Below are 135224 nucleotides of genomic sequence, written 5' to 3' on the forward strand. Positions count from 1 at the left end.
ATTCCAGGTGATGTGAGATGGCGTGTACTCTTGTATCCATTTAAGCTCTTTCTAGACGCCTCTGCTTGCGCTCTATATTCTTACTTGTTGCTGGTGGGCTAGCTTTCACTGGACGATATATTGCATATATTCTTGGTTGCTGCTCAGGTTGGTCATGATGCATTACCAATTAGTCTTGCGTTTATTCTTCACTATCACACTTTACGTATTGTCTGCTGTCACTCTTTACGTGTGCTGCTAGAGTGATGGTCTACGTGATACATTCATACATGCCGGCTCCATTGCTTCTGGCTTGGTGATCATCCTCCTCCCCTTGTAGCTTTGTGGTGACTTGGTACGTTGGTTGTTGCCCTGACGCTCAACGTACAAAGTATGCGATGGCCAATTGGTCTTCCTAGGCAGGTCTCCCTTTTCTCTTGATCTCAACAACTCTGCAGTCGAGACTTAGCTTCCTGTTGTCAATATTATGCGTGACTCTACTGTGCATATGCCTTGGCATGTGCTCATCTTCGCACTACCATGCCTTGAAATCCATGACTATATATGCATGCTTACTTAGCTAGGGTATTGGTCTACGTACACTTTTATTTATACATAATATGATAGGAAGGATCCACTTTGATCACACGTGAATCTTTAGTAAAATACTCAATTTGCCTTTTGAGACACCATGGATATATTATATATGATACACATGTTTATACAAATGCATAAATTTATGTGTATCTTAAGATGCCACTAATTTGCATAGACTTTCAATTTCTTACATCTTTGGAGCATATTATGAGGATAAGTCAATCATTTTAGATCATTCTTAGTCCAGGCGACTTCTTACCGAGTGAGTCGGTGTTCACAAAAAACATTTTTCTCAATTTTATAAAATTTCAAAATTTTCGGCAATTTAGTTATATTTTAGCTTTAAAATCTTAAGAGGAACCTTGAAACTTTTGAAGCCCCAAGAATCTTCAAAATTTTCAACAATTTAATTATATTTTAGCTTTAGTTTACAGGTTTTTTGTGAGCATTGCTAGACACATATGTTCATGGGTAAGAGGACCTCCCCACGCCAGCTAGTGGTATTGTATTGGCAGAACGTTTTGGCATCTCCATGGAGATTGAGAGTTGGCTCAGCGGGGCTCCCTAGCAGTCAAATGCCAGCCCAGAGTCTACAAAATGTGGGATTCCAGCCCAGCATTGGACGGCTGGGTGGAAAGATCCTTTTCGAAAGCCCAGATGCTCGCATCTCATCTGGGTGCGGGAGCCTCAACTCACGCAGAGGTGCGGTGGCAGTGGAGATCCAAGCTCAGGTGTGTGATTGGATCGCACAAAGGTGGTGAGGTCCGTTGAGCGACGCAAGTGCCTCAATGACAACCAAATGTAGTGCGTGGAAACAACCACCAAGATCCGTGGAACCAAGATTCCACGGACCCGTGGAAACAACAACCAAGATCCGTGGACTTTCAATTTCTGAGATCTTTTGGACATATGATACAAATGAGTCAATCATTTTACATCATTCTTGAACATCCTTGGCTATTGGTCCTCCTCCTCAATGGCTATCACCAATCGGCCACTATACCTCTATCAAACAGCTCCCTGGTTATTTCATTTAGCTTCATGTCCAAGGCCCTCTGCCATTCACCTGGTCGGATTCGTGCTCTTACCTCGTATAAATAGTGAAATTAGAGGGAGACGCAACATTTCGCGATCGAGAGAAACATCAAAGAAAGAGAGAGACAGAGAGAGAGAGAGAGAGAGAGAGGGAGGGAGCGAGCAAAGGAAAAGAGTAGAGTGATAAAGTTCAAGGGCGAGAGCAGAAGCAGAGTGAGGCGAGAGCAGAAGCAAGAGAAGGAAGAGCCGAGAGCAGAAGAAGCAAGAGTGGAGCGAATAACGTCGCAACAGGTAGCCAGATGGAGTAGAGGCCAAAAGAGAGAGAGAGAGAGAGAGAGAGAGAGAGAGAGTGCGAGAGAGAGAGAGCAGAAGCAGAGTGGGCGAGAGCAGAAGCAAGAGTAGGGTGAACTCGAGACCATGGCAGCTCTCGGATTTCTTGGCTCCTCCACTTCTTCCTCCCCAACTGCCCGTCTCCCCTCCTCTCCTCCCCACTCTCCAATCCAGCAACAGCAGCTCCAACAGCAGCAGCACGGCAGGGTAACCTTCCATCTCTCTTCCCCGGTACGTGGGCGGTTCCTTTCTAGTTCCCCGGTTTGCTTTTGCTATTGCTTTTCCTCTTCCCCGCCTACCTCGGCGATCGAGATAGAATGTGCGAACTTCTAGTTCCTTCCTACTTCACCTTTGCCTCGTGTTTTTTGTTGGTTCTTTTCAATCTTGACCTAGCCATTACCTTCTTCTCCACATTTGAATGTAGAAAGTTTGCGCTGCATTTTTCTCGCTCAGGCGTTTTGTTGAATCGTTTAACGTGCACAATGCACATTGCTTCGTGGTTCTACACGCAATTTACACTGAAATCTGATTGTCGTGTCTAAAAGTTGGATCGTGAACAGCTTGAAGGGTATGAAGCTTCCAAACTATGTTAGACAGGACATAACTAATTTCAGCAAGCGAGTTAGTATTTTGTCACAGCAGGTAACCCCTTTGAGGTTTCCGATGTTGGGGTCTGAAGCTCAACTGCATAGGGATCGTAGGTGGGTTGTAAGATCCGCATCTGCAACGGAAAGCCGGAGGGTCAGCGATGATCAGATGCTGGTATTTGTCTCTGCAAATATTGTTCAAAGAAATTCCATTTGCCGAAAGATGACATATTTGCTATCTCGATCTCCGGCAGCTGCTTTTTCTTTGAAAAACTCGATCTCTGTCAACAGGTGTATGTGCCTCCTCACCCCCTGATCAAACATTGGATATCTGTCCTTCGCAATGAGCTGAGCCCTCCTCCAATTTTTAGTACGACCCACTTCTAGAGTTGTACTTTGGCAATTGATGACACCTTACATTCCGCTTATGAAACGTTTTAGACTGTTAAATTTGGCAACGTGTGCACGTTTTCGCAGAAAGCGCTTTAGCAGAGCTTGGACGGTATCTTATCTATGAAGCTTCAAGAGACTGGTTGGTGAGTTCCTTTTTGAACCTTTCTATTTGCCACACAAACCAATGTTATTGAATTCAGCGCTGTGAAGAGGCACGCCCGGTATTGCTGAGAAATTTGGGTAAATATGGATAACTCATTGCTGCTTGGTATATTGTGGTTAGACAACCGTTACAGGTGAAGTTCAAACACCATGTGGAGTGGCAAACGTGGAGTTCATTGATCCCAGGGACCCAGTGAGGGTCAGTGAGTGACCGCCCATTCTTTAGCTACCATGTGTGAAGTATCACCAGGTTAAAGTGCATAGGTTCAAAGATGCCTGCCTGCATTTCCATCCATCGTGACTCTCAAATGTGGCACATGGCAATCAACTCTTGTTCTTTGTAGGTAGTACCCATACTCAGAGCGGGCCTTGTTCTTGTGGAACACATATCTACTGTATTGCCAGCAACACAAACCTATCATGTTGGTATGGTCCCCCATCTTTATCTATATTTTAGGTTGATAATTTAGGCAAATCTTAACAGAGCTCGGGGATAACATTTTTCTTGGTTTTTACTAGCCTATGAATGTTTGAAGATCTTAATTCTTACATCTTGTGTGGACATTATTAAGTATCCTTGACCTCAATCCATCAGCTTTATGAACAGGATATCAACGAGATGAGGCTACACTTAAGCCTAGTCTTTATCTCAACAAGTGAGTTGGTCTTACTCATCTTCTCTATTTTCTTTTAATTCCACTAAAAACCACCCAATGCAATTGATTTGATAAATTGCAGTTCTTTTGAAGCAGCATTCAAGTTTTCATGCTTATTAGTATCGGCCGTTTTCAGAATGTGTATAGCTAATGCCCACATTCCTGGTTTACAGGCTTCCAGAAAAGTTTCCAAACAATACACGAGTCATTGTGGCTGATCCTATGCTTGCAACAGGTATTAAGGCATACTAGGTGTTTGCAGGGATAGCCCTGTTGAAAAGTCAAATATGAGCTTCTCTTACTGATGCCTGGATCTGCAAAGGTTATGATAAGGTGTTCTTTTGTTTAATTCGTGAATATTTTCAAGTCCTTGAGTTTTATTAGGGCTTTCAGAATGAGCTGTTGTGATGCCTCCCCAGAAGCAGATACAATATGTCTAGACACGTGGATCTTGCAGGTGGAACAATGGTGGCCACTATAGATCTCTTAAAGGAGCGGAACATTGATCACAAACTTATTCGTGTGGTGAGTGTGAATAAGTGCTAATATCAAAGCCCTCTTTATAAAAAATGGTGTTAATATCCAAGCCCAACTTCTTTGAGAAATTCTTATTTGGTTTCAAACCACACATCTTTGTATGAAAGGGTACATAAAGACTTGAATTTCATACTTATATTCTTGAGTTTCTGTGAGGCCATTCAGATACTGTTTGGAAGAAAATCCTGAACTTGTCATGGTAGGATTTTTACTTGTATAAAGTCAAGGCATTGATGTTTAGGTTCATCAAACTCAAGCTTAGAAATCAAACTGGGGAGTTTCAAATCCCAGTTCTTTCTATTGCTTAGGTTTGTACCATTTTTGGATGTCAATCTGGTCTTCTTGTGTACTGCTTGATGCAACACTCATTTCCTCTTGTGCCTTTGTGTTTGCGTTTGTGTTGCTTTTGTTGTAATAAATAGTTTAAGCCCTATTTCTCTCTCTCTTTATCACAACATTTAGAAGCCCTTGATGAGAGGCAGTATATGTGGGGCTGTCCTGTAATAGAGGAGAAAATTCAGCTAAACCTAGTACTAGCAAGTTAGCATAGTGGTGCTAAAGGGGAGTTTGGTGATATACACGGCTAAAAGTACACTCCTAGGGGACTATAGAAGTCATTTTAAAACTTATTTGTACCTTACATTGATGTGACCTCTACATTTTGTCTGCTCAGCCCTCCTTGTACTTCTACACCTTTGTCTCTTTCTCACAATTGACACCATCATGGGTGTTTCTTGTTTTGCTATTTCTTGCTAGTAATGGGTGATGCATGATGTAGAGAACTGTTAGCATTAAAATTATGTGATAAAATCCAAATAGGGGTACTGAACCTTGGGGGGGACTACATAAACTGTGCGCAAATGAGAGAGTGCAGGTTTGGTGTGCTGGCTGCTAGGAAAAAGATAGAGAGCCTGCCGTAATACATTCACAGATGCAGGTAGGAGAGCCTGTAGGTGTTGGCTTTGATAAAACAGGTCGTAGATTCATTGAATGTTGAAGGCTATCTACATCTAAGTTAATCGCAGCATAGGGTGGATTTTAAGAACAATCAATTGTGCATAAATCTGCTGTGAGAACTCACCAAGATTATCCACGTACATGATAGATAAGTACCAGCCGCAACCCCCTCTCAGAGAAGAGATAGAGGTTTGCCTTAGATGGACTCCGCTGTAGCCTGATCTTCAAGAAGAACTTGTCTATTCGATGGTACCATGCCCCCGGCCTTCTTCAGCTTGCATATCTTGGATGTGGACCTTGGAACTTGAAAGCTTGGTGGCTGATTCACATATACCACCTCTAGGGTTCCATTCAAGAATGCGTACTTCACGTCCATCTGAAAAATAGGCCATCCATGATGGACTGCCAAAGCAACAACGGTGCATATTGTCACCATACTGGTTGTGGGAGCGAAGGTCTCATCGAAGTCAAGTTCCTTTGATTGTGTGTAACCTTTCACCACCAATTGTGCTTTGTATTTGTCCAAGCTCCCATCAGACTTGAACTTCAGTTTATATTCCAGTTTGTTAGCAATTACCTTCTGCTTGGGTGGCTTGTCCACCAAATCCTAGGTGTTGTTCTTTAGAATGACGTTCATTTCTGCCCACATAGCATTGTGCCATTTTGGGATATCCCGTGCCTTCTCAAAGGTTCGAGGCTTCTCAAGATGAGCCACCATTGCATAGTTCATGGGGGAGTCTTTACATTGCGTTGAGATCACCACTTCGGAACGGCTCTATCTTGCGAATGTCTGTTACCCGTGAGTCTGCTAAAGTCTTAAAATACCATTGAGGTAGCTTCTTCTTTGCTGGAGATGCCTTTGGAGCTAGCATTGGGATGTCCTGCTCCTCCTCCTCCTCCCGAGGTTCTTCAGTCTTCTTCACCTCCTTGATGGTAACCTTGGGATGAGGTATTGTTGGAAGTTCTTTAACCTCTTCTTCAATTGCCTTCGATGTGACAGCGACTTTGTTGTTGTTGAATAGTATCGACATGTTGTGTTTGTCCATCTGGCTGACAGATAAAAGATTCTTGCATAAAGTGGGTACATAGAGTACACCTGAAATCAGCTTCTCGTCTCTTGCAGTCGTGAAGAGTGGGATACTACCAACACTCTTCACAAGGCATGTCCGGTTATCCTCCACAGCTACCTTGGAGTCAAGATGCGTACTTTCCATGGTCTTGAACCAATCTTTCTTGTTAAGCATGTGCTTCGAGGCTCCACTATCCACGTATCAGCTTTCCTTGCCTTCGCTCATTGCATAGGCTGAGCAATACTCAATAATGATGAAGAGTACATTGGCAGTGACGTTGGCTAAGTCAATCCTTCGCCTTGGGCTCCCTCTTCCGCTTTAGGTCTACCTTCTTTTTTTGGCATTCCTTAGCTAAGCGACCAAGCTTTTCATAGTAGAAACATTTCATCATCATCTTCTTCTTTGCATCCTCAGTCTTGCTGTTCTTGGAATGCTTGGACTTGCCTTTGGCAGTCTTGTCCCTCGCTACAAGTGCTTTCTCATCCGATTGATTGAACAGTTTTTCCTGAGCCTCCTCTTGTAATAGTAAAAGGGCCAAGCTCTTCGAACGTGAGAGGCTTGGTCCTCTGTCCCGCAGTGATGTCAAAAGCTCTTGAAACTCCTAGGTAGCTTGTGAAGTGTCAGCAAAGTTAGTTGACTCGAGTCTACCTTCTGACCAACTGAAGCGAGGTGGTCCCTCACCACCTTGATCTTTGTCAAGTGGTCATGTACGTTGTCTACCTCACTCATATCCAAATTGTACAACTGATGCTGGAGAGTGACGATCCAAGACGTATTATATGTCCCATACAAATCCTTCAATATGGCCCATGCCTCTACAGACGTCCCCACCATTTGAATATGGAGAATCACTTCGTTTGTTGTTGTCCCTATCAGCATGGCTAGGGCTTGGGCATCCTTTACTTCCCAGGCTGCGAGATCATCCACATCTATTGGTATTAGTATTCTTTGCTTGCTGTCCAGTATGTAGTCCTTCGGCCTTTCGTCAATGCCCGTTACGAGCTTCGCCATGAGATGCCTCCAGATCTTCACCTTCCATGTGGGAGAGTTAGTCCCATCCAGCTTCCTAGACTCGCCAAAGTTTGGGATAAAAGATGAAGGAAGATGAGAAGAGGAGGAAGGATGAGCGATGGTTGAAGAGACTATAGATGCTTCTTTCTCATCATTTTTGCTGTAATAAGACACAGCAATCTGAAAATAGACTTGCAGTAAATAAATTGCTATGCAGCAAACCTGAGTGTGATTTGGAGTCGCCTTCTTGCTCAGGAACTCCTTCCTTCTAGAGCTGGAAACCTTGCTCTGATACCGTGTTGGAAATAGGAAGATAGAATCCCTCACATCTCTCTTCGACCTTCAGCTCAAGGTACACTCATAATGATCACACTGATATGATGAAACCTCCCTAGAACAGCACATGAGAGAGAGAGAGAGACAAAGTATATTCTTCCAGAGTGTGGGATAGACGAGCTCAAGATGAGCACAAAAGAGCCAGCAAATGATGCTGTCCAAAACTGCTGAGTATCCTCAGTGATCTTCCCCCTCATATGCACGCTGCTTGTGTGTAGAGGCTTCAGTCCTAGTGGATGGAGAATGGAGGCATGTGGGGGGGGTTTATACAGGCCCTGTCCAGGGCACCAAAAAACCCGACCAGCAGGGACTAAACAGCATAGTTTTGGGCACCCTCCAGGTCGGTTATGCGGCTATTTGAGCCGACTAAGGGCTGACCAGGCCGACTTGGTGTAACCGGCCTTCAGAACCCCAAAGGGCGGTAAACCACAACTATCTCTGAACACACCGTCAATTACAGCCACTTAACTCCTAATTAATCACACCACATCAAGTAGCATAAAAGAAAGTACAGGTGAGGCTAGAATGCCCTTGCTCAATGATCACACAGCGACACCAATCGGCCCCAAACACTTGGCGCCCCTTGTGGTATTTATTTATTCTTCTTTAGTGAAAAGTAATAGCAGACTTACAACCAGGGCGCACCCTGAACCATTCCCACTGGCTACCACTGTTCACCGGGCCCACACTAGGCACACACTGCATCAAACTGGCAAACTGTGCATCCCAACTGCTAGAGCAAGGCATAGGCATCCTCTGACCTCAACAACCTGGGTTCACCCTTTGTAGCTGGGTGATTGCAATAGACCTAGGGAATCCCGTAGAGAATCTCAAAACAGAGAACTAGAAATCAATCCCATAGTGAAAACAAAGAGAAATTGGGTTGGAAATCCAGGATCGCGTGCCCACAGCACGGGCTGCGACCAAAAACACCTGCTCCTCACAAGAACAGGTCCCTGAGGTATCTAGAACCTTGCCAAAGACCTCAAAACAGAGTTTCACAGCCAGAAACCCTAATTTGCAGCAAGAGAAACTAGCCTCGGGCTGCGTGTGCAAGCATTGGACGCCTGAAACAAGGTCCGTACAGGCTGAAAAACACGCAGTACAGCAGCAGATATGCGCCAGGAGGAGCTCCAGCAGATCGCAGAAGGTGCTCCTTGACTCGGGCTGTGTGCAACAGGGCTGGATGCAAGGAAACAGAGAAAAAACAGCAGCAAAACAGCGACCAGCAACCTCTGGAAGGTCTGGCACAGCAAGAAGGAGCAGGAGAAGATGCAGAAGTGGGCGAATTCTAGAGCAGGCCCTTGATTTGGACGCCATCTACCCTAAAGGAGGGGAAAAGATGCTAAAAGTGGGGGAAAGATGCTAAAAGTGGAGCTGGTAGGTTGCATGCTTGACACGTGGCACATTAATGCCCCTAACCCCTTGTACCAAGGAAACGTTGGTTTTCTAGGGGCAACTTTTGACACGTGGCACATTAATGCCCTTAGCCCCATGTACCAAGGAAACGTTGGTTTCCTAGGGGCAACTTTTTAAAGGCTCTAACCCCACTAACCAATGACAAACATTGGTACTGTCTAGGGGCAACCTTTTAATCCTTTTTAGCCAAACTGGTTACAAACTTAGTCATAGCTTATGTGCTTACAAAATTCACGTCCCCGTGACACTAGGCCTGGCCTATAAATAGGCCCTTATGTAGGGCTCTTGGGCTGCTGTTGGCAGGCCACATTGCTGACCTGCATGCCCTCTTCAGAGACCCTGCTGCTGCTCCAGATGGTGCCTCAAGAACTCGCGACATGCTTGCTTGATGCTGCCTCAGGTCCAAGGCAGGTATGTCTTTTGGGTATGCCTCCCTAGCCCCCTATTATCTCCTGCTACCTTGTCCCCTCGGATTGGGGGCTCACAGGTGGGGACCGTGATACTCTAACAAGTATTTGTTTTGCTGATACTGATTTGCATTTATGGCTTCTTTCAACTTTGCATCAATGTTCACGGAAAACATTTTTCTCAACAAATCACAAAACTTGAGGTTTCAAAATTTGAAGGTTTTTCTTGAGAATTTGCAGATTTTTAAGCTTAAATATAACTAAATTGCCTAAAATTGTGCAGGTTTACAAAACGGAGAAAATATGTTTTACGAGTGAAAATGGAAATGTAGCAGGTTCATTGTATATAGTTTTGCAGGTTTTCTGTGTGCAAACTTAGCAGGTTTTCTGCAAAGTTTGCATGTGTGCAGTGTGTGTTACCTTCCTTAGTTTAGATCATAAGGGTTTATTCAGTAATTTTTCTTTCTTTGATACTATATTTTGTTGCTGGCTTCTTTCCAAGACTCTATGTGTGAGTAGTCGCGTGTATTAACACCTTAGATTTTTCATTTTGTAACTCGTTAGATTGGATATATAATCCTTGTGAATGCATGTCATTTTGCTCAATGGAATGTGTGCCTAGGAGCTTTGTACGTGAATCACAATAAAGGAATCCTTTTTTTTTTGGGGGGGGGGGGGGGGTGTGTAAATATAGTAATAGACATGGCTGGTTTACATAGGAGATTAACTCATTTTTCTGATATGGCTGAATATGGAGTTATTATTTCTCAATTCTATAGGTTCTTTCTTCTTGTACAACCGAAGTGCATTTGTTTCTCTATTTACAAGAAAAGTTTTGAAGAGAATCATCTCTGTTCTACATTGTAGATCCGTTATATCTTTGGAATTTTTGCTTTCGGTATGTTTAGGATCTTGAAATGTGGAATTAACATCCAAAGTGGCAGCTTCAGAGCCCATTTTCTTGGACACCATCTGGTTCTAGGCAGTGTTTTGCTTTCCTAAAACCCCCCATCCGGCCCTTCTTGTGTTGATATAGTTGGTGTTTCTTTTGTTTTCTTGTGTTTGCATAGTGGTGTTTCTTTAAAAACATAAGAATAAAAAAAACAATCTAATATATACTCTGTGTGTGGGGGTGTGTGCATGTGACATTTCTTTTTCTCTTCTTCCTTATGGAATTCGACAGCTTAAAAACCATTGGGCTTACCCAATAGATTTTGGAATTTCAGATGGCATTTTATGCTTGGGTACTGATGTGCATAAGTTTAGTGTCGCTTACTAAGTTATTTTTACTAAACATTTTACTCTTTGCGTTGTTTCATGTCTCTTCTAAACCACTACTTCCTCTCTCTTTTTCTCTCCTCTGTCCCCTCTCTCTCATTGTTCTTTTGTTTGTCTTACAAATCCTGATTGTAAGATTGGATATATTCCAACCTTATGAAGGGGGGTGTGTGTGTGTGTGTGTGTGTGTGTGTGTGTGTGTGTGTGTAGCTGCTCTACACATTTACCAGCTTTTGATTGTGTGAGGCCGTTGTACCCTGTTTGTTGAACTGCTTTTTGACATGGAAGGGGAATAAAGTCGTAATTGTTGCCATTTTCTGGGGCAGTAGTCCCCCCCCTCCATTCTACTAGTGTCCTCGAAGGAAGCTATAAGGTCATATTGATGTGATGCTTAATAACATGACGGTATCTTATGTGGCAGGTTTCTGCTGTAGCAGCTCCGCCAGCTCTCAAGTTTTTAGGAGAGAAATTTCCTGGGTAAAGACTGTGAATATCAAAATAGAAACGCCCTTATTCTGATCTTTTTTTTAATCATAATGTGCACAATAAAGTTATTCTATTTTTGGGTAACCTTTTTTTGTAGTTTACGAGTATATACAGGAATCATCGACTCCTCTTTGAATGACAAAGGGTAAATGTTGCATGACTGTCTGCATTGTTTTTTGGTGAGGTCGTAGACAGACTTCTAATTAAAATGTGATGTGAGACAGACATAACGATATTGATTGGCCAGTTTTGGCCCTCTCTTTTGGTAGTTTGTCTAAGCAAAGCAAATTTCTCTGTAGGTTTATTGTGCCAGGACTGGGAGATGCTGGAGATAGAAGCTATGGTACATAAAGTGGTGGTGCGATGAATACTGGAAGGTGAATGGTACAAAATCTGTTAAAATTGTCACTGCAAGATTGGTGGGAATTTCTGTGGGGTTTGTACTTGCCTCATATTCTACAAGGTTTTTTCAACAAGCATGTATGAAATGTGGGTTTGGAGACAAACGTGAGGTTTTTGCAATGAGCTTTTGCCCCTTCTTGATGTGTGGGCCTAGTTTTTGAATTAGAGCCCTAGAAGGATATTATGGTGGTCTTTTCTGTCTTTAACAGTGGACCGCTCTTGAACTTTTTTTAGGGCTTCTATTCAGCAACTGAAGATGGGAACAGTCACTAATAGATGAGAATTGTGTAGGCCATCTTTTGGTGGTTCTAGTGATGCCCTATAGGCCATGGTATGTGCCTTGTAGGCATAAGTGTAGGCACTTATAGTGTTAGTGCCTTCTATGCCACATAGGACACTTAGTCCTATGTGACACCTAGGACACTTAGTCCTAGGCCTAGATACAAGTACTTTGTACTTGTGTTTAGGAACCTTATCCATCAATGTAAGTTTGACATGACTTCTTCCTCGACTCGTCCTGTACCTGCACTCTCTCTCTCTCTCTTCGTTTTGCATCTTCAGTGGTATCAGAGCAGGTTTTGCTCTAGCTTTTCAGCTCTCCTCAGCCCCTAGTCCTCCATTGCTCATTGAGAGTTTTCTGCCCTGCTGGTCGACCCATTCCCAGCTCATTCGAGGTGTACCTTCAGTGGCTGCATCCGTGCTGCACGAAGCTGTACCTGCGCATTGCATCGCTGTACTGAGATCCGTCGCACAACAGTACCATCGCCGTACAAGGTATCCGTACCTGCAGTTCGCCGTACGTACGGTGCAGTGACAGATCCGTCGTACCTTCAGTGGTATCAGTTGTACTCTGCACCGTACCTTCCGTACGTGTAATGTACACTGCGCAGTACCTTCCGTATGTGCTCCGTACTCTGCGCCGCCGTACATCTGCATCGTCGTACCTTCAGTCGTACACGCGATCCGTACTGTTTGTACTGTGCTGCCCATTCGTCGTACTGTTTGTACAGATCTCCCGTACCTGCAGTACAAATCTTACACAGATCTGCGTACCTTCAGTGGTACACTGTACGTCCGTACAGCTGTACAGCAGTACTTAAGCTGACAGTACAGCTGTACGTTGTACTTGAGCTGTCTGTACAGCTTGATTGCAGGACATTGAGTCTTTGCAGGATATTGAGTCAGATTTGCAGGACATTGGGTCACATTTGCGAAATTTCAGCAAAATTTGGGGCTTTCCCACATTTGCCCTCTTTTTGGCGTATTTGCCCTAAATAAATTTGGGGCTTTTGCCAAATTTGCTGTTTTTGCATCAGATTTGCATACATTGGGTCACATTTGCAAAAATTTCAGCAAAATTTGGGGCTTTTCTGAATTTGCCCTCTCTTTGGCCTATTTGCCCTCAATAAATTTGGGGCTTTTGCCAAATTTGCTGTTTTTTGCAGTGAACATTGCCTGTCATAGTCACATTTGGGTCAGATCTGCATTTGCCCTTTGATTTGGATCAGAAATTTGCAGATATTTGCTGTCATTTTTGGGACAGCCAGCTTTTTTGCAGTGATAGCCTTGAGGCTTTTGGGTTTTCAGGTCTTTTACAGGTTATCACAGTTGCTATGGCTGGGAACAATCAAGATTTATTTGGAGTTCTTCGTGAAGATGATAAGTTGGATGGCACCAACTATCCGATGTGGTCTTATTTCATGAAACATATTCTTGTTGCAAAGCATTTGTGGAATATTGTTTCTGGGGCTGATCTGAGGCCAGCCAATGCGACAGTGGTTGGTTCTACTGCTGCACCTTCTGCAGGTGGTACTCCTCCTGATGCCTCTTCCTCTAGCACTCCTGCTACTGCTCTTCCAACTCAAGAACAGTCAAGATGGGATGCAAGAGATGCAAATGCACATTCATGCATTGCTTTATCATGCAAGAGAATCATTATTCCACACATCTGGTCCTGCAGGACAGCAAAGGATGCTTGGGATAAATTGACTTCTCTATATCAGATTCGCAATGAAGCTCGTGTTGCATATTTGAGAAGGCAATTACAGGAAGTGAATATGAATGAAGGTGAGTCAATGGATGCATATTTGACAAAGGTCAAGGACCTCATGGAACAGCTTGCCAACATTGATGAGGTGGTGCCAAATTCACAGCTTGTCAGTACTACATTGAATGGACTACCAGATACATATCAAGGGTTTGCTACAACCTTTCGATCAGTGGCCATGGGTAATCCAGACCACTATTCTTTTGATCAGCTTGTTACTTTGCTTTTGCAGGAAGAGCAAAGTAGAGCTAACAGACAAGCCATTATTCCTGATCATGCATTTGCTTCACAGCAAACATGAAGAGGCAAGGCTTCCAAGCCTATGAACAAGCCAAAATCTGCGCATAGCAGCTGCAATTCCTCTACGCATAGCCAGCTGTAATTCCTCCCATGCATCTAAAAATACAGCAGATAAAGGAAAGAAGAAAAGATGCAACTACTGTCGCAAGCCTGGACATGACATTTCAGAATGCAGGAAGCGCATTGCTTCGGAGAAAAAGAAAGCAGGATTGACAGTTAATGCCTCACATGCCATTGAATCCCATGAGCCAGTAGATGCTTCACATGCACATGCTCTTCAGGATGATTGGGCATGGGCTGTCCATTGCTCATTTGATCCCTCCAAAGCTGATGCACTTTTTACTGCTAATGATGCTCAGTCCTGGTACTTTGATAGTGGTGCTTCCAAGCATGTCACATCTTGCAGACAGTTGTTTCATTCTTTAGCTGATGCACCTCGAGGGGGGACTATTACATGTGCCAATAATGCTTCATATGCTGTAAAAGGAGTTGGAGATGTGCAGCTCACATCCATTTCCAGCCATCCTGTCACTCTGACAAATGTTCTTTTTGTGCCTGGAATTGAAGTCAACTTGATTTCAATTTCAGCAATTGCTACTTCAGGTTTTCGAGTAATTTTTGATGGCTACAGATGCCTAGTATATGATCTTCGTGATGGCAATGCCATAGTTCTCACTGGCACCTTGCAAAAAGGGCTTTATCACCTTGATCATCATTCAGCTGCACTTTCCACTGAAGCATTAGCTATTTCAGATTCACAGCTTGTTGAAACTCATCTTTGGCATGAGAGAATGGGCCATCTCAATTATAGAGCTCTTGCAAAGCTACATTCACAGCAGATGGCAAATGATGTACCTCAGAGTCACACAGTTTCTAAACATGTGTGTGAGGGTTGTCTTTTGGGTAAGATGCATCGATTTCGTTTTCAAAAGAATTGTCCAAAACTCTCACAAAGGTCTGTGGCCCAATGAGGACAAATGCCATTGGAGGATACAAGTATTTCATGACTCTCATTGATGATTTCACAAGGTATTGCTGGGTATATCCTTTAAAGGCCAAATCTGAAGTTTTCTTATGCGTTCAGAGATGGCTGAATATGGTTGAGAATGAATTAGGATGCAAGCTTGTCACCCTCAACACAGATAGGGGGGGTGAGTATATGTCAAAGGAGTTTGATGCATTTCTTTCCTCACGGGGCATTATTCACTCATGCACTACTCCTTACACTCCTCAGCAGAATCCTGTTTCTGAAAGGAAAAATAGGTCCACAATGGAGATGGCCAGATGCATGCTTAAGGCCAAGTCTTTGCCCAATAAATTTTGGCTTGATGCAGTAATGTGTGCCAACTATGTGTTGAATAGATCACCTACACGGGCATTAAAGACTATTACACCTTATGAAGCATGGAAAGGCAGGAAGCCTTCACTTTCACACATGAAAGTTTTTGGGTCTCTTGCATATGTTCATGTACCATCTCAGCTGAGACATAAACTTGATGACAAGGCAATCAAATGCATATTCATTGGTTACAGCCAGGAGAGCAGAGGGTATTGGTTATATCAACCAAATACTGGGAAGATTATTGTCTGTAGAGATGTGATCTTTGCTGAACATTCAGCTTCTCCTCTTGTGGACTGCAAAGCAAAGCCAGATATTGACATGTTTGATGCCTTTGAATCTTGGTTACCTCTACCATCATCAGAAGAGGATTTTGAGCAGCAACATGCGCCTCTTGCAGGCCCTCCACAAAGCAATAATCAGCCTCAACCTCATGCTGATTTGCAGGTTACTCTTCCGGCACAAAATGATCCCATTACTCATGATGCAGTCATTTGAAAAAAGAGCTGTTAATAGACAGCAAAGGCAAGTTCCCAGATGGCTTCTGGGTACATTGAGGGACAGCAAACAAGATCAGCCTTTTGTTGCCCGGACAAGATCAGGGAATAGACAGCATGGTCACTTTCTTGAGTTTGCACTCCTTGCTACAGCTTGCAATGAAGAGCCTTTGTGCCACAAAGATGCTTTTGACAGCAAAGAGTGGATGGATGCAATGAAAGTTGAGTTACAATCTATTGCTAAAAATGACACTTGGGAATTAGTCGATCTCCCATCCGGCAAGCATGCCATTGGAACGCGGTGGGTCTACAAATTAAAAAGGAAATCTGATGGCAGCATAGATCGATACAAACCCGTCTTGTTGCAAAAGGGTATGCCCAACAACAAAGCATTGACTTTGAGGAGACATTTGCTTCCACATCCAAGATTACTACCATTCGATGTGTCATTGCCATTGCAGCCCATCATCATTGGCAAGTGCACCAACTTGACATCAAGACTGTCTTTCTTCATGGGGATCTACAGGAAGAAGTCTATGTCACACAACCTCTTGGCTTTGAGGTTAATTCTGAAAATAAGGTATGCCGGCTTAGAAAAGCCCTCGATGGTTTGAAGCAGGCACCCAGGGCATGGTATGCCAAAATTCATGCACACTTACTATCCCTTGGTTTTCAGAATAGTCCTACAAAACCCACTCTTTATTTTCGTGGGAGTGGATCTGATTTTTTAGTGCTGATTTTATATGTGGATGATATGCTTATCATGGGCCCAGATACTCTGCAAATTGCAGCTTTCAAGGCTGATTTGCAGCAGATTTTTGACATGTCAGACATGGGACAGGTCCATTATTATTTGGGCATTCAGTGTGCTCATGTTGAGGAGGGTATCATGATGTCTCAGTCCAAGTATATTGGACAGCGCCTTGATCGTTTTCAGTTTGAGGATTGCAAGCCAATCTCTACTCCAGTGGACCCTGGCTTCAAATTCTCAGCTCATGATGGGAGCCCACCATGTGATATCACTCTTTATCAGCAGGCTATTGGATGCCTTATTTATCTCTGTCACACCAGACCTGACTTGCAGTAGTATGCAGTATCTCAGCTCAGCAGATTCATGCACATGCCCAGTTCACAGCATTGGCAGGCAGTGAAGAGTCTTCAGATATCTTAGAGGCACTCAGGATTTAGCCCTCTTCTATGGTGATCAGGGTTCACTTACCATGCATGCTTACACGGAGAGTGACTGGGCAGGATGTTCCGACACCAGAGTGTTACATACGGGCAATTGTTTTTTGCTTGGCAATTCATGTATTTCTTGGCTCAGCAAGAAGCAACCGACAGTTGCCACGTCTAGTTGTGAGGTTGAGTACAAGGCAGCCTTCACTGCTACAGTAGAGTGTGTTTGGCTTCAACAGTTACTTACAGATCTTGGTATTTGCCAGACATCCTCCACTATTGTCTACACTGACAGCCAGAGTGCTTTGGCCATTGCGCATAACCCAGTGTTTCATGCGCGTGCCAAGCATATTGAAGCTCACTATCATTATGTTCGGGAGCGGTTGTCAGCAGGAGACATAGAGTTGTCCTATCTTCCCACAGAGGACATCGCAGATATGTTTACAAAGGCACTTCCTCGTCACAAGTTCGAAGTCTTCCGACAGGCTTTACACTTGGTTTCCTTTGTTACATGATCTGACATTCCTTGTACATTCATAGGTGGCTATATTCTTTTGGATGAACATGTGCCACCATGACCAGAAACTACCAGGTATTCTGAGACGTTTCCAGAGTCCTTAAGCCCATCCCATGGAGGGGGGTTTGTAGGCCATCTTTTGGTGGTTCTAGTGATGTCCTATAGGCCATGGTATGTGCCTTGTAGGCATAAGTGTAGGCACTTATAGTGTTAGTACCTTCTATGCCACATAGGACACTTAGTCCTATGTGACACCTAGGACACTTAGTCCTAGGCCTAGATACAAGTACTTTGTACTTGTGTTTAGGAACCTTATCCATCAATGTAAGTTTGACGTGACTTCTTCCTCGACTCGTCCTGTACCTGCACTCTCTCTCTCTCTCTTCGTTTTGCATCTTCAAATTGTCGGCTCCTATCAATAAGCTTTACCTTCTCGTCATAGGAATATGTTCAGGTTTGAAAGTTGTAAGTGTATTCTTTGTAAAGGAAAACTCACAAGAGTTTTGTTGCGATGCTTACTTCCAAGTTCCAACTTGGGTGAGATTACAGAGCTTATTCTTTTCGTGCAATTTTGAAGCTTTTGATCATTGATTATATGACCTTGGCATGAATACCTCAAACCATGTGCACATTGCAACTTTTAAAACACATTATCAAGACATTCATGTGTGTCAAAGCCATGCTTGATGTTATTTGAATATAAATAGGCATAGAAAGTTCAATGTCATGAAGTATTCAATTATTGAGAAGTCACACAAAGGATAGGGTTAGAGACTAAATGTAAGAGACCTAGAGTGATCTTTAGTATATTTATGTATTACAATGATCTTGTACTTGGCAAATTGATTGTAGAATCGATAATATTTAGCAATCATATCAAATAGAAAGACTTTAAACTACAATGTTTCTCTTGGATTCAAGAGTAGTCAAGTGGATGAGTAAGCCCAAGAAGTAGAGTATCACCATTTCCTCCAATTAATATCAAAACTCAATAAATACCCAAAGTTAAGATAAATACAAGTTCTTGTAGCTGCCCTAATTCTATCTCATACGCTTTGCCACGAGCACTCTGATGTTAGTGACAACTATTATAGGTGAATATAGGCTCAGAGATTCTATATTCTATATTTATATTTAGATGCTCGTTTGGGAGAGACTTAAATGAAATTATTTAGACTTCACAAGCAGTTGTAGCTTGAATGAAGAGATTTGGACTACTTTTTGATTAGCCTTCTCCTTTAGTGCTAGCCTTTGTCATGGGTGAGTTTGCCCTTCACCTCCAGAGTGCCAACAAAAACTCAGTATGAAGACTTTGTATAATTGGATGCTCAAGTATGTGTGGGTGTGTGGATTTGTATGTGTGAGAACATACTTTTATACTATGGTCTACACCCACTGTTGGGCGTTGATGACATTAGTGGGGATGTTATAATAGCTAGTCCTTGAGTTTATGGTTTTTAATCTTATGAGTGACTCTCGTGAGATTGGAACTGCACTATGTTGTGTTTTTAAAGGATGAGTTTGGGAATGTTCCTTATAGACTCAAAGATTCTAAATCTTTTGAAACCTAGATGGCAACTTATGCTTGGGTATATTGATGACAATAAAAGAGTCGCTTTTGCTTACTAAGTTATTTTTTAGTTTTTAATTTTCCCATGTACTATTAATTTTGTCTTCCCTTATTTCCTTTGTTCTTTCACTTGTTAAAAATAATAATTTGATTTAGATTTTATGAAGGTATATCAAGTGTGTTAAGAACCATTGTAGAATCACTTACCAATTCTCCACGCACCAAAGTAAGTAAACTATCATCCAAAATTCCAAAAGCTAGAAAGAGGTAAATCACACCTTGCTTAAAAGCTTACTAAATGGAAATTGTAAGGCTTACATGTATAAAGTGATTAACCAAGATGTAAGAGAAACTCATATCAAGTAGTATTGATTATGTAGGAATCAAATGGAACTTGTTTGAAATAGCTTCTTTAAAAGCCTAGCTCAATTTGAAATCAAGAAACAAGTTTGAGATGGCTTATCGATGGCTTGAAATAAGAGTAGATTGTGAAAAATCTTTGGATGATTGAAGCTTACAAAGGTTTGTGTGTTAAATGTACTTAGGCGGATGTGTCTACAATGCAATTGGCATTGTGAGAGGGCTTTTGTGCACTGCTTAGGTACTTGTAAGGAAGGTGAAGCATGTAGGATGCAATCGGGCCAAGGTCAAGCAAATCACATTTCTCCTTCGATGCTATTGTAATGAGGGGAAAGATTGAATTGATAGTTAGAAATGTAAGTGCAAAAAAGCTCAAAATACATTTCAAAACTAATTAATATTAATAATTGTTTCTATTAGCTTGAAATGGGATTTATTTATTAAATAATAAATGATAGTAAATTACATATTACAAATTAATGTTCCTTAATATTTTGTCCCATGATTCATAGATCCATGGACACAATGAACTAAATAGTATACTTAGAACCTACTAAATTAATTCATTGATTATTATTTTCAAAATTTGTCCTATGACCTTTGTACTCATGCACACAATTAATAGGCCTAGAACATCAAGGCTAGCATAGGCTTGCTAGGCTCATAAATTGAGTTCGAAGACTTGGATCAATCTTAATTTGAGACCATTCATTAGATTTTGATGTGCATTATCTAATGTGCATGTGGGTGATCAAGGCAATAGACGATTAATGAAAGTACACTCAAAGGATAGTTGGTTTTAGAGATATCCTCCTTACACAGTATAAATCTATTTGTTCTAATTACATCAAGAACCATTGCTTAACACACTAAGGTTCACTCCTAAGCCAAGATTGAAGGTGAGAGGTAACGAAATAAAGGGCATTGAATTACATTAAGAACCATTGCTTAATACACTAAGCTTCACTCCTAAGCTAAGATTAAAGGTGAGAGGTAACAAAATAAAGGGCATTGAAGATCATAAGATATTGGGGGCTCTTGTGGACATACAAAGCATCTCATTCTTGTGCAGCATGATAAGAATCTATGATAATGTGGATGGTGGTTCGATAACTAGTAATCCAAAGAAATAATCGTAAGAGGCAAAGAAGCACCTAAACATGAACCACATATTTACTCTAAGTTAGCGCAAGATATAAAAGCAACCAACATAAGTTGTAGCTACCTCGCCAATGTAGCAAGAATTTGGCAATCGATTGTTTAAGAGGGCCAACCCACCACTCTACACTTTGTATGGAATTGGCCTACCACCCTACAATTTCTCCAGTCGCTTAAACGATCGTCCTTGTACCATTTTCTTCTCCTTCTCAATCTCAAGCTTTGCATGATTTAGAGCTTGAATAAACACAGGAACTTAGTGACGCTGAATAAAGCAATTCTTGCTTGACACTTCCAATCAATTTGAAAGCTTGAATAACCTAGCATAAGAAACTCCATGTTTCATCTGGATGAGCGTTTTTACTGGCCTCCTCATCCTTGTGTGCATAAGGGCCTTTGAACACTGTATTTCAATACTTGCTGACACTTCCAATCAATCTGAAAGCTTGAATAATCCAGCATAAGAAACTCTATGTTTCACTTGGATGAGTGTTTGCACTGGCCTCCTCATCCTTGTGTGCATGAAGGCCTTTGAACATTGTATTTCAATACTACAGAATCGCATATACTCACTTGAAAGCCACAAAATCACGAGGTTTATGTTGATTTCATAGAATACCAATGTTAGCAATCAAGATAAATCGTTTTTAGATAGAATGTAACGACACCGCACTCGTGTGCTACATCATAAGCAACAATTGCATCTACCGGTGATGCACAAAAAATCATGAGTCATGTATGAGTTATGAATCAACCTAGAAGACATTAAGCATCTTGCATCTTTGTAGAAACCAAATGCATAAGCAATGTTTGGGCATGGTTGCATATGAGATGTACAGTCCTCACATAAAACCCATGGTAAACCACTACAAGTATTTCATACAAAAGGGTACCCCAAGGGGAATGGGCTCTCTCAAGAAAAGAGGATAGTGCTTTACTACAAATGTAAAAGACAAGTATAGCCACATCAAGCAAACCCAGCTGGCAAAGGACAGTATTGTGCAACCCCACAACAAGTCTTCCATCCAAGGGATTTTGAATGAAACATAAAAGTGGACTTATCGTGGTATGAGTCATGTAGGCCGCTAGCCTTCCGTGTCAGAAACCCATAGTTAACCTTTAAGAATCTTTGTTTTTCTAATTTTAAACATCTGTGCGAATTGAAATATTATGGCAACATGCGACCATGCCCCTAAAGAACAATCCAGCAAGAAGAGACTTTACCATGTCCATATTGAAGAGTATGCACTTGTGCAAAACGACGGAAGGGTGCACAAGTAGGTGCCATGCAAAGAGACAACATGAAAAATAGAAGGCTTACAACATATCGATTCATGATGTGAGCATTTATCCAAAATGTCTAAGTAGAAGCTCTACTACTCCATTTTTCAATCCAACAAGACTGTTGAAGTTTGTGGGTGATGGCAATAAAGGCCTACTTGGATATGTCAAAACTCAATCTGGTGCTGCAAAAATGTACCGAGGCTTGAATCAACAAGAGCTGGAAATGAAATTGCAACAGATAGCATAAAGCTCCAAATTGGCAGAGCAACTATAGAAAGAACTTGAAGAACACATGAAGACAAAGGAGAAGTTGAGAAAAGCCAAAACAAAAGAACACCCTTAGGTGATAGTAAAATCTACAAGCTTGCAGAACTGAAAATTAGTAGTGCCGCGGAGGATGCAAGCGTACAGTTCAGACAGCAAGGTAAGTTTTCTTTTGCTTTTGCTATTTTGAATGCACAATGCTCACTCAATGATAATGGCAATTGAGTGTAGAAAAACTCTTTTGTTTGTGCTTGTAGGAAATTCTTAAGCCTCAGAAGGAAAATGTTGATCCTAATGTCCTTCCGTTAAAACAAATGAAAGGTTTATTGTCAACTACAATTGCCAAAAGTATACTTAGAGGACAAAAAATTTAAGACAACCAAACACAATGTTGTGCATCAATTTATAGATAGCAACAAAGTTGATATGAACGTAATCCACGAGGCATTTGATGAGAGTGGAATGAGAAGGAAAGGTTACGCTTCCATTTTCAAAGCAGTATCAACAACCTTGAAAGATCAAAGGATAAACGTGTGCTCTTACCAAAGCCTGCAAAACTATGGAAGTTAAGAGGCCTATTCAAATGGTAAAGTAAATCATTATATTGGATGTTGTTTCCACATTACAAGGGGTGTATGACAATGAAAAGGGAAGCACTGTATAAATTCTTTTGACAACATTTTTGTCGATTTTCAACAAGTACGAAGGAGAATGGTTAAGTTTTATGGTATGACATTTGAAGAGTGCTAAGGACTTCTGAAATTTACTATAAAGCTAGACAAATGTGAAATTGTTAGGGAGAAAGAGATTGAACGAATGACCATCACTCTAATGAACAGAGCTCTCGATCCATCAATTATAACAGCATACTCAACACACTTCAGTGTGCAATCAAAAAATCACATTTGCTGACTAAGCGCATTTGAGGTAAGAACACACTTGGATTGAAAATTGTTTTCTAGGAGTATAATATATCTATTAATGTCTGATTCTTCAATTGCACAACTCATCGAGCCTTGCATTTCTCAATTGCAGGTTAAGACAAGGACCACCAAACTCTTGATTGGGTATTCCACCGCACAAAAATCCCTGCAATTATCAAATATCAAGTTCAAGGAGGGTATCTCCATAAGATTAAGTTCAAGGAGGGTATCTACATGTTGATGGCAAAGATGATTTCTAGGTTGAGTGGCATATGGCAGGCGACCTCAAGACCCCAAGTTTATGTTCAACATAAGCAAAGGAGGTGCTTCAAAATCTCCATGCCTTTACTTCAACATAAGCAAAGGAGGTAATTCGAAATCTCCATGCCTTTACTGCAAGGAGCCGACATATGTCGTGAATCCTAAATGGTGGAAGAAAGCACCTAACAAAGATAAGGTTCACCCAAATTTGAAAGCCATCCTTGATATTCCTTTGTGCAATGTACATATATGCACATTACATGCTTTATGTTAGATCATTGAAAAGTTGATACTTTTATATATTGGTTTTGCTTGGAAGCTTCATCTTGAAAATCATAGGAAGGAGGCACTTCAAGCAATGAAAAAAGTATTATCACACATTAATCTCTATCGAGGAGATGTTCAAATCACAACATACCTTAAAAAGTAAAAAAATGGAACAGAAGTGCCCATCAAGCTATGTATTTGTAAAGTGAAAACTAGAAGGTTTTAATCACAGCCCCATGGAGTAAAAGAAATCCAGGTAGACAATCAAGAGCTATTTCAAGAGTTAAGTATGGTATTTGGAGGCACGTACACAATGCAATCAAAGATCATGAAGCACATGAAATTGCACGGATTGTTAAAATAGAAGTATAATAGAAATCATTCGACAAGCTTTTCATACTTTTTGGCAAACAAGCTTGGACCAATAATGATCTTCGTGCATTGGAAGAGGAACTCAAGGATTTATGAAAGAAGCTTGGACAACTTGTAATATAACACATTACATGGTAACAAAATTTTATTCTTTTTTTATTGGCATTTCCTTATGTTACCTCTTAACAACACAAAGTCGCTTCTTGTTTATTGTAAATGCAGCATCAAAAAATGTGGATGCCCTGCAATTTGGTCCACTAAGGGAATGGGGAAGTCTCATTACATAGTATTACAGAGCACGTTTTTTTCGAGATACACAACATTTTGAAGGAGCACAGAAGGCAAACAACCTCAAAGAAGTTTTCTAGTGGTTCTATCGATGCTATAAAGGTTGCAATGTAAGAAAAAAACAAAGACATCACAAGTCAAACTAGCAATTAGGATGGCCCAAAAAGAAAGAAGAAGGCAAATCCTAGATAACTCAGCAGCTACACAGAGACATGCAAAACGGAGGTATCCAAAGACTTTTGTGCAAGACACTTTGACAAACATTTGAAAAAGTAAATAGTAACCTCTCCATCATTGCCGCGTTATCCGTGATAGATAAGTATCTTTCAAAAGATAGCTCCTTTATGTAGTGTGAAAGACTAGGAAATTGACCAAGACCTCTCTCTCTACTCTCATGTGACATCTTTAGGAAGCTATCATCTTCAACAATCAACTGCAATGTCCAATAGAATGTTAGAAACTTTGTCTTTTATGAAAAAAAGGAGAAGTGCAATCTAATTATTCACTGAGGCAATGGTAAAAGCAGAATGGGATTTCTTAAAGGAAACTTGCTTTCCAAAGTCCAAGAGCTTTTTGTGGAAGTCTGGTCCCTTAAAGCAACAGAGGATGCATTGAGTACCCAAAGGAGGAATCAGGATATTGGGTGAAGTAGCAATATAGCCAACTTTAGGAATCCATTGGTTATGATAACACCCAAACATAATTTCTATCAAGAGATAAGAAGTGCACAACATCCATGCTTAGAATATGCAAACAAGACCTAACAGCTCACAACAAGTGAATCAAAGCAATTTTAACCATCAACAAATCATTCCATAATGAGGAATTAACTATATGGTACTAGCCTGACCAAGGGCTAGTTGGGAAATAAGAGTGTGTGTTCGAATTAATACTCCCATCAAAATAGAACCATAAAGTTAATTCCATCATTAGGATGAAGTGAATCAAATTTTAATAAATATTTCTAATGAAGCCAAAAATAGAACCTTAGAAAGATGAAATAGAAGATAGACATTTACATTTATAGATTTGACTAAAATGGTATTCAACCAGGCAATATTTTCATGCAAAACCTCTGATGTGGGATAACATACTAGTCCATCATAGCCAAATTTTGAATACAAACTTTAATTGATGAATCCTTTTGGAAACCTGAGATCCGAGGTCGGGTTCAACTTACCTGCCACCATCCAAGAGAAACTAAGTGTTAGTACATCATAGCTTCAAATGGGTAAACATGTAATGCCTGTTTACCTCGGCTTGTTATCGCTTTTACCAAAGAACCAAACTACCTTCTAGATTCAAAAATTGCTAGTGAACTGTGTATGAAGTAAGATATGTGTTAGAGTAGGGATTATCATATTTGTGAAGGCTTATCCTTGGGAGGGTAATCCTTGCACTTATTATGTCACATCAGTGTGTCTAGCAACCCTATGTTAGAAAAACACGTGCAATTATCTTAAAATTTAAAATGTATGAAAGCACACACGCAATTAACAATTATAGGAATAAAACTTCTAATATTAAGAGGAGCAAGAGATGAAGTTATTACATTAAAAAAGTTCACATAAAGGAAATGCACTAAGGGGATGTGAGAAATTTTAATGAATAGATATTACTCATTAATTAAGCCCCAAACCAAAGTTTAAGGTACGTTTCATAGGCTAAGGAACATGTAAATGGAAATAATCTCTTAGGATTCTAGAAGTGAATAGAGTTCAAGGAAGTTTCAATAGGGAAAAAGAAGGGTTTTATGGTCAAAGAGACTAGGGGAATTAGGTGGAAAAGAATAGTTTAAAAAAGAAACAAGCGGGGTAAAGTCAGTAGAAGAATTAGAATAATCAAGAAACAAAAAAATTAGTAAAAAACAAAAATGCACATGCAAAAATTACTTGAGCTCACAGCAAGACATTGATGCCTCGGTACTCGAGCTCAGTAATGAATTATAATGGTAAACTGTGTCAGGAGAGAGCCCAAAAACTAGTGTAAAGCATGCTCCAAAGACAATACAAGAGTACACACCATCTCACATCGCCTAGGATGGTCGACATAAGTAGCATCACAACAACAGCTATTGTTCCATTCAAGGATCCAGAAATATAACAAAGTCGGCCACAAACCAAATCATGTACATAGACCAATACCTTAGCTAAGTAAGCAAGCATATATAGTAATAGATTTGAGGGCATGGTAGTGCAAAGATGAGCACATGCCAAGGCATATGCATAGCAGAGTCACACATAATATCGACAAGGAAGCTAAGTCTCGACTGCAGAGTTGTTAAGATCAAGAGAAAAGGGGGACCTGCCTAGGAAGACCTGCTCGCCATGACATACTTTGTTTGTGAGTCAAGGCAGCAGCCAACGTACCAAGTCACCATAGAGCTACAAGGGGGGCAGGATGATAACCAACTTAGAAGCAATGGAACCAGCATGTATGAATGTATCACGTAGACCATCACTCCACGAGCATTCATAAAGAGTGACAATGAAGAATACATAAAGTGTGACAACGTAGAATACATGCAAGACTAACTAGTAATGCAGCATGACCATCCTGAGCAGCAACCAGGAATATATGCAGCATATCATCTAGTGAAAGCTAGCCACCAACAAGTAAGAATATGAAGCGCAAGTAGAGGCATCTAGAAAGAGCTTAAATGGACATTATAAGCCATTCACATGGCATGTTGTAATACCCAAATCTAGGATTAATGAAGCATCGAATCTGAATCTCTTACCCACACGAAAAATGTTGTATTACAATAATAATTAAGATAATTGTAAAGTAAGCTAAGTCTACGAGTTTCTGTTAGGACCCAACATTGGAATGACTATAGTCATGCATAAGCTATTTCATATAGATCATGTATTAAATACAAACAAGCGGGAAATATATCCTTTGCGAAAGATCAAAGTTACGTGCCTACCTGATTGTTCAATCACCATGAATGGGATCAGGAATGGACGATTGTAATGAGTGAAAAATGCCAGAGAGAGACATATGGGCCTTGCAGCAGTATCGTAGGGATACCACAACACAAAGTATGTACCAACAGAACCCCTAGCTAACTAGAAAGAAAGAGCTTACAACTTCAAGACGTCACCAAGGAGAGAGATAGGTCACTGATCTCAGTGGGTTTCGTGAGGAATCCTCTGGATCCTGAAATCCAAGGGGATCCACCACCCTACTTATAAATGCATTTACCTGTATAAGACTAAGTCACATGCCACTGACCCAAACATACGCCATAGAACGGGATAACGTTATAGTAGAAGTCTATGATACCATACTTCATATTTGAAACACTACTCATTAACTTGAGTCTACATATACTCCGGCCAAAGGGAAACTCATGATTATCCAAGTAACGAGGGAAGCATAAAATTCACCATAGACCAACATATATTTTGCAATCATCCTAGAACTTGCTACATATAGTATCCTAAATGAAAACTTTAGAGAGAATTATTGGTCATCTATTAAAGGCCCACAAATCCAAACCACATATCAACTAGAAACATAAAATATCTCGATGTCTTTGGTGGGATATTAGCTAGTAGCATGCTGCCCATAGTATATCAATCATCCATCACGGCAGTAGTATTGCTTGCTAGGTCACCTTCACCAAAGTTGCTGAGAAGACTATCAAACATTAAAAATGCTTTAGTGAGAGTTATAGGTTCCTTAACAAAAGGCATGTAAATCCAAACCCGCAATAAAACTCATAACCATAACTATCTCAGTATCCCTAGTAGAACATCATCTTGCAGCATGGTGCACATAGTCCATCCATTTCCCATTAAGGAGATAGTGTCAGTCGCAAGACCAACATCTAAGAGCCAAATGCAGTCAATATATCAACCGTCCAACAAGGAATTCCTTGGCATAATCATCAAGTAGATCCAACACAACAGATATGAGAACTAAAATGTTGTTAGCATTACACCCAACATTAAAGTGATTAAAGGTCTAATAATGCAGTGTATGTGTGTGTGCATGTGTCTTTGCATGAAACCAAGTTGACAAGAGTGTGTGTGTGTGTGTGTGTGTGTGTGTGTGTGTGTGTGTGTGTAATAGACATCTACAACAACCCTTTCCATTGTGTAGAGTAGACAAATTTGGAGTAGGAAAGAGAAATGTTTAATAGATAAACTTTGCAATAAACATCACAAAAATGAAGTACCATCATTAAAGCATGAACAATTTTTCCTAAAAGAGAAAATGTGAGCACTGAGCAGTAAAACTTTGACAAGTCATTGGCAACATCACTTTTATTGAAGAGGGGAGTTTGCCTACCTACCACCATCCAACAAGAAAAATGTGGTGAGAACCAGTTAAAGCTTAGTTGGGAAGACAGGTGTCATAAATACCCCTCCCTTGTTATCAGAGTCACCAATAAAAATAGATACTTAACAACAGACTTACAAAGCAAGTTGTAAAATATATGAGTGAAAAAGGTTTGTATGGAGTAGTGGTATGATAAGTGAGGCATTTCTGAATGACAAATTAAGTTTAATGAACAAAATTATAGAAATGAGAGAGAAAATGGTAGGAGAGACCCTTTAGACAACAACTAGGGGAAGGGTAGTGAATTGGAGGAGTTTGGTGAATGTGTGATAGGCGGGAAAGACCATAAATAAGAGGGGGAACTTTGAAAGGAGTTAAAGTGGAAAGGAAGGGAAAGAAGTTGGAAAGAGAAACTTTTAAGGCATAAAGAAATAGTGTGGGGGGTTTTGGTTAAGGGATATAGAGAGATAAAGAGAATAAGAAAGCTAGTAAGGAACCTTGCTAAAAAGGAAAACTAGTAAGGAACATTGCTCAAAAGATTTAGGTAGTATGGAGAGAAGGTTTTAATCTATGACAAATGTCCTAAGGAAACAAAATAGTAAATAAAGGAGATAAAAGCAGTTAATTTGGTTAAGAGATAGCACAGGATGAGTAAGTTTAGAGAGAAATAAAAGACAGGAGAGGGGGAAGAAATAATGTAGAGGAGGGGGAAATTGAAGGGGGAGATTATATACTTAGAGAGGGGAATTTTAGAGGGGAGAAGAAAAGAAGGGAGAGGGGGAAGATGTAGTGAAAAGGAGGGGGAGGATAAGACCTAATTGGAGAGGGAGGGGAGGGATTGATGGAGAGGGAAAGGAAAAAGGGGGAGACAACAGACAAGGGGGTTTTAATTAAAACATGAAGTAGTTAAATAGAAAATATAGAGGGGGGGGAGGGGGGGGGATTTAATTTCATAAAAGACAAGAAAACAAAGTTAAAAAATCCAATCAAGAGGGTTATGAATGTCGAGAGAGTTCAGAGAATCAGAGTGACCTGTGAAAAATGTGCGGGCAGCTGTTACGCCAAACCCCAGGACCATGGTCCGAGACTCTAAGTCACAAAGGAGGGAGATAAGTGGTGAATGTCGAGGGAGTCATCCCTTTGTGTGCTAGTGGGAAATGAAGGTGCCACCGACATTAGGACAGGGTCTTGAGAAGAGCCACCCTCGAGACGTAGGACATGATAGGAGCTCTAAGAGGCCATGCGCGAACAGAGCAAGCGCAGCCAGAAGCGTAGCAACCAAGGCTGTGAGATTGGAGGCAGAGGTCAAAGCCGGAGGGCAATAGCACAATGATTCACTTGAGTAGAAGGCTCCTAGGTCGACCACTGATGGGTAGCAGCAAAGAGTGTGGAGGTGCTTTGTAGATCCGGGGAGCGAGGTAGAATTTGGAGATAAAAAGGTCACACGGGAAGAGCAAGGACTACGGGGGTGGTTGCAGTAGATTGCAGTAGTGATGGGAGAGAAGCCAAGGAGTCAGAAGCAGGCAGAGGGCAGTGTCACAATGGATTTTGAGAAGGGTGGGCGGATTTAGTCGAGGAGAGAGCACGGCAATTGGGGACTATCTTCGGAGGCGGGGACAATTAACCTTATGCACTAAAGTGCATGAAATTGTGGGATGGGCGGGTAATCATTAAGTAAGCCCTTGCCAAAATAAACTTAGCAGTATAAATATATATAAGAGTAAGGAGAAGAATAGTTTACTTGAGTTTAATAAGGTTAGGGAGTTTGGAAATTATAAGATATTATAGTTAATTAGGTAGCCAAAAAAAGGAAAATTAGAACCTAAGAATTAAGAGTAAGTATATAAATATATAAAGATAGTATATTAGGACATTTCCAAATTAATTAAAAAACAACAAATTAGAAAAGAAAAGGGGATTTGGAGAAAATAAGAAAATAAGAAAAATGGAGTGGAATAGTAATACCATAGATTAAAAATAAATTAAAGGAAAATTAACAGGGAAGAAAAACTTAAAGAAAAATTAAAGGGAAAAAGGGGGGAAATAAGGAAAAGAATAAGAAAAACAAGAGAAAGAAACAAAGAGATAGAGAGAGAAATGGAGAGATAGAGAGAGAGAGAGAAAGAGTATAGTAATAAGGAGAGAAAATGATTAGTGAGAAATAGGTGAATAATGAAGAAAATTAATTAACAAAAGAAAGGGGGGAAATTATTCTTTTTTTTAATTTAAAAAAGCTCAAGGGAAAAAGGGGGGAATTTAAGGAAAAATAGGGAAATTAGGGAGTGTAACTGAGAGAGAGGACTAAGAGTGTAAATGTGAGGGGAGAGAGGAATTTGGAAAAGAGGAAGAAGGAAAAGGAAAGGAGGGGGGGTAAGGGGGGGGGGGGGGGAGGGAAAAATGTAAAGTAACTGTAAAGGAAAAAATGAATAGGAAGTGTGTGTGTGTGTGTGCGTGCGCGCACGCGTGTGTGTGTGTATGTGTGTGTGTGAACACAAGTTGCTGTATGCATACATATATATGTGTGTATATGCACACACATATACATTTGTGTATCATAGTGCACACTTCAAGTGTATGTATGTTATGTAAGAGAGAAAGAAAGAGAGATACATATATAATCCTCATTGTAATGATGCCAAGAAGAACACAATGATAAACAAGGTGAATGACATTGATTTCGCCTACCTGAAAGGAATTGTTATTGAAACAAGTACCCTGACCCATCTATGATGGGTTAGCGACCCACCTCCATCAGATCTCATGTTGGGAATTGAGATCATATGAATAAGGTTTTAGGTTTTATATATGAATCACAATATTAGAATGCTTTTTAAAAGTTTTCGAATTGAATCTTGGTAGCATTACATACGTCTCTCTCTCTCTCTCTCTCTCTCTCTCTCTCTCTCTCTCTCTCATTAAATAAATAAAACACACACACACACACATATATAAAGTTCTCATTAGAAGAACACAATGATACAAAACAAAGTATTAAGGCTCCAACTTAATATGAAAATCAAATATGTATAAGTGCATATCCATATACAAAAAGATATAGTATATCTACTTAGATCTCCCCCAATGAAAGGATATTGTAGATCTTCCCTCTACAATATAAGAGCTGCTAATTAAAAAAGACGTCGTTTATGTAGTTGGTTGAGGCCTATACTATGGAATTCTAGTGATGCGACTTGTACGTACACAAGTTTTTAAAAAATAAGATTAAGAATAATAAATATTCAATATAAAAGCAAATGCATATTCAACGTTAGGATACTTACTTTCACACATTGGTGGTTGCATAATAAGTGGTGGTGGTCGCCTAATAGGCCTCAAAAATCTATATGTGTAATCACCATTGTGGCCCTAATAAAAAGATGCCAAGGTCCATGTAGTCTATATCCTAAGTACCTTATAGAGACGGTGTGCAAACCGGCAAGTCTAGAAGCTCTATGAGTGTGAATTCTATAATACCCAAGAGGAAGATACTCCTGCCTGAACCATAAAACTAGTCCATGACAAACTGATCGACACAACCAGAAGTCGAGTTGTGATAACAAAAGGTGAGCTATAGGAAGGTGACAGAGTTGGTATCGAAAAGCGTTAGATTCTTCTCGGTATTAATTCAAATCCAATTGAAATTTTTGTGCCAAGGAAGGTGATAACTGAAACTTTGGCGAGCAATCCAAATGAATTTCCATGCCAGAGGAAAGATGACCTATGAATTTTAGTGCTAGAGGTTGCATGCTTGTGTAGGGAGGTGAGGCAAGGAGGCAAGTTGGGCAAAATTGAAAAATCACACATAAGAGCAAAAGGATCCCTTTGCTCACCATGTGGTAGAGCCTTTGAGTGACATGTGGATTGTTGAAAATAAGTAAGTATAGATGTATGTGCATATTTATACATTAGGCAAAAGAGAGTGTGTGCGTGCGCATGCACACACGTGCGAGTGTTTATTACCTCTACCTTATAAAAATTATTAACAAAGAAATAAACATTACCAACCTGATGTAATGAAGGATGTAGAGAAGAGGGACTGGTGGTGCGGAGCTAGTGAGCTAACGATGATCACCCAGGAGTGCCTGCAATGAAAAACACAAAAAAGAAGGGTTAAGTTAGGTGTGCATTTGTATGTGTGTGTATGTAGTTAGACTATCCATATAACACAATTATTTTAATCGTGACATGAAGAAACTATCACATTTTTATAGAATTGGATGTGGATCATATCTAAATGGTGAACACACGTCTCGACAATTTTCATATAGGTACCAATTTCTCGAAGCCTAGTGTTTGAAGGTTAATGGATTGTCCCACTAGAGAGACATTCTTTCTTTCCATAGTACAAAAGATTTGGAAGGAATGAATCCAACAAATGGTCATGTTATGGCACTTTATAGTTTCTAACACATGTAAAACACATTAAAGTTAAGATATAAACTTTATTTCAAGTGCTGTTATCTACTCCATCGAGTTCAAAGAATCCATCACCCTCTATACATGCTTCTATCCAACCACTCAAGCTAGGTATATATAGGCTAGATCAAGAGTGAGCTTGTGTGTATGTGAGGGAATCTAGCTCGAGAAGAATGTCCTCTGTGGGAGAGCACATGTGCAGAAAGATCTTAGAGATGTGGAAATCCTGATGGGGTGGATGTGAAATAGTTGCCCATGGCCACAGCCTGGCATTTGTAGCCTTGCAGAGAAGCGCTTCAAGTAGTGGATAGGTTCTCATGAAAAGTAACCCAAAATATTGTGGAGTGTGTACTGTGAACCACGACATTTGGATTTCCACGTCAAGCAATTCCTCTCAAACTACCTAATGCATCCCACTGATCCCTAGGTTCATGGTTAGAGCTTACTTGCCTACACCTTGCAATCTCATTTCTTCTTTTGCTTTCCGGATGCTTTCTTATCCACACCAATGCTTCTCACTCTTTTAGTTATTAATCCCTCTATGGTTTTGGAATTCCTTTTCTCTATTTCGATGGCACATGCTAGGCTTAAGAGACTACATACATAATGTAGATATACATGCTTAGAGTATTCCAACAACAACCAAGAGGGTTGCTATTATAAATTTTCCAATAAGCAAAGTTGTTTTTGAGTTTTTTGGGTTCTTGAGCAACTTCATGTAGTTACCATTTGCGAGATTGTTGAAGCAACCAACTTATACGAATGGAAGGTGGTTCTTTTTTTTGAAAAAATCATCTATAGGATTCTCCAAAATGTAGTTTTCTCCAAAGCCATTACTACCCTTTGATTCTTGCTTTCTTCTCCTTGACTACCATATGGTAGTTTCTCTTGCCTTGGTGATGCTTGCTTGTTGCAATCATTGTCTTGAAGCTTACATAGCCTTGCTTGCTGTCCTATCTAAATAATGTGCTGGTATAGCAACATGAGCTTCCCTGGATACTTTTGGGTAGATGTTGCCATGTCCTTCCCTGCTGGTAGATGTTGCCATGATGCAGCTCTTCTTCCACCAACTCTTCTTTCAGGCACTCTGTCAGACTCAACTTAATTTTCTACTCCTCCAATTCTAGATCTGTGTCAAATTGAATCTCTTCACACCCTTTGATTTTTCCCATAGGCCTACTACTCCCCTCGCAATTCTTTGATCCTAGAAGCAAGACTGAATCATCAACCATCGGTACAATTTCCGGTCCAGAGAGGATAGCAAACAAATCCTTCCCAAGAAAAATCAAGCATTCATCATTATGCTCAAATCCTTCACCAGCAAAATCAAACATTCATCATTGTGCGGGTGATCCTCCATGCTAGGAAGCAACTAGAGAGGCAGCTGTTGGAGAGGAGAGGGGCCTCAAGAGGATCCAAATGATGGACACATGGAATATCCCTTAGAATGACACATGTTTCTTTCAAAATAAGGATGTATAGAATAGAAGAATAGTATTAATAGATGGATGAACGAAACGATTTTGTCCAATTTGTTTGTGATTAGGGATGTACCATTTGTTAGGAGTGTTTTCCTTTGATGGTATTGTTGGTTCACAAAGTATAGAAAAGAAGAATGGAATAGAATAGAATAGATGGATGAATGAAAGGATTTTGTCCAATTTGTTTGTGATTAGGGATGTACCTTTTGTTAGGAGTGTTTTGCTTTGATGGCATTGTTGGTTCACGTGCATGTTGTCAAGTGTAGTGTAGACTAGGGAATGATAAGACCAATAAATCAAATTCTTTCGTCACGTGTTGTTTTTGTTTGACATGTTGGTCCAAGTGTGGTCTACAATTGATCCATGGATTGTTGTGGGTGTATTAATGAGTTGCTCCATATTGAATTGGTGGAGTTGTGATGTTTGGTTGCTCCATATTGAATTGGTGGAGTTGTGATGTGTTCATGGTGGGTGTCATGTCTTAGTCCATGTTAAAGTCTCCCAATATGTAAGTTAGAGTCCTTGGGGTTATGTCCATGAGCATTTTGCATAGTGTATGAATGAGGTTCGTCCTTGGTGACTTGTATACATCAAGTATTGCTACTTTTTGTAGCATGTGGTGGTCAAATATGGATAGCAAGCACTTAATTCCTTGCCCGAATGAGTAGCTTCCTTTGATAAAAAGTTGGAGCTCTTTTTTGTAATATGTTGCAAGTCCTACTTCATCTCCTTGGGAAATGCTATAGAATTAAGGAAGGCATATAGTTTTAGATGATGTGATATGCACGGAGACAAAGTATCATCGAAGCAAGAATGGTTTGACAAGAAAGGATGTCGATTTTGTGTGGAGAAAATGATATAGTTTTGATGCACTACAGGGTTGGTGTGTATGCTTCTTCTCATACAAATTCAATCTGGTCTAAATTGGCATGCACACTCTAAGTTGAGGCACTCAATTTCTTGAAGGACTATTGATCAATCTTGATGTGTTTGGTTGGAGTTTGTTAGGATGAAAACATTTGACTAGGCGCGCACGCATGAGAGTGCAATGTACACAAGGTCGTGAGCCTTGATGTTGGGGGTCAAAGGCTAAAGACTCCATGGAAAGGCCTTGTGGACAATGGATTACTCACACTGCAATAGCTAGTTGAATGGGGAATTGGTTGCGACATGCAGTGCTAAGGTGGTTCTTCCCAATTTGAAATTCACTGAGCAATTTGAAGGATAGGAGTCCATGTTCTAGGGGTGTCATTTACCATAGAGAAATGTGTTGTTAGAGCATGCTTGTTGGCCTATTTTAGCATCATGGAAATGAATCCAAGCAATCAAACGTTTCTTGTTTGGTTTAGAGTGCTTGTTTGGTTCACAGTGCTTATTGAGTCTCTTTAATTTGCAAGAGAATGTTAAGCAACCACAACAAACACACACAAATTTAGGAGAATCCTTGATCTTTTTTGTGAGAAGGCTTGCGTAGAGTTTGCAAATCTTTTCCTTCTCTTAGCCCTTTTTGTGGGTTGGACTTCATGTATTGTTTCTTCCAAAGTACTACACTCTCGATTAGTTCTTTGACTAGGTACGATGGGAAGACAAGCAGTGTCATAAGATGTATTCTCTTATTGTAGGTGCCATTTTTTATTCTATATTTTTTATTAGCAATTTCTTGGAGAGTGTATCTTTTGTGCAGGTAGTATATGTCATATGTGATTGTAATCTCATTGGCACTCAAACCAAGAGAAGTATTGACTAGCTCAACTACTTGAGCGTCATGCTCCTTTGTTCGCACAACATATGACCCGTTTCCTTGTGATTGGAACCAATGGAATCGTAGTAGGAGGTGTACTAGATTTGTTAAGTAAAGAACAAGATTGGAGTCCATTATGTGTAGGCCCACCTTGAATAACTTGCACATCAAAGACCGAAGCTCTAGAAGGAGAAATAGTATTAACTAGTTTGCAATGTGTACTTTTGACAATATCTAATATTGCACATGACTAGAGGTTAAAGCAAGAACAGGCCAGGGTGTGGCATTGAGCTTTGAGGCCATTGAAAATTTTTGAAAAAGCATATCAAGTAGTGAGTGCAAGATGGGTAAACCTCCAATAAGCATGTTAGAAGATTTGTATCGCGTGGGCTTTTCATATCAAATCCTGCCATTTGCTTTTCACAACCTGGAATGCTATTCAAAAAAACATTTGCTCAAATGCTCATATGAAGTTAGAACTGTTGATGGAAATTTCTTTAGCACTTATTAAGTGAATAAACACAATTTTAACAATGAGAGAACATGGATTTTTTATAAAAGTGGGAAATGGTGGTGCAATTCAAAGAAGCATTTACATCAAGCATTCTATTCAAACGCTATCACAAAATTGAAGCTACTGATGGTGAAGTCCCTACTAGGCTTTGTGTCGAGAAGCATAGAACAAACACAAAGCATGCTCTTTGCATGGAGGTGTAGAAATGGAGTGTCAAGCCAAAGAATCTTGTCGACATGATTGCCTTATATGAACAAAAAGCTATGTTCCCCAAGATACACCCCTTTAATGACAGCACCTATATGATGTGCTACACTCCATTGCATGAATAGCAGAATGCTTGTGCAGGATCGCAACTCGCACACAAGCCACCACAAGAATTGCAATGATGTTCGGTCAACTAGGCATTGAGATTTGTGAAATGAAGGAGGCAAATGTGTATCTCCAAATTTCTAAGTGGCATAATGTAGCAATAACAATGTCTCCCCCTTGTGCCTTTGGAACCAGTGGCAAAATCTTCCTTCAATAGCATTACCTTTCCACCAAAAAGGTGGTCACTAGACATGATGCCTTGAAAATCCTTATCCAATATTTCAAAGGCATACTGATGAGTCTTGGGTGACTTGTTCCTAATTATTAGCACTGCTATCTTCAAATATCTGCAAGGTGGCTATTAGCAAGTGCTAGTGGCATGTAGATCCAATGGTATCTTGAAGTCATGCATCCATTGGCTAGTAGCAACATCGCACTGCAAGAAGACTTGCATGCCAAAGCAATGTGTCCCTCCCTATGCAATTAAGAAAGAAAACAATTATAGAGAATGGTCTTCTGGCCCGTCAAGAGAAACACCTCACCAACATCTACAAATTGTTGCCAAAATCAAAGGTGGCTTACTGACAATGATTTAGAGTCCTTTCCATATGACGAGAAGTTTTTGCCTCTTGTCCAACATCAAATATTATCCCTCGCAATAAACCATTTATAATGAAAATAAGATGATCTATCCATAGTAGGCAACCCATTGAAACATGCCAACCTTAGCCCATGCTGTTAAAGAATGTACTCTAAATGCAAAATTGATGCTTTATTGTCCCTGCATGACAATCAATTGAATTCTCCACACTTATTTCCAATGCATGAAAAACAAACTGAAAGTGCTAAAGAAAATATATCATACAAAATCCAAGAGATGCAGGCTCATAGATTACCAAAATTATGACAAATAGGCATCTACATCTTGCTTTGATCGAACACAACCTCTTGCATACACAAAAACCACTCTTCATCACTTTCCAATGAGCCTCTAACAATGCACTTCAAAAGTGTGCAAGTCATCAAAAGCCTTACAACTTTGAAAATATTCATCAACATACGCATTAAATATCAATTGCTATAACAGAATTCACCCAATGTTGTTGCCTTGACTTTCTTCTAGTCCACTTCTTATTGTTTTTGTTCCAAACCCACTCGGTGGGAAAGTTGCCCCATAAGGTAGACTGTTTGCATCATGTTGCAATTCATTGTATCTAAACCATTCTATGAGACTAGTTTTTCTATTTTGTTTCCTATATGCAAATCATCATCATCATCTCAAAATATTGCATTATTCAACACGGGAATATGAATTTGCAACCTTTGGACATCAAGTTTTCCATCATACATAGCATACTTGTAAATCTACCAATATGCTTTTAATGCTGACACATAACGTGCATCTAGGTATCTATGGATCTCATTGATGACACCACCAGGTTATGCAATTCTCCTTGCCCTACTATATGATTTATTATTTGCATCCTAGTTGTTGTTGTATTATGGCCCATATATTGATATTTATACAAATACTTAACTGATTTGATGGTGGAGCAAACTTCTATATTGATATGTGCTTGTATTTCATCGAAAGAAAAGGATTAAATGGCACAATCCAACGATTGACACCCTATTTCACTTTGTATTTTTCTACATCATCCCAACGCATGTAAACAAGATAACCATCATTACCTACTCCAGTACATTGAGATAAGGAATGTGCGTAATGGCGAATGCATTTACCATCAATCATGCATGCAATTGAGGGATTTAGTGTGCCACATGGGCCATGAACATTGTAACATTGCCTACATATCTCACACAACTCAGGTAACAATGTCATATCAAGAAGCTCTACGCACATGCAACCGATCATGGTGACCACCTCTATAGGTTTAAAGGCACCTTATGAAATCAACAGTATGTGAAAGTGTGGAAAAACTCTCTTTTGGAACTCAAACATGCAAACATGCGCAACTACTTTACCCAAAAAGTTATACTTTGTTATTGATTTCATCATATCCTTATGCTTTTTGTAAAATACACGGATGGTCAAAATCTAGGTGGCCTTGTGCACTTTTGATAGGAAGTAATCCTTTGGATATGAGTTGGATATTTAGCCCATTTTGGATTGCAAGAAAATGTAATAAACAAAGTTAGTTTACCCTTTCTCTGTACACTTGTGACAACATCCTCGTATAACTAGCACATATATCATGGCACTCCCATCAACGAGGATGGAAACTCAATTCTATGCCTTATAGCAATGCCAAGTACAGTACATATCCCATCAAATGCATTAACCATGAATGCCAATCCTTATAAACTTCTGCATGAAAGGATGCTTGATGATTGTGTATCCATATTAACCTAGATTCTTTCATGCTACTATATGCATCAACAATGTATTGTTGTAATAATCTTCCCCCATGTATAAGGCATGCATTTGTATTAGGTCTGATATGGATAGTGAGAGTGCTCTCAACGGAAGCAAGAACGGAAGAAGGAGAGAGAGAAACAGAGAGCTACACAAGTTTTGGTGGGTGCAGAACCACCTAATCTTCTTTTTCATTCATTTATATATGTGTTTGAGTATTGTACATAACCGGGGTAAAGGCACAGTGACCTTTAACCCCCACAACCTCCCACTTAAAGGACAATGTGCCTTTAAGGGAGAACAACCAATGAGCATACTATCCAATGCCCATCAATACACGACAATACTCGAACCGCTGACTAGGTAGACTCTTCGTCAGAATATCTGCAGGGTTATCATCTGTATGAACCTTGACAAGCTCTATGCGCTTGTCCTCAAGTACCTCCCTGATGAAATGGTACCTGACCTCAATGTGTTTGGTCTTTGCATGAAAGACCGGATTCTGTGCTAGCTGAATAGCACTCATGGAATCACTATGCAATGTCGGTACACTTGTATGAATTCCCAAAATCTCCCACTAGCCGATCAAGCCATATAGCCTCCTTGCAACCCTCTGTGGCTACAACATACTCAGCCTCTGTGGTAGACAAAGCAATGCACTTCTGTGCACGAGACATCCACGACACTGCACCACCTGCAAAGGTGAACACATAAGTAGAAGTGGATCTCCTACTATCCACATGCCCTGCATAGTCTGAATCTGTATACCCAAGTACATGCATGTCTCCTTTACCAAAGCAGATGCACATCTCCTTGGTACCCTTCATGTACCTCATGATGCACTTAACTGCCTCCCAATGCCTCTTTCCTGGATTAGCCATATACCGGCTAACAACTCCCACTGCAAATGCAATGTCTGGTCTAGTAGCTATCATAGCATACATAAGACTCCCAACTGCTGATGCATAAGGAACCTTGGCCATCATGGCCCTTTCCTCATCTGATTTGGGACTATCTGTATGACTCAGTTTCACATATGGAGGCAATGGAGTACTCACTACCTTCCCCTCCTCCATATTGAAACGCTGCAATACTTTTGTAACATACTCTTTTTGTGAAAGCCAAAGGAGTTTCCTACTCCGATCACGCATGATGCACATACCAAGAATATGACCTGCAAGTCCCAAATCCTTCATATCAAAGGCCTCATGCAACTTGGCCTTTAATGCATCTAGCTCATAAGTATTCTTGCTAGCCAATAGCATATCATCCACATATAGTGCCAAGATTATCAGGCTATTATCCTTAGCCCTTTTAGTGTAGAGGTAGTGATCAATTTCACTCCTTCTAAAACCCTGGGACCGAATGAAAGCATCAAACTTCTGATACCATTCTCTAGGCGCTTGCTTAAGACCATAGAGACTCTTCTTCAGCTTGCAAACTAAATGCTATTTGCCCTTTTCTTCAAAGCCTTCCGGCTGCACCATGTAAATTTCCTCATGCAAATCCCCATGCAAGAAAGCTGTCTTGACATCCATCTGCATAAGCTCCATATCCTCTACTGCCACTAGTCCAAGCATGCATCTAAGTGTGGTCATCTTCACAACCGGAGAGAATATCTCATCAAAGTCCACACCCTTCTCTTGCTTGAACCCTTTAGCAACCAAACGGGCCTTGTACCTAGGCACATCATCACCTGTGACCTTCATTTTATAGACCCATTTACATGGCAATGCTTTCTTTCCATGTGGCAAAGAAACCAAGTCCCAAGTCTTATTCTTCATAAGTGAACTCATCTCTGATTGCATACCATACTCCCACTTGCGTTGATCCTCGCGCATCATAGCCTCTTTGTAGCAAGAAGGCTCCCCGCAATCAGTAAGCATCACATAGTCTACCCCTGGAACAAACTTATCAGGTGGTCTAGACACTCTAGAAGATCTTCTCAAGGGCATTTCAACTTGCTGTCCCACTTGCATATCAGCCACATTTGGCTCATCATTTCCACCAATAGATGATCCATCATCTACCCTTGATTGTATACCTGTGGGAGTACTTGGTGGTACCATTTTTTGCACATTTAGTGCATGGACAGCTTGCTGTCTATTAACATATGCAGGTGGATCCACATCCTGGAAAGTGATTCTCCTCATTTCCACATCCCTCATGGGTGCCTTATGCATCTTCTTCTCATTGAAGACCACATCATGGCTGCGTATGATCTTCTTTGCTTCAAGATCCCAGAGACGATAGCCCATCTCTCCACTTTCACCATAACCCAAAAAGATGCATTTCCTAGACTTAGGATCTAGCTTCTTTCGAAGCTCTTTTGGCACATGTGCATATGCCTCACACCCAAATATACGCAAATGAGAGTAAGAGGGCTTCTTGCCACTCCATGCCTCTTCAGGAATACCACCATCCAGACTCTTACTAGGTGATCTATTGATCACATGCACTGCAGTCTTCATTGCCTCAGCCCAAAAACCACCAGAAAGACTTGCATTGGAAAGCATGCATTGCAACCTTTCTTGAATGGTACAGTTCATCTTTTCTGCAACTGGATTTTGCTCTGGAGTACGAGGAGATGTGAGCTCCCTCTTAATCCCACGCGTATCAGAGAAATGCTGAAAGTCATGAGAGAGATACTCTCCACCATTGTCAATCCGTAGGCATTTAAGCGTTCTACCTGCCTGATTCTCAACCAAGGCTAGCCATTTCTGAAATACCTGGAACACATCACTCTTCCGAGCTATAGCATAAGCCCACACTTTCCTAGTTGCATCATCAATGAATGTCACATAGTATTCAGCCCCGCCTAATGACCGTGTAGGCATGGGACCACATACGTCTGAATGCACCAAATCAAGCTTTTCAAACTCTTTCTTTCCCCTTCTTTTATGGGCTGATTTAGTCTGCTTCCAATAGAGATAGTGCTCACAAAATTCAAAATCAGAGAAACTCAAATGCGGTACATAACCCAAACGGCATAAGAGTTTCATTCCATTCTGGCTCATGTGCCCCAACCTGCAATGCCATAAAGAAGTGCTTGGCTGCTCAGTTATTGCAACAACATGATCAAATACCCCTGATACATGTAAGGGATACAAAGTCCCACACTTGGCACCCCTGGCCAAAAGCATAGAGCCCTTCTGAATTTTCAAACTCTGAAAGCCAAAAGTGGTGTGAAAACCAGTCATCTAGCTGACCCACTGAAATAAGACTCTTGGTCAGCTTTGTCTCACATGTTTCAAAACAAATGCAGACCCATTTGCAAAAGAAAACTTTATGTCACCTACTCCCACTATGTCACATGCATAGTCATTTCCCAGATGCACACAACCTGTCTTTCCACTATCATAAGTGGAGAACCATTCCCTATGGGGAGTAACATGGAATGAAGCACCAAAATCCGAAATCCAATCCTGGGAATATGCATCATCTGAAGTGGTAAGCAACTCTACAGATAAACTAGACATGAAGAGAACGTCATTGTCACTATCATGTGTGATTGCATTGATCTCCTCGATCTTCACTTTTTCTTTATCCTCTGTTGGACTCTCTTCCTTTTGATTTGCACCCCAATTTGCATTCTTTTTCTTATCCTTTTGCTCTCTTTTCAGCTTGTAGCAATCCTTTTTTATATGGCCTTTCTTGCCATAGTGGTAACACTCAATGTTCCGTGCCCTGGATTTGCTACGAGACTTCCCTCTTTCTTGGGACTTCCCCCTGAACTGTGATCTGCCCCTTTGCACATTTAAGGTTGCATCTCGCTTGTTGCCGTCCATAGACTTCTGTCTAATCTCCTCAGCCAACAAGCTACCCACAACATCATCAAATTTCAGTACTCCACCAGGTACAGAGTTACTGACAGCTGTACGGAAGGTATCCCATGAGGATGGCAATGAACATAAGAGAAATATTGCCTTAGTCTCCGCATCAAAATTCATCTTCTGAGCCTGAAGCTGGCTGAAAATAATATTGAATTCATTCAAGTGAGAAGCAATGGAGACCCCTTCCTTCATCTGCAGCTCAAACAACCTCTTCATGAGGTAAACTTTATTAGAGGCAGTTTCCTTCTCATAAGTGGCACATAGTTTCTTCCACAAATCTTCCGTAGTCTGCTCATTTACTACTATGAAATAAACTGACTCTGCAAGATGAAGTCTAATAGTAGACTTTGCTAATGCATCCAACTCATTCCAATCATCCTCAAACATATTTGCAAGCTTAGCTTCAATCCCTGCCAAGGGTTTAATCTGCTTCTTTTGAATAAGCACATCCCTTATTTGTTCTTTCCACAAAGAAAAGTTTGTCCCATCAAACTTTTTAATGCTGAAAAACTCCTTTTCAGACATGGAAGAGGATGCCATGATGCAAATGAAACAAAATCCCAAATGCTAGTGCTTGCAAGAGAGAATCACACCAAATACTAGGTGCACCCAAATGTGTATGCCACAATAGAGTGAAATATCACCAAAACTCAAAGCTCAAAGCATCAAAAGATGCATCTGACTCATGTGCATATACTATGCATCCATATGAGCAAATCTGGCCCAAAAGAAAATGCCAATAAGTGCCAAATGACTCAAGCATAAACACCGTCCACTAGCATATGCATCAATAATATCTCATCCAAGAGAGCATAGCACTATCAGTGCATCACCTGCAATGTGTCAAAGCTGTCCCTCAGCATAAAATAGCATCCATGTGCAAAGCGTCCATAAAAAATAGCATCCCACAAGGCAATTTGGGCCTATCAGCGCATCCAATAAGGACCGCAATGCATCCAAATGGCCTATAAATCATCCACTGCAACCCAATGCATACCACGAATGAGCACACACTGCTCAAACTGCAACCAGAGTGATCTGCATAAGGTATGCTCAAGAAATCATAGTCCCACAGTAATGACCGCTACTGAAAATAGAACCTGAGATGCCTCAAAACATGGGCGCCATTGCATAATCGGACTCAGCAAGAAAATCTGTAAATATCTCTCTTCTGCCAGAACTCCAAAATCCCAACCGCCGATGAGTGAGAAATGGGAGTCAACACTTATCCACTGCCATGTGGCATAAATCTAAGGTTTCAAAACCTTAGAATGAAAAATGCATAACAGAGAGACGAAATCGAATACACAGAGATCTATAACTCTGCCTCCACCGAATTGCACAAGAACTGACATGTAGGGGTTTTTGGGCGTCCGGAACGCAATGGGATAGACAGTTTTGGAAACCGTGGTCTCAATCACTGGGTCCAACACACGGACTGAAAAACGTTTATGGAAACAGAGCTGTTTGTAAACTCCACCGGAGTGCGAATGATGAGCAACATAGAAGTTTAAGGACCTTTTGAGTCCACCGGAACTGACAGATCTGCAAATGGTTGCTCCAAACTTGAGTTCCAATACCCGGGCAAAAAACGCAGAAACTTACACACAGTGAGTCAGAAATCCAATGAAATGATCCCAAATTCAAGAATGAAGGTGTTTCCAAGCTCCTGAAGTGAAGTGGATACCAAAAGCAAGCAATAGTTGCCTCTACAAGTCAATACGGAGTCTCTGTCATCGAACGGAACAGGGAAAAGCTCAAAAAACGACTTTTTCTTTGAAAACTCTTAACAGGCTCTCAAAACCACTTCGCAAAACCAAAGTAACTTTTCCAAAGGTTCCTCGAAGGTCTCTGCACACTCGGATGCAAGTAAAGTCGCCCACAAAGCTTCCCACAGAGCTTCTCCTTCCTCCCACAGAGCTACTGAGCTTCAAGCATTCACGCACGCTCAGCTAGGTCACCCGGGCTCTGATACCAGTTGAAAGTGCTCTCAACGGAAGCAAGAACGGAAGAAGGAGAGAGAGAAACAGAGAGCTACACAAGTTTTGGTGGGTGCAGAACCACCCTAATCTTCTTTTTCATTCATTTATATATGTGTTTGAGTATTGTACATAACCGGGGTAAAGGCACAGTGACCTTTAACCCCCACACATAGTACTATCTCTGTGTAATACACTTCTGTTTGTGTATCTGATGCAATCATATGTGACCAAGATCATCTCTGATATATGCCAGCCATCCTCCCTTCAAGGAAACAAAAGAACATACATGATTGGCATGTATGTCGATGCAAGTTGGATATTCTTCGTATAGAGGGACCAAACCCTCATTGTTGAACTATGAGTGCTGAAGGAGGAAAGGAACTACTCTGATACATAATTCTAATTGCAGTAGCTATCCAAACTAAACCCGACCTATAGATGCCTAGGATATGGGCAGATCTGTTACTGACTCTCATAGGACTATACTATGACTTTGCACTACATTTTATCCATGATCCTGAAGTATCCTTTCAATTTCTTCTCTTTGTATTTTGATTTAAACTGATGATAGAATTTGCCAACCTAGTGGAACTTGATCATAACTTGCCACTGGCATATCATCATTTAATGATGTTTGTCCTCAAGTTTCTCCATGTCCTAATGTTTGTAATGGTATCTCAGCTAACCATGATTCTAAACCCTTTTTGGGGATCTCAATCTAATTGTACATTTTGCTGAAATCCTATCCATTTTACTGATAATTGGGCTCAGTGAAGGAGTCTTATCCACATTAATAGCAGTAGTCGTGCTCTCGGAGGCTTACCCAAATTGGTAATGGTACTTATTGCTTGAATTTACCCATTTTTTGGGGATAATCCCCATACAAGGCTTATTCAAATTTATGGCTTTTGACCTTTTAACCATTTGGTAAGTCAACAAATTAGTAAGTATAGAAATATTTTTAATTGCCTTCCTTGCCCTATATATACTTGCTTCAATCTAAAGTCTTACAACATTCTTGTCTTTTGATGCATATTCTCAATGCGAGGGAGGATTCAGAGTCAGCGGCTAGGCAAGTTAGATGCAAGATCAAAGGATGGCAATTCATATGGTTATAGTCCATGTCACAAGATTCTATAGGTTGCAACCAAGGATAAATTATAAGCTCTTGTAGGCATAGCCTTACTCATGTACTTGTTGGGCTTCAATTCCCAAAAGGCACAAATCTTTGCACATTACCAAGTTGGTAATAAAACACAACCCTTGACATTTGATATTGTTGTGAAGATGTATGCTGCTTGGGGGAGCGACTTGTTGTTGATTAGGTTTGAGGACATTCTTACACGAAAAGGCATGGACATCAATCACTAACTAAATAGAGCAAGAGGGAAGAAGTTTGTCAGCACTCAAAAAGGTAGCCAATGGTACATATTGCTCAAATCTAATCGAACGCTCCAAGATTCTCCCATGGTCTTCCCCCAAAACCTCTTCTTAATAGAGAAAAAGAAAAAGAAACATATATACATTTATCAAGGTATGGGGGGGACATACTAGGGCGCACACAAATCTGAAAATGTGAGAGAATAAAATAAGAAAGAAAATAAAATCCAATTTGTCATCTTGACACGTAGCCAAGGCCCATTGTCGTGTGATGGACACATTGCTTTTGGCAGCGAGTGTATTTTTCTGTTCAAACTTTCCGATCATTCAATCCCAACTCTGTCGTTTTGATTCGAAAGGTGCATTTCTCTCTTCAATTCTGTCCATCTTCCCTGTAATTTCGAATTTCCCGTTTGTCTTTTCATTCCGACGTTTCCCGCTCGCGCTCTGGAGCGAATCGCCATCCCCTTTCGACTCCATTAATTGCCAGAATTGGCGTAGCCGCGAGTGGATCCGTCTTCAAACGAACCGTTTCTGTCCCTCTTCCAGCGTGCCTGCCGCTGCGGTCGCAGAACTCATATGAAATTGTAGAATGATTCTACCCAGTTTGACCTATTTTAATAATTAGGCTGCATTCTGTAATGTTCCAGACCTGAGAGGTCCGTTATGGGAAAGAGAAAGCTGGCGCAGCTCTCGGATTCCGAAGAAGATGAAACGATCACGAAAGAGGCAGGTGGAGGTAGCGACGAAGATTCGGGAGTTGACGTCAAACCTCTTGGGGAAGTTATAAAGAGAGGAGGAAGAGGAAAGCTTGAGAAGAGATACTATCAAGCATTTGAACTGGACGGCAATCGCTACGAACTTGTTAGTTTTCTGACCCCAGACGGATTTTTGCTATGATTAGAAATTTGGGAATAAGTACGAGCATTTAATTTCGATGGCATTCCACGATGTGCTACGAGAGCTGCTTTTACGCGTTTCAAAGTGGGCTACACTTTTGTGTTCCTTTTTCCGTCTCTCTTTCTCACCTCATCTTTCTCTTTGTTTCCTTTTCTCGCTTGTGAGTCTTTCTTCCCTTCTGTCCATACCTTCGCTTGTGAGTACTTTCCTGGTGTGGGTAAGTCCTAAGGAGACACAACGATTGAGTACAAAGAGAGCATGCTGAGCCCTCAAAACTCTGCTGGGTGTTGTCCACGTGTTAGGGGCATACTCTTAGACTTCTTAGGGCAGGGCTATAATTTAATTACTATTATGTGGATACAATGTAGCTGCTGCTCAAACGACAGCAAAAGGGTCATTACTTGAATCGGCATGGGCTTGGAAGGTTGTCGTTTGCAATAACTACATTTTACAGTGCCATACTTCCTTGCTGGAGAAGTTTTAGTTGATGTTGCTTTCGTCACAAGTCACAAAAAGAAGAACAATATGGTCATTAGAGTAGGGATTCGTCAGTGTCAAATGCAGCATAAGGTTGGGTGTGATGAGAACATAAGGCTCCCCCCCCTTCCCCCACCCCCCATCCTCCCTCTTCCTGCACCGTCCTTCTGCCCTTCCCCTCTTTCCTGCTCCCTTCTTTCATTCCCTCTATCTCAGCAATGTAGGGCAAACTGTCACAAGGGTTGTTACAAGATAAGTATTCAGGGGATAAAAGTGGCAGATACTCCTCAAGACCTTTACCAACAATCATTTGATGGTATTCCTGCTAGAGTATAGACTGACAACCACGTAGAGATTAACAGTGGATGGGCCTAGCTTGCTGGGACAAGCTAATCGGGAAAAATAATAGATTACTAGCCCTAACCCACAAGATATGATCCTTCCTCTGTGTAGGTGCACAAAGCATATACGATAAATCAACGCTCAGAACTGAAGCTAGACGGCGAAATATAGCAGTCAAAACTCTATAGATATGTCCACAGGTAGGACCAAATATAAGTGCAAATGTGACTCACAACTTACAGCATGTGGACTGTGTGATCCTGCTCAATGGTGCTAGAACTGTTGCCAAATGCTCCTGGTCTCTCCTTCTGCTGCGTGTCTCCATCTGTGGCTTAAGGATGAGCCCCAAAACTGTCAGCACTCTGTCTGCAGTAGGTGTTATGCAGCATAGTATGAATGTGCTGTACTAGCTAGGAGCTGCTGGAAGAACTGTTTCTATTGGTGCCTTTGCTGCACCTGATGCTGCTAAGATCTCCCACTGCTAGTGCCTGGTATCCACCCTGCACTGGTTGAACTGATTTGTTTGTGTCTCCTACAGTGGCTGCCAACTGAACTGTTGCTTGCTACCCAGTGTTTGTGTCTAGATTGCACCCTACAGTGGCTGTCAAATGCACTGTTCTGAACTGTGTCCATATGCCCCCCCAATGGGAACCATATATATGCAGCATAGTATGAATGTGCTCTACTAGCTAGGAGCTGCTGGAAGTGTTAGAAACATGGTGGAGAGAGAGAGAGAGAGAGAGAGAGAGAGAGAGAGGGTTAGGGTGTGAGGAAATGATGCTCAAATGAAGACGTGACAAAAGACTTTTTTCATTCATCAAGTGTGACATGATAAGTGAAGTACAAGCCTTATATAGGCTACTCACTCACACACTAGCACCTAGTGCATATCGGATAAGTCCCATGATGACACGAGGCACTCACACAAGACACACATAGACTAGTACTAGATCACCTAGTATTACACACCAACACTTCACAGCAACACACTCTTTGACTATGATATCTCCAACACCCCCCTTCAGAGCAAAGAGTGTGAGACCCAACGCGCAAAGAGTAGACCGATCCCCCTCCACCGCAATACTGCAAAGAGCAAGTCCAACTATCCAACACCTCCACTGTGATAGTGACTTCTCAGTCAGCTTGCGACCGGCAAGGGCAAACCATCATTCGTCATCCCCCTTACTCTGAACTGGGTGGTCAATACCATCAACCAAAGTAAAAGACAATACATTCATTTTTGGGGGACAACCCAGGGCAGAGTACCTCTTATTGACTCCAAATACATTCACTTTAGAGGGACAACTCAAGGCTGAGAACCTTTATTTGACTCAACACAAACACACATAGCATAGGGGGCTAAAAAGCTCAACCTTGGTCAAATGGATCCTCGTCGTCAAGAGAGAAGACGTAAACCTCTGCTGTAGCTGCATGTATCTCCTCCAGGGGCTCTTCAGGTTCAGCTTGTTCTTCAGCTAGGAGATTGACATGAGTTTCATCAATAAGGAGGGCTGTCTTTCCATCAATGGAGGTCTCTTGAGCAGTGAAAACAGCCAAGACCTGATAGGGTATAGATATGCCTTCAAATATACCAAGAGAAGATAAAACCAGGAAAGCCCTAATTTCTGAAATGTAGGGTTTGCAAAAATTAGGGTTTCTGCTGTAGGTCAGAAAAGCAGTATATGCCATGAAAGAACAGCGTAGGACAGCTCCAAATGTCTTCAAAACAGGCTGTATTCCAACTTTGGAGCAACTGAACTGAAACCCTAAAATTTGTTATTCTTCGAAATTTGAATAGTCGAACTTATGAAGTGCTCCTGTAGATAGTTGCAGCAGCTGATCAAAGGCCTGAAGAATTCGAAAATGCACACAGGTCCGAAATGTGAAAGGCGGTAGCTGTAGGTGCTCCAAATGCGAAGGCAGGTCTCAAAACTTGCAAGGCGGCTCAGCAAGGCACTCCAAAGTGCTCCAGCAGGTCACCACAGTAAAAGTTGGCTGGTATATGTATGCTGGAGTGCTGGAAATAGATCGGAAGTGCCTCTGTTGGAGGCAGCTATGTAGCAGCAGCACATAAGACGTTGATTTTGGCGGTGGAAAGCTCCAAAACGGCCTTGAAGGTCCACCCGTGCAGGCACAATGAACCGACCAGCAAGTAAGGAGGCTGCTTAGACAACGTAGAGCACTCAAGACAGCTCCTAGGCAATCCGGATGGAGGCGGCAGGCTGTGAAGACTCTAAGCTGATGCAAATGGGTGCAAGGAGGAGGTGAATAGAGGCAAGATAAGCTCAAAGGAAGAGATAGCTAGATGCGGAAAAGAACAAGGGGCGAAATGAAGCAGGGCTGAGGCGGCTGCAGGCTGCAGGAAGAAGTTCTGATACCATGTTAGAAACATGGTGGGGGGAGAGAGAGAGAGAGAGAGAGAGAGAGAGAGAGAGAGAGAGAAGGTTAGGGTGTGAGCAAATGATGCTCAAATGAAGACATGACAAAATGCTTTCATTTATTCATCAAGTGTGACATCATAAGTGAAGTACAAGCCTTATATAGGCTTTACTCACTCACACACTAGCACCTAGTGCAGATGGGATAAGTCCCATGATGACACGTGGCACTCACACAAGGCTCGCACATAGACTAGTACTAGATCACACTTCACACCAACACACTCTTTGACTATGATATCTCCAACTGGAAGAACCATGTGTATTGGTGCCTTTGCCTGCTGCTGCCAAGATCTCCCTCTGCTAGTGCCTGGTATTCACCCTGCACTGGTTGAACTGTTTTGTTTGTGTCTAGATTGCACCCTACAGTGGCTGTCAACTGAACTGTTGCATGCTACCCACTGTTTGTGTCTACATTGCAGCCTACAGTGGCTGCCAACTGAATTTTGTCCATATGACACCTACCCTTGCAGCAGCCCTATAAGGCTTCCTTACGGTCTGACCAGTCTAATCTCAGGGCCTCTAAATGACCCATTTTTAAAGCCATAGCCTGCCTATAAGAAGGCGCTGTAGCAGTCCCATTTGAAAGGCTCTAAGCTGACTGCATTTGACCTCAATATAGGGTCCCATGTTTGGCCCTATGGACGGCCAACACTATGGCTGTCCTGGCTGGATCAGATCTGCCATGGTGGATCCAAATAAAATACAAGAAGGATACTTCCATGCTACCCACATGGCAGCCGATGTGCCGCCTCTTTCTCCTCATCACACCCGTACATTCCTACAGGTGTCACCCGCCGAGCTCTCCTCATTTGGGGCCTTACAATCGGGGAGTTGACCTCATTCTCCAATAATCCTCCACCCAGTACCGAGAAGGGATACTGATAATTGTATGGCTCATCCTAATTCAATGTCGTCCTAATAGACAAGGAATAGATAGCCACTCATTTGGCACCTTCGTGGTCCTTGACCTAGAGGGTATCATCCAAGGAGCCTGGAGTATATTGGTTGGCCATAGTAGGATTCCGGCCCAGCGCAGTCCTTGGGGTCTTGGAGTAGATTCTCGGCAACTTGACTGAAGGAACTACAACAAAGGCACAGGCTACAAGAAGACCAGCAGAGGAATGACTTACATTGAGAGGAGTAGGACGATGGAATGCGGAGACTGATTCAAGGCATGGCATGAGAGATTATGCTATACAGACGAGGAGCCAAGGAAGGGCAGTTTCCAAGACCGGAGTCCTTAAATTCAGCTAGTATTACTGTATCTGGAGGCATACTACTGCAGTGTTCTACAGTAAAGGGAGGGTACTACACTCCAGCTAGAACCTTGTTTTGCACTGAGATATCATAGAAGATCACTTTCTTGATATGGTATATCATAGAAGATCACTTTCTTGATATGGTATGGTGGCAGAGGATCAGAATGGTTGGGTAGTAGAGCTGTTGATCCAAGGTCAAGTAGACAAGGGGACCATGCAGACTGGTGACTTTGGATGTGGGAGGGATACCCTCTTTGAAGAGATGTAGCAAGAGAGTGCTTTTGGCATGAGGAGAACTGGCAAGCTGCACCAGTGCCATTCTTCTCCTACACCACTGGTTAGGAACGAGGAGGCTGAAGGAGCCTGGAGCGAGGAGGCTGAAGGAGCGTGGAGCACGGAGGATGAGCCTGCAGCGAGGAGGCAGGAGGAGCCTGGAGCGAGAAGGCTTGAGGGGCCTGCAACGAGGAGGCAGGAGGAGCCTGGAGCGAGAAGGCTAGAGGGGCCTGCAGCGAGGAGGCAGGAGGAGCCTGGAGCAAGAAGGCTGGAGGGGCCTGCAACGAGGAGGCAGGAGGAGCCTGGAGCGAGGAGGCTGGAGGGGCCTGCAACGAGGAGGCAGGAGGAGCCTGGAGCGAGGAGGCTGGTGCACCAGAAGATCTGCAGAGGGAGCGTGGGCAGCCAACAGAACAGCTGAAGGGAGGCTCCGGTGAAGATGGCCAGGAGCATGCTGAAGACAAGAGCCTTGAGGAGCTGCTGGAAGAAGTGATGGAGGAAGTGAAGGGAAGGAGGCCCTTTTATAGGGCAGGCCAGGGGGGGAGTCGGCCAGTCTGGCTGGACCGACCAGCCTGGTCGGTCAGGCCAACTGGGCTGACCAGCTGGTTGGCCAGCCTACCCCCTCTGGCCCCCCTTGCTGCATGGGGGCTGGTCGGCTGGCCACTCCTGGAGATGCTGATTCTCAACACCCCCTCTCAGCTCCAGGGTGTGGCACAAGACCCAGAGAGCTGGTATGACGTTGGAGAAGGGTAGGAGAAACAGATTTGGTAAATATGTCGGCGACGTTGTCGGAAGTGGTGCTGAATAGGAGCACAATGGTACCGTCAAGAACCTTCTCTCGCGTGCAGTGGTACTGAATTTCAATGTGTTTTGTCCGAGCATGAAAAACCGGATTGCGGGCAAGGGCAATACAGCTTTGATTGTCACAAAAAAAAGTGTGGTAGAAGTGGATTGCTGAAAACCACAATCGAGAAGAAGGCGCCGAAGCCACACAGCCTCACAGGTGGCACTACACATAGCCCGATACTCAACCTCGGTGGAAGATAGGGCGACCGTGGGTTGGCGTTTACTGGACCAGGAGATAGCCGCAGAGCCAAAGAAGAAAACATAGCCCGTGGTAGAGCGGCGAGAATTGGGGTCGCCACAGCCATAGCTCGCAAAGCTCAGAAGCGGTGAATGATCGCCATAGCCATAGCTCTCAAGCATCTGCACGCTCAGAAACGGTGACTGGTCGTCATAGCCATAGTTGGAAAGCTCATAGCTCACGAGCTCACGAGCTCAGAAGCAGGGGATGGTCGCCAAGGAAGCTCAAAAGCGGTGAATGCTCGCAAGCTCAGTGGGAAGGGGAAGCTCATGGGGGCAGGGGAGAAAGAGCCGGAAGGATGAAGGTTTTGGCATTCCATCGCTGCGCTGACTTGCGAGATGGGCATGTAGAGTTGGCGATGGGAAAGATGTGCAGGCCTGACGATGTGCAAGGGGGCAAACAATCGTGGAGGGTGGTGATAGAAAAGCCGAGATCCAGTCGAGTGTTAAGTAGCCAGAGAAGAAGCAGGGAGCTGGGTGAGTCCGCAAGAAGCTGGTACTGTCGATGACGAGCCGGACTGTTGAAGGATGGTGACGGGAGAGTCCCCCTCGAGAGTATGTTTCCGGTTGGGGCCATGTAAAGAAACAATCCAAGACTCGGAGTGTAGTGCAAATGAGGAAGGTTTGTCGGTGAAGAGAATCTGGTAGATGGGAACCTGTACGAGAGAGTAAATGGAGAAGAGGATGTCTGTCCCCCTCTGAAACTGCGGCGATGTTATCCTTCCAGGTGTCATAGGTAGTACCATCAAACTTCTGAGTTTCGGAGAAGTGGGGAAGGATTGGGATCTGTATCTGGGTGTGGAGATCCGTACTTTTTAGATAGGACTTATGATTTCTTGAGTGGCTGAGGTCCCCCATGTGTTTCAATACCAAACAGAGAACTATCGAACCCAAAAAATCAAGAGCCAATAAATTCTGCAAGGAACCCCTTAATAAAGTCGTACGGGTGAAGACGGGAGCCGACCCGATGCGCGATGAAGGAAGGGGGGGAGAGGCTCTTGATGAAGCAGTAGGCTGCTATTGATAGTCCGCGGTACAGGCTGCTATTGATAGTCCGGGGTACGGGTACAAATTTTTGCCAAATTTTCTGCATTCAGGGGCAGGATGGATGCCGACTAAAATTGGTGCACAAGAGGTACTGCCGACCAACAAGACATGTGCCTAGGAAGATGCCGACTAGAAAACTAGGAGCCTGCAGTGAAGCCAACCATAGAGAGAAGTGACCAAGGTGCCGATCTCGGGGCAGGAGGAGAAGGCAACGGGCTGATCACAGAGGCAGGAGAAACATAGGCTGCCGACCAGCAAGAGAGATGCATAGAAGAAATCACCCAGGTGTTGGTGCACAAGAGGTACTGCCGACCAACAAGACATGTGCCTAGGAAGATGCCGACCAGAAAACTAGGAGCCTGCAGTGAAGCCAACCATAGAGAGAAGTGACCAAGGTGCCGATCTCGGGGCAGGAGGAGAAGGCAACGGGCTGATCACAGAGGCAGGAGAAACATAGGCTGCCGACCAGCAAGAGAGATGCATAGAAGAAATCACTCAGGTGTTGGTGGATGCTTCAGTAACCAAGAGGATGGGGAGCACCTAGTGCTCTGATACCATGTCAAGAGTGGCAGCGGAAGATGTAAGCAAACTGAAGCTACAGAATTACACAGAGAATACTAGAGACAACAAGATGTGCCACAAACAGATCTGCTGTAACTTAGCCCATAAACCAGGGCAGCAACTGTAATACAAGGAGTTCTGAACAGGATGAGAAACAGGAGCTGCAGAAGGGGCTGAACTGGAGCAGAGGATCTGGGCACAAGGACGTTGGAGCCTGAGAGCACGGAGGCTGGATCCTAGGAACGAGGAGGCTGAAGGAGCCTGGAGCGAGGAGGCTGAAGGAGCCTGGAGCACGGAGGCTGGATGAGCCTGCAGCGAGGAGGCAGGAGGAGCCTGGAGCGAGAAGGCTTGAGGGGCCTGCAACGAGGAGGCAGGAGGAGCCTGGAGCGAGAAGGCTAGAGGGGCCTGCAGCGAGGAGGCAGGAGGAGCCTGGAGCAAGAAGGCTGGAGGGGCCTGCAACGAGGAGGCAGGAGGAGCCTGGAGCGAGGAGGCTGGAGGGGCTGCAACGAGGAGGCAGGAGGAGCCTGGAGCGAGGAGGCTGGTGCACCAGAAGATCTGCAGAGGGAGCGTGGGCAGCCAACAGAACAGCTGAAGGGAGGCTCCGGTGAAGATGGCCAGGAGCAGGCTGAAGACAAGAGCCTTGAGGAGCTGCTGGAAGAAGTGATGGAGGAAGTGAAGGGAAGGAGGCCCTTTTATAGGGCAGGCCAGGGGGGGAGTCGGCCAGTCTGGCTGGACCGACCAGCCTGGTCGGTCAGGCCAACTGGGCCGACCAGCTGGTCGGCCAGCCTACCCCCTCTGGCCCCCCTTGCTGCATGGGGGCTGGTCGGCTGGCCACTCCTGGAGATGCTGATTCTCAACAGGTATCGGTAGATGATTTAAGATAGTGGGACCCCTTGGGGGAGATGCATGGCTTCTATAAAGATATAAATCGCTGTCCTTTCCATGTTCTGGTCACCGTTTTGGACTAGTTAGCAGCCATGAAAGATCTCCTACTCCTCTTGGCTGGCCGCACCGCAGGCCTCCCTACTGGTTCTTGGCATGCACAAATGGAGAGAAGACGTACGCCACTTTGCATATGGGACTTTTAGGAGTCAATCCAGCACTATCTATGGAGTTGCCCTGGTGTTGCAAACTCAGGGAATACTACACACTTGCCCAGTGTTCACTTGTAGATGTTAGATTAGCTTGCAGAGGGCTGGCATGCTATCCAACTTGATGCAGATGCAGGCCTATGTATTTCCAGATCTGAGTTTATCTTGGAAGCACATAGTTTGTGAGTATTCAAGAGAATTGAGATTCTTTACCATCTACATTGTGCTGTGGGACTGGCATTAGCTTGCCATCTGTACTCTTAATGCTATTAGGCTTTATTATTACAGATTTGCACAGAAATGAGTGTCTTTCTTGTGTCGCTGGTTCTTATTAATAAATCACTACATGAAGTTAAGGAGAGGCTAACTAAAAGGAAGCAACTGAAAATGGATGATCTCCATCATTACTACCGTCTATTTCCCCTTATCAATCAAATATTCCGAAATGGAACCCTTAATTACTTCTTAAATAGATCTTAAATAGCTTAAATCAAGGTGACTGCGATACAATAATCAATTAAGATTTAGTAAGGAAGTTCACCTTAAGAATATCACTCTCTTTTCCTCATAGTCCAATATTCACGATTGGATATCGAAATCTCTATCCAAAGATTCTTTTTCCTTCTGGCTAGAATTTGACATGCTTTCGAGTATATCAACAACTGATGTCTCCCCAAAGGAAAGAGTCAACCACCACCCCTTGTGAAGAGATTGAGGAAGAAGTAAGCAGCAGGACTGAGGAGATGCAGCAATGTAATGCGCCAACAAGTGTGAGTACACTACGGGCTGCTAAGAGCATTCAGGAGATCGTGTGAATTTAGCCACGAGGGTTTTCACAGATCAGGAGAACCTGTGGTTTTGAAGTGTAGTGGTACAAATTTTCTGCGATCAGCATGCCAGGCGGTGTAGGTGCTGACACAATTCCTTGTGGGGTTTGTGGTAGACTTTCTTATATAAAGTGCTGGCTAACAAATATGCCCAATTAGTAATCAAGACTGATTTTCGTGGTTTACTCGCACCAAATGGTTACATGACAAGCCAATGCATGTACTAAGCAGCAGCTCTGGCTGTTTGGAGCATCTTCATTGTATAGGGTGCATCTCTAGGATTAGCCTCTTGCCTCTTAATTCCACCTACTTCCTCATGGCTATTGTGCAATTCACGGCAATTTTTTGAGTTTAAATCATCAGGACAAGGTGGCACAAAAAGAGCACGATTGGAGACATCTAGTAATAGATGCATAGGTTGCGAGCATGTAAACTCACAAGAAAATTGAACATTTCATGTAGGAGACCCTGAAATCTGAAAGTTGGATCACCTGGATATTTTGTCAACCCTACACTTCCACAATCGTCGCCACTAGGATGTAGCACGCATAACCATCCCTAATTCCAAGTTTCTCTATAACTATATCTGCCTATTAGAGCAAGACAAAATGAGGGCATCTCTTGCTCATACCAACCAGCTTCGTGTTCCCCTTATCCAGGCTCTTTATTACAATTAGATACAAGACCAATGTGTTATAACTGAAAGAACAGAGACTATAGCCAGAGCTATGTACAAGACATAAAAATGAAGCTCAAGGCTGAGTCTAGTTACACAAGAGTGTCTCAACAGATAGCCTAGCTAGTGTGCTCAAGGCTCCAAGGGCTCTCCAATCCTGAGGGAAGATGATTGCACAATTATCACCGTTTCCACACATCAATACACTTAGCCGATGCTTTGAAAACGAGATTTTGATTTAGCATAACCGTGTGCTCCTAGTTTTCTGATGCAACTTCAAAAGTTATGCAGAAAACAATGTAAGTCTGCTATAGATATGCCTCGAAGTTTAAGTATAGCTGTTGGGAGAGAGTAGATTCGCACAGGGAGTCTTTCGCTTCAAAACAGTGAGAGAAAACAGTTGGCAAGAGGGCTGTTGCAGGAGGTGCTGCTGTAGAAGGGTTGCTGCAGAAAAAGCGTTCTCCTTTAGTGCTAGCCTTTGTCACGGCTGAGACTACCCTTCACCTTTGGAATGCCAATAGAAACTCAGTATGAAGACCTTTGTATAAATGTATGCTCAAGTATGTGCGGTTGTGTGGATTTATGTATGTGAGAGCATATGTTTATGCCTTGGTCTACACCCACTGTTGGGCACTGATGACATCAGTGTGGATGTCATAGTAGCCCAATTGCGTGATGGAGTTTATGCCATATGGTTTTCAACCTTATGAGTGACTATCATGACATTGAAACTGCAACATGTGTTGTGTTTTTAGAGGATGAGTTTGTGTTGTGTTTCTAGAGGATGAGTTTGGGCATGTTCCTGGATTCATCTAGATATATATTTGCTGCAGAAGCGGTTGCAGAGGTGATACAAATATTTGCAGGAGCAGTTGCAGAGTTGCTGTAGGAGGAGGAGCAGAGGGGCTGCTGCTATTGCAGTAGGAGCAGGAGGAGCTGTTGCAGAGGAAGGAGCAGAAGGGGCTGCTGCTACTCAGGATGAGGAGGAGCAAGGAGCAAAATGGGCTGCTGCTGCTACAGAAGGAGCAGGAGGAGCTGCTGCAGAGGAAGGCGCAGAAGGTATTGCTGCTGCTACAGGATCAGGAAGAGCTGCTGTTGGACTGCATAGTGAAGGAGCTGCAGAGACAGGTGGAGTTGCTGTGGGAGCTGCTGCAGAGGGAGAGGCTGCAGGACAATATGCACCAGCAAGTGGGGGTGCAAATGAGAGGGAGGTTGGGAGAGTTTCTTTTCTAGATGTAGGAAAGGGCAGCCTAAAAAATGTAGGAGTTTGTGCCCAATTTGGCATGGTGGGACTAGCTCCCCTGAAAATGAGTGGGCTGCATGGGGACTAGAGTTCCTGTAGTGACAAGTGGTGCCATGATTCACGCATGGCCCTCCACATGTCCCTCAGGCTGCCATGTGTCCCATGCCACATGTCAAGGTGCCACCTCAGAACGCCATGTACGTTGTCATGCCATATCATCATGCCATTGTCATGATGATGATGATGATGAAATTGTGGACCAAGGTTATTTTAACCACTCTTTAGTACCCTGAAGGTGATCAATGCTACTACACCCCTAGGTTTCTGGCAGTTAGCTCTATTCAAAGGGCTAGTCTAGGGTTAGTTTCTTAGTTTGCCTTCTCACATAACCTATTACGCTATTAGGTCGCCTTGTCTTGTATCTCTTTGACACCTTCATGTTCAGAGGCCCACACCCAAGGCTACTGCAAACATTCTCCTTAATAGTTGCTGGGTCTGTCTGCATTCTATGCATTTGACTGTTCCCATGTTTGGGTACTCGGGTGGGGGTGGTCTTTACATTCTTACATAGAGATACATTTCAACTTGTGGGAGACAAGTGCCCGTAACCCCTTGAATGGAGGTCCATCCTCAAATGCTACTAGACCCTAGCCAACTAGTACCTAACTGCATAGTAGGAAAACATATGCATTCTTTGGCAAAATCCCTAGTTTAAAGAATTTGAAATATGCAATAAATGAATTACTAAGCAAGTGGACACGTATTTTGTGAAGAGAAGTGACACATTTCTCCTCTAGTCTAGGGATTGCCTAGGCTAAGTCTCTTATTAAACCAGTCTTCACTAAGCTAGAATCAGGATTGTCTTTGCTTCATTTTTTTAACGAGAGCTCTCTAGAACTCCTCCTAAGTTGAGCTGTTTCTCTCTAGAACCCTCCCCCATGCCCAACCCTTCCCACTTGGTCTCTTACCTTGGTGCCATGTGTCCCGCAAGGGACCCTTCCATAAATGCCCTCTCATGGGCTTCCCTATGCACCTCTTGCCTAATGCCTAAGCCTAGAAATGACCCCCTCTAAGCCCCACGAAAGCAACCAGAAAGAAACCACTCGTGAGACCTCATGGTTCCTCACCTTACCATAACCATTCCATTGTATTGTATGATTACGGTTGACGTAACACTGCCACACCTCTCAAATTGTGGCCAGCCATAGCGCATAGATTGTAGGTTGTGGATCTCACATCTCGAGGTTTGGTTCAACTACCCTCGTAGAGTTTGTTTGTGTGGATAACTGCACAAGTAGACATGACCTCTGATAGTCTTATATCAATCGGCCACTTGGTCATGCTGCGCAATACATAAAAAATATCATGAGCTTGCAAGACCCGTCTCCTCCCAACTAGCGTGAGATCTCTATATGCTTGTATAATCTCTACTCACCCCCATGATTGTGGATCCACCCACCGTCCAATTTTGGTAGCTTGCCAACATGGGTGCCTCATGCTATCCCATGCGTTGGCCTTGTGGGTGCCTAGTTTTCTTGTAACCCCCCCCCCCAAGAACCACATAATGAAATAGTTGATCAAAATTAATCTACATAACTCAACCAAGCCACACAAAAATCGTTATACCATTTAATTACATTTATATACAAGTTAAACATGATGAAAAGTTTGACTTTAGTAGTTGTCTACATGAACTTGATAGAAGCATATAGATATATATATTTTTTGCCTCAGATTCTCTAATTTCTTGTTATTGTCATCAGGAAGACCCTGTACTAGTCACTCCAGAAGAAAGGAATCAGAAGCCCTATGTGGCAATAATAAAGGTATGCATTCCTCCTTTACTTCTCAGTGTAGTTATTTTGTTGTATTTCCCCTTTTGTGTATTGTTACTATTTAATTGTTGTACTAAAGTATCTTGATGCAATTGCAAAGAGATAGGAGCTATCTTATCTTTATGGGTTTTAATGGCACATGCAAGGATGAATTATCACTTATTATGTTGCAATGAGCAGTATGGGAGCCCCTTCCTCTTTGGTTTCTTGCTTGCCTACTTCAAAGAAACATGTTCATTTGGGAGAGACTAAGATGAAATACTATTGTCTTCAGAGTCAGTTGTAGTTTCGAAAATTTGATCACCTTTTTCTTTAGTGCTAAACTTTGTCACAGCTGAGTCTACCCTTCACCTTCGGAGTGCTGATATTTTGTATTTAGAGGATGAATTTGGACACGTTCTTAGACTAATGTAGATGTATGTTATTGCCATGATAATAGAGATGCAAATTTTCCTTTGTGGATTTTTTGTCCAAGTGCAGCTTCGTGTTGCGATCGATACTTTCTTTGCAGCAATGCATTGCCCTATTGGCTTCTTTTCTAAGCATTTTTGCTTAGAAATGCACGTTTAGGAGAGACTAAGATGAAATACTCGTTTTCAAAGGTAGCTGTAGCCTGGATGAAGAGAAAGTGGACTATTTTTTGATTAGCCTTATCCTTAATTGCTAGCCCTTGTTGCGGATGAGCCTATTGCTTACCCTCCGAGTATTGATAGAAACTCAACGTGAAGACCCTTGCATAATGACGCTCATGGATAATTATGTGTGAGAACATATGTTTATACTATGGTCTATACCCACCATCGGTGTTGTTGTCGGTGGGGGGGGTCATAGTAGCTAGTCCCTTGTGGCCAATTGCAGTGAGTTTTTTTAAAATGTTTCTAGAGGATGATTTTTGGTGTGTTGTTGGATCCATATAGATATATCTTGCTGCCATACTAGCAGACGTGCAAATTTAAATTTGACAAGTTTTCATCCAAGTTTTGGGCCTAATGATATTGCAATCATCTCTTTTCCATAGTTACTAGGGAATGGCGTTTTGACATCCAGAACGTCTGGGACGTTGTCCTAGAAAGCAAGGCGGAACTAAAACGGCCCCGGAACGTCTCTTTTTTTTTTTGGCTCTTTGAAAGTTTCAAATGGGTATTTAAGAGCTTATATAGAAAGTTCAAAGTTGTAAAATTTTAGTTTCTTTCATTTTCTAGCATAGTTTTATGTCATATGATGATGTGTCATGTATGACGTGGTGTTCTGGGTCCCGTTCCCCTGTTCCGACACCCAAATTTCCGGAACATTCCCGTTCTTTGGTAACTATTCTCTTTTCTAACTTTCTGAAATGCTCAGAGGCAGTTGCAGCTTGGATTAAGAGAATGTGGACTACTTTTTGATTATCCTTTCCTTTATGTGAGAGAAAAGGATTGCTTGCTACAGCCAGCCCTTACGCAGTGGAATAAAGAAAGTCTTGAGATCTCACAACAAAAGCTTTGAATGCCTCACTCACTTTGTGCATGCATGTATAGAGAAGACACACTTCAGATATGGAGAGAACACAAACAGATATTCACCTGAACAGATCTCATAGATAGAGGTGATGCCCAAGTATAAAATATAGCCAAAACTGTGACAACACCATTGTCAAACATACGTTGAGGTAAGCCACCAAGAACAGGCTCTGTTTGCTGATAACTATATAGACCTCCCACCTCGTGTGGAGTCTGCTACTTCTCTTCCTGTGCACTACGATCTGGCTCTTCTACAGTGGGTAGATCCGCCCTTGATGTGCTCCTGGACTGCTGTCCAAGAAGCTTGCAGCATGACTCTTAAGCCCTTTTCTACTCCATACAGCCACTTCTGTGGTTCTACTGATGGACCCTCCTCCTGGCCTATTTAAGGCCTTTGCTGCATGTGCTTTGCTGCTGATTATTACCCCATCCGTTTTGACCTTTACAGGTCCAGTACCAGTCCTGACAAGTCCAGTACCAGTCTTTGCTGCTACCCCTCCGCTACTCCCCGCTACCCTCTGCTACCCCCCGCTACCCCCCGCTCAGCCCCCCGCTACCCCCTTGCTGCTACCCCCTCGCTACCCCCTCGCTAACCCCCGCTACCCCCTCGCTGCTACCCCCCGCTACCCCCTCGCTACCCCCTTGCTGCTACCCCCTTCGCTACCCCTTCGCTACCCCCCCGCTACCCCCTCGCTACATCTCCCGCTTCCCCTCGCTACCCCTCGCTCAGCCCCCCCCCCCCACCTCCCCAGCTTTTTTTTAATAAAATTATTATTATAAAAATAAAAATAAAAACCTCCGCTTGCATCTCCAACCCCTTCCCCCCCCCCCCCCCCCCCCCCCCCCCTCCCAACAACTCTAACCTCCTGCAATCCCTTCCTTGCCCGCTGCTGCCTCCCCCATAATGAAGGGAACAAGGGGATGAGGACAGGAGACTAGGCAGGAGACCCTTCGGTCCAAATTTGCATACGTGTGGAGATGGGGAAGGGGAATGGTGACAAGGGGAAAACACAAAAGCAACTCAGTTTGGAGGACTTTAACAAACGCAGCAACCGAAGCGGTTTGAGAGTGGACAGCACCGCGGCCTAGAAGAAAGGGGCCCACCCAAAGCCAACGCCGCTCACCACATCCTCGACCTCTATGATTACCACCACTATTTCACCACCATCATCCGCCTCATCATCTATGCCACCTCTCTCCTCCCCCTCTCCTGCATCATCATCATGGGTCTCCTCTCTAATAGCCTCACCACTGGCCCCACCGGCCACGGCTCCACAGTACTTTCCCCTCGTATCACCTCTACCTCTCAGTCAACCACCCTTCATCACCTCGTCCGGCCTCGCTACTCCTACATACCACTCCCCCGCCCAGATCATGCTGTCCCCACCCTCAGTACAACCTCAGCAGCCCACCTTCATTCCAACCCCTCTTGAGATCCAATCCCCACCTGGAGCAGGACATCTTAGGCCCCCACCAAATGCTTGGGACTCCCTATTGGCTGAGATACACAGCATCCGGGCCCGTCAGATAGAGCTGACACATTACACCCAGGAGCAGGCCCGATACACCCGGAGCAGGCCCGCATTATACACGAGCAGGGCACCCTTATCCAGGGACTCAGACACGACATCACATAGCTTCGAGAGGAGCTCGGGACCCTTAGAGCAGCGCCTGGAGGGACCCCAGTCACAGAGATGGAGGCACAGATAGCCACGATACATTCGGCTATAGCAGAGACGACTAGATGGGTGGACGTGGCAAAACGGGAGCCTGCAAAGGCAACCGTTTCAGTCGCCATACAGGAGCAGCAGCAGAGAGCTTCGAAGGCCCTCAACATTCGGATACGAGGGATCACGTGAGATAGCACCAGCACCAGTACGACGCCCATGGCATAGAGGGGCCATGGCGTGTTGGGAGAGATCCCAACCAAGAGTAGCCCCTAGTCATTCGCTTCAGAGATTCACATGCTCGACTAGTGACACTCCAACGCCAGGATTTGACACCACTACAGATTGAGGAGCGACGAGTTCTTCTGCAACAATGGGATGTTGCCCGCAAGGAGGGGAAATGGGCCGTGGTCCGAGATGGTAGGTTGTTAACCGGCACCCGTTGGGCTCCCACCCTGGGCTCCCACCCGTACCCCCTAGGGGGATGGGGCCTATGAGACTAAGGTTTTCGAGACCCTAGCCTGCACCATTTGGAAACCCAGGGAACTTCTCGGAGTCTTATACAAGACGAGACAGTCTTTTACACGGAGACACACCAGAGCCCAGAGCGTCCACTATCGATAGTCAGTGGTTACACATGGGAGTCAACCTTGAAGGATGAGACGAGGGATACAGGAGGAGTCCGAGGATCAGGTGGGGTCGCAATATTGTACAGGTCTTCCCCTCGTTGGAGCCATCTCCATTGAGAGGGAGGACGCACACTCCCGATTCGTGTGGATCCGGATCTGACGCACAGACACCCGTGACCTTTTCGTAGCAATATGCTACTTCTCGCCAGACACATTTCACTTCGCCAGAGTGGCACGAGAGGAGAGTGAGACATCGCCATATGCACCCTTACATCAAACCTTTCAGCCTGCGGGGAGTTCTCCTTGTTGGGAACTTCAACGCCAGGACGAGCATGCGCCAGGCACCACTCTTGGACTTTCGAGACGACTCTATCATGCTACCAGACTGTTAGAGAAGAGAGTGTGAGAGCAAGAGAGCTGAATGTAGTGCTTGCAATAGAAGAAGTGTCTAATACAAGAAGTGGGATGGGTTTTGTCTAAGTGACAAAACCTCATCCTTCACTAATCGTAGTTAGTGAACTAACTGTGGTTAGGGAAAAAAACCTCTAAAGGAGGGAAAAGTGCCCCTAACCTAGTTATTACATTACATCGATCACTTCTAAATTATAATAATAATTCTAACACCCCCCTGCAGTGCCAATGTCATGTACAAGGAAATGATCAATCACCAAAAGGAGATAAGTTCAGGGCACTGCGAAATGCCTCAAACTTTTCACGTGGAAGTGCTTTGGTGAAGATGTCTGCAACATTGTCATGTGTTGACACAGATCTCTCCTGCATGCAGCTTCTCTGTCACATAGTGATAGTGAACCTCAATGTGCTTCGTGCGAGCATGAAACACAGGATTCTTTGCCACTGCTATAGCACTCTGACTATCAGTGAAAATCGGAGAAGGACCCTCCAATGAAAGATGAAGATCAGCAAATAAACGACGCAGCCAAACACATTCAACTGTCGCTGTGAAAGCTGCCCTGTACTCAGCTTCACATGAGGAGGTAGACACTGCAGACTGTTTCTTGCTCAACCAAGAAATGCAAGCATGTCCTAGAAAGAAACAATTCCCACTGGTGGACTGCCTAGTATCATAGTCTCCAGCCCAATCTGAGTCACTGTAAGCATGCATCTGCAAGTCACCCCCCCCTGGGAAACATCAAGCCAAAAGACTTTGTATCTTGCAAGTAACGGAAGATGCGTTTTACAGCCTGCCAATGCATAATCTTTGGGCTGTGCATATACCTGCTCACCTGAGAAACCGAAAACTGAATATCAAGTCATGTATTGCAGAGATAAATGAGGCATCCAACAGCCTTACTATAGAGTGTGACATCAATTGATTCACCCGCATCATGCATTGTAAGCTTCAGCCCCGGCTCCATGGGAGTGGACATAGGCTTGCAATCATGCATGTTGAATCTGTCCAAGAGCTTTTGAACATACTTGGACTGAGACATAACAATGCCACGTTTCTCTTGAATAAACTAGATCCTCAAAAAGAAATGTAACAAGCCCAAGTTTGACATATCAAATGTAGCTTTCAATTGGGCCTTGAAATCTGCAATTACTTCCTCATTTGATCCGGTGAGCAGCATGTCATCTACATAAAGAATGATGACCAAAATATCCCCCCGGGCTTGTTTCAGCCCATACAAAGCTTTATTCAGCTTGCATACCTGTACTGCATTTCCTGAAATTTCAAAGCCCGGAGGTTGTTTGACATAAACCTCTTCCAACAAGTCTCCATTAAGGAAAGTTGTTTTAATGTCCAACTGATGAACATTCCATTCAAAACTTGCAGCCATGGCTATAACTGACCTGATGGTGGTCATCCTCGATGTAGGAGCAAAAGTCTCCTCATAATCTATGCCTTTTTTCTGAGCATATCCTTTTGCAACCAGCCTTGCCTTGTACCGATCAATGGACCCATTTGGCTTTCGACTTTGAAAACCCACTGTGTACCTATGGCATTCTTACCTGGTGCAAATCCACATCCAAGTCTGATTTTTATGAATGGACTGCAACTCATCGTGCATGGCATTCATCCAATGCACATTATCTTTTGCTTCTTCAAATGTCTCAGGCTCCTCCTCATCAAGAAGAGTACCTGCATAAGCTGATTCAATTGAATGAGCTCCCCCCATGTGCCTTACTACACTACGAGTTTTGCCAGGCAATGGAGCTTCAAGCCTACTCTCCGTGAGGGTCTGAAGCAACCAATGCGGGACTGTTTTGGCTGCGTGTATCTCTTGAATTTCTTGCCTAACAACTTCATCCACACCCTAAGGTTGTACCAATTCAGCTGGGGGCTGAATCTGTACTTGTGGAGCTGGTGGAGATTGCTGTAAATTCTGAGTTTCAGCGGGGGAACCAAATGCTATAGGAAGCATCCCCCCTCAAACACATCATCTGAAGAGGCCGGAATCTGAAATTCAGCATGTGTATGTGCAGAATTTTCAGAGAATATAACATCTCTACTAACAAAAATCTTGCGCGTAGCAGGATTGTAGAGACGATAGCCTTTGCTTTGTGAACTATATCCCACAAAAATGCATTTTAGTTCCTTATCTGACAACTTGTGTCTGAAACCCTTTGTCTGAGTTGTTGGGTCACGGGCTACGGGTCACGGTCATGTTGAGGCCTCGTCTCGTCGGGGTCCATGTGATCTAGCTGAAAGAACTCCGTGATAGAGCTCTGAGAGGGATCAACCGAGGAAGAAGTTTGCTCCTGTCTCCGTGCTCAGAGTATCCTCTCGCGGTGTCTAAGTGCCTCATGAATGAAACCTGCCAAACACCGTTGGTCTGGGTAGGAGAGGAAACGGGCTAAAATCCCATAACTATCCCTGAAGAGGCAGTGGAAACGTCCTCGGATCTCATAGTATACAGGACACCTGAAGATGAAATGCTCCTCTGTCTCAACCTCCTGTATGTCACACAGTGTGCATATGCGCCGCTCCCTGGGTAGTCGCTGTGCTTTGCCGCTCTCGATGCAAAGTTTGTGTGAAGAGACCCGGAATTGCCCAAGAGAGATCCTCAGCAAGTGGGGTAGGTGAATATGTGTGTATCCTGGTGGATCAACTCGGTGAGACGGGCTCTCGGGACCGTGTCAAATGCCTTGCGGAAATCCACAAAGCAACAATAAACCCTCTGCTTCCGTGACCTCGCCTCCTCAATGATACATCTGAGTGTGAGAATGTGGTCCATGGTTCCATGATCACGCCGGAATCCGGCCTGTCCTGTTGCTCTAAGTCCTTGACACTCTGCAAGTCTGCTAACCTTGGAGTCAAGTACTAATGCATAAATCTTGGACATGACGTGTTCAATCATAATGGTCCTGTAGTTCTTTGGGCTCATGGGATCCCCTGCCTTGTGGATGGGTGAGATAGTGTTAATGGTCCAAGTGTGTGGAAATCCCAAACAAACCGCTTCATTAAAAAGCTTTGCTAAGATCGGGGCTAGGAGGTTAATCCCATATGCAATGAACTCAGTGCATAGCCTCTCATGATCCTTCGCTCGGCCATTATGAAGTTTCATTACGGCATCCTTTACCCCTCCTCTAGTGAAGAGGGTGCAGGATGTGGGACGAGGCTTGTGTGAGAGGTTAGGGACTGTGGCTGATTTGGGATGTCATAAACTGTGCGTGCATAATCAAACCAAATCTGGGTGTCAGTGAGTGGCGGAGGGGACCGTCCTTCTAGAAATCTCCGCTAGAAGTCCTTAGAGTTGTTACCAAACAAAATGTTCAGTAGCTCCTCCTTGTTTTGACGAACGAAGTCTAGTTTCTTCCTCCGTACCAGTCTACGGTATTCACGTAGCGTATCTGGTGCGCTTGGAAGACTGTTTTTGGTTTCGAATCTGAGTTGACGGTGTAAGGTCTTACACTCATCATCGTACCAACTATTACAGGGTACGGTTCCAGGGGGTGGTGGGCAGGTGGAGCGGGTGGTGCGGGGAAAAGCGTGAATGGCAGCCTCATGTAGTGAGCGGGTGACAAGGGCAGCACGATCCTCTAAAAGGGATATGAAGTCAATATAAGCGAGAAGTATGTACAGACGGTCAGAGTAAGAAGGTGAGTGATCCCGATCAAAGCGTATATCGTGGTAGGTGGAGTAAGCACTGAGGGGGGTGGAAGGTGCTGTGCGAAGGGAGGTGGAGGTGCGAAAGAAAAGGTATGTATGATCAGCCCCTGGGGGGAGAGGTGCTACAGTGAAGTCAGTAATGCGAGATGTGAAGACAGGGGATCCCATGATGTAATCAACAACACTGGAGCTCTCCCCATGTGGAAAGTATGTGAAACCACCTGAAGCGGGCCATCTGTCAAGACCATTATAGATAATGAGATCATGTATCTTGCCTAGTCTAATAGGGCCTGCCCATAAGATGAGAATGGACCTTGCCTGTCAGCCGAAACCCGTAGCATACCTGCCTCCTCAAGGTCAACATCTGCCAGTAGAGTGGAATCATCTTTGAAGTCAAGAAGTGGTACCTGACGGGCCCTTGTCCTCGTGTTGAAGTCCCCCACTAGAAGGACTTCTCCGTGGCTAGAAAAGTCAACAATGGACTGATAGAGGGCAGCAAATGGGGATGTCTCATCATCACCTCGAATATCTCTGGCAAAGTGGGAGGTCTCCGTGGGGAAGTAGCAAATTGCGACAAACAGATCTTGGCTATCCATGTGTCGTATTCGGATCCAAAGAAATCTGGAATGTGTATCTCTCTACTGTACTAAAATGATCCCCCGAAGTGTGGATCTGAAAAGGACTGCAACTTCACCTGAACCTCAAACTCCTCCTGTACCCCTCGTCTCATCTCTGTAGGCAGACTCCCATGTATATCCGCTGACTATTAGAAGAGGGCACTCTGGACTCTGATGTGTCTCTGTATAGAAGACTATGTCGTGGCCTGTATAGGATTCCGAGAAGCTCCCTGGTTCTGACCATAAGGTACCATTACATTTCCAAATGGTGTAGGACACGCTCCCGGACCCGCCATGCCCTCTCTATCCTGTGCTCAGCCACACCCAGGGTAGCGGTCACGAATGCAGTCGCATCTACCATCGGTGTAGCCTCAGTGCGTGGGATCCCGTGTACTCTGATGTTGAGAGCCTTACTGGCTCTCTGCTGCTGCTCCATGAGGGTAGCCGAAACGGTGACCCTTGCGGGTTCCCGTTTGGCCATGTCAACCCATCTGGAAGTCTCCTCAATAGCAAATTGCATGCTCGCAATCTGTGCCTCGACCACCGGGGTACTCTCTGGGACAATGTGTATGTCGGAGCTGCATGATATCTTGTCTGAGTCCCTGAATAAGACTCGCCTGCTCCCGAATGGCCCTAGCTTGCTCCTGGTTGAAGCAAACCTGCTCCCGTGCGAAGCGAGCCAGCTCCATCTCATGCTCACGGAAACTATGTATCTCCGTGAGCAGGGTCTCACGGGCCTTTGGTGTATCAGCCCACCCATGTCCATGCTGAAACTGTGGTGATTGTGGCATGAAAGAGTGGGACTGAGTCCAGAAACTGGACGGTAACTGAGTGAGGAACGGAGATGACAGTGGAATGGATGAGGCAGTCCCAGCGGGGTGTGGGAGGGTGGGCTGACTGAGAGGGAGAGGGGAGAGTGATGCGTAATGCGGCATAGTGTATGACACCTCCAAAGTAGTAGCTCATGTGCCCATACGTGGCATGCCATAACTCCGCATTCTGCATCGCAGCAGTGGGAGTGCTAACTGATAATGCAAGATGGGATCTTTTTTCATATAGATCAAGCTGAAAAAGACCCCGATACAAAGTGCCAGACAACCTCAAAGCATATTCATTTTCTTTGTCTCTGACTGCACACTTGTCATCATCAAAAACAACGTGAAATCCTCCTCTATTGAGTGAGGACAGTGAAAGCAAATTCTTCTTTATACCTAGCACATAGAGTACATCTGAAATTCTGAAATCTGTGCCATTAGTGGATGTGAGAATAATGTCTCCCACTCCACACACTGAATAAGAAGAATTATTTGCACAAGTTACCTTCTTCTTGGTGGGTGAAGAATGCAGAGTTACAAACAGATTTTTCTTGGAAGTGATGCGCTTTGAAGCACCACTATCAAAATACCAAGTATGTAGTGTCTCATCAACACTGAAAGAGCATTCATCCTTTGAAGGATCGTAACTGCAAGTCAAAAAAGCATATGGGTCATCATCATTAGTCGTTGTAGTATCTGAAGTACCCACTGAAAAATCTGAAGTGCAAGACAAAAAGGCTTAGTGTTTTGCAACATCTCCTCCATCATGGCAATGTGGACCTGATGCATTTGATACAGCCATACTGGAATCCCTTTTCTTTTCTTTGGCTATGCGCTTCTTGCACTCTCCAATATAATGACTTGGCTTCTTGCAATAATGACAGATGCCCTTCTTTTTCTGCTTGTTTGTATCACCCTATGCCTTATAAGAAGGCTGTCTAGAATCAGCTTTATGCTGATGTGTGGGCTGATGGGCATGTGGCTTTTGCTGCCCTTTACCCTTGGGCTTGAACTTAGAGAGCATAGCATGCTCACCAGCCCAGGTTGCCATATTTCTGCGTGTTTGTTCCTCTTGCAACAGAAGTCCTACCAACTCGTGAAAGGAGAGAGGATTGCTGCCCCCCCTCAATGACAAATTCAGCGAGGGGTGGAAACCGAGATAGGACTCAGGAAGAGAGTTCAGAGTGGTGGAGATCATCTCTGAATCTGGAATGACTTCATCAATGTTCAGCAATTGTTCCCTGAGATCGTGAAGCTTTGTGAGGTGAGAATTCATGGAATGTCCCTCCTCCATATGTGTATGGGAAAGTTCTTGCTTTAGAAAGGAAACTCTGGCATCGTTCCTTGCTGCAAACATACTCTCAAGTATTACCCAAGCTGCCATAGATGTCTTGCATGACCGAATATGAGGTATAATGAACCTCTTGACAGAAAGAGAAATTACTGAAAGAGCTTGTGCATCTCTAGAGTCCCATCTTTTCTACTCTGCTGTGGGAGCTCCCTGAACGGCTGCTCCAATCGCCTGTGCTGTATTTGTACCTCTACCCCTGCCTCCAACTGTAGGAGTGACAGGTTTAGGCGTTGTATCTGGTCTTTCTTCATCTCCATTGACATAATCCCAAAGATTTCTGCCAACCAAGATATTGCGAACCATGAAACTCCACAAGGAGTAGTTGGTGCCATCCAACTTATCGTCTTGTGTGAGAACTCCGAACACCTCATTTGAATTGTTCTGAGCCATTTTCACCAGATAATTTCAGAAATAATACAGCAGACGGACCAGGTGAAATCCCTTCCTGGGATATAAGATGCACAAGTAAAATCTGATAATATGCCCACAGTGACAAATACTGTCACAGCTTGTCAAAGGCTCAAATTGCACCACATTGCTCTGCTCAACGCCCTAAAGATCTGCAAATAGAATCTGCAAAAAGTGGCAAAAGTATGCAATTTGACTCGTACTGAGTCCAAAACTATTTGCAAACTTCCAAAATGCCCTTTTACCTGCAAAATTCCAACCGAAATGCAAAAGCCCCAATTTCTTATGGGAAATTGCATACAAAAGAGGGCAAATGATCTGAAAGCCTCAAATGTTGCACAAATTGAACTCTGCCTGCAAAAGCCCCAAATTTCACTGCATAATTGCAGTGTAATTGCGAAAGCCCCAATTTCTTGCCAGAAATTGCATCCAAAACAATGGCTCACTATACAAATGCACCTGTGTGCATATGCAAACAAAAGAGCCCCAAAATGTACTTTAGTACGGAGCTGCAACCTCAAAGAAGCACCTTGAAGTCGGAAACAAAAGTATACAGACAACTACACGAAAAGTTGTACGGTCGACAGTGTACGGGTCCCAGCGTACGGACGTAATGTACGGATGTACGAAATCCTGTGTATGGACATATGGTCCTCCTTCCTATACGGACAATTGGCGCAGATCTATACGGAACAAGTAGTACGGCTAATGTACGAACTAGCTGCGGTTGTACGGAACAGTCCGTACGACTTGTACGGACAGCAGCGCAGGAGCAGCGTATGGACGACGAGCTGCAGTACGAAAGTCCGTACGTTGTATAGTGATTGTACGGCGCAGGATAGTACGGTTGTATGGACGGGATTTGCGAGCAGGGAGAGCTTGCAGGCAAGGAGCAAGGAGCAGGGCAAGGAACTAGGAGCAGGGTCTTGCTGCTCTGATACCAAATGTTAGAGAAGAGAGTGTGAGAGCAAGAGACAAATGTTAGAGAAGAGAGTGTGAGAGCAAGAGAGCTGAACGTAGTGCTTGCAATAGAAGAAGTGTCTAATACAAGAAGTGGGATGGGTTTTGTCTAAGTGACAAAACCTTATCCTTCACTAACCGTAGTTAGTGAACTAACTGTGGTTAGGGGGAAAAACCTCTAAAGGAGGGAAAACTGCCCCTAACCTACTTATTACATTACATTGGTCACTGCTAAATTATAATAATAATTCTAACACAGACATGGACCTAGACGGAGCAGGTATGACTAGGACCCCATCAGACCGCCGACACGGGCCTGTTTCACCATATGGACACGCGCTCCTTGATCTGGGCAAGATGCATGATCTCATCATCTACAACGGGCTTGACCTATGGCCCTCCTCAGGTGGTTTTACTTGCTTCCCACACAGGGGGGGGCACTAGTGTAGTAGATTACATCATGGGATCCCCTACCTTCACTTCATGTATCACCGACTTCATCGTAGCATCACTCCCTCCAAGAGCTGATCACACATACCTATTCTTCACTATCGCCACCCGACGCTTAGCCACACTACACACACCACATAGGAAGCACGACACCTACCACGACATACACTTTGATCACAGCCTCTTACCGCACACTCCATGAGGCTGCCCTCCAAATCTTTGCCCACACCACACGGTCCACTAGACCACCACCTCTTGGTTCTGCACCCTGCAACAATTGGTATGATGCAGAGTGCAAGGCTTATCGCTGACAGCTCCGACTTGAAACCGGATGTCATCTCCCGAACACACCAGACACGGTATTCAAGTACCAACGTCTCGTACGTTGGAAGAAGCAGGCATTTCTTCGTCGAAATGAGGAGGAGCTGCTGCACATCTTGTACAGCAGCAACTCTAAGGATTTTTGGCGGAGATTCCTTGAGCGTAGGTCCCCATCACCTCTCATTGACACGAGAGTTTGGCACACGTATGCACACCATCTTTATGATGTCCCACACGAGCCCACTTCAGATCTCATACACATACCTCGTCCCACCACTTGCACGTTGTTCACCAGAGGGGGAGTCAAGGACGCGACATTGAAACTGCACAATGGCCGAGCTAAGAATCACGAGGGGCTATGCACTGAGTTTATCGCATTTGGGATCAACATGTTAGCCCCGATCCTAGCAAAGCTATTCAATGACGCTGGTTGCCTTGGCTTCCCCTGCACTTGGACACTCAACACCATCATCCCCATCCACAAGGCAGGGGATCCCATGTACCCGAGTAACTACAGGACTATCATGATTGGACATGTGATGTCCAAGATCTATGCAGCTGTATTGGATGCGTCGGTCAGCCTATTCGCAGAGATGAGAGGGCTCAGAGCAGAGGGTCAGGCCGGGCTAGACCATGGGACTATGGATCACATACTCACACTCAAGAGTGTCATTGAGGAGGCGAGATCATGGAAGGAGAGGATATATTGCTGCGTTGTGGATTTTCGCAAAGCCTTTGACACAGTACCTCGAGCTCGGCTCATCACACACCTACAGACATTGGGATTTGATCAGGAGATCATCTGGGCAGTCATGGCACTTTATGAGAGAGTCTCAGGCCGAGTTCAAACAGGCGCAGGTTGGACAGATGAGATCTTGAGTACCATAACGGTCAAACAGGGTTGTCCCTTATCACCGACCCTGTTTGGCTTCTACATCGATGAGCTTGAGACTTTCATGGGGGCGTTCAGAGGGACTGGTTGCTCACTTGCCGGGATCATCATCAGGATTCTTCTTTATGCAGATGATGTGGCACTCTTGTCGTCCACACCGGAGGGGCTCGAGCGACACCTGGATGCATTGCAAGCTTGGCAAGACCAAGGTCAACCTTGGCAAGACCAAGGTCATGATCTAAAAACACCTCTTGAGCAAACATGCAACGGAAGCAATTCACTTTCGGTGGGTCACCAGTTGAGATCGTATCCTCATACACTTACTTGGGGGTCATCTTCCCCGGCCCGATCTTCACGATGAGACCAGCGATGTAGGCCAGGTTGAGTAGGGGATACGCCTCACTGGCTCGGCTAGAGAGACAATGCTTCCACTCCCACTTCCAGGACCCTCGGACCAAGGCTTCTCTCTTCGACTCCTTGGTCCGACCAGCCGGTATGTATGGCAGGCCTTCTTGGGAGCCTGACATGCCAGAGATAGAGTGGACACGAGTGGAGCGCATGCAAATCCTCATGCTTTCACGGATGATCTGGGGGAAACTGTCTGTATCACATCACATTATTCAAGCCGAGTTTGGTGCTTCTCCACTCCAACTAGATGCAGCCTTTCAATCCATCACATATTTACACCGGGTTAGATCATATGGGGACTGCACATCAGGGAGATAGAGGTTGCCATGGTTGGCTCTCGATTCCTCCATGAGGTTGGCAGCAGAGGGAGACGAGCGATGTTGGTATGCACGGACTCACAGATGGTTTGTGAGACTAGGGTTTCACATCGATAGGATACCTCCTTTTCAGTACAGTTTAGATGCCCCTCCGGTACTCCCACCCACCATCCCGATCGGGCCACACACCAACCAGGTCATTCGAGAGGATCTCCTGAAGCTACACACCTTTAGGACCTGGTTGGAGCCGAGGGAGCTTCTAGTGAAGCCGAGTTTCTACAGAGATTACTGTCTTCGTATTTCGCAGGAGGGATTCATCACACCACTAGGGTACACTAAGCTTCATATGCCTTACTCACTACAGATCTCCATCGGACAGTTTCGGGTATCATCACACCGCCTCCGCATAGAGAGCGGCAGAGCAGAGGGGATTCCTAGGGAGCATCGCTTATGCATATTGTGCAACTATCAGGAGGTTGAGTCGGAGGAGCATTTTATTTTCAAGTGCCCAGTGTACTACGAGATCCGAGGTCGCTACCACTGCCTCTTTAGAGATGGCTCCGGGCTCCTGTTCAGATTTCTCGCCTACCTAGATCAGAGATGCCTCGCGGCCTTCATTCACGAGGGGGTCCGACACAGAGTACTTACTCAGGTGACGGGGCTTGGCCACATCATCAGACATCTCTCAGAGCAGGATCACAGAGTTCTTCCCATCGAGTGACATTGATCATCCAATCTCTAGCGGCAGACGTGATAAAGACCCCGACCCGACGACCGTAGCACGACACACGAGACATCGAGGGGACACACAGATTACTTTGGGGGACCTCCCGTCATTGTTTAGACCCAGGATACGTCCCACGGGAGTCACGATGGCTCTGGTCTTGCGTCGAGCCTCCTCCAAGAGACTGATATGCACGGCACCCCTTGACGGGTGCCAGCGTCCCATCACCGGCTATGCACCAGCCAAGGCGACATGACATACGGATGATTCCACACTCCGCTCCAGTCCTTTTCTTTTCATTGTTACATCCAGATGTATTTGATTATGTATGATCAGAGTTAGGATTCAACACGGGTGATGATGCTCGTTTCAGTAGCTCCACCCTTACTGTGATTTGTATTAGGCTTTCTTTCAGTCTCATAGACCCATCGGTCTTCCGAAGACTAATGAAATTTCTTTCTTTCGGCTGTACTTGCTGCTCCAATGAATATCCATGTGGCAATCAAAAGTTTGCCCACAAGTTATTCCTTCAAGCTCTCTCAGATCGGATCCACAAAGGTATCTTTGCTGCGCATGTGACAGCATGTCTGCTGCCCACATGACAACTCTAATCCTACCCTTTTTGTCCCAACCTATGGTGTATGCCCTCCTCATATGGGGGCTCGCTCACAAGTGGGGAGGTGACTATAATTTAAACATTTTAAATGTAGGCTTTGTCACAGCTGGGTGTGACCTTCACCTTTGGATTGCTGATAAAAATTCAATACAAAGACCTTTGTATAAAGGAATGCTCCCCTTTTTTTGAAATAAATTTCCTACTTAATTAAACCATAGGAGGCAAGTTGCTGGTATTGCGATAATTCTTTCTATCTTAAATGGTGCGTTGCCCTATCAGCTAGATTTAGATTTAGATGCTCGTTTGGGAGAGACTATCGTTTAGACTTCACAAGCAGTTGTAGCTTGAATGAAGAGATTTGGACTACTTTTTGATTAGCCTTCTCCTTTAGTGCTAGCCTTCGTCATGGCTTAGTTTGCCCTTCACCTCCGGAGTGCTGACAGAAACTCAGTACGAAGACTTTGTATAAATGGATGCTCAAGTATGTGTGGGTGTGTGGATTTGTATGTGTGAGAGCATACTTTTATACTATGGTCTACAGTGTACACCCACTGTTGGGCGTTGATGACGTCAGTGGGGATATCATGGTAGCTAGTCCTTGCTATGCGTGATGGAGTTTATGGTTTTCAATCTTATGAGTGACTATCGTGAGATTGAAACTGCACTATGTTGTGTTTTTAGAGGATGAGTTTGGGAATGTTCCTGGATTCATTTAGGTATAAGCTGAAAGATTCCTTGAGATCATCTGGAATCTTAATTAGTATCAATCCTTGGCTCTACTCCCTTGCCCCTCCTAGTACTATCCTCAAGTGATTCCCCTTTTCATGCATGTTGGTCGGCATGCTTAAATATGGAGCAGGGTTTTATAACACATATCGAGGTGAATCCGAAAACATGACCAAACTCATCCTTGAAAAACAAAATAGTGCAGTTCTAACCTCATGATTGTTGTGTCAACATTTGCTCATAACATGGCTAGTATTATGGAGGTCAGGTTAACCTATGGTATGCAACCTAATCCTAGACAGCTAGGACATGAAGGTATAGCTATGGTAGTACATCTAAGACACCCTATGTTTGTATAAGCGTGAGCCTCGGCTTTCAATCATCCTTGGGAGTGGGGCCTCTTGAGAATACCCTACTAGGAAGGAATATTTCTAGGCCTATGATTCCTTGACGACATTAGTGCACTGATGGGGCTATATGGTATAGGATGCGTAGTCTTACTTGCCGGGATGAGCCTAACCTCTAGCACGGGGGTGAGATCCGTTAGTGAAAAGGATCTACCAACAAGGTAGCTGATGCCTTGAGTAGAAGTGGTAGTGTGAATTGACTCTACTTCATAGAGCAGAGATCCACTCTAACGTGTATGACTCTCTTCTGGGCCTTTATCTTGAAGACTTTCTTCAGTACGAACTGGTAAATGCTCCTCTTGGAAGCAAAATTAGGGAGTATTCCATTTGAAATGGTATGCTTTTTTGAAAGGGTAATATCTATGTACTAGCAGTATGAGATGTTGTATTGTGTTTGGATGTCATGACAATTCCAGTGTTGCCTTGACATGAGTTGCTGATGTGGTGCATAGGTGCTTTTGGGGGATGGGGCTAGGTGGAGGTGCAATGAGGAGTCCATTAATGAGGTGACTCAAGGGAGCTTGTGCGAAAGAGGGGCATTGTAGGCATTTGAGAATCAATAACAATGATGGGGAATTGGGTAATCGCAAGAGTAGTGTGAAAGATATTTTGTAAATTCTCAGGAGTTGGGGTGGTAGCGAACATACATGTTTGGGTGTAATGAGGGGGTATGAGTCTTTGTTCCGAGGCAATTTCTCTAAATTAGAGTTGTGCTTAGGCTATCATTAGCCTCAGTTTGTAGGCTATCCCCTCTTTTTTGCTTAGTGTCATGGTCTCCTCAATATGATAATCCTTGCTGTCACAATTCTCCTCGTCTCTCCTTATTTGAAACAAGTGTCATTTTGGGGCACTCTTTATATCTAGCACAGTCTATCTCATAGGGCTCTTGCTAGAATCAACATCCAAAATCTGCTAAGATGCATCATGTTGAGCGGCAGACTTGTGAGGTTTGTTGTACATAGGAGGTGCGATATTCTCTTGGTATGCCAACTGTACGATTGGTACTCTTCTCGTCATCAATATTGTTTACTTTGTGGTGAATACATCTAGCATTTTTCATTGCACATTCTGCATCTCCCTCGGTGTTGCCACCTTGACTGCCATTTGGAGCTTTATTCTTCATCGTCCATTATGCATTCCCCCGGAGCTGCCTTTTCCTACTTAATGCTCACGAAATTGCAGAAATTCAGATTTTTGTACGTTCTTTGGAAGACATTTTGGGACTTAAGCTACTATTGCAACTTTTCGAGTATAGTGTAGACCGAAGGAAATATTTATAGATTTCTGAACTCAGCATGAGTTAGGTTTTTAGGATATATTGCAAGCTTTTGTTTGCAGAATAATGGGCCAGCAAGGAGGAGATGTATTAGGGGTTTGGCACAAGAGGACAAGTTGTTTACTTGTTGCACACATATGCTAATTACACATTAAGGAAAGAAGTTTTGGATTCCAATATGTACCATTGTCTGAGTTTTTATCATCTTTTTTCTCTTATGCATATTTGGTTCTTTTCCCCTCTTTCAATCTCTTTTTCCCTTTTCTTTCTCTTCTTTTCCCCTCTCCTTCTCTTATGCTTCTCCTTCTCTTTTGCTTCTGTTCGCTTTTCCTCATATGCTTTCTGCTTCTTACCTGCTCTTGTTTTTTATTTTATGTTTCGTGTTTGTGTCTACGTTAGACATGGGATCACATCGCATGTCTGATGAGTACGGAAACCCTCATAGGAGGAGACATCATGATCTCTATTCTCTAGAGGACTTTGATTCCCCTTAGTTTTCAAGTTAGGCCATTGGTATGCTTCTAAAAAGAGCCCCACCAGAGGGGGGCTAGCGGCAAATAGAAGAGGTGCCATGTGGCACCTTCCTAATGCAACCCCCCTACGTGCATGTTGGGGAAAATAGCAAGTAGGAAAACAAGATGAATTTCATTCAAAGGTCTTGCCCATAGTCAGAAATGTCTTCGAGACTTGTGTATACAAGCCCTATGAGACGCCATCCCATGAGAACTTGCCCACTCTCACACAATCTTCTACAAAGATCGAGTCTACAACAATACTTGCTAAGAAGACACTGAGCAATAAGCCTTGGCGGGACCCCAAGATGGGAAGGAGGTTGTGCACCTATTTCGCACGGCAATTGCACTCCATCTAAGAAGATCCACATTGTTGCAATACAAAAGAGAGTGATTTCGCAGTGCGCTGCGACACCATGCACCTATTTTGCAGGAAAATGCATGATTTTCACTGCATCCATCGCCCTTAAATCATATGATCCACCAGTTTTGGCATTTGCACTTCCGTGCAGAAGAAGACGCCGACTAAAAAACAAGATAACTGAACCCAAACTTGGAAAAACGAATAATGACACAAGCCACGTGTGCCAGTGGAAAAATTTTGGAAAAAAATCGATTTCGATATTCACAGGAAGGCCTATTTTTCACTGTCAAAGAGGAATGGATACTAAGGGGCTTAGCACATGGGAAGAAATAGGATGGGAATGGGAAAAGGTGGTCCCATGCATATTTCTATCCTATTCCCATCCCACCATGTGCTAACAAAAAAAGAACTAGGGATGGGTTTAGGAGGAAGAGGACACATGGCATCATTTCATGTGTTTAAGAGGTGGGGACCTTGTGGGGACAAGGACACATGTCATCCTTCCATGTTTTTGAATCCCTAAAAAAGGGGAACCCATTCCGGCTGCCAGGGTCTAGAGAGAAAGCATATGCTTATGCTTATGCATATGCATATGCATATGCATATGAGCATAGGCATAGGCATAGGCATATGGATGCGACAAACTACTCCTTGTGGAGGTTTATGGGCTGGTTGCAAAGAATTTGTGGGGATATGTTAATGGGAATGAGCAGAGGACAAGTTGGATGCGACAAACTACTCTTTGTGGAGGTTTATGGGCTAGTTGCAAAGAATTTGTGGGGATATGTTAATGGGAATGAGCTTCTGAACTCAGTGTGAGTTAGGTTTTTAGGATATATTGCAAGCTTTTGTTTGCAGAATAATGGGCCAGCAAGGAGGAGATGTATTGGGGGTTTGGCACAAGAGGACAAGTTGGATGGAACAAACTACTCCTTGTGGAGTTTTATGGGCTGGTTGCAAAGAATTTGTGGGGATATATTAATGGGAATGAGCTTTCTCATGTAGATATTGCACCTACCACACTAGTTAGTGGTGAACAACAAGCTCCTGGAAGCAAAATGCAGGACCCCTTCCACTTCATAGCAAAACAATGCAGCTGAAGCGTAATCCCAAGCAGGAAGTTATGTAGCCCAATACATATGTGGGCCTAAAGTATTCCTTGATGGGACAAGCTAGCTATTTCGAGTTATATTTCAGTTTTGGAGGACTCCAAGTTATTATACACGAGTGATATAGTCTCTATTATGGAACCAGTTTTGTGTGACCTATGTGGTCAAGGCTATGGAGAAGTGTCATAGACTACTTGCATATCTTTTATTAATTAAAGAGTGAGATCCATGACAGATTCAAGATCAGACCCTATTTGAGGGTAGTATGTTCAAAGTTGGCAAGTTGATAGTCATGCGCCTGATGCGAGTTATATTTCAGTTTTGGAGGACTCCAAGTTATTATACACGAGTGATATAGTCTCTATTATGGAACCAGTTTTGTGTGACCTATGTGGTCAAGGCTATGGAGAAGTGTCATAGACTACTTGCATATCTTTTATTAATTAAAGAGTGAGATCCATGACAGATTCAAGATCAGACCCTATTTGAGGGTAGTATGTTCAAAGTTGGCAAGTTGATAGTCATGCGCCTGATTTTATGATCTTCAATTAGGGAATTGAGTTATGATAACTAATCATGATAATGAGTTATGTTCTTATGGAGGATGAGATTATCAACTATTAGATCCTTTATGGCGGAATTTCATGTGGTCATTTATTGACTAAGTATTTGAGTTCCGAGTTATATTATCTCAGTTCCAGAGGAGCTTCAGTTATGAAATTCAGTTTTGTTGTTTTCTTGTGGAGCATGACATGCTCAAGTACTAGCTCTCTATATTACAGTACTGAATATGGTCATCATTGACCAAGTCAGGATTTTTATCATTCCACAGTTTCTTTATTGGGAATTGTGTATCGAATAAACAGAAGTATGAGGCTGCATGATATATTCAAGAACCAATTTTTTAAAAATGATTACAGGATTTTATTTAGTCTCTATTGGCCCAGTATTTTCTTTGGGATTCTATTATTCAATAGTTGCCATATATAGAAAACACGTGGCCAAACTTTGTAGTGGAGCCATGTAGATGACATCTTGGGATTGCAACGGATGGCATTGGGTTATGCTCAATGTCTTGGTCAACATGGCCCATAGTTTTAGTAAATTACAACATCCCACCATGGCTAAAAATAAATAAGTGACACGTGATTCTTTTCCTCTTTGTGCCAGGGAAGTGACAAAATATGAAGAGGGGAGGAGAAGAGTGGAGATGAGAAGAGAGGGCACAGCTAGAGAGCACACCACAAATGACTAATCGTACACTAGATTTAGTTGAAAATGTAGAATATATACAAACCCATTTAGGATAGGGTTAGGTCATCTAACCCTTTCCTTTATAGCACTCTATTGGGTTAGTGCTATGCACATATGATCACATGATGGTGATAGCACTCTATTGGGTTAGTGCTATGCACATATGATCACATGATGGTGATATGCACATATGATCACATGATGTTGAGCGTGAACTCTCAACACCTTCCCTCAAAATCAACATCATGAAGTAGGCCTTCCCTCAAGATGATGATTCTGGGGAATCGAAGAAGGACTGAGCATCACATTCCATCACACCCCTTTAATGGGAATGTCCTTCCTCTGCGTTAAACCAAGAGCTAATCGGTGTTTCTCAAAAAGCTCTTTACTGAGTGGTTTGGTAAAGATGTCTGCAACATTCTCTTGATGTGCTAACCGCAGTTGGAGAGACTTGGTTTTAGTTCCTTCCTTATGACTTGCTTTTTAAGCCTCACAATCCCCTCAGTTCAGCCCTATGGCTGATATCTACCACTTCTTACAAGATGAAGTTCTGGATATGGACCATGGTCTGGATCTTCATGGGGCGGATGATAATGGGATTGTATGATGATTTGGTCACGAAGGATGCATTCTAGGAGTTTCAGAATACTTTGAATGTACGGTTGGAGGCAATCACTTTCGACCCATTCTCAATTTGTTGACCAAATCTGAGCTCTACAAGGTACTCTCATGACCAACATTGTTCAAGCTCTCACTCACGTGGATGCCTTGGCTTCGGTGTTGGGTCCTAATATCACTCTAGATCCATATTTTGGAGGAGGAGGTTGTGGACACTTGGTTAGACAAGTGGCATATCCACTTCCAATTCCATCCCTATTCAGAAGATATGAAGATTCAACTCCTGGCAGGATATTTAGCTGGCAAAGCACTCCTTTGGTGGAAAGAATTACGGCCGAAGCCCACCAATTGGAACAAATTTGAGGAAACTTTTAGGAATGAATTCCTGAAGGAGGAGGATTATGACATAGTGGGAAAATTCAAGGCTCTTGATATGTCAAAGAAAAATCTCACTTTTGAAACCTACTTACAGAAATTTTGAGATTTGCAAACCAGGGCCACCAAGATGGATCCTCTTACCTTGATGGGATTCTTTATTGATGGCTTGCCTAATTCCTACAAGCTACAGGTGAAGAACAACAAATGCACTACTTTGCAGTAGGCCATGAACTATGCGCACATTTATGATGATACAATGACTCCTACAAAGGGAACCTTTCCAGCATCCTTTGGTACTGAGTAGGGGAAGTCCTTGGAGAATCCCTCTAAGAAGACGCCGACTCCGACTAAGAATGGTAAAGTCCGCTTCTTACGCACCCTACGGTTGAAGAAGGATGTTGTTTTCTTTGTGAGGGCGGTGGCGACACGAAGTCAGACTGTCTGAAGCGCAAGAACCTTACATCAACATCTGCCCTAAAGTTGGCTTCGGGACCAATGATGACATGTATTTGTATGAAATTTCTCTCTTGTCCTCTTTTCTGTAATTGCTCTTTTAGTAACTCTTTGTTGGACCCCATGTCCTTTTTTGGGCTTATCGGAAAGTGAGGGACAAACAAGTTCATATTCTCTTTGACGTAGGTAACTCTCACAATTTTGCTAACTTATGTAGCAACTCGAATTGCCTAGGATGCCTAGTGATCACACCTATGAGGTGCAGCTTCTTGCCGGAAAGCAGTTTTGGGATCACAAGGTTGAAGATCTTGTCATTTAGATTCAAGGCTACACAGAGATTTTGATGTGCTATGTTATGCACATGGACCATGTAGACTTGTTACTAGGAATAGATCTCTTTAAAACCCACAACATTCAGATAAGATGGAAGGATCGTACTCTTTCTTTTTTGGACAAAGGCAACCCTATATGTATTCAATGTGAGGTTATAAATTCCTCTCAGGGATGAATTGTATGTGCGATGCAGCTTAGAATCTACTCATGATGTGTATCATTCTTTTTTAAATTCCACTCTCTTCATTTGATGTTTCTATCATTGACAAGAATGATTTAAGGGTGTTTGAACATCAAGAATTAAAGAAGTTGTTAAATGAAAATTTCGGTGTACGTTCAGCTCAATTGCCAGAAGGCTTACCTCTCGAAAGAGCAGTGGATCATCGCATTGACTTAGTCCTTGGCGCTCAACCTATTAGTATACCATCTTATAGAATGAGCCAGCTTGAGGAGGACGAGTTAGCTAGTCAACTTCAAGATTACCTGAAGATGGGCTATATACGCCCGAGTAAGTCACCTTGGGATGCACCTGTCCTTTTGAGAAAGAAAAAAGATGGTTCATGGAGAATGCGTGTTGATTATAAACGTTTGAATTATGTGACAATTCAAAATAAATACCCTCTTCCCCGCTCAAATGATCTAATCGACAAATTGACAGTAGAGAAGTATTTCACAAAGATTGATTTGCATACTGGTTATCACCAAAATTCAAATACGCATCTATATGGAATACATGGAAAGAACTGCTTTTCGCACTAGGTATGGCCACTACGAGTTTTTCTCTTTTGGTTTGACCAATGTTCCGCGACTTTCCAGGTAATGTGATGAACGACTTTTTTCAAGACTATTTGGACAAGTTGGTCGCTGTGTTCTTAGATGACATGTTGATATATAGAATGTTGGCCACCTTCAGGTTTCAAAGATGGGTTTAATCCATGTGGTCTCTTAGATAATAAAGCTCGTTGACTCATTAGAACTCCGTTGCTTTTAAAAGTAATGCAAACACCCAAGGCTGCATGAAATTGAATATGCAAATGCTAAATAGTGTTCCCCAAGTTGAAAGCATCTGTGTTAGTCATCATGTTCCACTTTCCTCACTACCACTATCCTCTGCAACTCCTACCAGAGTATCAGGTAACTGCGGTTGACTACGAGCATATTTGTGGAGCTCGTGCACGTACCAACTCACTATGGTCCACTCACGAGGATGGGGATGTAGAAAACAAGGCTCTCCTGTGAGTGGGTGCTTGTTCCAAAAAGACTACCTTATGTGATTTGTCGGGGGTTTGGAGGGCGAGTAGTCCGTGTCTGTGCGTCGATGTACTAGGGTGGATAGTGCAACAATTAATATGGTATTACTAACAATTGGCTCAATGCCAATCTTCCGTGCCCACTTCATCATGAAGGTGACTTCCACCCCGAACAGCTCCGCACACTTTTGGAGGGGCCAGTAGTATGCTTGATCAACCCTTGTATGAAGCAGCAAACCACACATCGGCTCGTCTCGCGTGAAGCACAGCTGAAAATTCACCTCCGCACCATGGGCGTGCCAAAGGTTCAGTCCCTGTGGCCCCATCCACTCGTCCATCATACATGAAATCTGATGGGCTACTCATCGGCAGGGTGAAGCAAAAATAATATGCCTAAGACCAAGTCAATCAGAGGATCGAAAGGCTTTCATTGAAGGAGATGCAGAATGGGAACATGTGCTCTGTCTCTAGAGTATAACGTGGGACCTTACAGGTCTATGGATTGAAGAATATTGGTGGCTTCTTGGGGATTATTTTTGGGAAGATGCCATTGAATGTAGGAGAGTTTCCTGATTGATGATGAAAGAATGTTTTTTAATTCTCTCAAATTGTACACGGGATTCTTTGCTGCATGCTATTCATCATCGTCTGACTATCTGTTATATATCTTGGAACTGCCAAGGATGTTTGACACATGCCATTGTAGCGAGGGTTGTCTTGATTCAGTTTAGACACTAAATGTGACTTCTTTATGAAGGAGATCAGTTACTTAGGACACAAGATTTCTAGGAAAGGTGTTACCATTGATCTAGATTGTATTCAAAAGATTTTGGATCGGCTGATAGCTCAAACTGTGAAACTTCGTTCTTTCCTAGGATTTACTATCTTTCTTAGGAAGCCCATACGAGATTATTCCAAAATCACGGTTCCTTTGACCAACGTATTGAAAGGTTGTGGATGTAAGTCCAATCAGCCTATCTCTTGGAATGACAATTGAAACAAGGCTTTTGACACATTGAAACTGTGTGTCAAGGAAGCACTTGTTCTTGTACTGCCTGATCCTACCGGGCCGTATGTATTAGAGGTGGATGCGAGTGATTATGCGATTGGGGCAACATTGTTCCAAGATGGTAGACCTGTAGCTTTTGAGAGAGAGATGTTGTGGATGACACTTAATACCATTGGCCCACACTAAAAAAAGAACTTTATGCCGTAGTGTATGCTCCCAAGGTTTGGAGAGAGTGTCTTGTATACTTCAGGATGTCCCGCACTAGGCGCATCATGGCACTCTTAGAGAATCTCGGGTCGAAGATCGCACACATCCGGTACACAAATTTTGTCATTTCGAAACATCAACCCATTCCGAATCATCTTGCCTCGAGGCTCGTCCTACCAATATTGACTAAAATGACTATCAATCACGCTAAGCTCTCTCAGAGATTGAAATAGGTCAGATGATATTTCAGTAAATGACAGCAATATGTTTCGAAGTTGGCAATATAGTTGTCCCTGAGAAGGATTAATAACCTCATACTGCATACATATAGGGTTGCCTTTGTTCACAAAAGAAAAAGTATGATCCTCCCATCCTATTTGAATGTCGTGGGTTTTTAACGACTCTATTCTTAGCAACAAGTCTCCATGGTCCAAGTGCATAGCATAGCGTTTGGGCAGGGAGTTGCACTTCATAGGTGTGATCGCTAGGCATCATGGGCAATTCCAGCTTCTGCACAAGTTTGTAGTTAGCACAATTGTGAGAGCTTCCCGAGTTGAAGAGAATATGAAGTTGTTTGTCCCTCACTTTTCCATTGGCCCAGAAAAGGTCATGGAGTCCAAACAAAGAGTTATTAAAAGTGTAATTATAGGAAAGAGGGCAAGAGATAACATTCACAGAAATACCTATCATCATAGTTTGGGTGACCTCTTTAGCTTTGGTTTTTGGTCCCGAAGTCAGCTCTAGGGCAGTTGTTGATGTAAGGTTCTTGTGTTCCAGACAGTCTGACTTTTTGTCACCATGCCCCTCACAAAGGAAACAACGTCCGTCCTTCAAAAATCATTAAGGTGCGTAAAAAGTGAGCTTTACCATTCTTAGTCAGAGTCGGTGTCTTCTTAGTGGGATTTTTCGAGGACTTCCCCTACCCAGTACTAGAGGATGATGGGAAGAACTTACGCTTGTTCTTCCTTGTTGTATCTGTGATGGAGACTCCCTTTATAGCAGCCATTGTAGCATCATAAATACATCCATAATTCATGGCCTCCTGCAAAGTAGTACATTTGTTGCCCTTCACCTCTAGCTTGTGCTATTGACAAAGAATCCTGTCAAGGTAATAGGATTAATCTTGGTGGCCCTAGTTTGCAGATTTTTTTTTTTTTCCCCCATGAAAAAGACTTCTATTAAGTAAGAACAAAAACCCGCGAGAGCAAGCTCAAAGCGGAATACATCATGAAATCATGAGGATAATTAAAAACCCCTCAGAGTGAGGTGGAAAGAAGCCAAGGCTGAGGCTGAAAGTGCCATCTCAACCCTGTAGTAGATTCAGAGAAGAAAGGAGAATCCTTCCATTCCCTGAAGAAAGAAGCCCTCCTAGCTGAGGCTGCACGGGAGTCCCCCTGCATACCCGTCCATACGGGCATCAGAGTGTGTACGATGTCTGTCCAGATACTAGCCAATGTGTGCGAGGGATGAACCTGAGTACCCTCCATAGCCTCTGTGCATCTGGCTCTCCAGATATGCCAGGCTGCTATGCTCGCTATAATCTCCCAAGAAGTATCCACAGAGGCATGTACAGCTGTAAAAGGACGGTGTGGAACCACATCCAACGAACAGAACTCAACCCGATGACGTCGAACCGAAATGGCCCGAGAGGAGTCAAGTCCCTCATAGAAAACCTGAGGTCCTGTAAGAGAAAGCCAAGCCACCGAGCCCCAAGTCATAAAAAGTGGGGAATGGGCAAAGTGACTGAAGATCCTGGCTATCCCCATCCAAATCAATCTCGCCTGTCTGCAATCCCATAAGCAATGCTGAATAGACTCCGAAGCAGAAAGGCAACGAGGGCAAGTAGGGTCGGCTCCGAATCTGGACCTCCAAAGGTTCACTGCAATCCCTCCATGGATAGAAAGCCAAAAGAAGATAGTGATCTTTCTACTCCTGTGGGATTTCCAGAGCCTCCTCCAGAAGTACCTCTGCTGATCCGCAGTAATACCAAAAGTCTCCCAATGAGGAACTAAGCAGGCAGGGAGGGGGCGGGACAGCAGAGAGGGGGAGGAACAGCAAGGGGGAGGCGAAGGGCAAGCAAGGGAGGGGGCGGGACAGGGGGAAGGGGCGGAACAGCAGGGGGGAGGGGGCAGAGGCAGGGAGAGGGGGCGGAACAGCAGGGGGGAGGGGGCGGAGGCAGGGAGAGGGGGCGGAACAGCAGGGGGGAGGGGGCGGAAGCAGGGAGAGGGGGCGGAAGGGCAGGGGGAGGGAACGAGGGACAGGCAGGGGGAGGGGGCGGAGCAGCAGGGGGGGAGGGGGGGGAGCAGCAGGGAGGGGGCGAGGGACAGGCTGAGGGGAGAGAGAGAGGGACGGGCTGAGGGAGGGGGAGCAGCAGGGGAACGGGGAGGAGCAGCAGCTTGTTCTGTACCCTTTCGAGTCTGATAAAAAAAAGAGGGCTTGTATCTCCTTTGGCTCTCTTTTGAGCACTGCCCCTAGTTTGCAGATTTTATGTAAGTATGCTTTAAAATTGAGATTTTTCTTTGACATATCAAGAGCCTTGATTTTTCCCACTATGTCATAACACTCCTCCTCCTCCAGGAATTCGTTCCTGAAAGTTTCCTCAAATTCTTTCCAGTTGATGGGCTTCGATCGTAATTCTTTCCACCAAAGGGGTGCTTTACCAGCTAAATATCCCGCCGCGAGTTGATTCTTCTTATCTTTCGAATAGGGATGGAACTGGAAGTGGACCTGCCACTTGTGTAACTAAGTGTTCACAACCTCTTCGTACGCGACTTCAGCTCTCCAAAATATGGATTTGGAGTGATATTAGGACCCAACACCGAAGCCAATGTATCCATGTGAGTGAGAGCTTGAATAGTGTTGGTCATGAGAGTAATTGTAGAGCTTGAATTTGGTCAACCAATTGAGAATGAGTCGAAGTGACTGCCTCAAACAGTGCATTCAAAGTATTCTGAAACTCCTGGAATGCATCCTTCGTGACCAAATCGTCATACAATCCTTGATCATCGGCCCCATGAAGATTCATCTTGTGAGGAGTGGTTGATATCAGCCATAGGGCAAATTGAGGGGATTGTGAGGCTTAAAAAGCAGGTGATAAGGAAGGAACTGAAGAGGGCTGTCCAGGACAGCAAACAGAGAATTCAGCAAGCAAATGAGCAGGTGATTTGGCAAGGGAATAAAGATGGCGAATCGCAGGAGAGTTCCAGCAAGACCAGCTGGTACAAGAGGTGAAATATGAGGAGATTGGGCCGGAGGGGTGAACTTCGAATTTCAGTCAATTAAATATGCATGTGGTTCAGATTTGAGGGGAAGAAAGGCTAGATGGGCTCAGCTAATGCAAGACTTTGATTTTGAAATACGTTATCGTAAAGGGTTCTTTGAATAGTGTGGCTGATGCCTTAAGTCGGATTAAGTTTGTAAATTCTCTGTCATTTCGTGTGACCTATTTCAATCTCTGAGAGGGCTTTGCGTGACTAATAGTCATTTCATTCAATATTGGCAGAAGTTCCAGGATGGGAGCTCAATGGTTGACCAAGACTCAGAGATTATGCTACCTACTATATAGGCGGCAGGAGGTCAGTGCGTGTGTCGGATCTGATATTCAAGATTCTCCAGGAGTGTCATGATGCACCTAGTGCGGGACATCCCTGAGTACACAGGATAATGTCTTTTGTGAAACATACTTTCTATTGGCCTAAGATGAGAGAATTTATTTAGAACTATGTAGTAAGTTGCCGAACTTGTCAAGTGACCGATGTTGAATGCCTTCAAACCGCGGGTTTATAACAACCGTTGGAAATCTTGGTAATAATTGGGAAAGTATTTCCATGGATTTTATCACGGGTTTGCCTTGAACGCACAAGGGTCACGATTCCATATGAGTTATAGTGGATCGGCCGACAAAGATGGCTAGATTTTTGCTGACTAGATCTATCGTTATAGCAAGTCAATTGACTCAACAGTTCGTTGACCAATTATTTCGTCTATATGGGCTGCCTGCTGATATTGTTACTCATAGGGATTCTAAGTTCACTAGTGAATTTTGGACGCTTATCTTTGACAAGTTAGATACCACTCTTAGTATGAGTTTCTCCGAACTGACCAATCTCATGGCCAGGCAGAAGTAGTAAACCAACTTCTGGAAGTTATGCTTTAGGCATATGTTTCCAAGAGACGGAAGAATATTTACCCATGGTTGAATTTGCTTATAATATTGCCCCTCCAAAAAAAAGACTTTGCTTATAATAGTGCAAAGCATTCAAGTACAAGTTTTTGTCCTTTTATCCTTATGTTCAAGTTTCAACCTAAATCACCAGTAATGGTCGGATTCAAGGGAATCAAGAATGATGCCGCTAGGACATTCTTGCAAGACATGCAAGAGATGTTACTGTTTGCCAAGGAGTCTATTAGAAGTGCCAAAGATAGGGACATATTTTATGCTAATAGACATCGTTCACCCAGGGAGTTCTCTACAGGAATGATGGTGTATTTACGCATTCCCAAGGAATCGAAGAGCCTAAGTGCTGGACATGTTAGGAAATTATCCCCCAATGCTATGGTCCATTCAAGATCATAAGAAGAATTGGACAGGTTGCATATGAATTGGAATTGCCTCGTAATGTAAGAGTTCATCCAGTTTTCCATGTCAGTAGACTAAAAGAAGTATTGGGTGTTGAGGATCAAGTAGTAAATCCTCAAGAACTTATAGAGGTTGAAGATTTGACCTTTGTACCACATGAATCTGAAAGTGAATGTGAAGTCATAAATAGGATGATCACTGAATACAAGATTAAGTGGAAGGATCGTGTTGAGGAAGATTCTACACATGTGCATGGATTGTATCCGACGTGTGCTTTAGGTACATGGGACTAGCTCAAGAAGCCTGGGGAGGCTTGGGGCTAGGCAAACGATTCTTGGGTTGATTTGCAAGGTTTGTAGAGAATTCATCTCAGCCACTTGCTGAATTTAGTAACAGGTAACAAGGGGAGATTTGTTAGATTATGCGTAGTGTGGTGTGAACAGACCCTCGGGGCTCTTTTCCCTCGGAGTTAGAAGGTTTTCCCCCTAGTGTTAGGGCTAGTTGTTTTAGAGGATATATTTCTCATTTTGACTGTCCTTTGTAACACAACTCTTGCATTCTCTATACAACTCCACGTTTTGGTGTTCTTCTCTCTCATCCCCAAACCCAACAATATATCCTTGAATGTCTAGGAGGTGATTAAGATTATTTGAAAGATTGAATTCTAGTCAATTGTAGTTATGATGTCAATCCAAATTTGATGAGTCTTTATGAAATACTATGAGGGATTACATCGTTGTGGTGTGCCTTGGGTGGTATGAGATGCCATGACTTACTAGCAATGGAAGCCCTACTAGTGATGGCATCCTTGTAGAAAAGACTTGGACCTTGAATTTTGCGTGGTAACCTGGCAAGTGTAGACAATGCATTCATTTTTAATATTCATAGTTGTAGAGAGGAAACCGAACAATGTATTAGTTTCTTAAAACAAGCATTTGTTCTTGAGTAGTTGTTTCCCTACTAGAATGGGGCAGGCAGGGGCTTCAGATGGAACATCCTAGGGGAATATATTTCCCCCAAAAGGGTTATCTTTGAAGAATTGCTTCAGGGCATGTTTCCATCATGAACAGAACCTCCTTACGAATCTTTACATCATGAGTAGAATCTCCTTATGACATAATTTTGCTTCCAAATTCTGACATAGAGAGGGATTTAAATCCAAATGTTCTATATGTTTTTTGCAGGAAATCAAACAAGCAAAGGATGGGAGCCTTGCAGTCACTGGACAATGGTTTTATCGACCAGAGGAGGCAGAAAAAAAGGGGGGAGGTAGCTGGGTTGCAATCGACTCCCGCGAATTATTTTATAGCTTCCATCGTGATGAGGTGGCTGCAGAGTCAGTAATGCACAAGTGTGTCGTGCACTTCATCCCTCCCCATAAGCAGGCTCCTCCTCGATCAAAGCATCCTGGTTTTATTGTGCGCAGGGTGTATGATACAGTTGAGAAGAAGCTGTGGAAACTTACAGACAAGGACTATGAAGATAACAAGCAACTGGAGATTGATTTACTTGTGCAGAAGACTAAAAATGCTTTAGGTGATCTCCTTGATGTCGACCCTGAAGAAGCCGCAGCTGAGCAAGAAGAAATTGAAAAGGGAAGAAGGCAAGTTCGAAGGAGGACTCTCCCGCCAATCAACATCACTAAAGAGGACCATTTACCTGGTGAAATACCTTCAAGAGAAGGCCCTGGAAGGCCTGATACTCCTGGGAGTTGTTTAGGTACTGATCCACAAGGTGGTCTTTCTGAGGGTTATGTAGCACTGCATGAATGTAATGCTCTCACTGGGAATAAAGCACGGGATAGGTGGCTTGAGAAGATTGTGCAAGGTGTGAAGTATGTTTGCAATGCCGATAGGCATACTGAGAATACGGGGAAGGCAAATGAGGATATGGTGGTTGATGAAAGCAGCCCTCATGCTGCTGAAAGAAAAATACACCAAAGCTCAGAAGAGGCCACTGGAACTTGTTTAACTACTGGTGAAGGCAAAAAGCGAGAAAAATGGCAGGTGAATGTGTTTCAAAATTTCTCTATTCCTGAAATGTTTTGTGTGTGTGTTTACTTTTATATTGGTCCATGCTTATGAAACTTTTTGGCGCAGGGGGATGGAGATCTTTTGTGGCCAGAAGCAGCAGTTGTAGCAATCACAGCACTTGAAAGGATTGCTTATGAAACGATAGGTTCTGATATGCACAAATATAATTTAAAGATGAGACAGCTTGAATTCAATTTGAAGGTGAGAAGAAAGAGTTTTTATGGAGTTCGACTGGTCTTAACATGACATTTCAAAAGGATGATTATTGTGGTTTCAGGATAGAAATGTATGATGATTAATTTGGCGAAGTGAACACAACACTTATTTGAGGGTTTCAGTTCTGAAATCATAGATACACAGTTGCTAATACAACTTAATTAATTTACTGGTCAGCATCATGAGCATCGATACACGCTCTGAAACCTTTTCCCTTGTTGATTGTCAATCTTTTAACCTGTCATCTTATTTAGTGTTAACTGTTGGCCTCTATAAAACTACAGAATAGTACTGTTTTAGCACAGCGGCTTCTAAAGAAAGAATTGGAACCGTTGAAGGTCTTCAACATGTCCCCTGCAGAATTAAAGGTTTGAATTTTATATGTTAGTTTTATTTGATGATCATGAGTAGGACGCTTTAGATTGGTGTAGGATTAAAAATCGAGTTGCTCAACAGCATGGTGCAATTTAAAATCTAAGATATAAGATTGATGTAACAGGATGGCTTGACCGCTGAGGAAAAGAGTGCTCAGGAGCCAGAAGAACCAGAGACTATGCAGGTGATTCCAAAGAGAAGACATTGTGGTTACTGAATGGTGGCTACTGTAGTTTACAATAGTATATATTTACACGACCTCCATGTTGGGACAGATGGCAGATGTTCGTTGCACAATCTGTGGTGAGAAGAAAGTTGGTGTGAAGGATATTATACATGTAGGATACGGGGATAGATATCAGGTATTATCTCAATTCATGAAGTTTTTCTACACGTAGAAGTATTGATGCATGCCATGTTTTGGCGCAAATTGTATGCATGTGACAAAACGTGGGGATTATGAGGGATAGTGAAACAGGCCTTCGATAAACAAAAGGGCAGTGATCTTCTTCTACTCAGTCATAAACTTAATAAATAGCCACAATTCAAGCTTTAGTCACTTAAATCACTTAGCACAACTTAGAAACAAGCTTTAACAACAACAAAGGTGAGGCTAGAATGCCCCTGCTCAATGAAAATAGTACACAGTGCACCCACTGCCCCCAAATGCGCCCCTTACGGTATTTATTTAATGCTTCTGAATAAAAATGCTTTACAACAAGGGTTCAACCTTGCACTGTTCCTCTCTGCAAATCCTCTACTTGTCTTCAAGGCATCTAATCCCAGTGCACCACTAGACTTCCCACTGGCAAGGCATACTCAGGCATTCACTTCTGATCTGACACAACTTAGAGTAATTCAGGCTTCCAAACCACTGGCAAATTGAGCTCAAGGCTATCACATGCATCGGCTGCTCATTTGTGCTTCTCTTGGCTTTTCTGGAGGGCTGTTTTGACCTTCTGGTAAGCAACATCCAAACTTTCCACAAATCTGTCCGCTTCAAAAATCTTCTCTTTCGTATGCAGAATGGGAGGTACCTTTCGTTCTCCTGCCACAATTTCAAAGGGGGCTTTCACCATGGATGAGTGTACAGTGTTGTTGTATGCGAACTCAACAAGTGGCAGAAATTGCTCCCATTTCGATTGCTGATCCGAAACATAGCATTTGAGAAGATCAAGGGCAGTGGAATTGGCTTCTTCGGACTGCCCATCAGATTCAGGATGGAAAGAGGATGAGAAATTCAGCGTGGTACCCATATTCTCAAAGATGCCTCTCCAGAAAAGACTTGTCATCCGCGGGTCTCTATCACTGACAATTGATTGAGGCATCCCGTGATGTTTAAACACATGAGACATAAAGAGTCTCGCCATCTAGTTTGCTGTAATTTTCTTTTTGACGGGAATGAAGTGGGCCTGCTTGCTGAATCTGCAAATAATGGTCCATATCCCATCATGTCTAGATGGTGTACGAGGAAGATCAAAGATAAAATCCATGGCAATGCTCTGCCAAGGTCGATCAGGAATAGGTAGAGGCTGCAGCAGTCCAGCCGGCTTCTGCCTGTCATATTTCACCTTTTGGCAGGTGATGCATGTCCTGACATATGCCTCGACATCTTTCCTCAATGATGGCCAAGAGAAATAGTGCTCCACAGCTTTGATGGTGGCATCAATGCCTCTGTGTCCTGCATAGGGTGGAGCATGACTCTCTGTCAACACTTTGGGCCTCTAACTGTTTCGTGACACACAATCTGCCATGCATCATCAGAAATCCGTCTTTGAGAGTATAGTGCTCATGCCTCTGCCCATCTACCAACTGATCATAAATCCGTGAAAAATCAGGATCATTGGCATATTGATCCTTCATGGCATCAAGCTCATCATGAGATGCAATGGGCACTGCTGAAACTTGTGGCTTAACAGACACTGCATCTGGAGTGGGCTTGCGTGAGAGTGCATCTACAACAACATTCTTCTTCCCATGCACATGCACAATCTGAAAATGAAACATAGAAAGAAAATTTGCCCACCTCATATGCTTCTCAGACAACTTTCTCTGAGTGAGAAAGTACTACAGTGATTGATGATCGGTCTGAACATGAAAATCAACAACCAAAAGATAATGCTTCCAGGTCGAAAGAGCATGTATGACAGCCAACATCTCTTTCTCATAGATGCCAAGATTCATTTCAGCATCGTGGAGCACTCTACTCTCGTATAGCGGCACATGTCTGTAAGAATTCACTGGCAGTAGGGCTTCCCCAAACTTCTTATTGTAGTCCTCCAAATTTTTGCAATTTGCAACATCCAACCTGTACCAGGCGGTCATGATATCTACCTCAAAAGTGGTAGTGAGCCATGTTGCTGAGAAGACCTGCTTGAATTCGACCCAAGTGGTTAGGTGCTCTACCTTGCAAGAGGAGGTTGGTCCACCATTGGAGCGCATTGCCCTTCAAAAAGGTGGTTGCCTTTCGGACTTTGGAGGATTCTCGAAGTGTCCACCTGAGTAGGCAGCATCAAACTGTTGCACGAATGTCAAAGCCTTCAATCTGTCCTGCATCCCATTGAAAGTCTCAAACTTGACAGTTGCCCCTCCCTCCTTGTAATCTTTCAATTTGCCTTTCGGGGTGAGATTGTCATAAACGGGGGCTTGTAAAAATGGTGGGGGCATCACTGCACCCGCATTCGGAGCCATTCCAACCGTACCCATGGTGGGGTTTGGCATTCCAGGTCCCACTCCCTGCATCTGTGGCATATTCCAAGTATTGCCCATTGTCCCAGGCATTCCTGGCTGCATCCCAATGTTTGAGTACATCATATTGGCATTTGCAAGGGGCATTCCACCCATCATAGGTTGCTGGAAATTCTGCATTCCCAGCTGCGTGCTGCCCATAAAGCTACCTGGCATTCCGGGTGCCTTTGCGGATGGTGCCACCATTGCCTGAAAAAGTGATCCCCCTCCGAAATATCATGGATGCATCGTGGGCTGAGGAAGGGCTTGCTGTCCTTGATTGACTGAATGGAAGTTATTGGCATTACTCGCTACAGGGGTGATCGAGGGCATCTCTGACGGCTGTCCACTGAAAGAAACATGCCTAGGGGTCTTCTTATGCTTCTTATGCTTCTTTTGAGATGACTTTTTGCTTCTAGAGGAAGCAACCATAGAGGGAGGAGCTTGCATAATCTCCGTGACAGCATGTTGCAACTGCGACAGGGCTCCCACTACACTTTGCATTTGTAGCTAAAAAAGTGCATTGGGATCAAGCCCCTCTGTCTCATCTACCTCATCCTGTGAGTCCTCCGTGGCATGCTCAGGAGACACTGGATGAGTCCCACTGTCCTGCTGGTCATCACCTCCACTAGTACTGTGCTCCTCTTCAAAGCTCTCTGATGCTTTGTCTTCGTCCTGCCCCTCCTGCTCTGAAATGGTCAATGACCTCTCACGGTGTGACATGCTTGCTAAGATTGATGGCTATAGTAACAATTGCACTGAAGGTGTCCTTCACCCAACACTACCAGGGCCCACCTCTTTAGGAAGATGGTGACGATCCCGGCAATGGAACCACTGAAACCGGCCTTTGATAAACAAAAGGACAGTGATCTTCTACTCAGTCATAAACTTCATAAATAGCCACAATGCAAGCTTCAGTCACTTAAATCACTTAGCATAACTTAGAAACAAGCTTCAACAACAACAAAGGTGAGGCTAGAATGCCCCTGCTCAATGAAAATAGTACACAATGCATCCACTGGCCCCAAATGCCTTGGCGCCCCTTACGGTATTTATTCAATGCTTCTGAATAAAAATGCTTTACAACAAGGGTTCAACCTTGCACTATTCCTCTCTGCAAATCCTCTACTTGTCTTCAAGGCATCTAATCCCAGTGCACTACTAGAATTCCCACTGGCAAGGCATACTCAGGCATTCACTTCTGATCTGACACAACTTAGAGGCATTCAGGCTTCCAAACCACTGGCAAACTGAGCTCAAGGCAGCCTCAAGGCTATCACATGCATCCACACTGTCCTTAGGCCTTCCACAGGATCACCGTGGCCTTTGGGTGCTTACTAGAACCTGTTGGAGTCCTGAAAGGACTGCACAGAATACACATGCACTGCAAAAAGCTACAAAGCAAGAAAGAACGAGGAAAAACCGAACCTGGAACCAACTCCCACGGTCTGTGGCAGAGGGGCGAGCTCCTTCCTCGCACCTATCCTCTGTCCAAGCTCCCCGCAGGGTGCAGGTGTCTTCTAGCAATCAAGAGAAGAGAGAAATGAAGGTAGAGAGCGGAGGGTGAACAAGAAAGAGCTGTAGAGGAAAGATGGTTCACATATTTGCCCCGAAATGATTGCCCCGGGATCTGTGCCTGAGTCCTCCTAAGAGAAGGTGCCAAAAGCAACAGGGAAAGTTCCTCCTGCAGCCTACATTGGTCCAAAACAGCTCCAGAAGGGCATGCATACACATGCTTGACAAATGGCACCTCCTCCTTGCCATTTGCCCCTTCATTAAAGTCCTAACCCCCATACCAAGGACAACGTCGGTTGTCCTTGGGCCCAACTTTTAGACCCCTCTTTTAAAGCCTTTGCCTTGCCCCTAGGACCTAGTGGTGCACCTAGACTTTGCCCTTAGGAACTTCTAGGAAGTGTGCACTTCCTCTAGCCAGTCCCTCACAGCCAAACCATTACAACACTCAACCATGGTTCACCTCGGGTTAAGTGTAGGTTGAGTTACAAAGATACTTTACATCACTTTTCACGTCCTCGTGACAGATAGAGGGAGAGATTCTAATACGTAATGGTATATAAAACGAGAGTAGCATTGAGAGAGCTATAAATAGAAGCTAGACCTTATGGAAGGACAGTTCCTTACACAACTTGGCTCATGAAGCTACCATAATGCTATCATACAACAGCTATTGGATATTTGTTTACGACAATGATTGATTTGTCACTTTTGTATTTTATTATAAGGTTTGAGGTGATGTCTGCATGAAGACTTTGCAAGCCTAAGTTCTACAGAGAGAGAGACTTGATAGTCAACCTTGGGAAGACCAAGGTTATGATCTTCAACACCTCACGTGCAGTGCTTAACCGACATAGCTTCACTTACCAAGGTGACCCAGTGGAGATAGTGCAGTCGTACACATACTTGGGGCAATCTTCATAGGGGCCTATCTTCACGATGACTCAAGCAGCCAGGGCCCAACTCACATGGCTTTAGCCTGAGAGAGACAGTGCTTCTAGGCACACTTTCAGGATCCATCGACGAAGGGCTGGTGAAACCAGCCTCAAGGCCAACAAGAGGGTGGTAGAACACTAACCAAACAAAGCCTTCACAATAAAATACTCAACAAACACTCCAAAGAGAGAGAGGGGGAGCTAGAGCGCTCCTTTAGTGCTAGCCTTCGTCATGGCTGAGTCTGCCCTTCACCTCCGGAGTGCCGATAGAAACTCAGTACGAAGACTTTGTATAAATGGATGCTCAAATATGTGTGGGTGTGTGGATTTGTATGTGTGAGAGCATATTTTTATACTATGGTCTACACCCACTGTTGGGCATTGATGACGTCAGGGGGGATGTCATAGTAGCTAGTCCCTGCTATGCATGATGGAGTTTATGGTTTTCAACCTTGTGAGTGACTATCATGAGATTGAAACTGCACTATGTTGTGTTTTTAGAGGATGAGTTTGGGAATGTTCCTAGATTCATCCAGGTATATAGGAGCTAGAGCGCTCCTGTTCAAATACAAAGACACAGACTAGCCCCAAAGCCTTGGCGCCCCTTTTGGTATTTCTTTATTAATTAAAGAGTGCCACACGTAGATTACACAATGAGTACCAACTCACTCGCATTCAATGCTCTTCCCTCACTCAGTAGGCATCGATATCACAACACATCAGCCTTGCAGGGCTCTGCTATCAAGCCTATGTCACCATAGGTTCTCAGTGCAAACACCTGCATTTAATATGGGAGTAGCAGCCCGAACAAAGCCACACCCTCCCCGGACAATCACAAGTGTCCACTGACTCACTGGAATACCCAAACAATGGGTGAAAGCATAACTGAGCTGCCCTCGGTGCTCAAAAGCACAAACAATCTCTGCAAGCATTCATTGTGATCTCCTTGCTGAGCAAGCCTCTTCAAAAACACAGCCCACTGCTCATTGGCCTACATGACCCCCAAGCATAGCCTCTGTGTGCATTCTTCTTACCAAGCATATACTATGCTGGTTTTTGCTTTGCATTTCATCTCCGCCCAACCATGAGCGCACAGCCCGAGGCATCAACCAGCCTATCGACCTCGTACTTGCAAGCTGCCCAAAGTGACAACCAACCTGCTCATACTCATTTGTACTTAGTGTGCTCTCTCTCCATTCACTAGCCCGTGAGCAGTCTGTAAATAAGCCTGCAAGTGCACCGTACCACAGCCCGTAGTCAATGTGGGAAGATGTGCCACAGTTTGTACCCCTGTCAGAAGCATTTAATGCTCCGTACACAGCCGTACCAGTAGCACTCAAAGTTCCGTACGAGCAGCGTTTAGTGCTCTGTACATAGCCGTACCATGTACATTAACTCCCTGCATTGTCCGTACAGACGCATTCAATGCATGCGCAACCCTTCCGTACATCTGTACGCTGTCAGCCACCTACAGGTGCGATCACCATAGTTGGAACCGTACGCGTATGGTCGACCGTACCGTACGCCGATTCCGTACGCGTACAGAATACAATTCCATACGCATTTTTGTGGGGGGCAAAAACATTCGATTAGAGGCCTTTGACGCCGCTCGTATGGCTATTCGTCTACAATTCGCAGCAAGCGTAGTTCTCCAATCTCCATTGTGACCGTACACATTTTCGTACAGCCTACAGCCTTGAGCCCAGCCGTACAATTTCCGTACAACTAGGCTGCCAGCCGTACCAAGATCCTGCCGTACAGCCAGCCCTCCACGCACCCAACTGTTGAAACTTGATGCAGCCTTCCATTGTCCAGCTTGAGCTCTGAGCTACCTGGCCTTCAGCAAGAGGAGATTCTCTGAGCTCTTGTGACCTTAGCCTTCAGGATTCGATTGAAGGAGGACCGAGGTGACTCCCGCTTCTCTCTTCCATGTTATCTATTGAATCTTGGGTCTTAAAGTTTCTTCTCATTCTGAAATTCAGATTCTCATCTCTCTCTCTCTCTCTCTCTCTCTCTCCTAGGCCCCTCTATGATTGGTCTCTGACGATCACCACCTGCACATATATACTGTATCTCCCCCCTCTGCCCCATTTTTGGTGCTCCCCCCTTCTTTTTTGTATCATCTGGAGGTAGACACATATTTTTTGTATCAGGACTAGACACACCGTCCTTCATAACCTCTTTTTTGTAGAAACGGTTGGCTGGCCCGTTTTGAGACCGCCACCGTTATGCTCATTGTATCAGTTATCTTTAGTCTCATAGACCTTCACGGTCTCCCGAAGACTTTAATAGACTTTCTTTCTTTTCTTTCTCTCTCGCAGATGGGAAGAAAGAAAGGAGAAGAATGGGAATTTGTGGAGGCACTGAAGCCTTTGGGAAAGGGGCTGTTCACTTGTAAATGCAAGTGTTGGAATACTGAAAAGAAAGAGTAGAGTGGACACAAACTCAGAATACTTGCTTATAGAATGAAGAAGAAAGAGGTCCTTAAGTAGGCACCTCATACAAGGTCACTGACATCACTGATGACCTCAGAGCTCCACAATCATCTCCTCAATCTGCTCCTAGATTCACTCAATCATCCTATGTGGCTTTTGCACCACCTAACTGTGCTTGTGGGCACCTAACTGTGCCTCTAGCACTCACACATAGAAACATAAGGTGTGCCTGAGGCATACACCTTGAGATATCCCAACAAACCCCCCCTCAAGGAAATGCCTCTGGCTATGTCAAGGATACATCTAGTCTCATAGTTTCTCATGCCATCTCATGGTGGTCAAGGATAAATCTATGGCTAGGTTCTCATGCTAGCAAGGGTTCCCTTGGGTGTAAGGTAAACAGAAAGGGATACAAAAAAGACCTTCCAATGGTTATCTCTCCTACATGTACATGCACACAATGTCTGTAGGAGGTACCATGGAACAAACATACACATGGCCTACATCATAAGGTGACCAGAGGTGTTTACAAAACACACAAAACACAACACACAATAATTTATTTTCATTCATTTTGGAGGACTATACAGGCTGAGTACCTTGACATAAAAAGAGTGATCTGGAGCATACATAGAGATAATTTAAAATGCATAATCTTCAAAGGATGCCTCATCTTGTGGAGGCTCATTAACTGTAAGTAGATTTGCATTTTCTGTCTTTGCTTTGGCTCTGCAGAACTTCTCACTATGGTTGTTTTTGCCACAGTGCTTACATGGATTAACTTTGAAGCAGTCCTTTGAAAGGTGATTTGTCTTTCCACAGTGATTGCAAGGAGAGTACTTGCCCTTCTGGAATTTCATAACATAAGCAGTGTCATTGCCTTTCCTTAACTCCATATGTCTTTCTTCTTCTTGGAGAGCTGAGATAATGCCTTCAAGGTTTGGATTGGGAAGATTCTTCAAAGTGCTAACAATGTGATCAAAACTTTCAGGCATACTCTTAAGTAGCACTGCCATAGCATCATCAGGGGTGATAGGAGAGTTGATAGAAGCTAACTGAGTCATAAGACTCCGCATATAGTTGACATGAGTAGCTAAAGTAGTATCACTTGCCATCTTTAATTCAAAGAAAGAGATTTTAAGTGATATTTTAGATATGTGAGAGCTTGCACCAAAAATCAAATCTAGCTTCTGCCATGCTTCCGATGGAGACTCCAAGTCGGATATATGATGTATGTAATCATCACCCAAAGCTAAAGCAATTATACCATATGCTTTTTCTTCTCTTGCTGGATCCCTTGCCGGTCGTGTCGGAGCTGAAGATTCTCCAGCATTTGAGGCCGTAGAAGAAGCGGTAGGAGTAGGTTTGACAATTCCCCATAAGTTCTCCCGCATCAATGCAAATTTTACCTTCATTTGCCATGTATGGAAACCCTTTCCATTGAACTTCTCAAGATTATATAAAGTAGCCATGAGAGGGTCTAACCCAGATATTGGGCAGTGTCTATCTCTCTTACAAGGCAAAAAGAACTGAAATACTTCCAAAGTATAGGCACTTGATGTAGCAAATAGTAGTGACTAGTTTTCAAACAATGATGCTACTTTTTGCATGCTTCATAGAAGTGAATGAAATAAACATTTTCCAATCACAACCAGGTCTAGCAAGTCAAAACAAAACTGAAGCAACACTTGTAATGAAGTTATTGAAAACTTCAAAAGACCAGAAATGCTAGAGTAGCATTTTATGTAGCATCATCTACAAAACTTGTCCAAAACTGTCAAAAATGAAAAGCTGAACTTGGAGGGCTTGTAGCTCACTCTTCAAAGCAAGGAAAAGAGGGCTTTCTGAAGCAAAAGAAAGCTCATATACCAGAGAAGGTCCAGCACAGAGGTTGGACGAAATGGTGCGCACTTTTGCCTGGGAGAGTTGCTACAGGCTGAAACTGAGTTTTGACGATTTCTCCCTCGTTACTGAACCAAATGACTTGAAAAGTGGCTCAAAATCTTCGTCTTGAGGTCGCCCATCTACTCCTAAGAGGGCTCAGGCAATGGCGGAGTAGGCAGGGAGTATTGAGCAACAGAAGAAATTCGCTGTTTGGAGAATGGCAGCCACCACAGACGTTTTTTCTTCAATTGCTTGCAGGTGGAAGTTCGCCCATACTAGAGGAGTTTCCAGCTCAGAGGGTTTGGGCAATGGCCGTTTGTAGATGGAGAACCAAGCTCTCAAAGATTTTGGGAAGAAAGAGGAAAATGGAGAAGAAGAAGATGATGATGTGGCAGAAATGGGCTCAAGGGGGATCAAAGGGCTCTGATACCATGTTGGAATACTGAAAAGAAAGAGTAGAGTGGACACAAACTCAGAATACTTGCTTATAGAATGAAGAAGAAAGAGGTCCTTAAGTAGGCACCTCATACAAGGTCACTGACATCACTGATGACCTCAGAGCTCCACAATCATCTCCTCAATCTGCTCCTAGATTCACTCAATCATCCTATGTGGCTTTTGCACCACCTAACTGTGCTTGTGGGCACCTAACTGTGCCTCTAGCACTCACACATAGAAACATAAGGTGTGCCTGAGGCATACACCTTGAGATATCCCAACAGCAAGTACTACCCTCACAAATGGAATGGAGGACCTATCCGCATAAGAGCGCACTTTCTTGGGCTGACAGGCCTTGGGGTTGACCGTTGGAGCTCCCCCCTTGAAAATGTGAAAGACACTTGTAGAAGGTTGTAAGCAAAGGTTGGTAAAAGTAAATTTGCAGAAGAGCTTGATGCAGATGTGGCTGATTTGGGAGATGCTTGGGAGAGTGGTGCTGAAAGTGCAAGTACATCTGCACATGAACCAAAACAGAAGAAACAAAAGGTGTCAAAGGGAGCCTTGGCCAAGGCATCCCAGGCACGTAAGGATGCCTACGTTGCTCTTCAGCGCTTTTTCTTTGCAAAGGACATTCCTCATTGGAAGTGAGAACTCCATATTTTTTGAAAATGGTCCGTGCAATTGGCCAAGTTGGGCCTAGCTTTTATCCTCCATCTTATAAATCCTTGCACACTTCGGAGCTGAAAAATGAGGTGGTATGCATAGATCAAGAGTTGCTGCAGTTTCGGGAGAAATGGAAAAAGTATGGATGCAGCATAGTGTGTGATGGCTGGCATGACACTCGGTGTAGGCCTATCATTAATATCATGGTCTCATGCATTTTTGGATTAGTCTTCTTGAAGTCTGTGGATACTAGTGGACAGTATAAATCAGGGGAATACATTTTTGGGATATTAAAAGATGCCATTGTTGATGTTGGGCCAGATAATGTGGTGCAAGTGTGCATGGATAATGCATCTAATTACGTGCAAACAGGAGAATTGGTAGAGGAGGAGTGGCCTCATATTTTCTATACTAGATGCACGTGCCATTGCCTTGACCTCTTGTTTGAGGACATTGGGTAGCTTGCTTGGGTGAAGCCAGTGTTAATACATGCCAACATGATTGTCACGTTTGTTACTTGGAAGACACTGTGTTAGCATTATATAGAACTTTCAGCAAGAAGGAATTAGTGAAACCTGCACAGACTCGGTTTGCTTACATGTTTATCGTGTTAGCAAACTTGTTGGATGATAGAATCTACAATGGATTGCGTCGTACTGCAGGAAGAAAGTATCACGCACTGTGAAAGCACAACAGGTGTCTTCCATTGTATTGGGTGCCTCATTCTGGTAGGAAGCAAGAGTCATAGTGAAGATATGTGCACCTATTCTGAAGATCCTTCGTTAGGCTGATAGAAAAGGGGCTACCATGGGACTTGTATACGAGCTCACTGATCGAATGGTGGAGAAGATACAGACTATAGATGGCACAGACTCCTCCAAGTTGGCTGATGTCAGAGCCTTGTGTGTTAATAGGTGGGATATGATGCACTCTCCTTTACATGCAACAACTTTTGTTCTCCATCCTATTTGGGGAGAGAAAAATCCAGATGGTGATAAGGCGGTGCATGATGGGTGGATGGATGTCATTGAGTGGTACACGAAGTATGATGTTGAGAGGTAGGGCATCTTATTTGATGAGTTTGATGTTTACAAGTCCATGTCAGGCACATTTGCTCGGGCAATTGCAAAGGATGATAAGAGGATGCATCAAAGGGTGAAGTGATGGGAGACATTTGGGGTTCACAGTGCACACTCCAAATTTGCAGCAATTGGCTATTCAAGTGCTTTCGCAGGGGACATGTGCTTCTCCTTGTGAGAGTAACTGGAGCACGTTCTCTCTTATACATACCAAAAGAAGGAATAGGTTGCTTCCAAAGAATACATAACAATTAGTATACATCCATACTAATTTGCAATTGATCTCAAAAATCAAGGAAAGGGGATTTGAGAAGATAGAAGTGACCTTGGAAATGATCAACAAGGAGAAGGATGATGAGAGGCTGCTTGCTTTGCAAGAGACTACAGAGGGAGAAGAGGCGATTCCAACCGGACCATCCCCTCTTGTTACGGGAACGATGAATGTTGCTGCAGCTTCAAGCAGCTCCAGTATTTTGGAGTCCCATGGCGAGGTAGATGAGATTGACAGTGATGAGGATGAGGATGATGAGGAGGAGGAGGAGGATGGCACTGATGCTGATGATGATGAGGATGCACCTTGAGGCTTGAGCCTCATCAGTTGTGATGCATTTCAGTTTTGTTTCCTGGCTGTGGCAGCCTGCAGGCTGGCAGCCTTTTCAGTTTGTTATATGATGTTTTCCAGCTTGCCCTTGATGTAGTGCCTGCAGCCTACATGGCCCACGCTTCTTTCACTTTTCTAGTATCTAGTATCTACTACTTGCTACCTTTGATGATTGATCATGATGTTTTGGTGTCTATCACTATGTATCAGACAACAGAATCCAGTCCCTAGACCCTTCCATGAACCATGATTCATGATTCATGACTTTAAAATCAATAAAAGTTTGAAGTTTGAAGTTTGAAGTTGAAAGTTTTGTAGTTCTCTCTCAAGTAAATGTGTACAATCTATATTTTTCTGATTTTTTGGGGGTAAAATTAGGGTCACGTATGATTCAGTGTCTTCCGAGTAAGGGAACCATACTCCAATCATACTTCCATACCCGTATGACGTATTTGTATGGTCACGTATGGAAAAAACGATGGTGATCACCTACGCAAGGAAGCCAACTCTTGCACGTACATTTCCGTACGGGATTCCGTGCACAGCCTTGGATGACCCGCAGCCCTCCGCGTGAGGTCTTTCGTCACACCTAAGTGCTTGCGTACCACCAATCTCTCTTCTTCCTTTGCGCCCAGGCAACGTGCGCTCGTCACCGTTTTTCTTCCTGAGGCCTTCTAAGACTTTCCTTTCCAAAGAGGGCCTACATGGGCTTGCCACATGGCAGCCCATGCCTTGTGTTGCCCCCAAGGGCCTTCATTTGCCCCTAGACCCCCTCTAGTGGGACCTTTCTAAAAAGCCCACCAATGACGACTTAAAATCCTAAGGTTCTTTGGGCCCCTCTTGGCCCTAGACCTTTCATTTGCCCCCAAGGCACAAGTTCCTAGGGGGAAACTTGCACACCCTCATCCCGTGACCTTGCCAACTTGATTCCGAGGGTTGAGGCCACATGTGAGAAAACTCACCCCCTCGTGACAGTTGGATTTTCGACACTCTAGTGCGGCCGACTGCCATGCATCTAGCACCCTTCTTGGGGAGTAATCTCCCAGTGACATAGCGAAGGAGATTTGAGCGGCTACAGGTGACCATGGGGTCCAGGATAATTCAGAGTAATCCCTCAATCCAACATGAGTTATTACAGGCTGAGTTCGCCATGACACCTCTCCAGATTGATGCCATCTTTCAAACAGTTGGGCTTTATTACACTGGAGACTACCAAGACTGGTCTTAGAGTCATCTAGATGGCTAGTAGAGAGCAGGACAGACACATGGTATGCATGTATATCCACATGGTTTGCCAGGCACTGTATTCAGATAGATAGGCTTCCCTCCTTTCAATACAGCATGGGCGCACCACCTGAGTCGATCCCACGAGACGTGATTAACCATATCATACAATTAGATCTCCCTCAACTCCATACATCTCGGACTTGGGAGGGGAGAACTAGGAGTTTCCCACCCAGATCTTTTGTGACCACTTCTTGAGAGTATCAGAGGAGGGATTCATTGTCAGACCCTCGTATCTCGAGGACGGAGGAGTCTCACATGCACTGATGGTAGCCATTGGACAGATGTGGGTCTTGTTCCATCAGTTGGGGATTGAGATGGGGAGAGCTACAGGAAAGAGCAACGGATCTATTTGTTATGCACATTGGGGGTGGTTGAGATAGAGGAGCATTTTCTATGTGCATGTCCAGCCTACTATGAAATCCGGGGGTGATACCACTGTCTCTGTGAGGAGGGAGCGGCTTCGGTCCACTCTCACGACTGATCCACTTCCATAACCAAGTCTACATTGGGCTCTATCTGATTGAGATGCGCTGACTCGGGAGATGGCTCAGTGGGTTCAGAAATCGAGGAGACCATGTCCACCTCCATAGCGTGAGACAGATAGATAGACAGAGATCTGAGATATTTTCACAGCTCACCGGAAAGCCACCATAGTTCCGGGCTTCGGCTTTTGAGTCCCATCTCTCAGTTTGCTTCAGCTTGTATTTGATTTTGCTTGAGCTCTTGAGCTTAGCATAGCTTAGTACTCAGCAAGGGCCCTAGCGCGCCCTTTGCTTCAGCCCATTGAGCCTTGTATGAGTTTTCTTCTTTGTGTACTTTGTCTCGTAGGCCCGCGAGGCCTCCAAGGGACATTATTATATCTTTATTTATTTCTCTCTCTCTAAAGGGGGTCATTGAAGAGGCTAGGGCATGGAGACAGAAGGTTTGTTGTTGCTTTGTGGATTTCCGCCAGGCGTTCGACACAGTGCCGAGGGCCCGACTCATCAGACATCTATAGGAGCTAGGATACGATCAAGAGATCACATGGGCAATCATGGCACTTTAAGAGAGGGTTTCAGGTCGCGTCAGGGCAGGGGTTAAACGAGATTGTCATTTATTACCAATCTTGTTTGGCCCCACATAGATGAGCTTGAGACCTTTATTGGGACACTAGGAGGGCTGGTTGCTCCCTAGCAGGTTCCTTGCTTCAGATTCTCCTGTAAGTAGATGATATGGTTTTGCTCTCTTCCTCAGTAGAGAGTCTCCAGCGGCACCTAGATGCACTTCATACTTCCTGTGCGACCCCCTGGGAGAGTTGTTGGTGGAGGTGGTTGCATCCTACACTTACTTGGGATCCTTTTCTCCAAACTAATCTTCACGATGCGACCAGCACAACAGGCCCGATTGAGCAGGGGTACATTGCACTGGCTAGACTAGAGCAGCAATGTTTTCACTCTAACCTCTAAAGACGGAGTGAGCCCGAGTTGAGACGCTTTAGGCTCTCATGCTTTCATGGATGATGTCCTCAGTGTCACATCAGGTAGTTCTGGCTGAGTTTGGAGCATCCCCACTACAGCTCCACTCCACGTTTCCGGCTATCACGTATCTCTTCCGCATTAGACAGTATGGCTCTTGCACCACACGGCAACGTAGGCTTCCTTGGCTGGCCTTGTCCTCATCCATGGCACTAGCAGCAGAGGGAGACCAGAGGTGCTGGTATGCATGGACATGCAGTTGATTTGAGAGCTTGGGGTTACGCATAGACATGTTACCTCCCTTCCAGTACAGTGTCTAGGCCCCCTCCATCCCGCTTGCATATCACAAGGTCATTCGAGAGGATCTCCTACAGCTACACACATTTAGGACTTGGCTAGCACCTCGGGAGCTTCGTGTCAAGCTCAGCTTTTACTGAGACCATTGCCTGCAGATTACAGCTGAGTGCTTCATTGATTGGCAGCATACACATGGATCGACCTTCCCCACTCCTTGAGGATATCGAACAAACAGTCCCGTGTCTCATCACAATGCCTTCGCATTGAGAATATTTGGGCAGAGGGTATACCTAGAGAGGGTCGTATTTGCACTCTATGCGATCACCAAGAGATCGAGTCAGAGAAGCACTTCGCTTTAAAATACCTCGTGTACTATGAGATCAGAGGTTGCTATCGCTGCTTTTCAAGGATGGTTATGGATCCCTATCCAGCTTCCTCTCCTATCCAGATTAGAGATGCTTGGTAGCCTTCATTCATGAGACCGTCCGACACAGTGAGTCATTGCTCCGGACACACACTTGAGATCAAGGTAAACAGCTAGACTCCCCTCAGAGCATGATCTTTGAGTTTTTCCAGCCAGATAGCACCGACCAGTAGGACTTACAGAGACAGCAGACATGAGTACCTGAGCCATAGATACGATAGCTCGCCAGCGGACTGAGGTACAGATCATAGTAAGATTATGGCTCTCAAAAGAGGGATATACAAGACCGCTGGGCTACTTCCAGATTCATCTCCCATATGCAATGAGGATTGGTCACCCGTGGGTATCTTCAAACAGGCTATGGGTTGAGACAGGATGGGCAGAGAGCATTTGAAGTGAGATGGATCTGTACTCTATATGATGCGTAGGAGGCTGAGACAAAGGTTCACTTTGCAGTAGGATGCTTTGTGTGTTATGAGATCAGTGGACAGTTTCGGCCCACCCAGAGAGCTCTTGACACATCCTGGTCAATGGCATGCACCCACGTTCGTTCTTGGGGCCGAGAGACATAGAGGTAAGCTCATACGAGCACAAAGGAGAGCACAGGAGGGGTTGGCAGAGCCCATTCAAAGCACAATCACATATTTTTTCTCCGGTAACCCAAGCCAAGGACAATAGGGGACTAGATGTAGTAGAGAGCCAGAGTGTACCATGAGGATTGCAAACATATCCTCTCTTTTCGATATGGGGAGACAGAACACTGGAGGGAGGATAGCACGTGTTAGATGGCAGGATACCTCATGTAGTACAGAGGAGGGAGTGACATGGAAAGCAGCCCTCACCTAATCCAAAGCCACTAACAGACAAGATCCTCTTGTCTCTTCTCAGTCGTTTGGCGGAGTTGGTCCCATAGACAACAGACATAGGTCCAATCACTTGGATGGATAGCTGACCAATTGGTAGATGACCAAGTTGCTTCCCCCCTTTTTTGGGTTTTCCTCTCTCGCAGCGACAGCGCGATGTATCTATTGTTTTCTCCTCAGAGACATCAGCCTTGGGTACGGGCCCGTTTAGTGGCCCCACCCTCAGCTATCGTTATATCTATTTTTTTGCAGTCTTATAGACGCTTCAGTCTTTCGTAGACATCAATAAGCTTTCTTTCTTTTTCTCTCGCATCTAAAAAATCTCCGTAAAGACAATAGGTGGCATCATCGCAGAGGAAGATACGGAAAGGCATTTGAAGAAACTAGCAATGGAAAGGCTCCAGATTCTCAAGGCTTAACTAGCAGAATTGCTGACATGGAGAGGGGACAGAAAAAACAAGTGATAACACTCCTAAAAATAAAGCTTTGGAGGAAGCATTTTTCAAATAACGTCAATTCAACAAAATAGTGCCGATCTACAAAGGAGAAGAAAAGGGAATTAACAGCACCATCCCAAGCAGGCTATCTAGTCACAACAAGAGCTGCAAAAGAGAGTCAAGAGTAAGACAACAGCCATGTATTACTGTTCTGTGGATTTTAAGAAAGCCTTTGACACAGTATGTTGGGAAAGGATAGAAAAGTTGCAATACCTCAATTCTACACTCAGACTATATTAAAAGGTACTAGCTGAAGCGGAAAAGCCGCTAGTGGATGGATCAAAATCGAAAGAGAAGATCATTACAAGCAGTGACATAGGGGTTAAACAAGGATGCCACCTTTTGCCAGCCCTCTTCAGTCTGCTCATTGATGAATTATGGAGCACATAGTGGAGAGGGAGTACAAATTACTGGTCTAGCGAAGGTATTAAATGGATGGATCTGTGGGAAATAAATGCAGTGAAAATGCCAGAGAACTGGTCTTACAGAAAAATTAAGGAAAAGAAAACTGGCAGATATAAAAGTTAAGAATACCTAGGGAAAGATATATTGGTTTTCAAGAGGGACATGATCTGTAGGATATGACTAGCACCCCGACTTAGAAGGCAGATGGACAAGACCATTGGAGGTATAGGGTAATGTCCCACTTGTGAGCTCCCAAATGAGGTGAGCTTAGGGGGTTGACGGTATAGATGGACCAGTAGGGGGAAGGGATGAGGCTGCCATGTGGACAGCAACATGGCTGCCACATGGACAGCAAATCAGACTTATTTAAGGACAGCCCAATGGGCCACCCTGGTCAGCATGGAAATGATGACATAAGTGTTGCTTTGCTTGCTGAGTATGTCTTCCTTTTGTTTTTCAAGAAAATTTGTACGATCTTTTTTCTTCTCTTTCATTTTCTCTTTTATTTTCTGTGTAGATTTTCTGACTTCAGAACAACAAAAAATCTAAGTTTGTACGATGGGATATTTCTAGTCTTACAAAGATATATTTGTGGATTTCAATTGTAGGTTATTTGTGTCTCTCTCTCAATAATGCTCTCCTCTCCCTTCTCTCTTGGTTTAGTGAGTTTGCATGGCTCGTGCTTGTAGACCTACACAGAAGGAACTCAAATACAGGTCACAGAACCCACCAGCCTCCTTTCCAACTGGCTGCTTCCATGCATGATCTTCAGTAAGACAATAGCATTGTTCAAGTCATTTTTGACTCACGGCTCTTAAGAATCTTCTCTCTTGGTTTGTAACATGGTATAGAGCTCCCTTGTTACCTCTAGTCTTCGTGTGTGTGTGTGTGTGTGAGCTCGAGGGTGCAAGATATTGAGTACTTGAGAAGGAGTGAAGTTGGCAACCAAGGCTTTTAAGATGTGTGTGAAGAAAACATTGCAAAGAGCTTGTAAGTGAGAGGAAGGAAGAGGCTGTAGTGGCTTCCAAAGATCCAAGGATTGTTGAAGAAATCTCAATTCTCAAAGAAGAGACTAGAAGGATCAATAAGGTGTCGGCATTCGACTCAAATAGCATAGGGAACCATTTCCTTCTAAAGGAGGAACAAGGGCAGTTGGTCCATTGATATTGCAGGATACATGCTAGGCACACCATCATTGGGAAGTAGCAAATATGTTGTTATTTCATCGATGACTACACCAGGAAAGTATGTATTTACTTATGAGGTCAGAAACTTTGAAGATTTTAGAGCTTGAAATACTAGGACACACTCAACTAGGAAATGATAGAGAATACTGGTCACACGGTTTTGTATGAACAATGGCATCGTGAGGCAAACTGCTGCAATAGATACTCAAGAGCAAACCGATGTTGTTGAAAAGAACGAACAGGATAACTAGTGAAGCTGCTGGATGCATGTTGCGGACAGAGAGTATGAGTAATATTTTAGAACCAGTGAGCACCACAGGTTATTTGATAAATCACCTATCGACACGTATACTCAAAGGTAAGACGAAAGAGGTATGGGTAGGAGTCAAGCCACATCTCCGCATATTTGGCTCAATGGCATATGCTCCTGTACAATTTGACAACTAAAATGATCTTTTTCAACCGGGATGTCACTTTTGAAGAAGACTACACATATCGTGGACACGATCCAACATATGAAATCCATTTGAAACAAAATTCAAACAAAGACCAGAATTGCTGGATGACACAATGTGACCGAGTAAGGGAGGCAAAAAAGGAGATCTATGAAGAATAGGAACCTTCGAATGTATAACCAAGTCAACAATTGTGTGAACAACAAACGACTTTGAATGTATCCCATGGTCAGAAACAACCTGATACATTGGATTTACAGGAGGAAACATCAAGTTCTCCTTAGAAGCAAAATAGTGATCCACTTGCTTTAACATCAAAATATCAACCCAGATGGGTGAGTGAACTGGTTAAAGAAACAAGAGATAATATATTCAAGACAAGAAGCCAATACATCAAGGTTTGTGTTATCTCTTATCAAGTATCAAGGAACCGGCATCTTTTGAAGATGTGTGTAGGTTAGAACGGAAGACTAAATAGGTATCATGAAGAACAAGTCATGGGAGCTTCTGGATCTAATCTCTTGGTAAAAGCATTGTTGGTTGCAAGTTGCAACTGGATGGTAATGCAGATGTCATAGTTGAAAGTTGCAAAGCAAGATTGGTTTCAAAAGGTTACACTCAACAAGGACGACAAATTTCAAGGAATCCTTATCATCTCCCCTTAATGGAGATTTACAAGAAGAGGTTTGCATGCAATAGCCACTGAGTTTTGAGGTAGAAGGAAAGGAACATATGGTATGGTGTGTGAAAATTTTGCTATTGGGCATATGGTCGTTGGTGTAGGGATTATTATTGTATGGATAGGCCATTGGTGCCAAAGAGTGGTATTGTTTATCGCTAGATAAAGTAGAAATTGGGCGAGTGGATAAGGCTAGGAATAGGTGGCCACCTTATTTAGGTGGCTAGATCTGTCTGGAAAGCCCCAATTCTGGTAGATCTTGGGCGCGTAGTTCTTTCTAGAAGTGGGTGTGGTAATCTTAGGCTAGAGGGCTAATTTTGGTAAAAGCTGTTTGGAAGCATCGTGCACCTATCCTAGTGCTGAGTTGCGGAAGAGCACACATATAGCGTTTGATTCGCAAAAGGTGTTTTGCCACAGATTTGAGGAAGCGCTTCTTTCCTTTGTTTGCCATCTTGTCTTGATCTCGAAGGCCCGCGAGGCACGAGAGTCTGATCCCTAGGGTTCACTAAGAATAGTAGGAGGAGAGTGGACTATGCTGCCTCTACCAAGGGGGGGGGTTGGAATCAAATGCGTAGATTCAAAATGATTCTGCCATGTCTTTGGAGTACTATCCTTGCTGATTCTCTCTTGATTTTCCCTTCGAACTTTGGATATTATTTTTGAGTTCTGTGGTTTTCAGTTCAACTCAGCTCCTTGCTGTTGAACAAGGTAGTTCTGATGTGTGTACTATACGGAAATTCCCGTATGGAACAGTACATCACGTTTTTTTCCTTCTATAGGGGTGCATTTAAATTTAAAACCTAAATGGGGCAAGGTTCAGATTTGTCCCCCTTTTTTAAATATATACCTGGAATTATAAAACATACTAAAAATCCCTTCGCTGAATCAATTTGGCACTCGTTTATGTGCACTCACCACCTCCTCTCGTTTCATCCCATCTCAAGGCTGGTTGCTGTCCCTTCCTTCAGCCCACACCCCTTTGAACATCCTCCTCGTAGATGGTATAGACTCTTAAGTCGTGACTGGTTGCTCTAGTAAGTTCTACAATCTCAATCTACTAATTGGTTTCAACTTTGAGCTTTCAGTTTCAAGTTGAATCTCTTTTGTATTATTTAGTTCCATGTGTGATGTATGTACATCAATAGTTAACCATAATAGAATCCACTTGATTGTTGATGGTGATTAATCAGTGCATTCTATGGACTATAGTCATACTATATTCTTCCTCAGCTCCAGATCTCAGCTCTTTCTGTTCTCAATTTCACCTCCCTCCTGCTAGCCTCCCCCTCCTGCTCTCCTGCGCCACCCGCTCACTGCTCCTGCTCGCTGTCCGCTGCAGCTCTGCCCCCTCCTCTCCTCTCCTGCTCGCTGCCCCTGCTGCAGCTCCGCCCTTGCCCTCCGCCCTTGTTGCTCCACCCTGCTCTGCTCTCTGCCTGCGCAGCTCCCCTCCTGCCCATGCAGCTCCCTCCCGCCCTGCAGCCCCGCCGGCACTGCTCTCCTGCCCGCTGCTCTTCGCTCCAGCCCGCCCGCTCGCTGCCTCCCCTCCTGCTGCTCCACCTCCCCTTCTGCTCGTTGCCCGCCTCCCCCCCTTGCTACTCTGCCTCCCCTCTTGCAGCCCACCTTCACAGCTCCCCCCCCCGCCTTGCAGCTCCCCTGTCAAGCCTCCCTCACCACTCCGCTCTCCACTCATCCATTCTCTTCCACCCTCCGCACAGCCCCGCCATTTCTACCCCTAGGACTGGGTGTGTCTCTTGCCATGGCGGGGGGGCTCATGTTCCCGCTCTTGCTCCTGCACTAAGACCTGCATCGAACACGGGACCAGCCAGGAAAAATGGGGAAAGGTAGCAAAGATACGGATAAAGCCACCAAGAAAGACGACAACAAAAACAAGAAACAAACACAACTGAAACTCGAAGATGTGAACACACGCTACAACTGCAGTGGACTCAGAGTTGACAACAAAGCAAAGGCGGGGTCCACCTCAACCTTAGCTTCAGCTTCAGCTTTAGTCTGAGCTTCAGTCTCAGTTTCAGTCTCAGCTACATCCTTATCCTCAGCTTCAGCGCCAGCCTTAGCTTCAGCGTCAGCCTCTGTTTCAGTTTGAGCTCCACTTCCATCCACAGCCTCTACATCCGCAGCTACAGCTACTGGCACTGATATACCCCTACCTATGATATCGATGGCTCCATCCTCCCCTAGGATAGAGGGGTTGTCATTGACACCATCTCTCCCTTCTTCTCTCGCTAGAGTATCCTCTCTGATTATGACACCTACATTGGAGGGGTCGTACATTGTTCCGCACTACTCGACCTCTCTCTCCCCTCTGCCTCTCAGTCAGCCCACGCTCCCACACCCTGCTGGGACTGCCTCCTCCAGGCCACTATCATCTCCATATCGCACCCATCTCACCCAATCATCACTCAGCCTCAGTCTCATCCCCCCACTTTCATGCCACAATCCTTTCAGTTTCTGCTGGGACACGGACGAGCGGACCCATCAGAGACTTGGCAGAACTTGTTGATGGAGATACATAGCCTTCGAGAGCGCGAGATGGAGCTGTCACGCTTTGCACAGGAGCAAGCACGCTTCACCCAGGGGCAGGCATGTCTCATACATGAGCAAGCTCAGGCTATCCGAGACTAGGGTGATCTTATTCAGGGACTTAGACAGGAGACAAGAGGTCATTGCTGTGTGCACAGTCCCAGGGAGCACCCCAGTGATGGAGACACAGATTGCGAGTATGCAATCTGCCATCAAGGAGACGTCCAGATGGGTCGACGTGGCTAAACGAGAACCTGCAAGGGTGACTGTTTCGGCTACCCTCTTGGAGCAACAGCAGAGAGCCAGTAAGGCTCTCAACATCAGAGTACAGGGGATCCCACGCATTGAGGCTATACCGATGGCAGATGCGACGGTCTTCGTGGCCACTACTCTAGGGGCGACTGAGCATAGGATTGAGAGAGCATGGCGGGTCAGAAGGGATCCCAATCAAGAGCAGTCCCTTATCATATGGTTCCATGACGCTCAGGCACGACTCTCGGCTTTACGTCGTAGGTTAGCCTTTCGAGACCAGCCAACGATCTCTATGGATGAGGACCTCACTCCACTATAGGTTGAGGAGAGGCGCTTTCTGTTGCAGCAGCGGGATCAGGCCCACAAGGAGGGGAAGTGGGCAGTAGTACGAGATGACGACTTCTTACAGACCCCCATCAGGCACCCACCTCCTCTCCCACATAGCGGGGCGGGGTCTATGAGACTCAAATATCCGAGACCCTATCCTGCACCATCTGGAACTAAAATGATACCTTATGGTCAGAACTAGGGAATTTTTCAGAATCCTATACAGGTCATGACATAGTCTTTTATACAGAGACACATCAGAGTCCAGAGCGCCCACTACCAATAGTCAGCAGGTATGCATGGGAGTCTGCCTACAGAGATGAGACAAGGGATACAGGAGGGGTTCGAGAGTCAGGAGGAGTCGCAGTCCTCTACAGATCCACACTTTTGGGAGCCATCTCAGTGAAGCAAAGAGATACACATTCCAGGTTCCTCTGGATTTGGATTCGACACATGGACAGCTAGGATCTGTTTATTGATGTTTGCTACTTTCCCCCCTGAGACCTCCGACTTTGCTAGAGATATTCGAGGTAAGGATGAGACATCCCCATTTGCTGCTCTTTATCAGTCCATTGTTGACTTCTCTAGCCGCAGAGAAGTCCTCCTAGTTGGGGACTTCAACGCGAGGACAGACGCTCGTCAGGCACCACTCCTTGATTTCAGGGATGATTCTACTCTACTGCCAGACATTGACCTTGAGGAGGCAAGTATGCTACGGGTTTTGGCTGGCAGACGAGGACCTTTCACATCCTATGGGTAAGATGCATGATCTCGTTATTTATAAGGTCTTGATGGATGGCGCACATCAGGTGGTTTCACGTGCTTTCCACATGGGGGAGGCTCGAGTGTTGTGGACTACATCATGGGATCCCTTGCCTTCACATCTCGCATCACCGACTTTACTGTAGCACCTCTCCCTCCAGGGGCTGATCACACCTATCTTTTTTTTAGCATTTCTACTCCTCGTCGCGCAGCACTTTCCACCCCACTTAGTTCTTACTCCATCTACCATGATATACACTTTGATCGGGATCACTCACCTACTTACTCTGGCCGTCTATACTCACTTCTCGCCTACATTGACTTTATACCCCTATTAGAGGATCATGCTATCCTAGTCACCCGCTCACTACACGAGGTTGCTCTCCACGCTTTTATCCACACCACCCGCTCCACCCATCCACCACCCCTTGGGACCATACCCTGTAATAGCTGGTACAATGATGAGTGTAAGGCTTTACGCCGTCAACTCATATTCGAAACCAAAAATAGTCTTCCGAGCGAACTAGAGATACTACACGAGTACCGTCGACTGGTACACAGAAAGAAACTAGACTTTGTTCGTCGGAACGAGAAGGAGCTATTGAACATTTTGTTCAGTAACAACTCTAAGGACTTTTGGCGGAGATTTCTAGAGGGGCGGTCCCCCTCACCACTCACTGACACTCAGGTGTGGTTTGATTATGCACGCACACTCTATGATATCCCAAATCAGCCAGTCCCTAACCTCTCACATATGTCACGCCCCACATCTTGCACGCTCTTCTCTAGGGGGGGAAATGCCGTAATGAAACTTCATAATGGTCGAGCAAAGGATCATGAGGGACTATGCACTGAGTTCATTGCATATGGGATTAACCTCCTAGCCCTGATCTTAGCAAAGCTATTTAATGAAGTTGTTTATTTGGGGTTTCCACACACCTGGACCATTAACACTATCTCACTCATTCACAAGCCAAGGGATCCTATGAGCTCGGAGAACTACAGGACCATTATGATTGGACATGTCATGTCCTCGATTTATGCATCAGTACTTGATTCTGAGGTCAGCAGATTTGCAGAGTGTCGAGGACTTAGAGCAGTGGGACATGCCGGATTCAGACGTGATCATGGGACTATGGACCACATTCTCACACTTAGATGTATCATTGAGGAGGCGAGGGCACGGAAGCAGAGGGTTTACTGTTGCTTTGTGGATTTCCACAAGGCATTTGACACGGTTCCGAGAGCCCGCCTCATACGGCGTCTACAAGATTTGGGTTACAACCAAGAGATCATTTGGGCTATCATGGCACTTTATGAGCGTTTTAGGCAAAGTCCGGGCAGGATCTGGATAGACAGATGAGATCATGAGCACTATCGGGGTCAAACAAGGGTGTCCATTATCACCTACCTTGTTTGGCCTCTACATTGACGAGCTTGAGATAGTGATGCAGACACAGGGGGGGTAAGTTACTCTCTTGTGGGCACGCTGATCCGAATATTGCTTTACACAAATGACGTGGCTCTCTTGTCTTCCTCGGCAGGGGGGCTCAAGAGACACCTTGACGCACTACAGTCTTTTTGTGAGTCTCATGATTTGAAGGTCAACCTGGGTAAAATCAAGGTTATGATCTTCAATACATCTCGAGCCGTTATGCGTTAGGAGTAGTTCGCATTTGATGGGTCACATGTTGAGGTAGTTTCATCATACACTTATCTGGACTTGGTTGGGCCCGAGTGATCTTCCAGTGAAGTTGAGCTTCTAACGAGATCACTTCTTACATATCACAGCGGAGGGTTTCATTGACCCACCAGGATACACACAGATTCACCTACCCCACTCGTTGAGGATCTCTCTTGGGTAGTTTCAGGTCTCTTCACACAGGCTTCATATCGAGAGCGGCGGAGCAGAGCGACTACCCAGGGAGAGGCACATATGTACATTGTGTGACATGTAGGAGGTTGAGATAGAGGAGCATTTCATCTTTAGGTGTCTTGTTTACTATGAGATCCGAGGGCGTTTCTACTTCCTCTTTAGAGAGAGCTATGGGATTTTGGTCCATTTCCTCTCCTACCCAGACCAACAATGTTTGGCAGGTTTCATTCATGAGACACTTAGACACCGCGAGAGGATACTCTGAGCACAGAGCCAGGATCAGACTTCTTCCTCGGATGATCCCTCTTAGAGCTCTATCACGGAGTTCTTTGAGCCAGACCATGTGTCTAGACGCTCGCGTGACAAGGCCTCAACATGACCGTGACCCGGAGCCGGTGACCCGACAACTCAGACAGAGCGTTGACACAGAGATCATACTGGGGGACATCCCCTCCTTGTTTAGAGTCGGAGCCCAACCGACGGGGGTCACAGTGGCCTTGGTTAGACGTAGAGCTACGACCAGGAGATGTGCCAGGACTGCACCTTTGAGGGGGCGACAACACTCTATTGCCAACCTCATGCCTCCACTGCCTCATCCATCCTGACATCTTGCTGCTGATGATGATGATGATGATGTTGATGATGATGCTGAGAGTGATATATAGTCGACTATCGACATGACTATGTTGTACTTAGGACTTAGTACTGCCATTTTGCATTTTTTGTATTTTGCATTGGTGTGGATGCTTGTTTGGTAGCTCCACTACCACAGCTCATTGTATCAGGTTTTTCACAATCTCATAGGCCCATCGGTCTTCCAAAGACTTTAATAAACTTTCTTTCTTTCTTCCTTTCTCCTTCTCCCTCTCTATACCTTCCTATGTCTACCTTCCTCCCTGCTTCTTTGGGAAAGCCAAAAAAAAAAAGTACAAGGCCGGCATACCTTATGTGCCTCAATTTTTTTACCAGTACTTGTGCCGTACGTATGGTATGACCTTGCTGTTGAAGAAGTAAAACTACTACATTTTGCCTTCTGCACCTGTAAATGGCATCCTTGATTCCCCTGATTTTTCACTCATCTTTCAGAAACACTGAGTACCTGGAGTGGGCTTCTCTTCGTAAAGCTTTTATCCTGCTGGGCGAACTGTAGCCATGAACCTGTGGGTGAGATCGGGGATGACTGGCAGCACTTTTGGGAACTATTGCTGTTGGAATGAAGCAGCTATAACAAACTGGTGCTGTTAGAGCAGGCAACGAATGGCATTGACTCATCAGCAGGCTATGTCTTCAGCAGCGATCTGCTGGCGAGTGTGTGATTGTAGGCGCTTCTGTTAGCTTGGAGTTGCAAACTGTAGGCGAATTGTGGTAGATTCATGTTGCAGTAGCTTAGGTAGTCAGCTGCATTGGAGATGGTGAGGTAGTGCTGGCACTAAAGCAGCGCTTAACAAGCAATCTCCTTCAGCTGTGGTTGGCTGAAGGCGAACAGGCAAGAGAGAGAGAGAGAGAGAGAGAGAGAGAGTGTGTGTGTGTGTATGTTGTGGGGCAGGAGATACAATTTACTGAGAGACATTGCAAAGTTCTATATTAACATGTTTCCTTTCTCTTTTCAGTTGGAGTGCTTGAAATGTGGAAATTCATGGTACTCTTCAAGGGATTCGATTTCCTCGTTGACGATCCAAACTGTGAAGCCCAAGCTCACTGTAGGCACTGCACCTTGGGCCACCTCAAAATTTGAAGAGTTTGAGAGGGAGCTTGCAAGCCCTAGAGATCCTGAGAGATTAGGTGCTCAAGAGGCAGCAGTACAAGGCACTAGCCTGGACAATAGACCGGCATCGGAGCAAGTTGATGAGGTTTCTCATAGTCCTTCACGAGGGGGAACCTTGCCCATTTCTGCTGAGGAATCTCAAGGAGTGAAAGCATCATCCCAGGGTCAAAATATTCCTGAAGAGATGCGCAAAGGTCATCAAGTGTTGTCACAGGCAACAGATGCAGGGTAAGTTGAGGCATTATGCTATGCTTATAACGATGGCAGAAACTCCCTGTAAAAAGTTAGAAATGTGTGGTTTGTAACTTTCTGTACGTAAGCTCAGAGCTTCAGATACTTTACTATTGTTCATTTGGATGAGGATTTTGTAGGTTCAGTATTGTTTGTGTATGCTAGGCAACTCAAAGGGAATTATTTAATTTTCAGTCTGATGATGATAGGCCGTCCTTTACTAAGTGCTAATTGTCAATGATATGGAAGCTCTTCAAATTCCTTGAATATGTCACCGTAAATTGCCTCTTTCTAAGGGAAATGTTCATGTGACATTCATTGTTAATTGTCCTCCATAGGACGTATACTTGGCACCCAAACAAAAAGGGAGGGACAACATTTAATTGTTTAGTAAGAAGACTTAACAGAATTGACTCCACTCTGCTGAAACAGAAAGAATGATTGAGAGTCCTGCCTTGCAATAGTACCAAATTTCCTATTGCCTTTGAGCTGACATATGCCAAAGTCAAATTCTTGAATTTTTTCAGCACTTTCATGCCTAGCCTCAACAGTCTTCAACATCAAGCAAATCGATAGACCGAGTCAAAATCATAGGTCAAAAGATATTTCCTAATTGATTGTACCAACGTTTATTGGTTCTAAGGGATAACTATGCCTTCCAAGTCTTTACTAGGAAACGAACCTTGCTATGTTAGCATTTGACTCTTCCTTGACTTTCTTGTTTAATTCGACACAGTCATAACATAGAGCAAAAAGGAAAAAAATGGGAAAAAACACAAGTCCATTTCACTTAATGAATCACACAAAGACGCAAAAAGGAAAAATGCTAAAAGATTCAAGAGCTTGATAAGCCATTTGGAAAATTCCATTTGTATTCTTTAGTACTATGCTATTAGGTGTACAAATAAGAGGGTAAGAGAATGTTCAAACATCTCTTCAGCTTCTATTCACCCCAACCCAAACTATAGAAACAAGATTCTCTGTGAACTCATTTGCTCTACTATTAGCACTTAGCCCCCGTATGGCCTTGTAGGCTAGTCTTAGGATTCAGTCAACCCTTAGGTTGACTTTATTGGTCAACCATATGGTTGGCTTTGAGGCCATATAGGCTACCCCTTTGTACTTTCTCATTATCCATTTGCAAGTTCTCACGTTTGCTTCAGCTAGTTGTTTGCTCCTTTGCACTCCACTTCCATTCCATTGCTTTCTGCACCCAACAATGGTAGAAGAGTAGGTTTTCTTACTCCTACCTACCTCCCCTCGTGCTCATCCCATTGCTCCTACTTGCCATTTTGATCCAAAACAACCCTTATCGCATCATTTCGATGCCATCCGTACGGCCGTATAGACTTGTACAGATAGGCACACGATGTTGGCAGGAGTTCGTACGAAGCATTTCTTGGTCGTTTTGGGGGGTTTTGGCTTAGACTTTGACTTTTTCTATAATTCAGGCCTTCCTCCAACTCTTGCACCATTTGGTTGCCTCTCGACTCAAATTTGCTTGGTGCAATTTGATTTGAAGTTGTTCACCCTCTTTTATGTCACGTTTGCAAACATTGCAGTGACATTGAGGTGATTTTGCTCTAAAATTTGAGATTTTTGTCACATTTACAGATTGTGCAGTGACGGTTATTCCTTTTGATCACATTTTGGAGCTTTTGTAGTATTTGCTCTCTTTTGACTCCATCTCACCTCCAAAATTGGGGATTTTGGATCTATTGTCGGTAGATTGTGAGATATTTTCATATTTGTAGGTTATTTTGTCACATTTGCACTCATTACAGCGATATTTGGTTGCTTTGATCTAAATTTAGGGTTTTTTAATGACATTGGAAAGAAATTGTAGCAGATTTGATCACATTTGCAAAATTATAGCAAAATTTGGGCCTTTTTCACATTTATTCTCTTTTGGGCATATTTGCCCCCTCAAAATTTGGCGCTTTTGTCAAATTTGTTAATATTTGCTTAGCAGAGCCAAATTTGGGTTCTATTTGCATCTACCCTTTGATTTGGACTATTTGTCCTTGGTAATTTGTGGCATTCAGCCCACATTTGGGACAGATTCAGCTCAAAGTTGCAGTGGACGGATTTGCAGACATTTGCCCTTTGTTTTGTGCTAGTCATTTGCACAGAGGTCCTTTGATTTTTCTTGCAGGTCATTTTTGGGGACAACTTGTGCATGTTTGAGCAGCCATCTTGGCATTGACACTTGCAAATATTTGTTGTGATTTTTGGTCTGACATTTGTAGCCAATAGTCAGGTACTTGGGCAGCTAGCTCTTTGCATTGTATCCTCGAGGCTGTGGCATTTGTAGGGCACTTTAATTTTTAATTTTTTGGGGATTTTCATTTGCAATGGAAAACCATGAATCTTTTGGGATGCTTGCTGTTGAGGACAAGCTTGATGGCACTAATTTTCCCAGGTGGTTGTACTTGGTGTGCCACTTGGTGGTGTCCAAGAACTTTGGGGGAATTGTATCTAGATTGGAGATTAGACTTGTCTCTTCATCACAGGCACTTACTGCCACCATAGCCACTTTCGGTTCATCTACCACTTACTCCCTCAGTGTCTTCCGTCACTGAGCTCCAACATGAACAAATTCGTTGGGATCAGTGAGATGCACAGGCACATGTAGTGATTGCCATGAATTGCAAGAGAGTTGTTATACCTCATGTGCGGTCTTGCAGAATAGCCAAGGTTGCATGTGAAACTTTGGCAAGTCTTTATCAGATATGCAATGAGGCCATAGTTTCTTATTTTCGCATGTAGCTAAACAATGTTATGATGAATGAAGGGGACAGCATGGATGCCTATTTGACATGGGTCAAGGAATTCAAAGAGCAACTCATCAATGTTGATGAGATTGTACTAGACTCATAGGTTGTGTCCACCACACTTGATGGACTCCCAAACTCATATTAGGGATTTGCTACAACATTTAGACTAGTGGACATGGGTAACCCCAACCACTATTCTTTTGATCAGCTTGTTACTGATCATAGGGGCAAAGGAAAAGGGGGCAAAATTTACAACAAGCCCAAACCTACATCTGGTACCTCATCCTCTTCTTCTCTTGCTGATGGGAGGAAGAATTATTGCAGGAAACCAGGTCATGACATGTCTGAGTGTTGGAATGTATTGCTTCCGAGAAGAAGAGGAAGGGATAACCAAGATAGCAAGGTCTTGCTATCACAAATACTCGACAGCTGCTCATGTCACAAATATAGAGGCATTTATTGTGGAGTGTCATTATAATCCTACTTTGCATGATTCAACTTTTGCAGTCTCAGATTTTGCCTTAGACAAGTACTTTGATAGTGTTGCCTCAAACACTTAAATCGCGTAAAAATCTCTCTCACACATTTAGTGGTGTTTCAAAGGGGGCACTGTCACTTGTGCAAATAATGCAGAATATCCCGTGAAAGGGGTTGGTCAGGTGATTGTCACTACACTGTCAGAACATACCATTACACTTGTGGACGTTTTATATGTTCCAAGTATAAAAAGAATCTGGTTTCTATCTCAGCCATCTCCAAATATGGCTTCATAGTTATTTTTAATGGTTATCATTGTGCTGTCTATGATAATCGGTACGATAACTATACTGTACTTCCTGGAACACTTGATAGATGCACAACAAGCTGCTATAGAAGCTTATGCCTGGAATGAATCTGCTATAGAAGCTAATGCCCGGATGAGTCTGTAACTTCTGATACACATCGATGGCATGAGAGATTGGAACATTTAAACTTCAATAGTTTGGTGAAGATGCGTTCACATGACATGGTCATAGATCTTCCACCCATGCATGCACTTAAAAAACATGTATGCAAGGGCTGCTTGTTCGAAAAAATGCATAGGTTTCAAGTTCTCAAATGCAAGAGATGTGTCGACTAGACAACTCTGTAAATCCTCACAAGAATCTCACACCTTATGAACCACCCTGCTCTGATACCAATTGTTGGTATTGCATGGCATTGGCATGACCATAATCTAGAAAGTCCATCCGCTACCACATTTTCTTTTCCTCTCTTGTATGGTGGAGATTGCATGGACATGATCATAATCTAGAAAGTGCATTCGCTACCACATTTCCTTTTCCCCTCTTGTATTCAATGCCAAAGTCATAACAAATTCCAACCACCTCTTTTTTCTTGGAGTGAGCGTATTTTGAGATAAGAAGTACCTCAATGACCTAGATCAATTTTCAAACTCCTTCATGAGAATCTCCTTGACTTAAGAGATCTTCCTTTTGTGGTCACCTGTAAGGATCAAATTCTCAACATATAAGATCAATACCAGCATCTTCCCCCCCTCTGAAAAGAGAGAGAGATTTGCATCTGATGGACTTTGAGTCAACCCGATCTTTTTAAAGAACTCATCGATGCACTGGTACCACGTTCTCAAGGCCTATTGCAGCCCATACAAAGCCTTCTTTAGTTTGCATACCTTAGAGGCAGCCTTGGAACCTGAAAGCCTGGTGGTTGATCCACATATACCTCCTCCTCTAGGGTTCCATTCAAGGATGCTGATTTAACGTCTATCTGAGATATGGACCAATCGTGATGGGCAACCAAGGCGGCAACTGTCTAATAGTCACCATATGGGCTATGGGGGCAAAGGTCTCATCAAAGCCAAGTCCTTTTGATTGAGCATAGCCTTTCACCAACAATCTTGCTTTATACTTGTCAAATCTCCCATCAGACTTGAACTTGAGTTTGTACACCCACTTGCTACCAATGACCTTATGCTTGAGAGTCTTGTCCACCAAGTCCCAGATGCCATCCTTTAGAATAGGATCCATCTCTACCTTCATAGTAGCTTGCCACTCTAGAACATCCTTGTCTTCCTCAAAGGATCCAAGCTCATCGATCTAATCCACCACGACGATGTTTGCAGAGGAAGTAGGCTTAAGACGCTCAGACCTCTGAAGTCCAAAACTACTCTCGGAAGTAATACTATATGGCGGCTGGTCTAGGACTCCAAAATGCAATAGTAGACTCCACATATTCAAGAGGGCAGAGATAGGTGGCTTGTGGTCGTCCAAATGTGAACCCTAATCAAAGCATAGCAAGAAGATACTTCGAAATGCATAATTGAACCAGAAAAAGAGCTCTTGTGTTCGTTGTAACTGCTTAAAGTGATGTAGTAAGTCTGAAATGTGCAAGGCGGCTCAACAGGGTAGCTCAAAATGTAGAGGCAAGTCACCAAACTAAAAGTCGACTGGTATATGTATGATGGAAGGCGAGAAATAGCTTGAAAGTGGCTCTATTATAGGCGGTTATGTAGCAGTAGCACATAGGCTTTGATTTCGGCAATTAAGATCTCCACACATGTAAGCGCCTCTGAGAAAACACGTTGACCAGCAAGGTAATAAACCCCCAAGAGCGCTTAGAGCACTCGAGAACAGATCCTAAGAAATCGGGATGGAGGCAGCTATGAAGGTAGGCTACGGAGGTAAAAACAGAAGGAAATGGCTTAGAAGAAGAGGCAAAATAGAGGCAAAATGTACAGGCTGAGAGGAGAAGACAGCATAGGTGGAATTAGGGTTATAGGGCTAGAGAGGATGATGACATGGTAGGACGGATTAGAGCAGGATTAACCTACTTTGATACCATGAAGAAACATGGGGTGTGTGTGTGTGTGTGTGTGTGTGTGTGTGTGTGTGAGTGAGTGAGAGAGAGAGAGAGAGAGAGAGAGAGAGAGAGAGAGAGAGAGAGAGAGAGAGAGAGAGAGAGAGAGAGAGAGAGAGAGAGGCTAGGGTGAGATGAAATGATACTTAAATGAAGAAATAATGAAAGACTTTCGTTCATTCATCATCGGCAATGAGAAAAGTGAAGTACAAGCCTTTACAGGCTAGACACACACACACTAGCACCAAGTGCATATGAGATAACTCCCAAGATGACACGTGGCAATCACACATGAACCACTAATAGATCTCCTAGTATAACACATCACACAATACACTAACACACCCTTCAGCTATGATTTCTCCAAGACTTCTCAGCCTTGGTTTGTAACATAACTTTAATGTACCTCTACATTCTCCCCTATATTGGTAGCCTCAATACCAATGCTTGCACTCTCAATAATTGTGGATCTAATCTCTAAAACTAAACATGGAGGTTTGAGTTATAGGCTCATTGCATACAAGTTCAACCTCCCTTCTTGCCCCAACCTTCTCCAGTTCCCTTTCCTTCAAAAAGCACCTTGGGTGCCCCTTTGGGATCTAATTTCTATCATTCCACGTATATAGACTTCCCTTTCCATTCGGCTTTAAAACTAGAGTGTATGGAAGGCAAGATGGTATAATTTTCTCACCTTTTAGTGCTAAAAAGCACTTGGGCGCAAGGAATTTTACTGTGCATGCTTGAGCAACAAGAGTTTCAATAGCATCCTAATAGTAGAACTACCTTTAAGCTGATTCCTGAGCTATCCTCATTCAAAGGTGCATTTTAAATGCTCTTTGTCCCCCCTGAATTTTGGACACACTTCATTCCCTCCATTTCCAAATTTCTAGAGCACTTGAATTCTAAATGCACTTCGTCCCTCCCATCACCATCTTTATAGGGCTTAACACTCGCTTGACATTGAGCTATTGTATTGCCATTATGTCAAAGCAAACGTCAAAAGGTACGCTTTGCTTCTCTCTCTCTCTCTCTCTCTCTCTCTCTCTCTCTCTCTCTCTCTCTCTCTCTCTCTCTCTCTCTCTCTCTCTATTGTTGCTACAAAGTAGAAACTCTTGGTGCATTGCTGCTACTAAAAAAAAAAGTTCCCATCTTTGTTAACCATTTCAAATGACTCATTTTGACTCCTTGGCATTGCTACTTCAAAGTAATTAAAATCTCTATCTATCTATCAATCTGTCTCCTTGCCACTGCTAATATAAATTAAAGAAGCTCTCTATCTATCTATATCTTTTGTAGCGTGAAGTTTTCAATAGCATGCATTTCAAGCACATCTTGTAGGGGCACACGAAAGATACGGTTTTGTTCATAGATGCAATTCCAAGGAGGAGGACTTAAATAATTAGTATGGGCTAAGTTTGATCAACTTCTTGTTGGACAAAGATGTTCCTAAAATGGTGTAGCTCTCTATGCTCACAGAATCCATGAGTGCAAATGTACCAAATGTTCTCATTGGTTTTCATCACTACTTTGTAGTATAAGTGTACCAAATCTTATCAATCGGTTTCATTTGTGCACGATACCAATTTGCACTTTGTCTTTTTCTATAGCACTTTTTATCACCTTCTAAGCATCTTTTCTACACTTTTTGGTACGTTTTGAGGCTTGTTAGCACTTTTGAGCACTTGTGGGAGCTTCCTAACAATACCAAACAAATTTTCGTTGGTCTTTAGCCTCACTTAGTACTCTCATAACACTTATGAACACTATTTTAGAGACGACTTAGGATCGTTTAACACTTTTCCATGAAATTTTTTACAATTTCTTATATTTTTAGCACTTCCTATACTTTTTAGCACTTTTTTATACTTTTTATCACTTTTGGCACTTTTTGGCAGTGTGAAGCACTTTTAACACTTTTTTGCTCTTTTCGATACTTTTTAGCACTTTGAACACTTTTTGACAATTCTTAGCACCATTTTGGTAGTTTTTTGCACTTTCTAACACTTCTCTAGCACTTATAGGCGCTTGTTTGCACTTTCTGGCACCTTTTTACACTTACTAGCATTGTTTGAGAGCTTTCATGCACTTGTTTTAGGCTCATGCCAACCACCACGGTGGTTAGAATATGCTCACCGTGGCTAAGTCAACTAGCACAATGGCCACATTAATCGATGTTTGAGCACTTTTTAGCACTTTTGACACGTTTTAGCAATTATTTGGCATAGTTGTACATTTTTTCATAGTTTTTTAGCATTTTCACTTTCTTGTGCTTTTTTGCACTTTTTTATACTTTTTGACACTCATTAACATTGTTTTAACACTTTTTACTGCATCTACGCATTTTTAGTACTTTTTTTAGGCTCATGCCAACCTCTACGCTGATTGGAATGCATTTGCAGTGGCCTAATTCAACCTTCATGATGGCCACATCAACTAGTGTTTGATTACTTTTAAGAACTTTTTTGAGGCTTTAAGCATTTTGAGCAATTGCAAGAACTTAACAATACCAAGTAATTTTTCATTACTCTTCATCTTCCATTAGCACTCTTTGAGCACTTCTAAGTACTCTTTATCAAGTTGGTTTGAATCCATGAATAGGATTCTTAGTGGGCATAGGCTCATGCCAACCACTGCAATGATTGGAATACACTTGTAGTGGCTCGAGTCAACCACTGTGATGGCCACATCAACCAGTGTTTGAGCTCATTTTTGAGGTGTTTTGAGTGCTCTTCTCCATAAAATGGAGTGAGGATCATAACTTTGTGCAATGCAAGTGCTAAAACAAAGTATGACTTTGTTATTCATGCAACATGATACTCTATGGAGGAAAGTGCTAAAATAGAGTATACTTCATTATTATACTCACATAATACTTATTTTATTTTATCACTTCTTAAAATGTTAAAAATGAACGTTGTTTTAGTAATTTTACTGTACTTTATCACTTCTTTAAAATTAAATTTTACTAATAGATCCATACTCTCTCATGGATATATAATAACATCATGGAGGGAATAGCTCCGGTGATAAAATAGACTATGACTTTGTTAATTATGTATATAGTCACACTCTATGCATTAAAAGTACTAAATCTAAGTATGACTCCATTACACTCAAATAAATAGATACTATGCTTCATCACTTCTTAGAATGTTTTCATCTTGATTATAATAACTTCATAAAGTAACCCATTTTTGCACGTGTACTAAGTGATATGGGAGGGCAAAAACATGCAACTATTAAATTATGGAACACATCAAATGTTGCTAATGTTACCACTCTATAGTTGGTTCTTTTTGTGCTTTTGATACTTATGAAACTATTTTTTCTTTCTATGTAGATTGCAATACATTGTCAAGAACGGCCTCCTCCAATAAGTCCATTGGAAAAAATTCCACAAATTTGTGACATGAAGAGTCCACAATACACTTGACAAATAGGAGTGGGAAGGAGTTTTTGAGCTTGTGGGGTTTGGAGGACATTTTTGAGCTTGTGGGGTTTGGAGGACATTGTTGAAAAGGGGCATAGGAGTCTAGTAAGATGCAAACAAATTCTTAAAGCCTTGCTGAGGGATCCTTGACCTTGCAATAACTAAACAAGAAAGTTTAGAAGAAGAAAAAGAATGGCAACTTGCACATAGGAAAGAAGGTGCATGAATGCAAGTGTTGAAGCAAGAAAGAATATATTTTACCATTTTTGAATGAAGATTTTACTTATCTAGATGTATTTGTTTACAAGTTTGTAACAAAAGAAATTAAAGGGGCCTATGAATAGGAAAGTAAAGGGGGGGTTTATCATAGATAGCCCAGGTGTTGTGAAACAAGACCTTGTTCCAACCACAACAAACTAGGAGTATGTCATTTTCCCCCTCTATGAGTATGTCATTTTCCCACTCTAATGTATCCATTGGTAAGCCATGTGCTTGTAAGAAATTTTAAGTATTCTATGTGCTAAAAATAGGTAGGGGATGCAATCTCACCCTATTTTGCAACGTTTTGGTTTGAATAAAAACTTTAGAATATTGTGGGCCCTCTAGTTTTTTATATCTTAGTTGTTTCTTTATGCAGTCGAGTGCTACAAATGGACTAAATGTTTAACCTAGGAATATGCAATGCATGCCACCAAAATAAAGATCCCCATCCAACACCATTCTTATTTGGAGAGCTCTTTGTGCAAGGCAAAAATGGCAAAGATGAATGTGGTGTGGCCTAAAATAAAAGTTCCCATAATGTTGCCTTTGAATCCCTTTTCCTATTATACACTTGAATGGTCTCATTAGTCTCCATCTCTAAGAATCTAGAGAGGTAGGCACTCATATTAGATATGGATGTGCATTGTTTATGTAATCATTCCATACAAGGCATGAAAGGCTTCCACAATGGCTTGGGCACTTTTTGATTATGAAAGAGAATGAGGGTGTCACACATGTTGTGCAAAAAGATGCATATGCATCTTGAAAAGCCAGTCTTCTTTACGATTTTGGATAACTCTTGGGAGTAGAAGCCTTGGTTCAACAAATGCAATATGCTCACAATGGATGGTAGTTTGTACAAGGTTGTAGCCAATCCATGTGGTACATACCTTTTTCTTCTTAAGTTCAAAGACTAGTTCCAACATGAACTAGAAAGCTACCTTATGCCACATGTGTCTAGTTCACTATGGTGATGGATATGCTCCAACAACCACAAGGAATTTTCATTAGGGTATTTTTTGAAGCCCAAAAAGTGAAGATGAGTGCACATTTGAGTTGAGGTGGATAATTGATCACATGTAAGCTTGTATACTTAAACAGATCTTTGAATCCCACATGTAAACATTTGTAGTTATATAGATCTCAAAATCAAAGAGACTATACTTAATGTATACAACTTTTTGAATGTATATGGTAGGTTTAAAAAATCTAATGTATGTTGCTTGATTATACAAGTGCTTTCAATTTCAAGTGCATTGCTAATGCTTGCTGAAGTGTCAATTTCATCATGCCTCTTTCACACAAGTTCTAAAGTTTGTACTCTTACTTTAATGGTTAAGCATATGGTTGCATAATTTTATGGTTATATAATATGAATTTTGTTGGTTGCACAATTTTTTGGTTATAGAATACCAATATTGTTGAATTGCTCAGACTAAACAATGCTTACAAGTGCTTTATTGATCTTCCTATATAACATTCCAATGTAAAACTAGGTCAACAAAAGCATATATTCTTAAAAATTAAGACAATGCCAGATAACCAACAATGTATAATAATTAAGATTTAGGGCAGCCAAGAAATGACAAATATCAACCGACACTAGCTTTAGCTAGCAAACATCATATGATAACAAAGGTTACACATCAAGCCATGCTACTATAGATGGATTCATGTATCTTGCATGAAAGACAAAATAGGTTTGGGACATGCTCAACTGGATCTATGGGAAACTTGACTGCTTTAACTAGATGTGAGTACACTAAAAAATTGGTCTATAATCAAGCTGTGTGGACTTGTCTTCCTATACTTTAGCATAATAGTATCTCGGAAGAAGATAGGATCTAGCAATAGCACCATTTTCCTATCCATCCTTTCAAGCTTTGATTGTCAACTCCTTAACCACCACAAGGCATTTTACAATATAAATATCTATGGGTTCTCCATTATTCGCCTATGGGATAACACCAAAATTATCTCCAACAAAGATAACATCACTCAAGGCATCTTAATGACCTTCCTAAGGAGTCTAGTGATGTCCACATGATTGCTAATGTTCTTCTTGGATGCATGCTCATCTACCCCTTTGTATCCTACAAGGCAACAAGAGTGTGGTACTCCCAACTCTCCACATGTGTTTGACTTGTGCATCTGCTCCAACATCCTCGCATACACTAATGAAAAAGTATGACAGCTCCTAGTTCTAATTGCATATGTGTCACATACAAAACATCCACTAATATAATGCAACAAGCTTGCATTTGGGATATAATGGCAATCCCACCAATTATTTCTCTACACATCACCTTCCTTGATCTCTAAAGATACCTTTCCCTTCCTTCTCACAGAGTCCTCGAAATGGCATCCACCAAACAAGGGGGTCCTTAAAAACTTAGCCAACTGCTTTAGCACATTTCAAAGTGGCACCATTTTTCTTCATCTATTCATGCGTGCGATCCCTCTTTATAGCAACCGTAGTAAGGCCATTTGGCTTTAAATTGAGATGCCATTCTAGCAAACCATACCCAATGTGCCTTAAGAGTATATCTTTGATCTTTTGAACATCTATAATATAGTAAGAAACAATGCTTAAAGAAAAAAGTGTCATGTTGCTTATTATATGAAATAAAAAACCGGATGGTCATCTTCACATCAAATGACACCATGTAGCTACTATACCTTAGGTGAATAAAAATGGTCACTTGGCCTGAAATACCAATGCATAGAGTGAATTTCATTTCTTCCTTTAAATGAGTGATTTTTAGCAAAGTCTACCTACTATCATGAAAGATCAAAAGGAATTCCTTGAATTATTCTATATATGGAGTTTTCCTTGATAATTTTATAGTGTGTACCTTTTGTAAAAGAAGAAGATCCCTGAAAAGCATGTTCTTGCATAGTAGTTCCTTTCCTTTCTTCCTCTTTCCATTCCCATTAATTGCTAACTTTATTGTCTTCAAAACTCCTTTACCGAGACTTGCATTTGACAACCTTGTATGGCACAATGCCAATCTTCTTATGCCATAGTCATTGGATTTTCTCATCATACATTCAAATGTTTATAGTGTGTGTCTTTTGTAGAAGATAAATATCCCTGCAAAGTATGTTGTTGCATAGTAGTTCCTTAATTTTCTTCATCTTTGCATTTTCCTCAATGCCAACTTCATTGTCATTAATACTTTTGCAGAGACTTGCATTTTCTCCTTAGCAACCTCTTGTCGACATGATGCTAGTCTTCTTATGTCATGTCGTTGCATTTTCCCATGATACATTTGAGTAGGTAGATCCAATTGGGTTTATCCATCAGTGCTTCATAATTTTTATAGTGTGTGCTTGGAAGGTAGATCCAACTAGTTTTATCCATCAGTGCTTCATAAATCTTATAGTGTGTGTCTTTTGTAAAAAAAAAAGATCCCTACAAAGCATATTTTTTCATAGCAGCTCCTTTCTTTCCTTCTTCCCGTTTCTGTCAATGTCAACTTCAATATATTCAAATACCTTTATAAAGACTACACTTCCTCCTCGACAACCCCTTGTGGGCACAATGCTTCTTATGTCGTAGTCATTGCATTTTTTGCATGATACATTTGTGTGCATGGAAGATAGATCAAATCAGTTTGCACACAATATGACTCGTTATACTTTTGCATACACTTTTCAAGGATCTATAAATGAGGGACCCGGTCTGACCAACATATATATCACATGCATAGAAGCATTGTGCTCCATAGAGCTTTGAATACTTGGATGTGTGTCACATAATTTGTTGAATAGCTAAACCTACCATTGTTAATAGGGATTAAGTCATGCCACTCTCATATAACACCTACCATGTAATAACTTTTCATATAATACTATGTAGTAGAGATGCTAATGCTATAAAGTGTCAAACATGTAGCAAAGTGATGCAAAAAAGTGTTTAAAATGCACTTAAACAATGCTCAATAGTCCCAAAAAGTGCTATTAGATTGTTCAAGGGTGAGCAAACATTGCTACAAAACTTCTTAGTATGGTTAACAAGTTTCAAGAAGAACTAAAATGTCCTAAAACTGATAGAAAGTGAAAAATAAATAAAATGTGCTGAAAAATTGCTCAACATTGCTTAAAAGTGCTTCAAATCTACCAAGAGAAGCTTAACGGTGTTGTATGATTGCTCAACTTTATTAACAAGTTGCAAGACTTGCTTGAAAGTTCTCAAAAAGTATGAAAAGGTGCTCAATAGTTCTGCTATTAGGGTTTCTTGAGAGTGAACGAAGAGTGCTAAAAAATTGCTTATGCAATCTAGTGTAGCCCCAACATTGTAGCCACAATGGTTGCAGGTTCTTGCCATCTTCAAGAAGCCTTTAACCTAGGCTCTTCTTGCTTCTTCCTTTTTTACTACTTTTTGGGTGGAGATGCACAACTTGGATCCTCTTGCCTTATTGGCTTAGGTTCATTACTTGGCTCTCCATGAATTGCCCAATTAGCTTCCACTCTCTCCTCCTTAAGAGTGTCATAAGGTAGGCACATCTCATACATCCATAACTTAGGCTGTGGCACATCACAAAATTTACATGTCGATGTACCCTTCAGGAATAACCCAAAGCAATAATATGTATAGGGTGAAAACAATAGGGCCATAAAATCTAGTAGTCTTCTATGATGTGGCTATGGCATATTGTACACTTTTGACAGTATTTCTTCAAAAGAGGATAACTTTTGGATTTTACATGTGCTCCTGTGAGCTCTTTGCCCATTGGCAAGATGGATTTTTATTGTTTCCTTCCTCAATTTGAGGGTACAGATATTGTCCTTTAGCAACTCCACTCCATGCTTGCCCAGAGGCTACAAAGAGGA

At 43.3% G+C, this 135224-nt stretch overlaps 2 protein-coding genes across 5 annotated transcripts; both read left to right on the forward strand.

Moving 5' to 3' along the window:
- The first annotated feature begins 1524 nt into the window (after nucleotides 1-1524).
- On the forward strand, nucleotides 1525-11923 carry LOC147901954 (uracil phosphoribosyltransferase-like). 4 transcript variants are annotated; one of them, XM_087374876.1, is made up of 12 exons: nucleotides 1525-2172; nucleotides 2581-2703; nucleotides 2820-2898; nucleotides 3006-3064; nucleotides 3205-3282; nucleotides 3428-3509; nucleotides 3691-3739; nucleotides 3913-3974; nucleotides 4197-4264; nucleotides 11176-11231; nucleotides 11338-11385; nucleotides 11540-11923. In XM_087374876.1, the coding sequence occupies exons 1-12, from the start codon at nucleotides 2029-2031 to the stop codon at nucleotides 11589-11591; spliced, it is 900 nt and encodes a 299-aa protein (XP_087231002.1). In that variant the 5' UTR covers nucleotides 1525-2028; the 3' UTR covers nucleotides 11592-11923. The 4 variants fall into 4 exon arrangements, with proteins under 4 accessions (XP_087231002.1, XP_087231003.1, XP_087231004.1 ...); XM_087374877.1 differs by having other exon boundaries at nucleotides 2584-2703; XM_087374878.1 differs by having other exon boundaries at nucleotides 1525-2148.
- A 34896-nt stretch (nucleotides 11924-46819) lies between these two features.
- Nucleotides 46820-121325, forward strand: LOC147901955 (ASI1-immunoprecipitated protein 3-like). Its single transcript, XM_087374872.1, has 9 exons — nucleotides 46820-46950; nucleotides 47242-47455; nucleotides 60572-60634; nucleotides 92049-92870; nucleotides 92964-93098; nucleotides 93398-93481; nucleotides 93613-93672; nucleotides 93764-93850; nucleotides 120679-121325. The coding sequence occupies exons 2-9, from the start codon at nucleotides 47258-47260 to the stop codon at nucleotides 121063-121065; spliced, it is 1836 nt and encodes a 611-aa protein (XP_087230998.1). The 5' UTR covers nucleotides 46820-46950; nucleotides 47242-47257; the 3' UTR covers nucleotides 121066-121325.
- The last annotated feature ends 13899 nt before the right edge of the window (nucleotides 121326-135224 follow it).

This window comes from Dipteris shenzhenensis, chromosome 5 (assembly GCF_047967505.1).
Source record: "Dipteris shenzhenensis isolate YYH24624 ecotype China chromosome 5, Dip_SZ_1.0, whole genome shotgun sequence".
Lineage (NCBI taxonomy): Eukaryota > Viridiplantae > Streptophyta > Polypodiopsida > Gleicheniales > Dipteridaceae > Dipteris > Dipteris shenzhenensis.

Bases quoted from the DNA above. Each gene is read 5' to 3' on its own strand.
- LOC147901955 (XM_087374872.1), top strand. From the start codon at position 47,258: ATGGGAAAGAGAAAGCTGGCGCAGCTCTCGGATTCCGAAGAAGATGAA. The intron at 93,099-93,397 runs GTGAGAAGAAAG...ATAAAACTACAG, and splicing joins AGCTTGAATTCAATTTGAAG to AATAGTACTGTTTTAGCACA. The intron at 93,851-120,678 runs GTATTATCTCAA...TTCTCTTTTCAG, and splicing joins GATACGGGGATAGATATCAG to TTGGAGTGCTTGAAATGTGG.
- LOC147901954 (XM_087374876.1), top strand. From the start codon at position 2,029: ATGGCAGCTCTCGGATTTCTTGGCTCCTCCACTTCTTCCTCCCCAACT. The intron at 3,283-3,427 runs GTCAGTGAGTGA...TGTTCTTTGTAG, and splicing joins ATCCCAGGGACCCAGTGAGG to GTAGTACCCATACTCAGAGC. The intron at 3,510-3,690 runs GTATGGTCCCCC...CTTTATGAACAG, and splicing joins AACACAAACCTATCATGTTG to GATATCAACGAGATGAGGCT.